Below are 144,179 nucleotides of genomic sequence, written 5' to 3'. Positions count from 1 at the left end.
TGAAGCTTGAAGAAACAAGAGATTCACTGAAACTTTACAATAAAGTTTATTAACATTAAAAAAAAATGAATATGCCTTCCAATAATGAGCACAAAATGTTTTTGTGAAGGTCTTAATGCTTCCATTGATCAAGAGAGCATCAGGGCCCATAACTAGCAAAAGAAAATTCAGAGCAGCGCTCTTAGCTCATACAGTCTTATATGCTTAATGCAAACTAAGTGACTGGTCCCTTTTCACTATATTTAGCATTTTTTGATTTTGTAAACAACTTAAAAAAAACAAGTAAACATGTGGGTCAGACCCTCTGACACATTCAAGTGCTAAACTGTGAGCTCGTACCTGGGGTCTAACACTGTGATCAGTTTCCTGAAGCCGTCCCTCTCCACTGTGCTCAGGAGCATCATATCTTTAGCTAAGCAATAAGTATTAGTGCTCGTTATATTTTTGCCCCGCTTCGATTGTTTTTAATATGGGGCAATGGCTGCAAAACACGACTGGATGGACTGTTGTTTTGCTAACAGAACAGAATCGCTCACGTTAGCGATGCTAACGGGAGACGTAGTGGTCTTGCCTGTCTCTTTGTTTGGTGTCGTGCAAACTTGAGCCCGCAGAGTCAAACTCTCTGTGTAATCACTGGGATGGTGCCGTCTCAGGTGATTGAAAAGGTTTGTGGTGTTTCCCGTCCTGGCTGGTACCGACCCCCGGCATATTTTGCAGACCGGCTTCGTCTGCTCCTCGTCATTTTTGCCGTATCCAAACCACGTCCACACATCTGACGTCACGTTACCCTTTTTTTCGACAATGGTTTCGGGTGATGTAGTGATGTCGCTTTCACATTCGGCATTATTTTCGCTGTCCCCGACTTCAGTTTCACTCCTTTTTTCTCCTTTTTCCAACTTCGTTCTCTCTTTTTCTCTCTCTCGCAACTGCAGCTACTCTCACGATGGGAAGTGGGCGTGTCGTGTCCTACCTGCAGACGGCAGCCGGCAGACTCAGACACTGTTGTTGCGCTTACTTTTGCCACGTGAGATCGAATACATGTCACAAGGAGATAATCGAAATCGATCAAAATTTTATCGCGATCCCGAATCGAGATCGAAAAATCGCCCAGCCCTACCTGAGATGGTACGTTCATAAGTCACAGTGAGGTTACAGTGACCCTGACCTTTGACCTTTTAATACCAAATTGTAGTCAGTTCATCTGTGAGTCTAAGGGAAACCCTCAAGGTGTTCTTGAGATATCATGATCACCACAAACAGACGGTCAAACTAAGAACATAATGTCTCAGGCCGCAGGACGTCGGTGAGGCATGAAGAATAAAAGAGTTTGGAATTTGACGATTGAAAAATGCTCTTTGATTATAACATTGGAAAACCAGTCAGTAGTTAATTCGATTCCCATTGACAATTAAAAAAATAGCAATGTGTGATATTCAGCATGTAAAGCATGTCCGCCAGCCGTGAAGTGGCTGGCGGACATACTGGGCCTAAAATGCTCCAGGCAGCCTGTTTCATTCACCACTGGGTCTTTTTGTTATCAAAAATGACGTGCAGATACACGTGTGTGTCGACAATATATTTTCTGATCCCCCGAAACAATCCAACGTGCCCAGAGAATCCACCAGAACCCACGCCACGGGCTGACAATTGAACAAAGACCCCAGGAAATGAATTCAGTCGTACCACAAAAGGTACCTACAGGGGGAGAAAGCAACAAAACAATCAAATAGGGGGAGGTGGGATTAATCTGTGGGCAGCCATTAGAGAGCAGCAGAGTCACTGTACAGCAGGACGCGCTCAATTAAACTGTCATTAAGAGAAGCCCAGAAAAGCCTATAAAGCCATCATCCACTGCATCTGTGTTTGTTTGGCATCGAATGAAAGGTTCCAGCTATGTCAGCATGTTTTCTAAATGGCAGGTGCTGAGAGAGAGAGAGAGAGTGGCCCGGACAGACATTTCTGATTGAGACATGAAGCCTCATAATTCATCAGAAAATGAGAAATATAAACCGTCTCTGTGATCGCTGCCAATATCACAAGGTTTCATTTCAAACTAATGGGAGCTCAGAGAACCGCAGAAATTCTCACTGGGCGAGAGGTGCAATTACGAATTGAACACAGAAACGCAGACTCGTGAAGATGCTCACTAAATGACACCCATCAAACACAACCCCGACATGTGATGGGGATGATGGTGCATGGTATCATAAGAACCAGAGTGCTTCTGGTCATGTGGGGGTTGAATGGCAGTTATGATTACTCATAAAGTCAAATTTGCATACCCAAGACTCCACCGATGTCAATTAGGGAGCGGCGAGGGACACAAAATCCATCAGAGGAAGAAGACAAAAGGGGATGAGGAAGTGGACCAGTCTCCCTGGAGTGTGGCATGGAAACGGGATAAACAGCGGCATTATGCGCCAAGAGCTCATTACCACTCGTAACCTCTTGCATAAGGTTGTGCAAACTCTGGGAACATTATCATCAGAGGAAACGAGTGAGGAATCTGATTACAGACTATTCCACTCAGCTAGTGCACGACGACGCCCTCTCCACAATTATAAGCAGCCTCATCTAAACACTGGACTGATTGTAATTCTACACTTTGGGCTCACTAATAATCTGCACTAATTCACACCGAGTATAACATATCATTACACTCAGATGAGAAAACGCCGATAAAGGAGGGGGTGGGAAAAAGGGAGGAAAGGCAAGTGCGTGGAAATTGCTCACTGGAAAGAGACTGAGCCTCTTGATGTTTTGTATGAATCCTCCCGTAGGCTTGGAGCCCGCACAGAGAGCCAGCCAGGAAATCCCTGATGAGAGGATTCTCCGGGAGGGAAAGGCAGAGCGAAGCATGAGGCAACTCTCAGCCAGACAGGCATAAAATCATGTAATGTCTCAAAGCAGGTAGATGACAAGTGCCCTGTTTAGCCACAACATCCTGTCCACACTACCTAAGAGTTATAGAGCACTTAATATGGACAAGTTTGAAAACGCTGCTGGCCCTGTTTTAGTTTGAAAACTCAGGGGCTGTACTGTGGACCGGCAAAAACTGAGACATTTGGAAATGAACCATGGTTGTTTTCTTGTGTGAAATCTGCTTCCTGTTCATACCACCATGGACATGTACATGAATGGTCACTTGATGTGCGTCTGTGAGGTTATTACTGATACTGACCTCAAACGCTCTTGTCGACAGAAATCGCTTTGTTTTAAAACTCTGTTGTAAAATTCAAACGTAGTAGTTTGTGTGTAGCCTTGTATGACATAGGAGTCAATGCCAAGTAAGTGGGAGTAAGATCATATGAGTTGATCATTTATACGTTTGTCTGTACTGGTCTGTAGTTTGACATTTGATCCGTGTTAATTAATTATTAATTTTGTGCTTTGAAAAAAAATCAACATTTTATGACTTAAAAGCATATCTCCCAACATCTCAAAATTAACCTGATAGCAAACTGAGAATTATTTTTGTTTGACTGAAAATATAAAAAATATAAAAATGCACGACTTCACAACCTGATAAACATAATTGCAAGGTTTTGTAAAAAGTTCCAAATGGTTTTCCGAGATCTGCTCCGGAAACAAAACAACAACAGTCCAATGATAGACACAATGATCACTATATGGGCTGGGATTGCTACCACGCTGAGTGAAACACAAAGACTTGTGCACTGAAATATACAGTAATGCAGAGAAAGGGAATGTGAATTTAAAACAGAGCTTAACGTGACTGAGGAGGAGTTCAATAAGAAAACAGAACACCCTTTTCTAGGCAGCAGTAATGAATAGAGGATGCTTATTACACTCCAGCTGCACTATGGATCTCTTAAGCGAGACGAAGGAGTCAGCAGAGGAGGGTTTATCTCACACACACAAAATATATATGTATAAATGACTAACCCGGGGTGAATGATGAAGAGATCTGCTCGTAAAGTGATATATCCATTTCTACTTTAAAGCATAAGACTACCCGACTACACACACACGCACGCACACGCACACACACACACACACACGCACACACACGCTCAGATAACTGACACCAGCTAGTACATCAAAATAGCAAATCCTCTCACTTGAGAAGCTACAAACTGTTTAGTTTGATAAGATCTGAACAAATGATTGATGGATTGATTATAAAAATTACTGACAATACTATCGAAACCATTCTGGAATGGGTGATACTCACACACAAGCACACACACACACACACACACACTTGTGTGTGATGCTGGAGGTGGTGAGTGAGTCAAGGCTGCCAATTCCTCATTTGAATGCGAATACAAAGCCCATTAGCAGAGGGTAACTGTATGAATAAACTTTTGCATAAACAACACTCAGATGTCCCTGTAGCACAATACTTGGCAAGACTACACGTGATTACAAAAGTACCAGTAATCATAAGAGTGCTGGGAGTAGTCAAGCTTGTAGGACCGGATTTTTTAAGAGAGTCAAAGTACAGTTCAAGGAGTAGGAAATTACAATAATCCCTACTTTCATTCATTATTTTCTACTCTTGAGAAATGAAGATCATTTCAAGCACTCAAATAATAATGAAGGGCTTCTAAGTATGTTATTAAAATGTGATGTAGGTCACTGGGGTTTGCTGATGTACTGCAATACATCCCGTCACCTATCTAAGTCAGACGCATGCACGGTGAAAGAAGACAATCAGCGGTACAGCATGTTTCTCACATTCCAATGGAGAAAGAGCTTTGTCTGGGACGTACAAGGCAGAGAAAACATGATAATTAATTGAAAGTCCCTGTCTAATAGGGTTTACAAAGAGGTTTAGGCGTTCAGACGGAAGCCTGATGGTTCTTATTTAGTGGCAAACGCGGACAGTGAACCCGGGATTGTGAAATAACAACAAAATCACCCTCTTTCCTCTTAAACCAATTATATACAACAGCCTTTTAGCTTTATCTGCAGCTGGAAAGTGGAGATAATGCTCCTGTAATTAACCTGAAATTAATACGACAGCAGCTGCTCTGCGAGAGAGGAAAGCCCCAGGTCTCTCCCTCACTCTCAGGACCAGATTTCTCCTCCCTCTTGCTGGAAACGAGCAGGAAATGCCACTTGAGATATTACCGTATCACAATAGATGTGTGGGTGGGGGGGGTGTAGAAACAGAACACTGCGAAAGTATAATGGCGTACGGCAGAGGAAGGGAGCAGGTTCAGAGAAAAAGAAATAAGATGAAGGAACAAGCAGTTCACAGCTCTGGATGCCAACAGCAGTAATACCTTTTGGCACAACTTCCCACCATGCGCTCAGGTCCAACACAGGCCTCGGGGTGCAGTCTAACGCAGGCGGATAACTCTGTGTCCATTGGCACTGCGGAGCCAAGTTATTCCTTTAATTGAAAATCATCTTCCAAATACAACAGGGAGAGAGGGCAGAACGCATCTTATTACACAGCACCGAGCAAAGCTGTTCACAGAGATCTCCTCACACGGGGGTCTCTGGTGTGGTTTCTTTTTTGTGGTGGTGGTGGTGGTGGTGGTGGTGGTGCATTAGCATCTCTACTGGCTCTGCAGAGAAAACCTGTCTGCACTTTGCACATTTGGCTCATGAGCTCGTGGAATGCATGAGGGCCTCGTGACACACTTTTCATCTATGACTCATCGATCCAGCAGGCGGATAATTCAAAAGTAATCTTGAAAATAATATTCAAGACTCGGGTGAGGACGGGATTGACCTTTTACTCCCATTTCAGCCCCAGTGATATAAGTGCTTGCATCTATTATTCAACAGGTCACAGGGTTGTGTTTTTCTTCTGTCAATACACCAATACACAGCATGTGGAAAAGTAGCTAATTATTCCCGACCCCGTGTTACATCACCTGTGATACGAATGCTAATGACGGTATAATGAGCTTCAAATATTTGAAGAAACTCTGCAATTGACTCAGCAAGTTTACTCCTTGATGGCATTTGTTAAACATGTGACTCCACTGATGATGATGAAGCACTTGACCTCCATCCGGTGCAGCACCTCATAGTGTACGTGGAGCAAAACAAAACGTACGCAACAATACAAACCCAGGGGACATGGTCTTCGTGCTGACATTACCTATGCCATGTGTTTGTCTGTTAGTTAACAGGATTAGGCAGAAACAACAGGATGAATTTCTACAAAATACTTTAAAATTATGTGGTATACATCAAGAGAGAACATTTCAACATTTAAAGAAGGTTATGTTTACAGTAGGGATAACCACAGAACTTGGTGGAAGGATATATTAAAAAGGTCAAGGAGGAGCCAATAGGGATTTCTTTGATTTCTCAGAGAATTCATAGGAGGGGAATGATATCTATAAGTGTGTGCAATTTGGTGCTGATCCAAATAAAAACCCAGATCTAATGAATGTAAATGTGGTTTCATGAAGGGACTGTTGGGCCTTGGCGGACATATTGATTCTAGTTTCTAATCATGAAGCAGACGTCCGCTGTCAGTGATGAGACCAATATGGCGTCATTGCTCTGAAAAGTTCCACAGAAGAGATCATGTGGATCAGTAATAAAACAGGTAGAGAAGGTTGGCTTGCAGTCACAAACCGTCAACATGAAACTGTCAAACAGTTTAAAAAAAAGGTCAGGGGCATTTTTCAGCGTTCATAAGACAACTGATAAATGAGCAGATAGAGCAGAGAGTGCAACAGAAACACTTGTATCGAGAGAGTTTCTTGTGAGTAAAGTAAACCTGCTCTACTCCACATCATGCACACCTCTGAACTTCTCTGTTAAACTGCTGGAACAGATGAAGACAGTTCACTTCCACTGAACTTGGTTTAATCATCCAGAGAAAAAAAAAAGATTGAATCTTTCGTTTGGCCTTAACACCCTCAACTGTGGAAATGAACAACCACTGTGCACTTTCCCAGAGATTGCAAAAATAAAGAATACTTTGAAAAGACTGTACCAGCCACTGACAACATCTTTACTTGGCCTCTTGAATTGCCTATTAAATAAGTGGACCTTGGGCATATTGTATTCCCAAAAGCAAAGCAGCATGAGCCTAACCATGAAATGTCAGAGATAAATTTGCAAGGGAGGTCTTCTTAGAATCACAAAAGGACCGGGAATCCATAAAGTATCAGCGTAATCATTTGATCTACTGTAAATCTGCAAAAGCTTTAAAGAAGAAAGACATGCGATTAGAATATTAATTATATTAACACCTGAACTAACGCCATCAATTGTTTAATTTAATAACTCAATTGTGTTGCAGAGGTGAGGCAACAGCTCTCTGAAACCATTTACATGTTGCAGCAAAACCAAAGCATTGAATAGTATATTTTTAGGACCTGGTGTTTCTGTTGCCGTGTTTCCGATCCTTATTGTTTTGTTTACTTACAGCATCTCAACAGGATTCATTACTGCTCAGAGTTAGAGCTTGTGGTTTCACGAATGACTGTCAAGCGTTTGATGTAATAACAGGAACGGTATTTTTAACTTACGCTTCTGACTTGTGCAAAAAGCATGACTGCGCAGTTCTGCTGATCAAATTTGTACATGTGCAACCATCAATTGTTATATATTTGGGCCCGAATCACGGTCCAGAATAAAATGCAGAATACAAACAATTCAAGATTTCGAATATATTTTCCACATAATTAATTCAATAATCATTTAAATAGTTTAATGGTTCCAGGCCTCCACGGTTTCATTTTGAGTCAACTTAAACTGTGGGTGTAACAATTCTGAAACCAGCACTGACACACGCTTTCATAATCACGGTGATAGCCCAACCCATTTGTGCAAAATGGCAGCATTTGTAACCAGGATGTATTGGCTTCATATCTGGATAGTGGGAGGAATTGGACACTGGTTGTCAATCTTAATTTACAGTCCATCTTTTCAAACCACATGTGTCACTGTGGCCCAGTCATGATGGAGGGATAACACCTGCGGTCAAAGTTAGATAAAAGTAGGATAACAACCCTGAGATTACAGACATTTGTAGAAAAAAGATTTGGGTATAAAATATAATGGCCAGATGAAAATTCACTTCATGTCTCCACAATCTCTGTCTTCATTTTTAAGAACAGGAGACCTGGGAGTCAGCTACACTGGTGAGACAACTTCATCTAAATCACTAAAGGTCGCTCACAGAGATGAGCTGCCACTCACTGAAATTCAAAACTGCCTCCAGGGTCCACCAGCATCGGAGCTGCAAGGCTCTGACTTTATCAAGTATTTAGGCCCGCACACACACGCTCACACATACACACAACAAACGGTCATTTCATCAAATGCCAGGCTCCTGAAAATGAGTCTCTAGCTGCACGTGGCAATACCAAGCCCATCTGCAATGACTGACACCTCCATTACAAGAGACCCATGAGACATTTACACATGAAAAACCCAACGTTAATATGGACTGCAGCTGATATTAATGCTGACATTTTTGTAACCTGAAGAGCCTCGGAGATGTTGAGCTCTAATGTTTTCTGCCATGTGTGAATCAAAGCATTTCAGATTTAAAGACTAAAAAACCAACACAGTTTAATAACTGGAGAACATGACTCTGGGGAAGTTTGCTCAGGCAAAAGTAAATATGTTGAGTGGAGAAAGTGCTCCAGCTCATGAGACTTAATAACAGCTTGCATGTTGATGCCATTGGCACTGTGAAGCTATGCATACACCTCAAGTTTAACCTGCCAACAGCTTATAGCTAGATTCTGTCCTCTGAGGTACTTGAGAGGCGAGTCGGGTTCTTTTGGCCCATGCTTGACCCGCGCTGTTAGACAGGTCATCCAGTGTGAGCTCACCCACGAGCAGCCTGGCACTGCCTCGGCTCAGCTGCAAGCTCATCACTACAGAGCACGAATAAAGCCTCGGCCAAAGCAGCCAGATAGAGGGTTGTTAAGAAAGCTCAATACAGAGTCAGTTGGCAGCCATGTCTGCACTGTCAATTCTTTCATTAAACTTTGTGTCCACAAAGCAATTATGCCGTTTATCCCGTCTTTAGATTGTGTCTCCAATGATCTAAGGAAAGCAATGTCTTAACAGAACAAGTCACATTTAAAATCATATCGATACCTTGCAACAAATAAAGGGCTGATAGTTATCAATAAGGAGGAGGAAATCATGTTTGGATTAGCACTGCATTGCATAGTGTTTGAAAAGACAAGTGGATAACCTGTACAACTTATGCAATCATCAACATTGAAGAATAAAATATTATAGATTTAGAAATACTGTGTGTAAGTAACTGTAATTGGAAATCATCAGTCATTACTTCACATTATGTGACTATTGATGAAGCCATTATCCGATATTTAAACTGATCACAGGTAGAGGTGAACCGGTAAGAAAATTGCATTTCACCATGCGATTGACCAAATTCATCATCATCGTAAATGTGCGGAAAATGTTTCAAAAGGTACCGACACACACACTGAAATCATTTCATTATTATTATTATATTCATAACATTATTTTTATTCATGCACTCACTCTAATTTCTGTGTTGCATTAGTATGCAATGTCCCTGTGCACAACTTGCATAAATACAAATGAGTTAGAGGACAGTGACAGTGATTGCAATGAGCTCAACAATAAATTATTGTACAGGAGTCTAGTGTTGCTGGAACACTTTAATGACCGATTTGACAACAGTCACATTTCAAATGAATAAAATGTGTCGGTCCGGCGGCTAAACTACACAATGTGTTGTGTTTAATGAATGAATTGAGTCTGCAGATACAGGTGTAGTGTTCTTACACTGAAAGGTTCAGTTTACATCACTGATAAGCTCTTAAACAAACTGTGATATCCCCCCCCCCCCCCCCCCCGATCCTGAAATCCAGTGATCCATTGAGCTAAAGTTAAGTTGTCTGCCATCAAAGCTGTAATACATAGAGTGGAGCAACCTGGGTGCCCATACAATTCGTTAATAGGAAATACAAAAAACTGCAGGTTTAAAGACAAGTGCAATACTCATAAAGTGCAATGGATTCACCATCTAAATTATGTAATAATATGTCTACATCAGTGACCTTTGATTCACATTGAGAAGCTACACACCATTAGCCATCTGTCAAACTAGCATAAGCGGCACAGCAGGACGCCTTTCAGACAATGCACAAGCTGCTCTGTCCACAATCAATACTGAGCGAGCTGAAGACCGTCTGCCTGGGCAGAGGAGCAATGGGGGCGACCCACATCAGTCACACACACACACACACACACACAAATGCAGCCTCATCATACATCGTCAACCACGGTGTGTGTGTATGTGTGTTTGTCCTTTCTACTTCATGTCCCACTTTCCTTGACAAACTGCCAAGAAGGGACATCACAGTTCATTGTATTTCCTGTGGAGGTCCCAACCCACTCGTGCCTACATGAGTCACCTTTCACTCTAAGAATGTGATGTCAAACTGTGTCACTGTCTCCTGTCACTACAGAGACACCAACTGTATTTAGAGGAACTGAGCGGCGATGACTCTTGTCATTTCTTCACTGAGGCAAGTGAGATGTGTTTTTTTGTTGTCCTGCCAGTGATGTGGCACAAATTTACTCAACTTAAGTTAAGGCTTGGTCTTTGATAGAGATGTTCCGATATCATTTTTCACTTCCCGATACTAAATCCGCAACCTGGACTTTGCATATCGGCCAATATTGTGTGTCTATCCAATACCAGTGCATTTAAACAATCACTTGTACAACATACTTAAACAGCTGTTTGCATGCTAAGAACCCTGAATGGAAGCAATGCGCTTCAGAGGCAACACCATAAGGACAAACAGCAGAGGCCGTAAATGAGAACAAAACAAGATGGAACAAGTGGTAATTTGACAGGATAATGACTAATTTCTGATTGATAGTTTTTTTTGCTTCCTCCTTGTTATTTGAACCAGTTCCATGTTGTGTGTTGAAATCACGGTTACAGATACTTGTTGAACTGCACTACAAATTGCAGTCAAGAGGAAAAAAATCGTACATTTCACCTGTAAGTACTGTGTATACACACAAGGTGAACCTGTTAACAACCGCTTCAGACCACCTCCCACAAAACATTTAGACGACGGCAACCTTTAAAACAAGACGTAGACGTGTTCCAACTTCCGTGGCGAGCCAAGAAGGAGCAGAGTGGAACCACTTAGCTATGGACTGATTAAATAGACCAGCTGTCATTTGTCTTAGCCACCATCGCACAGCAAGCCACTGGGAGCTGTACTATTAGAATTGCCTCACCAAGCAACGCAGCCCATAGTTGATATATAATTCCCTTTCTGAATGAATAATAGCAAAGTCGTACTGACCTCTAAAAAGACAGAGGAGGAGGATGACAGGCAAACTTTTGTTTCAGATGATTTGACGGTCTCTAATGAGTAAGACAATGAAAAGTAAATGATGTTTGTTTTAGCTACCAAATTATCAAGGGTTAGGGTTCAAGTGCAAATATTTGAATTGGTCACCCAAGAAAAAGGAGGATCTGCAAGAAAACATTTGCAAAATATATATAAACATTATATTTGATTTATATTACACAGACCAAAAATGTTGTTACTCAACAGCATCTTCTTCCAAGAATCTGGTGACTTGTTCAAAAACTTTCCTTTTCATCGTTTTTCAAAAACAAACCTGAGACGAGGCGTTTTCCAAATGAAGCACAATGAAAACTTAAAAATGTAATCCATGAGTGGTTAAAAAGGAACGACTCAAATTTCACTTGACCGTATTTCACACCAGACAGTTTTAACAGTTTAGGAGAAGGGTAAAATACGAGGTGGGGAATTTAAAACACATGGTTAGAATTTATGTGGTAACCGAGACTGTGTTTTAATTGCAACCATATTTGTTAGCGTTCGGCGCTGGTGAGTAGGAGATGGTTTTCTCGGGTGCAGGGCGGGGGCTTCACAAATTACTTGTGGCCTCAGTGAAGAGACGGAGCGACTGTGATTGTATTTTCTGCTCCCAATGTGTCACTCACCGCTAACATGCTCCAAATGAGAGCAGTCTGGGGTTGTCTGTCCCGATGTCCTGCCACACACAGGTTTAGAAATAGGATCTCATGGCCACAGAGTGACAAACGTTTAAAGCCCAGGCATACAGGGTGGGCGTTCAACTGTCTCCTTAGATATGCTGCCAATCTGAGATCTGACCAACAGGAAGTAATTTCCTAGATAGCCCAACCTGCAACTGTGAGCTGGAGTTTAAAAAAGTAAATACTATCCAAATGAATTGCGCAAAATCAGGGTATTTCCTATTTTGTGAGCTAGTATTATGTGAGATTTCTTTAGGCAAGATTGCACAGGGTGTCATCAAGGGATGGAAAACATTTCTCATGAAGCCACAGGCTCTGAAAGGAAATTTTTTGCGCTGCACAGCAATGTGTGGATCCAGTAAATAATCCTGTTGCTTCGTGTTTCCTGGTTTGCTTTCTAGAACCGCAACTCTCTGAAGACTCTCTCAAGGAGCAACAGTATCTCAATGGAACTGAATTAATGAGACAACACTTGAAATGAGCATCCAAAAGTATCTCTGGTGACTTCCTCACAGGACCGGGAGACAGCTAAAAAAAAAAAAACATCTCCCTGAGCCCCTATTAAATCGTTTTGGAGATGCCACAAGAATAACCAGGCTTTCAAAGTCCTGATCCCTTTGATTTGTGCCAGACCGGCTTGTATTTGACAAGAAAAGAACTGTGTAATGATATTTGCTTAAGGTCATGAGTGATATGATTTTAGCATTTCTTTTATTAATTTCCTCCCTCCTACTGTTAGATGCGAGAATGGGTCAAAATAATGAAGTCATGCTCTGGGGCCCAATCATCTTGACTTCCATTTAAAATGTGTAAGACAGTTGTTTTTTGTGGATGTGATTGCCTCATGAATGTGGATGTATTCAGTCAATTTAGCACATCAGCCGAGTTAAGCCCAGGCTCATAGGAGGCATTCTGAACATACCAGGGGAACTGAAGACATTGTTTGGCGCAGGAAGTGGAGCTAATGCCTCCTGTTAACAGACATCCTCAGTAACAATGTGGAAAAAGTTTGTTGTCTCGGAGGGGATGCTGAAGATCACAAGAGTCTTAAAAGGTTGGTTCCAAAATAAACATTGTAGTATTTTTGAGTACACCTTGTATATCCTACACTGCCATACAACCCCCCAAAAAAGGCAATGGCTTTGTATCTGGTGGCTCGAGACAAGTGCTCTCTCTTTATCCAAGTTAGATCCGCCTGTGATTCAATTGTTTTTACTTAGATTTTCAGTGTGGTTTTGAATCCAGCCCTCAATGGGTTGAGGATCTTTGTTTCCATTGACCAATGTACATCAGCAAAGATTTTCAACTGTCTGACACAACTGAAAAACAATCTAAATTATTAAAAGAATCTTAAATTACAGCCCTAATCCTGATTATGCACAGTTTTATGTCACGGCATTGATTTATGACAATTAATATGTTACCCAGCTCAAATAACAACTAATAACTGAAATTTCCTGTCTGATCTTGCTGAAGCCAATCCGCTGGCGAGATCCTCGACTGTCACATAAGAGCGTCAACACCAGCGGAGAACTACACAACAGCAAAGAGATGACAAACAACACATCACAGTGTTATTATCGTGACTATAAGAAGACAGCAGCATTTATTATTAACACTGCCGTGAATAGACTACAGGAGATGGTTTTCCTATATTCACTAATACAGCCAGGGGACCATTATGAGAGTCGTAAATGATATGACAAAAAGGTTTTTGCTGGAACAGAAATGGGTCCAGAGCGAGCGCTGGCAGGGTAAGAGGTCTCACAGAGAGCTCATTAGTGTGACTTGGTCAACCCATGAAGTATTAAAAGTGCAATGGATGTGAGCTCCAGCAGCAGTGATGTGGCAGCTACCTCTCTATCTACTAACGTCTCATCCACTCTTGTATTCAGGGTTTCCCATAAGCATTTTTTTGTACAAGATTTTTTTGAAGAACCTTGACTTTCAAGCTCTCATGGATATTTGTGTGAATCGTGAGGCAATCATTAGCATCACAACACTGTGCAGCACACATGCACACACACACACTAACTAATATGAATACCAGCAAACCATATCTGCTGAAGAGACACAAAGGAGCCACCAGCTCATATTGCCTGGACCGGGCTGAGCTGAAAACAACAGAGCTCATTTGGAAGCTGTAGCCTGAGGTGATCTGATCGAAGCTTTGGTAAAAAACCTGCTGAATTCATCCATCAGTCACCAACAGCCCCCTGCACAAGCCCCCCCCCCGTCTCTCTAATGGACGGAGATAAAAGGGGAGTACGCATGTGGCGGTGCACATTACACGCATCAAAAACAACAACGTGTTGTTGTGAAAGAGCAACCACATTATTCTAGAAAAAACATGGGTTGTGCAACATCACCAGCTGAACAGAACCAAGCTGTTGACAGGCAGAGACAGGCACCTGTGGGTCTCTCAACAGTGAAAGAGTGAAACAGCATAGGAGTGATCATATATGGTAGACATAAGAAACAGAAGTCATACAGAGGTCAGAGAGTCCCTTGACACGGACACGAGATCTGCACCTGCAAGCACAAGCAATGTAACAAACTGAACTAACGTACTGAGCTTATGGCAGCAATACAAACTATACAAGAAGCCCTAGATTTGATCTCCCAAGGAAGGAAGCAGATAGTGATTCGGAGGAGGAGGAGGAAGAAGACGACAGCCCCTCTGATGAAGAGGACTCTGAGGGGGAGACAGTTACGTCAGTTGGTCCTCACTTCAACATCATGCTGCAGACGGGTTAAAATGGTTATATAATGAATCCCCAAAAGTTTTTGTCATTCTCACTTCCAATCAAATAGAGTTAGAACCCTTGTGGCTGTTAAGTTTTTCATGTCGTATGTAAGATAGAACATGATTATTGAGCGTTAGTAGAAGTTTTCCTACAACAAATGGTGTAAAAACTAAAGAAACACACTCTCCCTGCCCTCTGACACATTAATTAAGGATCAATTATCCATTAATTAATGTCAGATAGGCTCTTTATACATTCTACTCAGATCTGTGGTTCAAAATTCAGGAGGGACACTTATTATGATATATTAACAGTATGATAGGGTTTAACTTAAAACAAATAAGAATGCTTATAGTGGTAATTATCAGAATTGTTAGATATATAATTCTGGGCTACATTAAGCAGCCCCTTGGTCACATTATTCCAATAACAAAGTTCTTGCAGCTACAGATGCTCTTATTGTGAAGCGTGTGAGTCTTGATGGATGTTCTCCGGACGGAGGGTGAGAGCTAAACGGGACGCGGCCCTCTCAGGTGAGGACGCCCGGTTCCAAACTGCTGCGAGGAAGTCACAACAACTAAGTCACAACAACAACAACAACAACAACAACAACAACAACAACAACCAACTTTTCCCAAACAACAGCGGGAAAAAGTGAAACCCTCACAAGGCCTCGGGACACAGGAAGCAGCGCTGCGACTAGGCGCGCCTCGGTTCCCACACACACACACACACTCTCACTCACTCACTCACTCCTCTTCCTCACAAAAGACTGACATTCCTTGATTTGTGTTTCATGCAAACGAGCCACGTTGCAGATAAACTCTCCCTCGGCTCCATGAGGAAGGTTCCCCGCCATGTTCCCCTCCACATTCAGCCGCTTTCACTCTTCTCCTCCAATAACAACAACAGCAGCAACAGCAGCAGCGGCGGCTTCTTCCCAAACTTGTTCAGCCTCGGAGCTACGAGCTAACGATGGAGCGTGGAAGTTTTTCTCTCACGTACCGACACCGTACTTCTCCTTCTTCGTGGGCACCCAGCGAGACATCCTCCGCGTCGAGGCTTCCTGCGAGTCGCCCGCGAGCAAAAGGTCCAGACGTGACCCCCTCGCCGTTGATAAAGTCCAGCCTGTCCCTCGCTCTCTCTTTTCCTCACTTTTCTCTGAGCTTGGAGGAGCAACCCCTGGCAGCCATTTTCCTCCAGTGACAGGACGCTCCGCAAGGGGGAGGAAGGGGACGCAAGTTTTTATTCAGCCTCACAACACACACACACACACGCGCGCCCGCACACACACACACACACACGCCGAGAGTAAACTACACAACTTGTAAAAAGTTGTGTAGTGATGGTGATCAACTTAGGTTTCAATTAGTATACAGCAGCAATTTACTGCTATAATCACATTTAGGTATAATAAGGTGTTAACTGAGGCGTCATATTCATGCAAGATAAACTCTTCATTCACTACTTCAAATATATATATATATTTAATTTTGAAGGTTGCAATTACTTTTAAATCAAAAAATATAATGTGCAGAATGTGTTTATTTATAAGGCAAACTCAATACCTAGCTTTTTTATCTGGTTATTTATTTATATATGTAAATACATCATAGACTGTCTTTACTTAATTATCTATATCTTATTTTTTCAGTATTATTGCATTCTTTTTTTATTAATTAGTATTGGTATAATTATCTACGTTTATAATTTTTTCATTGTAACTTTTCCTTACAATTCCTTTTTTTTTTCACCCTTGGTTGTTCACCTGCCTTCAGTGTTTCCTCATTTCAAATTAAAAAAACATTTGTTGACGTTTGCATTACTTTTGTTCCATAAAGCACTCTGTCTAACATTGTTTGTATAAAAAGTGATCTACATATGAAGTCTTACTGATTGGTTAGTTGACAGCTTGATCGAACATTATTTGAATGGGTTTTATTCTGTCATCAAAAGTATCTTATACTTGCAAAACTTACACAGAAACCCAGATTCAATGGAGATTGGGATTAATGAATAGATAATAATTATATATACTAGTGGCAGTCATTACACTAATTGGTAAACACAGTGTAAGAAAGACAGTGTAAGTAGTTTGTTTACTATACTTTGTTTGGTCTTTCACTCAGACTGAAATAAAGACAAACACCAGACAAATAGCACACAGCGCTTAATCTTATCTCAATATCACACTTGTCTGAAATTATGAAACAAAAATGAATTTCCCCATCAAGACATGGGTCTATTTCTCCTTTATATAGATATCCCCATGCACGTGGTAAAACACACACAACCATGAGAGATGGCTCTTGAGACGGTCTCGCAGGCCACAGAATTAGAGCTCATGTGCTCTGTGTCCACTTCCTTCCTGCTCAATGAAGTTAGCCAGTTACCCTGAGCTGCAGTGAAATACCAAGAATCATTTCTCAGAGCTGCAGGTGGTTATTAAAAGACATGGGGGGGGGGGCACCCCTGGCCTCCACTGTCTTTTTCAATCGGCTCATCTTTATTCGTCTTCGTTGAACCAATGCTGCTCACCCTGTTGCTGCGTCCCACATTTTGGAGAAGTCTCTCAGTCTTTTAACCCCATGCCCTTTCATGCCCTCCCCCCCTCCCCCCACTTCTTTGTGTTGAAACACTGCCAGCAGAGGGCGATGCTGCTTTCAAACTCATAATAAAGAAGCTACTTTTTTTTAACCTCACTTTAAGATGAGTTTGCTAAATTTGTTTTGATGTTATCTCCCAGAGACAGCAGACTAAAAGATGCAAATTGATTTACATCGCTTCATAAGGCGTCTGCGTCTGTCTCCTCAACTTCATAAGGTTTCCTAAAAGAGATCACAGCGATTGATATTCATAGTATCTGTCATATGTGTTTTTAAAGAGACATTTACTAAATGTTATTCCCCTGAGAGGGACTGAAGTTGCATTGAGAGGAATCTGGGGACCGTTGATCCACTGAGAAACACTGAAATTCATTAAACGTCAAAGCAGCTGCCAAATCTTTTTTTGTTGCTGTGTTACTGCCTCTAAATAAAATCTGAAGCATGAGCCTCGACAGCTTTGAGCGAATTTCCTCTCTCTTGCCTTCACTCATGCATCGTGGGACATCATGTGGGTCACAGTTACTTATCTAAGAGGACACTGGCCCACTTTTAAGGCAAGTCACATGGCTGGAATATAGAACCTCATCATCAGCCACAAGCCACGAGATCACAGGGAGGAGCAGAAACGGGGGTGTTCAACAAAGGCCATATCTGAAGTAGTAAGTGAGTCATGGAATAACATGGATAATCTGCTCATTAGTGACGCTCTATCATTTCTAAGGATGCCTGAGTGTCAGAGACTTTCATCCCCCTCTTTGCATGATGTGCGTGACTTGCATAAACCCAAAATTAGACGTTTTAATAATTAAAACGATGAATATTAACGATGCTTTTTGTTTAAATGTTACGTCAAGCGTTGCATCAACAAGTGATCGCCCACCCCTCTCTCTCCTTCTATCTCCCTCCCTGTATTGGAAGTTCAGCCCTTGCACTCAGTAACTCTTTTGTTCGCTGTAGCATCCCTCACATTGCTACATGCCTGACCGGAGACAGTACTCACCAGCACCTAGTTCCTATCAAGACAGAGAGTGTTTACTTCCTTTCACACTAAGGACTCAGGAGAGTTGGAAGCAAGTGAAAAAGGATAGTTTGGCAGTAAACTGGTAAGTGATATCTGAAACACTGTGGAGTGATATCAGCAAGAAATTCTAGTTTCCTATATGGCTGATATTCATTTTCACTCTTATCTCTATATTGTATTATTATAAATATTGATAAACTCTACTCTGATACCTCAACAGATCTGAAATGAAGATAAGCTCCAGCACTCCTGTTGCTACTAATTCCTCAGGGTGCCTTTCTGGAACGCGTCATACTAAGGAGTCCAGTTGAGCCAGGCAATTCTCATTAATACCTCCACTGTAAAGGGCTTTTATTGAGCGCTGAAACTTGAGAGCAGTGAGTGGTTATCTGAGCTCCAGAGGGATGTCTCTCCGGAGGCCAGCTGCCCACCAACGAAGAGCGCCGGGCTGGAGGAAGTCAGGAGATGAGTCCTGCTGGGAGAGCTTGATATCAGAGGGGGAGCACTTGCCCCATGTTTCTCACCCCCCATGCACACGTCAGAGGCCCCAGAGTGCCATCGAAGGACGCCAGCTGGACGGCTGGCTGGAGCACCTCCAGATGATGCAGAGCGACCCCCTCAGAGCCCCAGTTCACGATCATGTTCCAGTTTTCAATGCTCGGACCACATCCATGGCAACGCTCGACAGAGAGCCAGCAGGACGTACCTGGAGGCCTCGGGGGACTCCATCCTACAGCAGGGCTTCATCTTCATGCGGGAGTCCCAGTTGGTGTGAGAGTTCACTGGGGAGCCAGGAGTCCCTCCGAACCGGTGTTTTCCCTTCTTCCGAGCGCAGGGGAAGCTGTGAGAGAGTCCATATCATGCAGGCCCCGAGGAAGGAGCAGGCTCAGCTCAGTTGTGTTGCTCCAGTCAAAATTGGGTGGCTGCCAATCCAAAGAAGAGTGATGATGGTGGCTGATGCTTGCCAAAACCAAAATCAGCTTTTGGACCCCGCTGCTGGCCAGGTAAAACACAATGTCTAACAAACCCTGAGCATGTATTCAGGACGTTTTCCAACAGAGCATTTTCTGTTTCCACAGTTTTGGGAATTATTTAGTTTTATTAGTTGGATAAACAACCCAGTTCATTTCAGCAGTGTCAGGTTTCTATCTCGTATGGAAGAACTACTTTTGACCAGAGATACTTTTTCTCTTATACAAACCTTGATGAACAACTTGTGTGTGTGCTCTTGAGAGTTGGCCCTTCATAAAACAGGCCTTTGCAAAAACCGTGGACTGATTTAACTTGGATTAGGCTCTGACATCCTCTCAGGCTGTGCAACTGCGAGCCTTACAAGTTATTGAGCAAGTGTAAGCTCTGCAAGACTGCAATAAAAGCACTATGTGATTGAGGTGATGGTGCATATAGTCTCAGGTAAGGCAGACTAACACGCATAGTGCCACTCAGAGCCATTTGTAGACGAGTCTCAGTTACCGAGGGAGCCCTGGCATCTTTAAAAACAGCTTACTCTGCAGGAACTCCACACATTCTCCAAAAAAGGTTTACGACTCATTTGGAGCCGTGGCGGCAGAGATTCAGCTTTGTGCCCTGAGAGGATGTGAGGCAACGTAAGGAGAAAACTCAATGTGCATATTACCCATGAACTGAAAATATGACTTCCAAATCGATAAGTTCCTGTGCTGTTCTGGAGATCCGGCTGAGCGGATACACAAAGCACACCCCCTCCCTTGTGACTCAGAAAATGTGTTGAAATTTGCTTTGGATTTTCACCACGGTATAGCTTCAGCTAATGGATTTCGATTTTTGACGGTTACTCGTTCTAAGAAATTAAGAGAAAGGGTTTTATGAAAAATTATGAAATTGCACTTTCTTAGAGCTCTTTGAGAAGATCGTTGTCGGCAGGCTAAATATTGAGCTGCTGGTTAGCTCAGCTTAACGGAAGGAATGGAAACAAGGATGAACCCTAATGGCACCCTTTGGTTTTTATCAATCAGATGAATTATAAATTATGAATTGGTGAACTTTGCAGGTGATGGATTTGTTTTGTTAGGGGAACAGAGACAGGATACATCTTTTCCTGTTTTTTGGTATTTTTTCAAAACTATCCTTTAAAAGTATCCCAAATTTTCTAGCAAGGGAAAATGTAACTGTTTTAGATCAAGTATTACAGATGCAAAGGTACATCCTATAATGGGCCTTTCGATTTTCTACAGGTAAAACTGAAGCAATCCATCACTCCAACTTTTCAGAAGAATCGAACTTCACCCAAGGTGCAGGGTAAGTACTGACCCGCGATTAGTATATGTCCCTTTACAGCTGCTTGTTTAGCCCCTGAGCTTTAAACTGAAGATACCCTCATACTTACCAACAACAAATCCTTATGTAAGAGATCTACCTTAAAGCCAAACAAAACTAAATTAAAAAGTAACTAAACCTTCCCAGAAAAACACAATGGTTACATCGCGGTTGATGTTGAGTGTCTGATCAGCGCTAGAACAAATATGGCCGCGGGGTAACTGTTGGGGGCGTGTTCACCCGAGGGGGAACAGGAGCCTATTTCAGGGCTGACTTGCCCCATCGTTTACCTGCCTCTAATCCGCTCCTTGCAGCGGTGTCACCACCCGTCCACTTTCAGATGCTCCACAACGAACGTTTGGATAATCACTTTATAATCACTAAACAAAGTCAATTTCAAGTACAAATGATCCCGACTGTTGTGCCATGGTATTCTGGCAGGATTGCAGGTTGGGGAAATGGGCTCTATTAGGCCTGAGACGCTGACAGAGAGTGAATGCGAGGGGAGGGAAAGCAAGAGGGAAAGATTCAGACTGATTAGAGAAGGTGCCCCGTTAATATATGAACACAGCAGCCCCGCACACTCCCAGAGTTTGATCTGAGGCTTGATCTTTCCGCCTTGTCCTTGTTTATACATAGATTATCCTGGCAAGGCTGCGGCAGCTCGCAGAAATCAAAGCAACTCATCCATGGGCGGCGAGAAACTTTGATAGAAAATGTAAGGGCTTTCAAGAAGTCTTAGTTAGAAGCCACATGTACAGACTCCCTAGAGTCAATAGCTTAGGTAAGACTGTTTTCAACCAATCCTTATGAGCCACTACTGTAAACGTCTGTTCACCCATCGCATATCGACGAGTGATTGATATAAAAGCAACTTTGGCTTTTGCATTTGACGCACAATCTCAATTATAAATCTCTCTCTCTCTAGTCAATCGGACGGGTGATAAATATTAATACTTTCAGATACTTCACAGTGAATGATGATGCTCTGCAGGTGCATGTAAACACCACGGCTGAAATCCCTGCAATTTACAAGAGAGAAAAATATCAAACAAGAAAACTAAAAAAATTGCACAGGACTGTTTCCCTCAGTCGTCAGCGCACAAGTCCCCATCTGAAACCAAATGTTACTTTCAGAAATTCCAACAACCACATTTGACTCAGTTACACTCCAGCGATCAAATTAAGCACAACAACCCCCCCATTCTCAATCTTTTTCTCTCTCCCTCTGAAAATAGTTTTAATCAGACTCGTGGTTTAATCACAGGCACTTTGTGGCCTCTCCGCCTTCATAAAAGTTATGTTTAACAAACTTAAAATAGGCAAATGATAATTAAGGAGAGTCCTCTGCTCCAAGGGCCTTCGTGTTCTGACACGAAGGCCAATTCTCACTCTGCTCTCACTCTGCTCTCACTCTGCTCTCACATTTAGATAAAACTCATGAGGATGAGGAATTAAGTGGTTGGGTGGGGACATGAAAAGGTGTTTGCCATAGAGCCTTTGCTACTTTACTTTCCTCTGGGATATTAAGATCAGCTGTTGTTTCAAACGATTATGTTTTGCTAAGCCGGCGGCGGTGAGCCGAGAAGCCCGCAAGCTGAGATGAGACACAAAGTGATGACAGACAATGTGTCAGGACTCACATCCATTTTTGTTTTGTTTTTCAGCTGTAATCACATCTACAGAGTGGTGCAATTTTTGCCTCATCTCTTGTTGTGTCCCTTAAAAACAAAAAAAAGCACCGTGGATTATCTGCACTGCATCCCAAAAAAGAGAGGCCATCGCCATGGTAACAAGAGCAGGTGGAAATGCAGCCAGACAGGCGGCTGAGGGGGGGGGGGGCTATAGAGCATCAGTCAGGGCTGAGAGGCAGAGCAGTCAAGTCGCTCCTTCGTCTCCTGAGGAAACAGAGAAGTGGCTCTGAGGTGGTGGTGGTGCTGGGTTCACTTTAGTCTGCCAGCGTCAATTATTGACAGTGTCAACATTGTCATACAGTCAGAGGGAGGCCTGTTTGTCGTATGTGTGTGCGTGTGTTTGTGTGTCTGTGTGACAGAGAACACGTCTTGTTAGAAATGTGACAGTGGGTCATTTGTTTTGCCCTGATACACAGATGGAGAGGTAGAGGGAACTCACGCCGGCACGAGTCCTTCAGGTGCGAAGACGTCGCAGCAGACAGCTGATCAAGGCTCTCCTGTTACTAGACAGGTAACTTATTACACTTGGTAAACTACATAGATAAAGTTGAAAAGTTGAATGTTATTATTGTTACAGTGGTGGTACTTTCTTTTAACATTGAGCTTAGGATACATCAAGACATGAGACCAAAATATCTCAATATCACTATGGCTATCAGTTGGTCTGTGTTAGTTAGGGAGTGCATAGTGTGCATGCCTGTATTGTGATGTTAGATTATGTATTATAATCCTGTTATTATGCCTGTGTATTTCATTTGGTTTCATTTAGTTTTACTCCTGGACACTCAGAGTCTGCTTAAATGATGTATCTTTAGAAACATCATTTAATCATTTAATTTGTATATAGTTTAGATTTAGAAAATCTGAAGGGGAGAAGATTAAATTACGAGGATGAGCTGACCCAAAGAGGTTTAAGCGAAAGGAAATTCAATGAAATTTAAAAGACTGGCTATTAAATTAAAGACACAAATAGCAGGTCAAACAGGTTCTATAAATATTGCCCCTTTGTTTTGTGGATCATCACAGATCACAGAGCTTCTGTGCTCTTTAAAATGGGTTCCCTGCCTCATGTGCCTACGGGAATGCGAAATGAGCAAGAGGTTGTGCAGATCACAAACAAAATATATTGGCTGATACAAGATTTAACTCTAATCTGCTGCCTTGATTTTCACTGTCTAATTGCTGTAAGATTTGGTGCAAATTGAAAAAATCGAGTATTTGAGTTATTCGAAGAGTCGATTTGCGCAGATATTTGCTTGGTGGTTTACAGTAGGAATCTGTTGAATAAATAAATAGTTTTTCTCCTCTGGGTAGGTTGCGTGTTGTTATCAGCTCCTTGCAATGGTTTTCAGACCTAAAGGTGTGGTTTGGTCAGAGCTGTGATGAGACATATACACCTTCTCACATGCAAGTAGTAAATGCCTGGATCTCATACTCATGCTTCCAAATGATTGATTGCTGGCATGTTTTATGCAACTTTGATAAATTGAGGTATCAACGGGGGTCACAGTCGAAACCCCTGTCGGCAATTACAACAGGGGCGAATCTGTGTTTATCCACAAAACACCATCAGAATCCTTCACCCCCCCCGGGGACCTAGAATCGCAGCTTTTATTTTTTTGCATCTCACTTTCTATCGAGGCATAGAGTCTCATTGTTATTCTGGGAGGGATAAGTCACGCTGTGTGCAAGCTTTGCCTGCTGCTACTTCTTTTGCTACTGGGCCAGTCACTGTGTCAAGCATGGGAAGAGTCATCTGACTTTAGAACAAACAGCAAAGCCCCGAAGAAAGACAGCTGACCCGCTGCTGAAATGTAGCATTAGAGGGATGTCATTATGTCAATATCTCATGAGGTTGTGCTTTTCTGTATTTGCAACTTGTAAACAACGGCTCAAATTGTCAAGTGAAGAAGTGAAACCATTTAGCATGAGACAGAATGTGGTTGGGGTTTTTTGTGCGCAATTAAGGATCTTTATCAGTTTTAATCTTTTTTTATCCACATGCTGTAGGTGCCAGAAAAACAGAGCTGTCCCCCTAACGAAGGGAGCCGACCATTGGGCTGGAAGGCTCTGAGGCGAGGCTGGAATACTGTCAGGGCTTCAGCTTTCCCTGGACACAGTCGCTCCATCGAGCTCCCCTCAGGGACCAGCTCAGATCCCAACGGAAAGTCCCCCCCGATGAAAACAACCAGCGTACAGCCCCTCAAGTATTCTCCTCTGCATCGGACGACTTCCACCGAACCCTCCCGTCCGCAAACTCTCACGCAAGGGACGAACGGCGCAGAGACATACAAGCCCCATACTTCTTCATATAGGACAAACAGTGTTCAGCCAATAAGGGCAACAGCCCCGCTGCTCAGGTCCAACAGTAGCTCGCAGCCCGCACACATCCAGACGAGCTCTGCTGTGACCACACTCATCCCTCAGAACAAAGCTGGCTTCTCCTCCATCACCATATCCTCCAGGAAAGTGAGCAGATCCAACAGTCTGCCCAGCTCCAGTCGCTCTTCCCTGTGTGGTTCTCCGCCCCCAACCCTCCAGCCCATGGATCCCAACTCCAGGCATTTCACCGTGCAGAGGAAGGCCACCATAGTCAAAGTGACGGAGCAGAGGGTGATGTCCATCCCTGCCCCAATCATCAGAAGTGTAGATATGCCACCAGCAAGCCAGGGTTTGGACACAGTGGTCCAGAGAAGAAAGGCTACCATCATCAAAGTGACAGAGCACAGGGAGAGCTACAGTCCAGCCATGGTGGGGTCTGCAGCGAGGCTCCCCAGGTACAGACACAGCTACACAGAGGGAGGGTACCAGGACAGCAACACCTGGGATCAGGGAAACCTTTCAGGGCCTTCGTATCGCCATGTGGATTCCACAAAGAAGCCAAACCCCTCTTTAACACCAAATCCAGCCACCTCAGATCTAGAGAGAAATGGTGGATCTCTACACCGGTCCACACTGAGCCTGTTTGTGAGCAGCCCTCCTGCCATAGCATCGCCCGCTCCCTCAGAGATTTCCCCGAAAGCTGCTGGACAGAGATCGGGCCGGCCGCACAGACCACGGAGCTGCTATGGCAATGTGTTCGGACACACCGAGCCAAGCAGGGAGAATGTGACCCAGCCGCCTGCCAGGAAATTGAGCTTTGGGCTTCCACAGGAGACCGGTACCAACCCTGTGAACCACAACAGCCGTTTCATCAGCCCCGGATTGGCAGCGAGAGAAGCTGGTCAGCTAGTGGCCCACACCCTCACGCCAAAGAGAAGCGAGGAGGAAAGAGTGGCAGCACCGGAGGCTGCGGCGAGGAGAGCGTCTCCCTGTCTGACTCTCATCCAGGCCCCTGGTAGGTTCCTCTGTCGCACTCTTCTTGTCAGCACACACAGGCTCCCTTTGTCTCTAATCTCCATTTTCAAAGGACTGTATTGTCTAAATATCCACTTCCTTTGTGCCATTTGTGTGTTCTGGCTTGAAGTTATTAGACACGCTGCAGCACTCTGTGGCTGAGCCCTCAGGTTTGATATTGCTGTTCACCTTTGATGCCTTATTGATAGGCGTTGTATGATCGCATTGGGATGATTCATTGCACGATTCCTTTATCTCCGGCGCGAGTGCAATTGACACTCGCGCCGGAGATCCATGTTGATGTCAAATAACATCCTCGAGACACAGAGGCCCCATCAGCACCTACAGACGCTTTCTCACTCCTTATATTTTCCCACGCATCTCTTTGCATGCATTACCCTCTCCAGCACCGCTTCTCACTGGCAGCACAGGGGAGGCAGAGCAATCACAAGCGGCTAAACACAGTGGAAATAAAGTGGAAATACATATTAGTGTGTATATAAGTGTATATGTATGTATGTGTGTATTTTTGTAGCCTATTTATGTATGTATGAGTATATGTATGTTCCTTATGTATACATGTTCCTTATGTGTGTGTGTGTGTGTGTGTGTGTGTGTGTGTGTGTGTGTGTGTGTGTCTGTGTGAGTAGGTAGATTAGTATCAGTAGTAGTAGTAGAAAAGTAAATATCGGTAAAACAGTCATCTGCTGAATAATGAATGATAATACTGTAGTTATAATATGAGGAGAGAGAGAGAGTTTTCTGCTGAGCGAGCGTTTCTTCTTTCACGACGTCTTTCCTCAGTGTGACATTATTAATTATTCTTTAATCTCATCCATTAAGAGTATCATCAATTAATTACAGAGGCCTGAGGCAACATTATTTAAATTCAATGTTTGATAGAGTCAGCTTCCAAAATGAGGCAGGACCTTATGTAACAGTGTTAAATCAGATGGCAGCTGACAGAGGCCAATTGGGCGGCTTCTTGTGGTGGGTCTATAGAAGCAGTGCCAGATCTAGGATTTTTCTACATAAGGGGTCATGAGGGGGCCTCAATTTGAACAGAGGCAGAAATAACATGTCCACAATCCGTGGATAATTCCTGATTCAGTAAAGTGCATATTTAAGTAATTTCTTGTCTACAGTTTGCTCTTTAGCTTCGAGCCAAGCGACGCATCATTGAGATTTTGAAAACTGTTCCTTGTTCAAGCACATTGTGAACTCTGAAAAAACTTTCTTGACAAACTTTCATATTAGTTATTAGTATCATTAGGAAGTGGCTCATTTATTGAAAATGACTACTGCCGGGAAAGGGGAATTTCAGGGGCTAATCAGATATATCAGTAGGGGACAGTGCCCCCCTGATCCGGCCCTGGATCAGCCCCTGGTTATGGCAGCCAGGGTCACTGTTTTTACTTCCTCTTTAGTTACATCAAACATCTCTTGTGTTTCAGATCCCAACTCAGATCAGTCTCCACAGGAAGTGCTCGCACTCAATGCAGCGGCCGTCATAGCAAACATCAAACTCCAAAGACAACTCAGCAAGAAGAAGACACCCAATGGAAATCCTGCAAAGGACTCCATGCCATCACTCCAGGGAAATACAGGTATTATTACTTCTCTCTTCCCATCATCCATTATCAGAATTTTCTCATGTTGCAAAAACATTGATCTTTTTTAGAATCAACTCCAAATGTTGCAAGTGAAACACTTTGCTTTCAGGGCTTTAGTCTTTATTTAAATCAATACTGATACAGTGAAATTCCTCGGCTCTTGCATACTGCGCCTGCTTGGTTCATTCCAAGATGTAATATGTCACGGCAGGCCCAGAGGGCTGTTGAGCAACTGTGCGTTGCAGAGTCTGGCACGTGGAGCCAAACCAGGTGTAAATGAGACAAAAACAAATCAGTTTTCCACTTCCTTTGTATTGACAGAGACAAGTATGAAGACACATCCCGATCGAAGCCCTGTCCGGCGTCACAACACGCCTCACACTGCTGTGGTTCCGCTGAGCGTTGACCATGAGACGTCACGTAGAACTGTTTCTCTACAGGTGAGTTGTGAGACAATAAAAACAACAAAACAAAGGATTGAGGCTTTAATCTCCAAACAAGAATGTTAAGTGAAAACTAGAATGGTGCTCAGTAGAGTGCATACCTCCGCCAAGGCCCAGCAGTCTCCTTTTGAAACCACATTTAAATTCATTGGATCCAGATGAATTATTCTCTGGGAAATCAACAGAAATGTGGTTGAAAGCACCTTTGTTAAAGAAAGTGAAAGAAGTTTCCTGGATCCTCACTGAAACTTTTTAGATTTAAGTAGTTATACTGTTTTCTTTAGCAAAACCATTGTGCCATGAAAGATTCCTCTGCCATGGTGAGGCTGTATCGATTAGTATGAGTCTGGTTTTGTCAGGAAGCGCTGCAGACGTCCAGACCCGACTTCATCCGCCGATCCCAAGGCCGCCTGCAGGAGCTGGAGCGAAGGTCGCAGGAGAGGAAGAGGAGGGCGGGTTCGGTCACCAGTCGATCAGGTGTCGCTAACAGGCAGAGAAGGGCCCACAGTGTCCAGTCCACCTCTGTGAAAGGTAGTGAACCAGCAGTCACCCTCACCCACTGTACTGCCCATAGTGCCTGTGCATCTGCAGGGACTATTCACCACACACACACAGATGCAGAAAAATACATCAAACTCATCTTCTAGGTGGAGCTGTGATAAAAAATACTATAAATACTTGAACTATGATGAGAAACAAATAGCTTTAGTGCATATTCAATAAACTCCAGTGCGTCTCTATTGAATAACGATATCTCAGTGGAAATGCGCCGGGTCTCAGTGGAAATAACTTCAGTGACCTTCAAATGTCATTTAAGTCTCGATGCAGTGTTTCAGTCTGAAGAGATTCCCACTCAGAGTCCTGAGCTTAATTTAGACCTTGAAGAGTCTGAAGACCTGCGACAGAGATCTCGTAGCGCTCTCTGCCCTCTAGTGGCTGAAATGGGAAGAACTCACAAGTAGGTCAAAGAAAGCTGGGAAAGTGACAGATTCAAAACAAGGTCAGAGTCACACGATAATATATGACGACACCCTTTACTTGTATTAATATTCAAGGGAACTGATACAAAATAATACTTTATAAAAATGTAATCTGTGCCTTTAATTAAAATAATTTGGGTTATTCTTTCTGAAGATTACAATACGATCCTCTGTTTTCTTTAAGAGAGGAAACCTTCAGTGTCTTCAAACACCAGAAAACAATACCAGTCGTCCCTTTGAGCCTTCAACAAAGTCAGCGTGTGTGTGTGTGTGTGTGTGTGTGTCTGTGTGTGTGTGTCTGTGTCTGTGTTTCCAGATAACCCCGTCAAACTCAGAGATAGAGTAATTAACGGGAAAGAGCCGCAGCTCGGATCCAAGCGGTGAGTCCCATCTCCTTCTTCCTTTCACTCGTTTTCTTTCCTTCCCGGAAGACGTTTTGAAAATATGAGGATATGATATACCTTGTGGATTTCTAAAGAATATAGTGTTGTGGAATAGTGTTATTGAAAGTGAACGACTGTATCTCACCATTAAAAAAATCACTCACATGCAATCTGTAAAAGGTATTTTTAAAGGACTTGTTCTTTTTGTAGGTGTCATTGTTCTTTTTCCAGCAGCATCTCACACCCAAACTGACTGTTTCTGTTACAGCAGGTTTGCAGAGGTGAAGAGAAAAAAGGATGAAGAGAAGAACAGGGAGGTGTGTTTGACCAACAGACAGCGGGTGGAACTGTTCAAAAAGGTAATAATTTATACACACACACACACCTATAATTCAAACCCACAACATTGAGTTTTTTTATTCTTATAGAGAAAGGACATGAATGTTAAGAGACTTTGAATATACAACTGGAGCCAGATGACGCACAATACAGAGTATGTGATAGTATACCACAGTAGCGTGCAATGGGAAACTTGGCTTGCAGTCAGGTGCACAAGATAAAAGACAAGAAAATAGTACTCCTACTACCACTACTACTACTACTACTAGTACTACTACTTCTACTACTACTACTAGTACTACTACCACTACTACTACTACTACTGCTACAACTGATAATATAATAATAATAAACGAAACACCCTCTTTCACCACGTTAAAGAAACAGAAAGAAAATCCTGTGTCCTCCCACTAATCCAGATCCGCACCAAAATGTACTGGGTTCTTTCTTGACCCATTCCACATATTTTTTCTGTTATCCTGCTGAGTTCAGAAAGTGCAAGACCTCTACACCACAATCTTGCTCTGCTGAAATGACTAAAACAACATGAGCAGGTTTATTCTTCTTCTATCACAACCACTCACAACAGGAGAAGTAACTGACTCTTGTGCTCCAGTGGTCCTCACTTCATATTTAATCATCGTTCCTGCCTATCAGGCTTTTTCTCTCCTGACGTTATCTAAACACACGAGCAGGAGTGATGCCCTGAATCAGCAAATACATGAAAAATAAGCGACCAAGTGAAAACAGCTCGCCACAGTTTTTAAAAAGTCGGCTCTGTACTTCCCCTGAATGGAAAATTAATTGTGTATATGACCCACAGGCAATTGGGCGAGTAATCACACACCTTTCTCTTACAAGCCCAATTAGACCCAGCAAAGGGTGAAACATTTTGCATTAATGACCACCACTAAAGGGCTGCAGTTATAATGCAGCTTTTCCTCTCTTCACAGCAGAGCCGCGGAAAATAATGGCTTGAAATTGCCCACCAGCTCTGGTCTGGTTAATTGAAAAGGCTGTTAATGAGCTGGAAGCACGGGCCTGAACTTAGATGACTCTTGCATGTGGTGGAGGGGATGATGGTGCATTTGTTTATTCTGTTGAAATCGGCTTAAATAATAATATCCAATAGAATATTGTGTTTAATCTCTGGCTTACAGTCATTGATTAGTGTCTTTACCTGCTCTCATAATCCTTTGATTCAACAAATTTGGGTATATACAGTTTTTGTATCAGTATATATTTTAATTGTTTCTCCACCGTTTATTCAAGATTGTGATCATAGTCACACAATCATCACAGTAAATAAATAAAAAAAAATTTAATAAATAGATAGATAGATAATTTTCTTAATAGGTGTTACAATTTAAAATGAACTGTAAAGGTCCTAGACAATTTCTACATCGTACTTCAAGATTTAAAGGAGTTTGAGTTCATCCTTGTCGTTACTTTTGTATTCCACTAGAGGTCGCTGTTTACAAACTTTTGCTGTTTTCATTCACCTCTCCCCAGCAGTGTGATGATAACCTCAAAGAATAAACTAACACTTCTCTTTTCATCAAGTGAAGTGGGTGTGTGTGTGTTTTTTGTATTTTTTATTCTATGCTAAATAATTATCATCAGTGTTATTCGCCAAAGTAATTGCACTCGCTCGCAAACCCCCCCCCCCCTCCCAACACACCCTACACGCTCTCGCTCATTATGTGGAGAAACTGTGAACAGTCGGCCTCATTGTGCAGCGAGTACGAGGCATGTGTCCCCTGGGGAACAAAAGGCCCTTCAGTGGCGGAGAGCTCCGGTGCGGTGCCACCATTCAGCCGAGCCGCAGACAGACACGGCTGCTCCACCCACGCTGCTGCTGCTGCTGTGGCAGATAACACAGGGGGCGATGGGCCCCTGCCAGAGGGCCCAGCCGGCCCCGAAAGACGAGCTGGAGACCTGACGAGTGTGGGTGACGAGGACTGTGATTCACATCCGAGGCCTGAAGATCACGTGTGTGTGTGTGTGTGTGTTTGTTTGTCTGAGTTTCAAGGACTCCTGTGTCACCTCCACCCATCATTCTGCCCCTTCTTGTTTTAGTAATCGGACTATTCCTGTTTTTCTTTTTTCAGAAACTGTTGGATCAGATCCTTCAGAGGAGCAGCAGCTGAACAACGGATGAGGACGATGGCTCCACTGCAGCGTCATGTAACAGACTGAAGACGTGCACTTTGCCTTTTGACTGAGCTGAATATGAGTTTGAATATCAACGCCGGCCTGGATATCTCTCGAGCCTCATCTCAGCTTCAGCCCCTGTTTGTTTCTCTCCTTCGTTTCAATGCATTTTTGATACAGAGCTCGACATCTGTTTTTTCTTTCTGGAAAATAAGAGAAATCCTTCAAAACACCAGAAGGTCATCTAACAACAATTACTGCTGTTTTGCTGGCTATTTTTTCCCAACTTCCAAAGACTCCCCTGTCCAAAAGTATTATGCTCTCAGATGCACCATAACAAAATCCTTTTTATCTTGTTGCAACAATACTTTTAAGCTCCACAACAATAGATGTTTGGCAGAAGTTGCATATCTCCTTGCTCATTTGAATAGATAAATACCTAATCATACATTTTCAAATGGCTGTTTTTATGCAGGAGGTTTAAAGGGTCTTGTGATATTCTAAAAATACCTTCAAAACAGTGTTAAATGTTGTCAAACTGACTTTCGGGTGCAGATTTCCATTCTCACCATCCCTTAGGAATGGAATAACAAATGAACATGGTCCAGATGAGTGTATGAGATCCTGTGTCCCCACTCTGCTCTGCCTGTAATCAAACGTCTCACTGACGCTGATGAACAAACTGACTGATCCCACTTCGATCTCACATCCGCAGCAGAGTGATTCATCAGCGTTATCTCTGTTTTCACTTGATTGCAAATCGCCATTCTCTGCAGAATACTTAGTGTAATGGGATGCAGAGGAACCGCACGATAAAGCACCGATGTCCTCACGCATTGCACGCAACCACTTTCACATGATCTCATGCGATTCGAGGCAGTGATATGAGACAAAATAATTCACTATGCTCCGTTGTTCCATCCAGGACAGGCTTCACCCGTCCTCATTATGCAGCCGATAGGCAGACAGATGCCTGAAGTGGGCCCTGCTGTCAATAGTGCCAGCCATTAGCAGTAAGATGGAGGAATGTGACCCCTTCTCACTGGGGAATGCCCCCGTTAATGGACTCTGGTGATTTGAAAGGAGCTTTTGTCCGGTGATGGATCACGGACCTGCCACCGCAGATTTAGATTTGTGTGTTTTGATCCAAAGCGTATGTGTGCTGCTCGACAACATGATGGAGCTGGCTGTAAATCAAGAATGAGACCTATGAATATTTATTTTTCCGGGGGAGCGACAGGCAACACGGCAGATGCTCTTCTTCATCACTCTTTGCTGTTATTTGACTCATTAGCCTTTAAGTTGCAGCTCTATCACAGTCCAGATGTTTTATCCGTCAAAATGTATGCTTATGTCACGGAGAAGCCAGACGATTGCTGACTACTACTGTTGAAAACCTTACTTCACGTCGGTGCGTATCAATGTGTGGGTGTGTTTAGACAGTTGGAGTCTACTAATAACAGCAGCAGTGTAAAAAAAAGACAATTTATGAACTGTGGCTGCTGCTTAAAATGTTATTGATTGTTTATCGTTTTCTCTATTTAAAGATATAAAAGCTAAGTAGTTTACCCACTGCTGACAAAAATATGTTTTTACTGTAAAATGTGATATCGACATAACTGAATTGTTTATACTTCAACTATGCATTTTTCTATTTTAATCAAATTATATGTATTTTATATGTGAGTCGTGTTTGAATCTCGTTTGTTAAACTTACACAAGCACCATGCAGTAAAACACACATTTATACTTTGAAAAACAGAAGTGGGATGGAAAACTTTCTTTAAGTTGAGATTCATTATTGATCCCTCTGTCCTATAGGGCACCAGCAGAAAGTCATATTTTACTGCCTGTTACTCTATCGGACTTATCATCCCTCTCCAGACTTCACCTGCTTCTTAAAAAGGGCAAAACATCCGCCACTGAGTTCAAATTAAACATTTCAGTGTTCTTAAATTTCAAATCATATTTGAGCCTGAAAACACAGTCAGGATGAAACTGAGCTTTCTGAGCATCATTTGCTTTTTGCGACAGCGTGTGCTTGACTACGAGTTTGCGTATTGTCCTTGAAATGCTCCAGGAAATCTTCAGGAACCCGGCCTGTGTGTGCACATCTGCCTGTTCTCTGCCTGAGTCTTCCTCTGGAGTGGGTGGCCATGTGGTGCAGGGTTTGAATCCACCATGTGTCTATATGTAGCTCCATAAAATGTGCATCACATTGATGGCAGCTTGAGCCTCAGGCTGTGTGTGAGTCTCAGGAACACGTGAATGTGTGTTTTATGCAGATAACAGATCAGATAGACAGAGTCCAGTGTGTGTGTGTGTGTGTGTGTGTGTGAGTGTGCATGCTGTGTAGGCTGTATTATTCAAATTGACACTGTGGGCAGTTAAGTGTTCTCGTATCAAGCTGTTGGGTCAAGTTGGACAAGGGATAAAAGAGAGGGGCCGGAAGCTAAGTGCTTTGCCTTCAAAATAAAATGTAAACCCATTTAAAACACATGCTTTAAAATGAACTTCTGCACTGTACAAAAGTCCATATGTAATCAAACAAAATTAATCTCGACTCGAGGGCCATTTACAGGTTCTGTGCAATCAACATGAAGGTCCTCTTTGCCTGATCAACAGCCCAAAACATGTTGTGTTCAAAGTTTCAATTTGAAAGGATATGAGAAAGCAGCAAATCTCAGAAGCTGTAAACATTTAACCATTTTGCCTAAAAAACCTAAAGAAGGTCAGAACACAGCTTACAGTTTTTTTGTGAACTTCTAATTGCATATCACTGGGAAAAAATGGTCACTCAGTCAAAATCATTTTTGCTGAAATAGTGGAGAATTGGGATTTTTTTCTGAAAGTGGAAAAAGGGGAAACATGCAGAAAGCTCTGGAAAAAAGTAGGCATTGTTTTTTCGGAGGGAGTTAGATAAGTTAGCAAATTGTGATTCTCTTTTAACCTCCTGATAGGTACCATGACTTAGATTACTGTTATCTACATGCATACATACGATTTTACCTATATTAAACCGTTTCAATGCAATTCTTTGTTGTATTCCCTTTGACATAGTTGCAGAAATGCTTAAAAATGCTGATTATGGGATTTATTTTTGAAACAATTAACCGGAAGTCGTGTGTACTCCTAGCAGCTTGACTCTTGTTAGTTTAATAAGTGCCGACGCTGGAGGCGGCGCTAGGACCTCGCAGTGCATCCCTGTGAAGCACATGGTCTCCACTCAGAAGACAACACTTCAACCCTGTGATTGCACTGGAATTGAATTGATGTCAGTCCAGTGAATGATGAGGACAGTAAAAGGGTGTGTGTGTCCGTCAGCGTGTGCTTGTCTGTCAGTATGAGTCCATCACCGCTCACCCCCACACTTTGTGTTCCCCGCGCTGCAGCCCTGCGCCCTGGACGCCTCTGAATGGGGAAAGTGCGCGGACTGGAATCAGCTGTTCCTCGGGATTTCCGAAAGGCGCACGCAGCTCGATCATATTTCAGGAAGTCGCTTTGTGGTTTTGACTGGGGGGGCTTCTCGTGCACATCAGCTGTTTGTTGGATTGTGCCTGTGCGCGATGGCTGCGCTGCAGTGAGACCGTGAACCAGCCAGTCCGCGTCCACGCTTCATCCAGCCGGGCACCATGAAGCCCCGGAGCCTGAAGTTTGTTCTTTTGACAGCGCTTCAGGCTTTGACTGTGTGTCTGTCGGTGTGTGACAGCGTCCGCTCCACATCTGCTGAAGGTAAGAGATGATGATGATGAAGAAGAAGTGAAGATGTCAGATTTATTAATGGCTTCTTCTCCTGTGCGTAAAAGTAGTAAATAGATGGTTCTCTTCATTGCTTAAGAATAATAATAACAATAAATAGCACCTCTGAAAACAATACAAAAAAAAAATTACAAAGAACTTCAGTGAATTTCAAAAGACATCAGAAACATCTTAGTATGAAAATCAAAGGCAACTCATGATATTATACAAAATCTAACGAGTCAAAACATAAATAATACAAAAACCTTTTTAAAAAGTAATTGGCAAAAGAATAAGAGGAAACAATTAAAAGCCTTTTGGTAAAAGTAAGTTTCGAAAGATGATTTAAAAACAGTTTTAAGTCTTAGTTCCTCCTTTACAATTCCAGAGGGATGGACCATGGACATGTGGAAATTAAAAGCATTTATGAGCATCTTGAAATTAACCTGTCTGCATCTATTCTCTTCATTCATGCCCCCCCCGGTTGTTATGAGTACATCATGTTTTATGAATGTACAGATCTCTTAACACATGTCTGGCCAGAAGGAAACATCTCCTGTGTAAACAAGCTCTTTCTGAATTCACGCCTTCTTCCTCCGACTCCCTCCAGCAGAGCTCTGTGTGCACGAACACAACATTTCAATCTGCCAGTCCACCCAGAATGCACCTCAGAGGAGAGGAAACGCTGGGTAATTGATGATGCTGAATGCCCCCCCCTCTCTCTTTGGTAATCAGCGGGAGCACTTGAGCCATTCGTCACAGCTGCTTTGAGCCTACTCCAGTTTTTCGAGGCACTTCACACCTGCTTCACTCTCTGAAGGCAAATGTGAAATAAAAGTCTCGTTGTTTGGTTGAACTCAAAGTAGCAGTGTGTGTGAGATGTCTGAGGCTAAGTAGCTTTTCGGGGGAACCTGGTGTACGTATGGGTTGTGTCTGTTATGACCTCCCAGCGACTGATTTAAAAAGAGCGGCTGGTGAGCAAATGTGATGTCAGTGTGCGTTTGTGTTGCTGTGTGTGTGTGTGTGTGTGTGTGTGTTTGTGTTTGTCTCTCTCGGTTTTGCCTCCCTCGCGGCTCTGGCTCATGACATCTCAGTCGCCATGTGTTCCTCGCCCCAGGTGCAGATTCAACAAGGACACCACACACAACTTGTTTTGTTTTTTAGAAACAGTGGTGAGGGGGGGGGGGTTGGCATATCAGCCTAAGAGAAAAAAATTGAAATACTACGGCAGTCATGACGCTCGGTGTGGAATCATGGGAATTAATTACGGGCAAGGGCAAGTGGGTAGAACTGGGATTGAAGCACGAGGAAGTCGTTCATTTATTCATCGACAGTTCATCAGCGCCATCAGAAGTAGAGCCGTGATGCGTCTGTCCCCCCCCCGAGGGTCCAGGCTTGCCAAAGACCGCCATCGGCTGTGAGCAGTCACCTGCTTGGGGGAAGTCCGGATTAATTGAGATAAAATGGTGGAGGGTCACTGGAGTGGACCTCTGAACCTTAGATTCATGTAAAGGCTGAAATGATCGTGTTCAAAACCTCGATTTGCAACAATTTTGATGATCGATTAGAAGTTTAATCAGGAAGCAAACGCCCCGATAGTCACATTTTAAAATTAGCACGGCCTGTTCTTTGTCTCCAGACTGTTGCACGTTTGCCGTCTGATTCCGAGGCTGCTAAGAAAAGATCTCCATGCGTTGTCATGTCTGCATTCATATTTCATGACGCCGCTCCTTGCTTTCTTGTCGCCGCTCCTCTCCCTATTTGTCCCGTGCATGTTCCTGTCCTAGCCGGAGATGACTTGTGAAGGATTTCCTCCGACGGTTGACGCGTTCTGTCGGTCAGTGTTTTACCAGCCAGCTGCACCGCTTCAGCCGACATGACTGTCTGTGCCCTGAGCGCCGAGTGCAGCCTGCTCCGACTAATGAAAGTCGAGCGGAGGATATATTTTTGGACTACAGTGAAACATTCCTTCAGCAAACAGTGTCCTCCCCCAGAGAGACGTTATCACCAAGATGTGACCCATCTCAAGTCAGAGGCATTTAGTTTCTCTTCAGTGTGACTGGATGCAGATCATCCAGATGACTTGTTCAGGATATCTGAGACCCTCGGGCTGGTAAGAAGAGTCGGCCAGTGTGATGGTTGTGCATTAAGACCGATTGATCAACCAGTTGCCGTTCCGCTGTGGTGATATTTATATAGGTGGGGGGGTTGATGGACTTAATTCCGGAGTCCTGACCCCACATGTGCTGTATTCATTTCCTCGAAGCCGTTGGACTCGTTTGACCTCCCCAGCAGAAAGTCTCAGTGCACCAGTTGAAACCTGATGCTGCCTCTGGAGTTTCTCAATGGACTATCACACCCTAGACAACCCGGGTCATAGTTTAGCTCTGCATGCCCCCCCCCCCCCCCCCCGAGCCTCTTCCCTCCGCTGTGGTCAGACGGCCCAGTTGGCTCAGAAATCTGTTGTCGGTGTCAAATCTGTCTGGGTTGGTTAAAGTTCCATCCCATCAGCGTTTCACAAAAGAAACCATTGTCACTTTATGAACTCATTCTGTGCAACGATAGGAAAAAATACAATCTTTGTTCAGCACAGAGCTTCTCGCTTGTTGTTATCATTTGTAATAACTGTGCCCTTTAGACGAGCAGTTCTCTGCATGATTGAATCTTTAATCGACCTGTGCTTTGGACTGTGATGTGTCAATACGTGACTTCTACAGTTGTCATGGACTGAGACGGTTGTTCTAGCAGCAACATAAACATGCATTTGAACACATGTTTCTGGCTCCCTTATGAATGAAGAGCCCAACTTTCATTCCCTCCTTTTTGTTCTGGTTTGGTCTCCACCAAGTCACAAGAATTCAGGCTTGTCTTTTCATTTGTTCGAAGACGGTGGTGGAAAGTAACTTCAATCCGGCCCCCTACCATCGGCACTTGAGTCACTGAAGTTGATGCAGCTCATCTATCCACTTAGCTAGCTAGTTAGATTCATCACCAACTTGCAATAAATCATGGGATAGATTGTACCAAAAAGGATCCGCCCATTGGATCTGTTGTTGTTAAGGAGCGGAGGGACGTTTAAAGGAGCCGTCAAAGGACGTGTCCCCTAAATTGGGAAGCTCCACTTCACTTTAGCTTAAAACATAACACATTTACAACATCTAACATGTTGTCATATGATCCATTGTCAATATGAAAGTGGCTTTGTGCTGTTTAAGTTCATTTCTTTAATATTTACACTTAATCTCTTCTTTCTCTCAAACTGAATTGTATAAATATCTTAAAAAAGATATATACAGATGGACAATGTGTAACACCAGTTGATAATAAGGATAATAAATAGACTTTCAGTGTCTTTCTATTTGTGTTTCTCCAAGGTTTAAATTCTGGCAGCGTCTAATACACAGAAGCCTAATGCCAGTAAAGTGTAGGTGGCATGAAGCATTAGGAATTTCAATAGAATGGGAACCAATTGCATTTCCAGATCAACTGTGGGTGCTGAGGGAAAAACATTCCCCCGGTTTGACTGGATTCCATGTGTACATGCATTCATTGTCCTCCACTGGGATTTGGAACACAGGAATATGTCTTAGCTCCAGATGATCTATCTTCCAGCCTGGCACACACCATCTGCCAAGACTTCACCTCCGTGTTCTGCTACGAGGAGGGACATGCCAGCAATATGTTTCCTAATAGTCAGACGTGTGAACAGTAACAAGACAGGTCACCTCCTACCTGGGTGAGCTGCTAACAAATTGGCCCAAAGGAAGTTCTGCTGCTGCCAGTGGCTTTGTCTGACTCTGTCTGAGTTGTGTCCAACAGGAGGAGCTGTGATGTATTTTTAAAGTCAGACAGCCACACGTAGAAGAAGGTCTCAAGGAAAACATCGACGGATCCAGAAGTTTGGGCTGATCATTTTCAGGTTGTCAAACAAGCCGTGAAAAGAGCATTTCTTCATTTATTATATATTAAGAGCTCAAGCTGTCAGATCATGAAACGTTTAATTAACAAGGATGAAACAAATGAGCAAAATTCCTGCATCGTCCTGGAGGAAAAAACTAATTAGTGCTCCCATTTTACCATTTTGAGAAATAAATATATTAAATTACTAATTCAAGAGCACACATTATTAAATGAAGACGCACCTCACAGGATTTATTTGCTTGCACAGCCAGAAAACAAGCGTCACTGTTACTTAGTGAATTACTTGAAGAAATGAATTTGGTCAGAGAAAATACACTTGCATAGTTTTTGGGACATCAAGCAACCAATTAATGAAGCAACTGAGTCAGTTTCACTACTGTTGGTAATGTCAGTCTGAGCCAATGACACGGTCACCACATTACTCACTGGAGTCCAGACATTTTCCGGACAAGGGCTGCATGTAAGAATGCAAAAGTCTGAGTAAGTTGCTCCAGACGAGTTTCCCAGCTAGGCCCTTCGTCAAATGTCTGGAAAATGTCAGTGAGCCCCTGCGAGGATACAGCAGTGTAAAATCCACTGTGAAATTCTCAACCAAGTTGAAGGGATGACAAAAGATGTGTTGCTTACGCCGCAGCAGACCTCAAATGTCATGTCCTCCCTCCTGCTTGCTCCACCCAGGCTCCATCCCTTGCCTGACTTTTCCCGAAAGTTGCTGTATTTGTGAACACGTCTGACCCGGACAATCAGGACCCAATTTTCTGGACATCTTTCCAGAGTTCCCTCTCTCAAAACATCTCCTGATAACATGGAGCTGTGTGATGAGATCGCAGCCGACCCCGCTTTCCTTTCTTTCCATCTATCAGAGGCTCCAGGTTTTTGTTTTGAGTTGGGGTTTTTTTGCCTGTTTTTTTTTTTTTGTGCGTTGAATGTGCGCCAGACATGTGCTTCCCATGACCGAGAGGAGTTCCAAGCTTTCGCACACGGCTCCGCTCCCGAACCTCTCTCCGTCTCTGACCTTTTGTTGCTGAGGCGCCCGGGCTCCAGGCCAGGCAGCGAGCACAGCCTCTGCGGTTGAGGGTAGTGGGGGGGGGCTCGTAACGGTGTCACCCATCGGCGGCGTCGCAGCGCTGGTTCTCTTGGACAACGTTAACCTCCTGCTGAGCCAGGGGGAATTTTAGCTGCAAGGACCATCTATTTCCCTTAGAGTAATTTTGTCCTGACACCAGGCTTGTGTGGCCGTAAATGAGTTTAGGGTACAAGGTGGGGGTAGAGAGATAGAGACAGAAAGAGAGAGAGAACAAAAGGGCTTTTTACCAGCAGAGGGAGTTCAGTGTTAAATGGCTTCATTATGACCCTAAATATCCTCTAACATTCATCATCCAGCCATAAATCTAACTCTTAACAACCCTCATTGCTCTGACTGCTGACACACGGCTACCTTATTAGATTTAATGTAAGTCCACCCTCTCTCCAGTGGGTGCAGATTCCTGTGACCATGATGTCACCTTCAGGTTTCTCTGCTTCCCAGTGGAACCCCTCAGGGCGTTGACATAATATCCCCCCCCCCCAACTGGGTCCAATGTTTACTGTGAAGTCAAGCAAAGATTACCAGGCACTTTTCACCTTTGCTCTGTAATCCCTATTAACCCTGCATTACAGCTGATGTGACAAATTACAGGGAGCGAGGCAAATACTTGGTCGGTGAGGTGACCGAGACATTGAGGCCTGCTTCTCGAATTTGCTGCCTTTTTATATGACCCCTCCACGAAGGAGGTTATGTTTTGGTTTTGTTTGTCTGATAGTTAGCAGGATTACGCTTAAACTACCAGAAGGATGAATGATTATCATGAAACTTGATGGAAGGATGTGGTAAAGGTCATGGAAGAAGCCATTCAATTTTGTGGAATTTAGCTTCACCTTCTCTGCAGTGTTTCGGACGGATTTTACTGTTGTGCACACACACATGCAACAGATTCCAAGGGAGAGGTATACAGACTAAAGGGTGAAATTAAGTTCTTGGATGGGATAGAAGTACATTGCATGTCACTTATGTGTACGAGCACAACTGAAACTGAAACTATGAGGTCCGACTTTCTGCTTAGATGGTAAAAACTTTATAAAATCACAGCTCAAGTTGCCATGCAGACGGCAATACAATGTAGCAATGGAATACAACACCAAGTTTGAGATCACAGGTTCCCAGACTTATACGATGAGAAAGCAAATCCTTACTACTTTTATTTCATAACTAAAGGATTATTGATCAAAAATGTTAGCCATTAATGATCAGTCACAGAAGTACCGAAGATGAAGAAGAGGCGGCGATGAAGAGGGGTTGTGGAGTTCATTGCTTTTGTCATCAAGGTCATTATTGAAAGACTGTCTGCTTGATGGCTCTTCCTCTCAATGTATCATTCATCATTCTATTCCCAATCACCATTCTTTTTGAATTAGCATAATTCACCCGCGCTGATTGGGGATAAATTGAGTTCGTGAAATGCCTGTCAATCACCCTTTATTAGATGAACAATGGCCAGACGCTTTCACCAAGCTCTCTCCTGTGTGCTGACGTCAGCACCAACTTTTGGCTCAGAAACTTTTGCCGGATCATGTCCGCAGCTCAGTCAGTCCATTGCATCTGGATAAAAATATCTCTGGATACATGCGCTCGGTGCAGAAATATTCATCTTTTGGAAGAACCAGCTTCCATGTGCAAGCCAAGGGAAAGACTTGTGTTTTGTCTCAATTGAAACTGTCCAAGTTCAGCTCATCACCCTTTCCTAATTATTTCCACATGCTCTCATTTCAGTCCATTTTCTTCCCACAAGTTTGACTAGTTAGTATTAAGTGTCCATACATGTCAAACAATGCTGGATTTGTCTCAAGTGTGTCTCCTCCGCACTTGTATTTATACCATACCAGGGATTTAGCATGTTGGGTGTCTTTTTTACAAGCTGCCAAAGTCTTTTCGTTTTCAATACCACATATTTTCAAGATTGGAGAGAATTACTGTGAAAGTGACTTTGGAGTGTGTCCTTGTGTGTTTTTATTGTGCCAGCCATCGCACAGTGGCTGACTGTGATTACGATTGCTCTTTATTGACCCGTGCACACATGTGTAGCGTGTCTCGCATCCCAGCGAGGACCCGCACACATGCGGAGTCAGGGGCACGGCCTCATCAAACCTGCACATGAAAAGAACAGCGTGGCATTTGAGTTGGAGAAGCAAAAGACTGTTAGGAATACATTATTTCATGGATGTCTGTCGAGGAGTGAGTTGCGGTCGGTGTGGGAGAAAGCCGGCTCTGGGGCTTAATAAAGCTGAACAGTTGTTGATTTGTTTGGGAGGAACAGAGCGATGAGGGGAAGAGAAGGACCGGAGTTGTGCAAGGGCGGTAAGAGAGGAAGGGTTGAGATCAGCGCAGACCTGAGGAAGTTCATCTGTTCCCCGGGACCGACAGATCACAGCCCGGGGAAAATGCATCAATTTGGGAGCTTTGATAAAACCAGGAAATGAATCACTGTGAAATATCATCAGGAACTGCACACTCACTGCCCCAGAGAGCACTGATTCTTGGTTTCTCGTCAGAGAGCATGGGTAGGTGTTGAGTTCAAACCTGGCAAAGACTTTGGCATAGACATTGAAGGGGCATCTGTTCTAGTCGACCTTACTGACCCACATGTCACCAAATCAGTGCTTCCCATGAATGTGTGATACAAAATCCCACTTGCAAGAGATTGTCGAATCTTGTTTTTTGACTTAACCTAAAAAGCTAACCACCGACCTAGTCCACAGGTTCCAACCTTTACCTGTATTTCCATCCATCCATTATCTATTCCACTTATCCTTTGTGGGTCAGCCATGGGAGCGGTAACCGACCCCAGCTGACATGAGGCGAGAGACCGGGCACACCCTGGTCACCAGAGACCAGGGTGTGCCCCGTCTCTCACACTCGTGTTCACACTTACAGATTGTGGGAGGAAGCCTGTGTACCTGGAGAACATGCAAACCTTCCTGATCTGAGTTTCCAGTTCTAACCACAGCACCATTGTGCCGATAGTCAACTTCCTTCTACTTGCAACCTTGCAGATTTATCTTGCACCTTCTTTGGAGGTCCCAACCCCCACGTTAGGAACCACTGACTTAGACGTCTAAAAATTCCCATAACAAATCCACTCAATACATGCCTAGCGTGTACATGCTGCACCAAACCAATCATATACAATGTTACAGTGTCTATAACAACAGCACCATGACTGAAGACACGGAGCACATAATTGCTTTTTGTTTCGTAACAACATTGCTTTATTCCGTCATTGGTCTGTATCACATTTCAGTCGCCCACCGTCAAACAAACACACACTCAGTTACGTTCACACGTACTCAGACATACAATCCTCCCAACAAGCATTGGCTTTACAGAGGCAATATAAATGGCACAAGCTCTCCTTATGTACCCTGGAACCTAAAGGGACCGGATCGTGGCCAGAACTCTGCTTTATTAACCCCTATGTTTACAATCTGCTTTATTGAACATATAAATAAGCCTTTACGTTCTGGTCCCCACTTTTACCACTCCCTTAGTGCCCCTGGTAGCCCTTATAACAGTCTAGCTGACAAAAGCCACACACACACAAACACAGACCCACACACTGCCTCGCCACGCACGGACTTCACTGAAGGTCTCTCCCAAGCTTGTGGAAAAGAAATGGGCCTGCAGACTGTTTCCACTAATATAATGCCATTTATAAGTGGGAATTAAAGCGCATAGCACATTACATTAACAAAATGGTTATTCACTTGCTGTCTTTGAAGTCAGGGAACCAAATGCGGTGCGGCTGTGAACCTCATCTTCAAAGTTGATGCGGAGCAGAATGCCGCAGAAAAGAGGCGTTCCAACTTTGCGTGCCTTTTTATAAATCGTCTAACCTCAATGTGGACTTGACCTTACGCTGTCAAAGCCTACCCCCCCACGTGTTGTGTTTATCCATCTTTCCAATGCGTCCCCCTTACTCAGCATGCCCACCTCCCCCAGACGGTGGGTGTGATTTTTTTTCTTTTTCTGAAGACTAATGAGGACAGGGCGCTTCTCCCGCTGTTGTGTGTGCGGAGGCCGTCCCATCCTTGCCCGAGTCTGCTTCTCATCACCGGAGGCCGCGGCTGGACGAGGACCGCTGAGCCGGTCACCTCTGGCTCTCTGCTATCAGCTGGAGCGGCTGCGTGACGAACTCCAGAGTGGTGGTTTCCTCAGAGGAGAAACCAGAACAAAGCTCAGCTGGGGAGTGCTGCGCCTGACCCGGGTTATTAAGGCAGGATAATAAGCAGACTCAGCAATTTGGCGGCGTGAGTCATGTGAGAGACTGAAGGGATGTGAACCCCCGAAGGAAGAGCCTTGAATATAATAATCAGTGAAGAGTGCGTCCACCCTCCCCCCCTTGAGTGTGTTTGTGTGTGTTTGAAATGGGGAATTGAAGAAGGAGCAAAGTTTCCAATTTAAAAAAACACACCATAAATTATGTTGAAAACCACACGCATCCCTTCTCACAAGTCAATGACATCACCACTTAAACTCAATCTGTCTCCCTGCTGTTTGGAAATGCTCGATGGAGAATCAGTGGGAGAAAACAACAACAGTAGAAAAAAAACTGTAAAACATTTGATTGAGGATGTTTGCACTGAGACAAATGGTGCCAACAAACCCCCCCGCTGCTTCGGTAAGAGACTCAAGCTCTGGAATGGCTTCCCCACTGCGGAGAACTGATTACTGCTGAAACCCTGTCAGCAGCGTTCTCCTGTGGCTCACTATTGCATTCTGCCTCTCTGTGCGCTCATGATATACTTTTTACCAGAGATTTTCGCCTCCGTCTCATTTATAAGTGGTTGGTTTAACTGTAGGATGGTGCCTGTTTTGTTTTTCTTCCCCCCCACCAGTTCATCTCCTAACTCGGGGGGGGGGGCTCAGGGACTTGGGTGTTGGTTTTAGGGACGGATATGTTCTTAAATGACTGGCAACACACCAGAGCTTCAAGAACTGCTGCCATCCAGAGGGCTCAGTTTACTCCCTGTCAGAACACAGAGAGGGGAGATAAAAGCTCGCTGGGAACAATGCCCCACAGCTATGTCTAATCCCTGCACTGCATCCTGGACACTAGCCTCGTGTTTCAGAGTTATCGCAGCAACAGCAGCAGCAGCAGCCGAGCTCCTCTTTGCTCAAAACTCCCTGTTCCTGACGAACGTTTGAGATTTATGCCGCCCGAGTGGCAGAGGGGGCGGCTACAGTTTTTGCCACAGGCCAATGGTCCCGGTCGCTTGATGTCTCCGAATGCTAATTGGCGATGTAGTAATCGTGCCTTTACGGCGGAGGAGAGAGTGAGTGAGAGAGAGAGAGAGTTCTGCCTGTACGAGAAGGTGGTGAACATGTGCTCGGGGAACGGTGAGGGCGTATCACAGATGGCGTATTGTCAGCGTGAATAATCGTCAGTTTTTTTGTTTTTTAATCGAACAAAAACATTCAGAGAGTATTATTTGTGCGCTGTGACAGAAAATCCATCAAATGCACACTTGGATTTTGTGTAAGTGACACTTTATATTACAAGCTTTATATTTCAAGGCAGCCGCACTGTCAGGTTGGGTTTCTAATGAACACCAGGCTCAGGCCTTTAATGGCGAGGGAGGAATTCATTATTGTCGGGGAGAAGTCGGTTTGGAAAATGTTCCCTTTGTTCGCGTCCACAAAGATGGCCGACTTGGTTTTACAAGATGCTGGGAGAGTTTAGAGAAAATTTCTCTGATTCTCATGTGGTATTCGTCCTTTTGTTGTTGTTTCACAGGGAATTTATCAAGCACAGCTGATCGACACACGCCAACAGCAAAGCAGAAACACTATGGGACGACAGTACCTCTTCAGCTGGTTGGACAAGACTGGAAACCAATCAGCTCGCTCAAACCTCAGGTGAACAACACTCATTCAAGCTGCACCTTTTCTCTGCTCCTTGTTTTACTTTTATATATTCATGGTCCCCAGCAGTCGACCTCTTCACTTTTGGGTTAGCGCTTTCAGGTTTAAACATTTATTTTGTTGTAGCAGGGCCCTTATGTTAAAATTGTAATCTCTTGAAAACATGCACTTAAGCCTGGGCATTTTCCAGAATACTTCCAGAGAGACTGTATGTCAGCCAGTGGAAAATGTGAAAGAACAGAAGAAAAGTGTCCAGAAAACTCAGTGTTGTTTCTAACAAACAATGGACACGAAACAGGAAGAATGCAAATATCTCAGGATGAAAAAGAGGTGGCGTACATGTAGAAGATGTGGATGTAGATGCCGGCGAGATCCTTTTGGCTTTAAGGGGCAGACGCCAGTGTTGATTGGCTGTAAGTAGAGATATGTGACTACCACCACGGAACTCATACGAGTCCTGCTTCCTGTATGTTCCACTCAGGCGCCGCCCCTCTCCTGAAGGTTCCAGACATTTCTCTGTGATTGTGAACATGTTCAGCGTATTTGAAAGACAAAACTCCCAAACAAATTCAAACTTTTTCACGAGTTCTCTGCCAGGCCTGAAAAGAGCTTGTGTTTCATTATCGAACGGGCAAATCCCCACGGAGTTTATTGAACACATTTATGTTCCAAAAAGGAATGATTATTTTGATTCAAGGACCCTATGGCCATTTGTCCAACAGCAGCCTTTGGGCAAAATAAAAAATATTCTGGCCCCACTTTGGCAACAGCTCTGACAATAGAAAAAAAGAATCAGCTTGTAGCAGCCAGGGGTAATACTCAAATCTGTGAAAATCTGGGTTTACTGTTAAACCTGTTGCATAAACATTTTGAAGTGGATAAAATCTCCAAAACCAAATTAAATGCAAGATTAGACTTGTTTTACTTTGCATCTCGATTTTCGACCGATCCTCTGTGTATCTAATCAGCTGTCGGCAGTCTTCATCTTCATCTTTAAACTTCACCGTGCATCTCAGTATTTAAATAATGGATCCTGCTCATGTGTCAGCACTACGTGTCTGCTGGGTTAAAGTGTGCAGGGGAAACGTACAGGCACGCGGAGATAGCAGCCCGGTGCCTGTTTGTGTTCACATCAGCACATTTCATGCACAGACAGCTGTACACTATCTCAGAGAGGAAGGAAACACCACGTGCACACTGGAACATTAACGAAATGTTTGGGATCCTTGGCTCTGTTTGGGTGTTATAATCCCAGACTTAAAAAAAAACCAGAATCTGTGGCTGCCAAAGAGACTTAAAAACACAGCTCCAGTTTTCACGTTGCAATCCATTTGTGGTTGAATTTGTTCTGGCTTAACCGAACCGTCACGGTGCCACAAGGTTTGTTTTGGATCTCATTACCTCGAGAGAAAAAAACAACCGGAATAACTTCAATGGAGGTGAAATTAAATGATCGTTTGAATATGTTGCTGCTTTAACAACAGCCCCGACCACGCAGTGTGCTTTGTGTGTATTTTCCGAGCAATTGTCCCAAACGTCAGGCGGCGTGGGAGAGGTGAGAGCGTGCACGTGGAGAGCATGTGTGAGCAGGAGATAGCAGGAGGTTTTAGTCCCACTTGGTTTGTGCAATGATAGTGTTCTGCTTCCATATCCCCTTATGATCCACTAGACATTCTTCTCCTCATGGAGAGACGGATGACTTAAGCAAGAGCAGCTCTTTGCCACGGTTGACCCAGATTGAACTGTGTGTGTGTGGTTGGGTGTGTGGGTCTGTGTGTGTGTGTGTGTGTGTGTGCGTGTGTGTGTGTGTGTGTGTGTGTGTGTGTGTGTGTGTGGCAGCCCAGCTATATGTAGAATGTGAGACAGGAGGAATTTTTCTATTTCACATTTATGAACCTGAGTGAGAGTGCAACATGCAGTGGGAGAGAGGTTATGTGTTGACATGTTTGTGTGTGTGCGTGTGTGTGTTTGTGTGTGGGAGTGATGTACGACTCGGCTCCACTTCATCCGACTGCAGCAGAGACACGCGGCCCCTCTCAGTGCTGTAACGCAGGGGTGCGAGGACGCGTGGCTTTCAGCGGGATTAATGTCAAATGGAATAGAAACATAAGATAATCCTCTCCGCTCTTGTTCTAAGACGCAAAGTAGCTTCACAGGGATTTCCAACTGCTCTCATCAATTGAAACTGTTTTCTCTCACTGCTGGGTGGCTCAGTAAAAAGCCTCATCAGGATTTGAATAAAGATTTTTTTTATTTTAAAGAGCCGTTCGCCATTTTTCATTTTAATGCCACAAATGAATTAATTTACTGAAATTTGGACTCAACAGTTCGATAGCACCTTTCTCGATCAACCCGCCTGAGTCCAGAGGCCACTCTCCTTATCTCATCTCATCTCCTGTCTGTTCTCTCTTCAGAGTCACCCTGCATCACTGGAGCTCCTGATTGAGGCGGAAGGTGAGCAGCTGCTCCTGGCTCTGGAGAAAAACGAGTAAGTGTCGCTCCATTCATTCTCGGCCTTTCTGGAGTAGAACCGGCAGCGTTGTACCCGCTGCCCGGGTGCCGTGGTGCCAGGCTGTGTGTTACATCTAACCGGGGAAAGTGAAAGTCGTATTCTTAGCACGGCGGCAACGCGGGTATGGCAGAGCTCTGTGTGCCGTGGTCTCTGTGTGTGCTGGAACAAAGACTTGAAAGACAGAAATTCCTGAATACATCAGCCAGACATTGATGAAAAGTGACGTCTTCCTCCTTCTCCTCCCTCTATCTTTTCATTTGATCTATCGGTATGACACAGGGGAGAAGGAGGCTGCGTTTGAACGCGGCACACACTCCGCTCTCTGTAGTAAGATACCATCAAAACAGTGCCAGTCTTGGAGTGGCAGGGAGGGTGGGGGTGGGGGGGGGGGTGGGGCGTCATTTGAAAGAAATCGGGTTATCGAAATAGGTACACTTTGACAGAGACCTAGCTCTGGATCTGTTCAGAGGAATATTTGTCACATTTTCGCATTTTGTCTAAGCAAGGGCTGGGTGAACGTGGCCCCGGCCTCAGACAGCCACCGACTCGAGTGTGCTGCTGAGAAGAATGGGTCGTGATTGATGGAGCAATATGTTTTCTATCCAGTGCTGCTGCCACACATGAGCAGCCAGGAACAAGCAAAGCTGTCTGTGTGATGGAGGGAAAGAGGGAGAGGGAAGCAAAGGGGGGAGAGGAAGAGCGTGGATGGGCTTTTGTGCCGGAGTCAGACATGAATCCCACTTGTTTTTCCATACTTAATATATGTAAATTCCACCGGCAGACTGTGGGACAAAGCTTTCAACACCAGCGACCGCAGTTTTATGGCTTTACCTGCTTTGAAAATATTTTGATGGGAAATCACACTCGGTCTTTCTGTCGAAGAACATTCCTGCTCGGCACAAGTGGGGAGTTTTGCAAAGCTGACTTGCAGATTGTCACATTTTCACCCATGTATAGCAGAGAATTAGCGTTCCTCTTACAGGAAGAACATTTCATTTCAACATTAGCTCAACTCAACCGGGGGGAAAAAAACACCTCACGTTCCCGTGCCTCACCCACACGATCCTCACTCGGCGTGGCTGTCATCGTTGTCCAGCGGCATTAAACGTGAAGCCGAGCCCGGGCCCCCGGAGCCAAGAGGAACAAACAGTGACGATGGAGGGGTGTGATCTAGAGCCCTCTAATGAGGCTGAGCATGACGGAGAGACTTTACTCAAACAAACCTGTGAGCACTCCAAACACCCATCTGTCAGAATTTACTCTCAATGCTTTCAGCAAGTCTGGAAAACAAGGTGTTATGACTTTTTTTCCCCCATCGTCTGTTGATTCTGACACCAACATGTGATACATGGAAATACTATCTCATTAAATCTCAATCGGAGCTCGATGGGACGAATCCCGACGAGTGGGAGGGAGGATTTGTCTCGTCGATTGGGTTTCGCTCCGCGGATCAGAGCAACAAAGCCAGAACAGAACCTGCTGTGCTGACATGACGTGAAGGCTCATGTCTGAGGCCGCTGGCAGACCGTCTGCGCGCTGCTGATGGAATCCAGTTGTTCAAACACAGCCGGCATCTGTGGAAGAGGAGAAAAAAAGAAAAACGTGGCCCCACAATGAAATGATGCTGAGTGAAACCCGCGGATTCATTCATTTTTTCTCAGGTCTCTGTCAATAAATATGGCTGGCAGCCAAGTGCGGTTGAGGCGTGCTGCACAGCTGAACTCTGCAATTTCTAGGCTATAGGAGGACATGCTCTCATCGTGTCTGAACTCACATCACTCCCGCTGTGTAATGGGGGGGGGAGCAGAGGTTGCCAAGAGAGGCTGGAGTACATGAACATTTTATAGCAAACAGATTGAAACTAGATCTCGTCTCATGATGTGATCGCAGCAGCCGCAACGCCAATCAACATGTTGACGTTCCGGCCCAGGAGAGCTCGGTAGTCATAACTGCTCTTTTACATGAGGACTCAGATGTCAAGTGGGGCTGGACAAAATCTGTCCGCAGGCAGGCCGGCAGACTTTGATATTTTACAGACCAAACGCGACCTGGCTACATGCAGGGTCAACGCTGTTCCTCCATCTTAATTTGTCAAAGTTTTTGTAAATATTGTCAATTTCCATGACTTTGACAGAGACACATTTGCGATCAATATCTGAGAAAGATGGCGGCTGTTAAGAATTGATGTCTTCTTCTAGTGAATTGCTCTGCGTAGGGTCAGCAGCACTCAGTACATTTCGATAAAAGCCTGCAACCTGATGAAAGCTACTCCTCCTGCTACACAAAGTGTTTGCAAGCCGATTCCTTGGTGTGTCTGCTCCTTGACATTAAGGACTGTAGGAGACATCAGGGCTCAGATACTCCTACGACATCCCCGGACACCCTGTGAAAGCAGCCTGTTGTTGGGAGGGAAAGGGCAGCCGCTGCCTTGAGCAACCCGACGACCACGTCAACTCTTACTCCAGACTGTGGTTCAAAAGGTGGCTGCCTGAAAAACCAAGGTCCTCTCCTTGTGGAAAAAGCTGCCACTGTTCTGCTCTTTCTTGAGATTCCTATCTTGATTCAATATCACCGTCTGTCCTTTTGACAGCATCATTTCTTCATTTCACGTTTTAGCAATGCTTTCACTGAAGAGACCCTGCCCCCTCTGTCAAATAGTCACAGCTCGTATATTTGTCCGCTCGGCTGCTCAAAGCTGTTTGTCTGCACTCCAATATAATAACTATCTGCACTCAAATATACTGTCGCTGCACATATGTCCTGTGCTGCAGTTTGAGTGAGTGCGAGGGGCGGGACCATGAGTGTGAGGAGATGGACACGAACTGAGGTGCGGACAAGCGGTTTCGAGCTCAGAAAACCTGCACGCAACCAGGGACTCAGAGAACGAGCGAGAGAGAAAGAGAGAGAGTAGGCTAGGGTAGTGGAAATAAAATGACTAAATAAGACTTGATAGGAAAGCAGCTCCTTAGTTATCCAAGTGCTTTAGATAACAACGAAGAGTTGCTAGTATTTTTTAAGTTGATGTATTTTTAATCATGAAAGAAGACGTGTAAAAGTCATGCTTCATATTCCATAAATTTATTTTGGGTTAAAACTTAAAATGGTTTACATGCTATCATGTTCAATAGGAACTTTCCTCAAACTGTCCATTGCTGCAGCTCCTCTTTTCAGCCTCTGTCTGAAACACTTGGTTTTAGCTCCTGCCTCATTAAGGCCTCCCTCCCGATAAAGCCCAGTCTGCTCTGATTGGTCAACAACTTCCAGCGTGAAGGAAATGTCAGCATCTGCTCTCGCTTTACCTGGCTGTGTTAGGCGGGGTGCCAGACTAGCTGCTAGGCATACATTATTCAATGTGCTACTGACAAGGTGTTTTAGGACAGAATGAAAAAAATCCTACACAACAGATTAGAGGAAAGGGAATAACTGAACAGCACAATATGTCTTCTGTAAAGGGAGGGTCAGTGGTACTGAAGAAACCAGCAAGAATATACAACTTCCGACCTCCCTCCAAATCAACACCATGAAAACATCTGACTACAGCCTGACTGAGGCTATGGAAGTTCGGATTCTACCAAAGATGATGTAATACTGTCTAGAGTTGAAGAAGACTCTGACAAGGAAGACAGATACGTTGACAGGCAGGTCGTCCAATCAGTCTTTTCACCTGGAACCAATAGAATGATAGGATGAGCTCTTTACAACTCTTGGGTTTCCACTGTTTTCAGAGCTTTTCATTTATTCATTGCTATGGGGATGTAAAGAGGATTTCAAGGGATCCAACAAAAAATTCTCAAAGAGCAGGCCTTTAACTCCTGTATTCCTCTGTGGTTAGAGTCGGAGGAACCAACAGTGAAAACAGCTTCAAGTTCATGTTGATATTACAACACTTCCTCAACGAGCAGTCCGACTTCATTCCTTCAAAGCCAAACATATAAATCTTACACTGAATTCTGAGTCAGAGGATGCTGGAGAGGATAACAGATCTGATCAAAGTCACAGATGCTGTATCTTCTCTGAAGATACCATGAAAAACTACCTGACTGAATCTTGTGTGGCTCTGAAAAGATCCTGCAACCCATCCTCTGGTAACGTCAGGCTTTCATCCAGGAACGTGACTCCCCCATCCCATTCAGAGATCCAGTTCCCTACAGTGCTAATGTTATATATGCTTTTGTGAACATGACTGAACCCTTTTCAAGCATCAAAACTATTCAGCCACATGACAAAAGATGTATTTTCATTAGAGATAGCTGGAATCTTCTAAAACGTTTATAATTTACCAGTTTTAGGATCAAATTATCTCTCAACACAATGGTGAATACTAGGTATTTATATATACATTTTATAATAAGTCAAATATGAGCCTCAGTGTAGACAAAGCAAAAACACAGGGAGATGTGAAAGACGAAAATATGCCCTTAGACTTTAAACAATAACAGTACTGTTCTCAAATTCCATCAGTCATTTTATCTGAAATCCAAAATGTGAATATTGAACCTTAAACTTTGGCGCCTTGGTTGGTTCAATAAGGGACGAACCCGAGTTCCAGAACAGTCACGCATCACACTCATGTACAAACCACCAGGATTTCCCTCCTGTGCAACACTGGCTATATATATATACACACATCCATTTACCTTTTCATGTGTGTAGTCATTCATTTTTCTTACACAAGCTAAGGCATCCATTCCTTTAGTTTCATGCCTCCGTTGGGGGAGAAAAGCACTGAAGCTTGACTTCATCTCGACGGTGCTTGAGCCTTGACCACTGGGTATGGAACCGCTCCTGACCAAGCTGTTCTTACAGCTCATGCTGCTTTGTGGCTCTGAATGAAGGGCCTCCGGGCATCAAGATGAATCCCAAGCCGAGCAGGCAGCCTGCTCTCCATCCTTGTTTCCTTTTCTAATGGACTGCAGGGTCGGTGAAAGGCGGCCTGGGGCTCGTCAGTTGGGTCGAGGATTTTCTTGGTTGCGTGCACTCGGGTTGTCTCCCTGCTCATGATAATGTTTAGCCTTAAGAATACAGGGGCTAGAGGGGTTGGAACTTTTGGAATCTTTTGTGCTACAACACAAACACACATATATGCATACGCACTCTTTAACCTGGCCTTTTCCCTGGACAGAGGGCAGGAAGAGGATCTGTTTCCTGAGTGAGAGACCAAGCTGAAAACTTATTTTATCTCTCCGGTGTTTGGAAGAACAATAAAATGCAGCCTGGACATGTTCCAGACCCAATTTGTGACCCAGTTTCAGGATTTGCTTTTCAGGATTGTTATTCAACACCATATCTCAGCGTCTGGCCTGTGACCTGATGCGTCTCTCGATGAAGACGTGCTCGTGTCTCACTGAAAGCACGGACAGGAAACAGCCTCTCCTGGGGAACTGAACAAACAGAAGTCTAAAGACGCAGCATAAATAACCAACCTCTTCGCGGAAAAACAGGGTATCCCTCTGATCTCCTAAGCAGAGTTATTGTCCAATGCTGCGGAGCCACACACAGATTATTTAAGGGACGTCAAACCCAGGGACACCCATGTGTATCAAATCCTTCCTCTTGTCATTAAGCGAGGAGTGAGACAAGGAGTGTATCAAATCCCTCCCCAAGTCATTAAGTCAGAAATAAAACATGGTGGAAAGACTTTTTCTCATTTGGGCTTCAGGGCTTACTCAAGGTGAACAGATTAAATGTGTTTATCACAGATTTGAATGTCTGTAGTAATAACAGCTTCCAACTAAACTTTCTCCTTCTACAGCTTCAGATCTTTTCTTGACGCTCAGTTGAGTTCTGGTGTTGATTAATGGGATGTTTACCAGTAGAATCACTGTCAGGCGATATCTGTCGGCTAGTCTTAACTGAACTGGTTAATGGAGTTTTCAGACAGATTATTTTATGTATTAAATATTTGAATCTCTGAACTTAATATGATAAAGCAGGATTAGGCAATTTCAGTGTTATAAAAGGTGTAAGAACAGTGTCACAGTGCTTTATAACACACCATCCAAAGATGGATGAGATGACGGCTCTTCAAGTGCCAAGGCGTCTCAATCAGCCCTGGTGGTTGGCTGCAGTATAGGTTATATACCCACCTCCATGTTAACAAATTAAAGTAAACGTTAAATAATGTTTCTGCTATATAGGTACTTATCACACTGATCAAGTGTTTATTTTTCCAGTAAGTTTGGTTTTAATTAGTTATTTGATGGTTGAAAAATGTAAAAACCTCATGATTGACAGTGGCCAGTCGAAAACATGCATCGTGGGACTGTGATAGCATGGCTCCTCCCCCTGATGATCAATGCACACAAATGACGTCATCACGGTTAGATGGCAGCTTTCTCATCTGGGATAATTTGGCTTCAAAACAGTGCAGTCTACACACACACACACACACACACACACACACACACACACACACACACACACACACACACACAACGCACTCTATGATCTGAAAATTCATTCAGGACCACGGGACATTATTTCCCAGCAAAGGATGCACTGAGGTTTACTGTAGCCTTTGTACCTTCCTTGTTACCCTCCTGGCTGCAAGGCCACGATATACTGTCATTCATTAGTTTCAAAGACGAGCCTTGGAATTGGGCTCGTCTCTGTCCAGCGTCTTTTAACCGCTTCCTTCAAAAGGGGATTTTTCTTTTCCTTTTTTTGGGGGAAGGAGCTTTCCTCTTTTGAATTACCTTCTCAGAAGCTCCAATTATTTTCCAGCTTAGAGCAGTAATTAATAAGGTGGACTCGCCCCTCCATGTTCCTAATTAATGAGGAGGCATCCAGTAACACTGGAGAGCTGGAAGAATGGCTCGTCCCTTCCCTCAGGACGGAGAAGAGTCAGATGCAAATGCGCAGTAGTTAAAGGTTTGAAGTTCTTCTTCGGGTGAGTCTGTGTTAAAGTCTGAAATCCTTCCATCCTGCTCAGTAGAGTTCCCTTATTGTACATGAAGGGTTAAACGCATATCAATTGTTAAGTTGATGCTTTAAAAAAACACTGCATATCTATAGTGTGGTAGTAAGTGTTTTACATACTACCACTTGTTTTCTAATCAACAATTTTGTCTATATAATTGATATGATGCATTATAAGATGATCATTAACTAAAATGTAGAAACATGAAAACAGCAATTCCCTCTTTATTTCCCTTCTGGTAACATTCAGTTCTCCCAATGGACAGAGTAAAAGCTAATATATGATGTTTTAACATGTATTGTTTAATTAGCTGTTTCAACATTCATAATTTAATGTCACATATTTATTTTGAACACACATTTTGGGCTTTTACACTGTGATTAATAAATTATAATCTGCCTCATGCTTTCCTATCGGTCGGCCATTCTTCCAGAAAACAAGGATGTGGCTCTGGTACAGTTCACTGTAGAGGATGTGGATGTGTTTGTCTGAGCCAATCACAATAAAATACGTCCATGCATTAAGTTGGAATCAGATGACAGACGTCATAGAGCTAGACTCCCTAGAAACGTCTGATGCAGTTCTTTTCAACAAAAACATCACCTACTTCTTCTCCCTCATTCAAACACCATGAATATGCAAATGTATAATGTCTCCTGCTCTTCAGTGTCGGTGTACATGAACACTGGAGGCTTCAAGTTTCCACCACACACTTATTTAAGTTTATGCCCGATTGGCTCCAAACTACCTCGGATGTACACCAATCAGCTCAGGTTTAAGGTGAGCGCAGTGAAACTTTCAGCAGATAAATGCTAAAACAGTCTCCACGTGTCACACTGCACATACATTATTCTGCAGTGAGGCTCCAAGTATAGGAACGAGAAGCAAAACATATTTGGGAGCAGAGAGGAAATTAAACGTACAAATCTGAAGAAGACAAATGAATCGTGGTTTCGGACTCGGTTGCTTTCTTTAAAAAAAAAAAAAACTTCTTGTGCCTGATATGGCTCGTCCCCTCTCGACTCTGAGCCGTTTTCCAGATGGACCACTGGGTCTCGTCGGGACTCCAGCTGGTAGATTTATTTCTCATCCTTCCTCCATTTACCACAAAGTACACAGCTAAATGAAACCTACTGTAAGCAGCTGTTTCTCTCTGAGGGACGTCGACCTTATCCAAAGAGCCCAGGGGTCCTGTAGAGAGATAGAGATGATTATTGAGGTTTGGTTTAGCACCATACTGATTACTAGTTATGCAAATCTGTCTGTTTGTTTGTCTGTGGAAGAGATATTTCCCAAAGAGGTCAACTTTCCAGCTTCACACTTGGCATGTTTATTGTAAATTGTCCGAAAAAGACATTTATAGGTGCTTATCTCCATAGTGGCAACAACATTCATAGAATCACTGTGTTCCTAGCAAGTGCAAGTTGACAAAGTAAAATTGTTTAGTTGCTGCTGTGCTTTACACCAAGCGGAATTACAGAGCTTGCTTAACAGACCTCTGATATCGCCCAAATGCATTGTATGAAAAAACTACTGCAGTTCAGTTATTCAATCAAACTTATTTATAAACCACAGTAGTGAAGCAAATTCTATTTAATTTTATGAAAAACATTGACTATGAAATCTTTATTTCAGATAAACCAGGTGAGTTGAATGCAAAGCTTTGTAACTTCACTCTGTTTATAAAATGCTCTGCACAAAAACAATAAATAGGGACGTTATATTGCAGAACTGAGGAGGAATCACAAATAGATGAATCATTCTGAAGCAGCTCTGGAGCATTAACACAGGACATGCAAACAGACGCAGGTTTAGAACGGCTACTGAACTGCTGTCATTTAGAATGAAAACTATGCAGTTAAATTACCAAAGTTAAATTATTCTCTTGATGCCGGGGGTATGGTGCCTTGCTCACTGGCACACGGATGATAGGTGACTAAGGAATAGGCTCTTGCCTCCACAGCTGGCATGCAAACCTCCCTCTTCAAACTGGAGGCTGCGTCCGACCTGTCAGAGACGATGTGAGAGTCACCGGGTGCTGCTGTGCACGTCGGCGCTCGGGATTTTAGAAACACAAGGACTATTTTTGTGTCTGGGAAGACATGACAGCAAACAGAGAGACGACTACACAGCCCTCGCCCCGTTGTTTTCCATCGGTTGGATGAGTCTTGCATTTTTATGAACCTGGTGTGTGAGACTTTCTTGTGTTTTAAAGTTACAGCCCCAAGGCTGAACAACAACCACTTTCATTTTACACAAGTTCCTTTGTGTGTTGGGAACAGGGGTCATTCCGAGGGCAGACTGCCTTGTGGGTTTCATTTTAATAACTTTAGTAGAGCATAATGTGATATGCAAGAACACAACTGGAATAAAGAAAACCATATATTAATTTGACCTTTTATTTTCATCTCTTTATCCCTCTAGTGAATGTGCTACAATCTTTTCCATAAGTAAGTAGGAGTGTGCGCTCGATGTTTGTCTCCTCCTTACTCCAACACTTTATCAGACTTGAGCTCTTTTCAGAAATGAACTCTGGAAAATGTCCTGAGCAGCTGACTGGGACATTTTCGATTTCACCCACAATCTGTAAAATTTAAGGAAAATGATGGAGTTCAGTGTTTGTCTGAAAGCAGCTTCACATGTTGTATTTACATTGGATCTAAACAGCACACAAAGTTAATGGCATTACATTTAGCTTGGAATCACGATCCCTGAGTTTACTTACAACACTACTGAGAATATAAATCCATGAAAGTTGGATGTGAGCCGTCATTATAGTTGCTGTTCACTCATGAAATGCCTCAAGCAATAACACATTAGCAATGTTAGTGAGCCCCTGTTGCCATCTTTTGGTTAGTGGCAGAAACATTAATCTCTATAAATTGTTATGAATATTCCCTTGTACACTTACATGATTAGTTTTCCTTATAAATAATAAAACTTTCATCCTGCAAACAGCATTTTCTCATGTGCTTCCTCCTGTTCACCCGGTTTTTTTAATTAAAAAGAAAATTTGATTGTGCATTGGATTCTTCACTGTGAATTTACGGTGCAATGATTTGAATATGATTAGAAAATACAAATGATGACCTCGCAACAAGATTTTCTGGAACTGGAGTTCGTCTCAGAATCTGTCAGCTTTCATCTTTCCCTGGAATTATGTCTTTCTCTGTTTTCCTCTCGCTGCGAGTCTCTCCCTTTCTCCGGTTTAAGCAAACACTGTCCATTAATCACTGTGAAATCTCATTTTCTCAAGGCTCGGCGGTGCCAGAGTGAATAAACAAATGCAGCCAAAAGTTTCTGACCTCTGCGACTGCTGACCATAAAGATAATCGGTCCGGCTTTGCAGCGTCGGCTCCCATCTTCCCTCCTGACAGATGGACAAATAGATCCGCCGGATTTACGGTGTGAATTAATGTCCGAGCGGACTGCGTGTGACCGTTCTCACAGTAACCTGACGGTGACCAGCACTCCCTGCGTGTGGGAGGTCACTGACTGAGCGAGGAAGCCACGTGTGGTCATCAGCCAGACGGTCAGAGTTGGGCTGAGAGGAGCCCGTCTCATTTTGCTGATTTAGGATTTTTTTTTCCCTCTATCCACTTCTTTTGTCTTCCACATGTTCACGCAGAGCAGCGTCCTTGTAAAAGATAAATGCTGGATGGAAAGTAGGAGAAAAAAACCTGTATCCGCTGCAGTGGCACAACACAACACAAAGCAGCAGCAGCAGTTTCCCCTTCTTGCCCTAAAACATAGCCTCTCTGCTGATGAACGTCTTTAAACATGGTGAAAACTTCTTTATGTTTTTTGTGGTCGTGGTTTTTGTTTCATTTGAAACTTCCCAAGACTCAAAGGGAAACCCGTGTAGGGCTTCGGGTTCAGATGCCTCTTTCATCGCTAAATTTAGCCTTGTGATAAAAAAGTGGTGAAGAGAAAGTCAGGGACGTGGAGCGTGCACCGAGTCGTCCCCGGGTCTCCGTGTCACGCAGAAAGCAGATGCTTCTTGTTTCCTGTACCACTCGTCATTAAGGTGATGACTCTGAGGCCCCTCGCCGCTGAGAGACGGACACACAGGGAGTAGACGGAGACGGAGGGAGGATGTGTGATGACTGGATCGGACTGTTTTTGCTTTGTCAGATGAGGTGTGAGGGCAGTCGGCCTTCTCTTCTGTCTACCTACCTGCCCTCCCCCCCCCCCCCCCCCCCCACACACACACACACACCTGCCTCAATTATTTCCTCGCCGTCAGCACCTCCCCACTGAGATGTGGGACACGACAGGGTCTCCATTGGTTGGCCCTCGTACTCCTCTTCACTCACACTCACCTAATCCCTCCAGCTCCGGGGACCGGGCTCGAGCTGCCAACAACAATAGGAGCTGCCAGGGTTTGATAAAGAGGCTGTGGACTGCTTCGGGGGTGCAGGGACCCCGTGGACTCGAGGCTCGGGCCCATGACACAGTTTCCTTCAGACCATCAGCAGAGTTTGATTTCCGAGAACACGGGGTCACGGTCAGGTTGTGAACCCACTCAGGGTTAAGCAGGAAACTGCAGTTGTTGACACACGAGCTAGAAAAAGCTCTTGGTTTGTCCTTCTTGAAAACAACAAGGCCGTCACCAAACAGACATAACATTAAAACGGGTATCTGGTTTTAATGCAGTGGCTGATTGATGTTTATTTGTGTAGGCAGGAGTAGATCCAGTTGTCTGATGCATAGGAACACGCTGTTGAGGAAACGGCCGGTGCAACTTTTCTGGAGGTTTTTAGTTAGAATAAGTTAAAGGGAGAGTTCATCATCGTGGGAAGTGAATTGATTCTCTTCTGCGAGAGAAGTTACACGAGAAGATCGATAACACACATATGTTAGTTCGATATGAAGCCGGAGACAGTATTCTGGAGACTGTGAGGTTTCAAGGCAAACCCCGGAGACACCAGGAAGTCGCTACATTCGACGAAAGATGAAGAATACACCACGAAACGATTAAAACAAATTAGGTATCCAATATAATTAATCGAATTAAATATAAAACGTTTTAATTGTTGTTGTGACTGACCAGAGCTAGGCTAGCTGTTTCTCCCCCGTTTCTGGTCTTTCTGCCAAGACAAGCTAATCAGGGGGCTAATCTATGGCTTCATTACCGACTCATTTACGATGCCTTCACATACGAAAAGAGACGCGTCTGTTCCAAGTGTTGTTAGCGTTCTTTTACGTTGGCATGGTTGTTAAGCAATAAATCCACTAGAGGGCAGTGCAGAGTTTAGAGTTTCTGTCATCTGCAAACGTCAGTGGTCTCTGAGGAATCGCATATTGTGGACGCTGAAATGTCTTCCCTCGTGTCTTATGGTAGTTTTGCTAAATGTTGGCTGAACTTCTACCTGTGATTTCTGTTGTGTCTGTTCCGTATCCCTGAGCTTTAAGAAGACGTGCACAAATAAGGACAAAATGAATACAGAGTATGGACAGAATGGCTCCGTCTGTTTCTGACGATCGAGCACATTACATGAAATATCAAACTTCTTTCCTTAACATTATTACAAACGACTGAAGGTGGAATAATTAGCTGTTTCCTTGTTCTTCTAAACCTGAAATGAGCCTTTGAATAAGTAGGTAAATAAATGATTCAGAAGTTTCCCAGAGGAGCAGTGTAGACTTCTGAAACCAGGCCTTCATGTCGGAAAATAAAAAAACAGGAAAGATAAAATATAAATATGTTTTGGTGGTGAATGACTCATGACTCCAGAATTTCTATAAACCTGCTTGTTACCCTGGTCTGGCAATTGATTTTGTTCAAAATGCCAATGGAAGTAAACAAACGGACTCGTTCTGTTGAGTGGATGCAAATCAAACACGCTCGCTTTTTATATTTATGCTCGGCGGGGCATCGATGCATTAAAAATGATCGAGCCCCGGCTCGGCGCTCCATCTGCACACGCTGATGTCTGATGGGCTGCTTACAAACTGTCTCCCGGGCGAAAGCCAATAACGTTCCACTTCTTGGGCGCGTCAGCTGATCAAGAAGAAGCCCCGAGTCCTTAAAGGGATCAGTGGCACATGGATGATAGATGAGCCGTTGGTACGCTATTGGTAAAGCAATCACCAACTCTAGAAATGGAAGGGAGATCACGTTGAGCAGCTGATTTAAGGAAGCGTGACATAGCAGAGTCTTTTGTCAGCTTGGCAGCAGAGATCTAATGTTGTCTGCCGGAGGTTCGTGAACTCTGCGAGGGCTTGGGAATAGATTGTTTTATAAATTGGACATCGGACATCTTGTCCTGTAGTGCGGACCACACCTGCTGCAAGCGCATGAGGATTCCGACCTCGCACGTTACACTTAGGATTCATCTGTCCGTAAATAATTCAGCTGTTTCTGTTCTGCCTCCTCCAGGTCTGATCTATCAGCCTCCTCCTGTCAATCATCCCCTGAAAGAACACAGGGTCAGGGTGCAAAACCGAACCCCCCCCTAATACATCAAAATCAGACTTTTACTAGAAAGAGGGAGGACATCTCGCTCCCTGACACCACCGGAGGGGTGAGACACATGAAGGGAGGCAGAGTAAATCTGTATTCAGTCCTTAATTGTTTGATTTCCCCAAGGGCAAGCAAGGCGGGGGGGGTAGGGCACACAAGTACAGACAGGTTTAATTAATTGAAATACTGCTTGTGGGTGTGTGTGGGTGTGTGGGGGGGGTTTGGGTTTACCTCGTGAAAAGAATGATCGCTCCCGATTGTTTGAAGTCCCCCAGTCGCTCATTAGTCCAAGCACAAGGCTGCAGTGGATATAGATGCGTGAGCATTGTGCCTTGAGCGAGTTCTCTGCGATGCATTTGAATTAATGGGAGCTGCTGCATCAGTATGACCTGTCCACCATGTCCTCAACACACACAGTGATCTAAACGATAAAGACGCAGGAAACTGTCAGAAGGTGTGATGCAATTTAAGTGTTTGGAGGCTGCATGTAAATCCTATTGGAATGCATTCACACGGGGAAATATCGACTGAATTATTTTAACCAAAATTCCTAAAAAAGACATTAGGATATGCATTTGCAAATGTCTTTATCTCAATACAATGGAAGCAAATCATATTTTGCTTGTGATGTCCACAGAGTTGTAAATAATCCACTTTAACGCATAACAAAATTTAAGAGCAGTGTCTCTATTGCTCTGTGACGCCCAGGGCTGCCTGTCAACAGATATTATGATTTTACTGCTACAATTTTTATGGTGGAAAACATCCATCCTTCCGTCCACAGCCATCCATTGTCCTTCAACACCCTGGGTTGGCAGTGTATCAACACGCGAGCAAATGTTGTGTTGTTCATGGTCACAGGAGAACATGCAAACTTCACACAGAGAGACCCCGGCCAAGCTGGGATTCGAACCGGGAACCTTCTTGCGGGTGTTGTTCCATTGGAGCGACCAAAATCTCTTTCTCAGTTTGCAATAAACATCAGTAAAGCACGAAGAGTTCTGTAATGACTTTTTGATTTTCCTCTGCATAATGTTCTCAGCGTTTACTAAGTAGTTGAGGGTGTTGTGGTTTGCAGATAAAAGTGTGTGTGTGTGTGCGTGTGCGTGTGTGTGTGTGTGCTAGCATCGCAAACACAATCTGCGTTGTGGACACAGCACCTGCAGTGATGCCTGCATGTGTAAGACTTGCTAACAACAATGCACATAAATCATGCTGTGCCATACCAGCACATGCATTCGGTCCTGCACACAAGCAGGGACGTAAACCCACTCTCTCACACACACACACACACACACACACACACACACACACACACACACACACCCCAGCGGAGCTCGTCCTGAGGGAGATGAAGAGGCAGAGCCGAGGCACAGTTCCTGCCACAAAGGAGCAGAAGCCCCGGGGGAAGATAGGAGAAGAAAGCAGGATGAAGCATCGCCCCTCCAGTGATCCGCAGCCACAAAGGCGATTTGAGAGACTGACTTTGGCACCAGAGTATAATTAGTTTCAGATAAAGATGTCAGTGGCCCATGACACTTTAAAGAAGATGAAAAAGAAAAGCAAAAAAACACCCACCTGGAACCAACCAGCCCGAATTTATATTTATATTAGCTTTCTACACATTTCAATTTGATATAATCACTTTTTTAATTGCATGCAGGAGAAATATTTAAGCCTCATATTCTACTTGACCCTTAGCGGAGCATTGAGAGTTCGAACTGTGGGGATCTTTGGTCTGTCACATGTGATTACTTCTCCCTCACCCTTGGGGATCGGTGATATCACGGGCAATGAAAAGGAAAATGACTATTAATGTCTTTTATATGAGAAATAAGAGAGGCCCTGCCCAGCCGTAGCCCCCGAGCGAGCGCAAGTTTATGACTTGCAGGTTGATCCTTGTCATGGACACCATATTTACCCCCCCACCCCCATTTGGCGTGTGCACACATGCCTTGGGGCGACAGACGCTGCTCTGGTGTAAGCAAAACACACGAGAACCAGATGTGAAATGATGTCACATGTCGACAAGTGACAACAGGATAAAAAGGGCAGAGCGAGGGATCGGACAGTTGTGTGTGAAACAGCTGAGTTCATGTGAGTCGGTCGTTGCAGTTGTGCTTCCGTGACTCTTCCCTGTGTGAGGAGATCAAGTCATACATATCCATCCATTATCTATACTGCTTATGCTTTGAGTATCGTGTGGGGGGGGAGCTGCAGCCGATCCCAGGTGACATTGAGCCGGAGGCGGACAGAACCTGACAAGATAGTGAGCAGAGCGCAGGACCAGCATACAGAGACAAACAACCATTCACACTCACATTCAGATCTATGGTGAATTAATCCTGCATCCACAGAACCATGTTTTCATCTGAAAAGGTTTAAACATTACTCTGGAGAGGTTTTCAAATGCTGCTGGCCCCCGTTTTAGCTTGAAAACTCCAGGGCAGCGTTTAAGTCTTGACAAGCAGCTAGATGTTCAAAATGAAGAATTAGACACTCACAACCTCTTGTTCCTATCCAATGTGCAGAGTGCAACATGGATAATCAATTAAAAGTGCTGCTGATCCTGCTGCTTTACTTACAGCTGTTGTACACATACATTCTATATTTTACAATAATAAAACTACTTACATGCGTCGGAGACTAGCATTTATTGGTTCAATATGCCAATATGCAATGCATATGTCAAGCGAGACGCACCGGTGTCGTGATATCAGTTTTCAGGCATGTGGTGGTTAAAGATTCAAACTTAAATGGAGCCAAAGCGCTGGTGTTCTCATAGATTGTTTCAGTTTGAAAAGGCCATTTGCAAACAAACCTTAGTTTAGGGCGATTACCTTAGTTTTCAATGATCCTAACCACAATCTGCATGTCTTTGGACGAAGGGAGAATGCCGGCAAAATCCCTGACAAACCCGGGGGGGGGGGGGTCATGTTCCCTCCTCACAGAAAGACCCAAACTAGGATTCTAACCCCGGATCTTCTTGCCACCCCATGTGCCATCCTAAATAAACATGGTTTTCATTTTAGGGGATTTTATTCCATGCAGTTACAGCGGGCGCTCCCATTACACAGTGAGGCAGCAGCATGTGGGACAGCTGATAGAAAACAAGTCCTCATACCTAAATTATGCATGTGACCGCTCCAAAAAACAAGTCAGAAGCGTTTCCTGTTCTCTCCCCCTGCCACGGTCAACATCTCATTAAAGGCTGATGCAACCGAGGCTGCTTGAGATCGCAGTGGTATGACAGGTCCTCAACCTGTGAGGGTCAGTTTGCTTGATGGTCTTTCTGAGCAGTTGAATAAACAAGCAGTGGTGTCTGTTTTTCTTCCTGGTGACGACACACCTCCCCTTAGTGGGTCCCCGGCAGAATGAATCCTGGTGATCTGTTTCCTCTCTGGGCTTTGTCTATTTCTTGGTCCACTGATCGCACTGTCATCGTTCCAGATTTACAAACCTTTTTATCTGCATAGTTTCAGTTATGATCATGACTCAAATATAAGGATGGCTGGCTTCTTACTGTGTATATGATCCAATATATCTATTTCAAAACACAGTCATTACACTTGAAGAAATTAAAACATAAATCATTTTCTTGGCATCTTTCTCTTTATTCGGCACGAGATATGTTGGGAACTTTTTCTGTGTGCAGAAACCAGCTCCCCATGACATGTAGGCCTCCTCTTTACTCTCTATGCATTCAATTCAAACCTGGGACAAGGCAAACACAAATGGAATGTTACTCAGTCTGCAATTTTCTGTCCGAACCTGAGTCTGATGATTTCCCCAATTACACACATACAGCTTCAAAAATAAAGGAGATAGACAACTGACGTGACCGAACCCGACCCCAACCTGAATATCATTTCAAATGTTTTTATCTGAAACCAGTCTGACCGGATTGTGTGTCCGCCCGACAATGCTATAGGTGTTTCTCTAGCAACAGATAAGTGGCAATACTCTGTTGCCACAAGACATGAATGAAGCCTTGTTATTGATTCTTTGATTTTACATCAGTTGCCTCAGTATTACAGACTTCAGTGTTTCACTTAGTTTAAAACGAGAAAGCTGTACCGATAACCTACCGAACTGTGACCCCCAACCTGAGGAATGCACCATACCATAATTTGTCTGTGTACTGTCACACACCCACAGTAGAGTCCACGTCTTTGTCTTCATACTCTATCCGAGAACATTGTTGGGACTTTGCCCTAATTCCAATTATCGGGTTGGTATTCATCATCTCGTCTCAGTAATTGGGATCCTGTGGAGTCGTCCATCACGCAGACGCTGCACGGAGATGACACTTTATTGATTTCACGGGGCACGCCCCCCCGGCTCGACCACATCAATCTGCAGGTGACAGTCGCCCCCAATTATCATGTGCCACCACTGCTAATGACTGTTTGACCATCGCGCCGACCGACTCACCAGCCGCGGGGATGTCACGCGAGTGTGAAGGAACGTAACGAGTCTGTTATGAAGAGATGAGACATCTCACATCGCAGCAACCAGTCCGACCCCACCTGCTTTTCCACTTTGCTTTCTTGGCTCCTCCCCTTTTCCGTTGGTCACCTCTGCTGCTCCCTGGACTGACCTCAGAGTCAGGGAGCTCCATGCTAGAGAGCGCTGCTTTACATTCAATCTCCCCAAACATGAAGTCAAAACCATCTGCCCTCACTTTCGCTGCTCTCTTTTCCACTTCCTCCCTCCCATCTTGAGCTGAAATCATTGGCCGGCACGCCGTTTCATGACATGCCTCATGAAGACTGGGAGTCGCACTGAGCTCGGGGTAAGCAGGGGGAATTCTGCTCCCCTGCTCCACTTGGCACTGACCTGCGACGCTGCCTGATGTCAGACAGATCACAGCCAGGACGACTGGCCCTCTTCCCTCGCTCCTGGAAGAAAAGGAAAGTTTCTAACACTCAGACTTTTCTTCTGGCTCGATGGCACTTTCGTGGCTTTTCATGCACATGATCCCCATTTCCCCCCCATTTTTGTTCCTTCTTTTAAGTGAAGCTGGGCTCACGCCACTTGCCACATTAAAGCAGAGGGACATTATGACTCCCACATTGCCCCGCGAGTCCCTCCATCGAAACATACCGTGAGGCGCTAATTGGCGCGCCTAGATTAGGTTTTACAAGAAACCTGTTTCTTTGATGATGATTTCATCTGCTCTAAATGTTTATAAATCTGCGTCTGTTCCAAGTAACTTTCCACGCCGGAGCAGTGGGGTTGGAGAAAAGAGGAGAAAACTACCTCAGCTCTCCAGAGGCCTAGTGCCTTGCTTCACATTTATCATAGTTAACTGCAGGATTTGTCCTGAAGTGGTTGATTAGGTTGTCTGAGTTTAATGAGACACATCGGAGCATGTGACTGGGAAATCACTGCACATTGATTCAGCTTGTATCCAGGCAATGGTATCGGAGGCCATAGCAGATCAATTAATAGTCAATACATGGACTACACAAAGAAAGGAGGCATGTTCTTGCAGCTTTTATACAATAGATAAAGATATGGATATATTTTGACCTCTGACTCTACTCTTGTGTAATTTTCACTCCATTGTTTTTGTCTGTGTATGTGTGTTATTAGCGATGAAGAAAATCAGGCATGTTTAGGGTACTAATATTTCTGTGTGTGTGCAATTGAGTGCAGATCCAAAATATAAATCTGTATCCAGGGAATTTAAATGTGGTTTCATAAGGGAGGTGTTTGTCCTTGTAGTTGTTTCTTTATTCAAAGCAGGGAACATTCTCCCTCCCAATTTACCTCCCAATAAAGCGTCTCCTCCTCTTCTTGGCCTGTAGTCACAAAATCAATTCAGTTGTTTTGTTGCTTCTCCAAGACTTGATCAAAAGTGTCCCGTGCGTGACTTTCAGCTGGGCTCTCAGAGTGTTTCTATTTTACATCATCACATTACAAGTTTTTAAGAGACAAAACCACATGTTCTGTCCTCGTAGTCGTGATCAATAAAGCACAAATCCACATTAGCATTTAAAAGCTGAAACATTCTTTCCCCGTCACTGATGTTTGACATTCAGTCAGGATCTTTCTTTTCTAGGTCATATGCAGCTTCAGCCCAGAAACGAGACCTCCCTGTTACTGTCGATCGATAAGCGTCCGACTCCAATTCATCAAACCTGCTGCAATTAATATAGCTCACACACGTCTCCCTACATAGTCTCTGCAAACAAGCACAACAAACACTAACAGTCACCTTAAAGAATGAACTAAAAATAAACAAGTTATACCAACTGATCATTTTAATTTGAAAATACCTTTTTTTTTTTTTTTTTTTAAAGATTATTTTTTGCAGTTTTTATGCTTTATTGATAGTTTTAGAGACAGAGTTGAAATGGGGCAGAGAGGGGAGTGACATGCAGAGAACGACCGCGGGCTGGAATCGAACCCGGGTCCGCTGCTGGCCGAGGCCCATGGGGGGGACGCCCTACCAACCGAGCTAAGGGCGCCCCCTGAAAATACCTTTTAAGTTGCTGAACAATCGTCTTTAGATAGGAAAAAAGATGAATCTTCCAAATTCAAAGTGGTCATACTGAGGCAGGAGTGTGTTGGAATTAATTGTCAGGACATGTGCAGTATTTCGGGATGTTAATCTTTTCCATTTAGACATGAGACGTGTTATTTACCTGATATAAAGAACCGAGCAGGACAGGCTGACGACGTCGATGCAACAGAAAGAAAACATGATAAGTTAATGCAGGAGGAACAGAAGTGACATTAAGCAGCCGGGTGTTCGGGATTAGCTTGAAGTGGCCCCATTGTCTTTTCTGTCTGCGTTGTCAAATCTAGTGACAAGCAAACACGACTCTTTCCCTCCACCTCGTATATTTTCTTTCAAAAAGGTTTTTTTTCCCACCCAGCATGGAGACAACATGACAAAATGTAAACATGACAAAATGTAATTATACGGGTATTGCTCCTGTCTAACTGACGCCGGGAAATTAACGAATATCTTTCTGTCACATTCGTGCAGCAGCAGCAGCAGCACAAACCTCGGTGATATTTACCTCCTGTTGTGTCACACTTGCAGTTATTGCGGCTGGTTGGTTGTCAGCCTCGGGGGGGGCAGGTGCTGTGGCATTAACACGCGGCGTCTTCTTGTTTACTCGCGGTGAGTCTCTCCCCCCCCCTTGATGCCAACCCCCTGTCAATCAGACGAAGCCCTGCTGGAGGCCTATGCATGTTAAATGGAGGGGGCATGACCCCTGTCCACATCCTTCTCCCATCCCTCATTAACTCCCCTCTGATTGACAACTCAGTGTTGCTTACATCGTTCATGGTGCTCAAGTAAAAGTGTTCCTGCATGTGTTGTGCAGGTTGCAGGTTTTATGTGCTGGTTTATCCGGCTCCAATTCCTTAAAAGGAAGACTTGGTCCACCACGTTCTAAATCTGTTTCATTGCAATCTGAACACCGGTTTATTTGCCTAATGCTTTTCCTCATTAAAGCACAAGTGTTTACCACAGCTGCCAATAAACCATTAACCTCGCAGCACATGAGTGGGAGAGTTACCAGCTGAAGATGCGAGAGCCAAGACCATCACGGCTTAGGATGAGGCACATACAGACGACTGCTGACCAAAGGATCGAAAACCTCCTGGCTGCTCATTTCGAGGATCCATTACAGCTTGATCTGTTATGTTTTGATCAGAAATTTTATTTGGGCCTTTTTACTGCTTCATAGTTACGAGAACATTTGAGAATACCTGCAAATAATTAGTTTGCTTCCTCCACTATTGCAAACAAAGCAAGAAACCAGGCAAACAAAACAAAAAGGCCAGTTGATCTCATTGCACCTTGTTGAGTTGGACAAAGGTTTGGTTTCTCTGGTTTAACTCGACTAGTGCAGTGGTGCCTGATCTTAACCTGCCTGTTTGGAATGGGCTGCTTCCTGGTTCTGTGGTGATGCTGGTTGCAGCTTTCTTTTCTTAAACTGTTAATGTGTGTCTCACTGTAAATGCAAAATTGTTTCATATCGAATGTGTCCAAAAACGCACCAAACTGGTGATGAGACGAACGGTTCCCGAGAAATGTGAGTCACAGACGGACAGAGATTTCTGGAATTATTAGAAGATAAGAGAGTCTCTGTTGCCCAGTTTATAGATGAACCAGTGTTGGGTTTTAAACAGAATCTCTTGTGTGATGTAATGTGAAAAAGATGTGAGACTTGATTGTCAAGCGTAATAGATCTGTGCTTGAATGTGGTTGACGCAGGGATCTGCTGCATTCAAGGATGCACTGACATTTGAGAGTGTCAAATTTAATGAGTACTAGAAACCAAGGGCCACCTCAATATTTTCAAAATGACGACATTAGCTCAAACTTTTGTGGAAATCCACTAAAGTTTGATCCGATACCTCGCCGTGAACTCGGTTTAGAGCTTGCAACAATGTGTGTCCTATCTAAACGTCCTTAAACAAGACAATAACCACCTCCCCACGTCGGTTCATCGAGATTTACAGGAAAACATATGGATCCCACATGGCTGTCTGCAACATGTGCTTCTATACCCACTCCCTCCCAGAGTGCTGCAGACAGGCAGCGAGGCAGATACACACACACTCACCACAATGGATTGTCTGTTGTGTGCAGATGTTGAGGGTGTGTGTGTGTGTGCGTGTGCGTGTGTGTGTTTGTGTGTGTGAGTGTGTGTGTGTGTGTGTGAATGTGTGTGTGTGTGTGTGTGTTTGAGTGTGAGTGTGTGTGTCTGCCGCAGCGCACAGACCTAATTAAGACTGAAGAAACACATCATTTTATTTGGCTCTTTCCCCTCTTTGGCCCGGCTTTGATCCGATGATTATTACCAGCTCTCTGGCTCTGCAGAGGAGTGCAGGGTGGGGTGGTGGTGGGGGGGGGCATTGTGTCTCATGCTGACAGCTCCCAAACAAAATACCCCCCCCCCTCCCCAGGTTGTTTCAGCTGACACTCCCAGCTGGGTTGTCAGCGATGAGGTCAGTAAGAGAATCCAGCTGCCTGCGGAGGATTGGTGCTCTGCTGTGGATCAGCCTCTCCTGGTGTCCTGCAGTGTGAGGCTGTACGTGCGCTCACAGTATGTGCAACACATGCACACGTAAAAAGGCTCAGACTCTCTCATCCTCACCTGCACAGTCATGAACACATATGACATATTCACGTATTTGCCATTGATTGATTGGTCCACCAGAGAAAGGACCTCAGTCTGTGTAGGTGTCAAGGAGGGCAGCAAAGAAATAGTTTTGCCCTTAACAGTTGTCCCCCAAATGTCTTGGCTATATACACAAGTACCTGCATCACACCTGCTTGTAGGCAGCTGCCCTCAAGTTCCCTGATCGAACCTGAGAGAGAATAAGGCGAGCCCAATCCAAACCTGACAGGCATTCGGTTCTTTATGTCCTAACCTGACCCAAGCTCAATGTTTTCCCCGATTACTGTTGTACAGCATGAAGAAATCAAGTAGACAGCCAAACCCAAACTCGGCCCGACTCATCAGGGGTCCCGATGGACTCATGTCTGGCCTCTACATTCAAGAAGACATATGTTTACGAATTGGTGTCAGTGCTCACAAACAGCATGTTGGATTAAGCTGCGGGAAACTGGAGCCACTTTACTCAAACTGCTGCGGCACCGAATACATACGAGTTGTTATATAATGGCAAGCCAGGCTATATTAAAACTCTACATCATCTGTAATACTTTCAAATGAGGTTAAAGTTTTATGCTCAACCGATGCAGACTCCATTTACTGCAGCAATGTATCATGAGTTAACTCTGCAATATCCAATAGCATTTGTTACGACCCGTCTCTAGAGCCGTGACAATGATGATAGGATAGTAATAAGTTTAACAACATTTAAGAACAACAGAATAGAGATACACTAGGATGTGATCATCCATAATGTCCCTGGTGAGGGGATAGGATAAGAGCTTTATCAGATAACTTCAAGAATGTTCATGCACGGCTACTTACAATAATTGATATGTGATCAAAGCAGCTGGAACATGTGTTAACTTAGTCAATCTGATAAAAGGAAACAGATTCCTATTGCTGTGTGAAGTGACTCACTTGTACTCATTTACAACACATTGGGTGGAACCTGACTTCACTTTTAAATAATTGCATTTGTGTTGTTTTGCTAAAAGCTGCAGAGTCCAGTCTGGTCGAGAGAGACCCACTAAATCCAACAATCCTTCTGCAGGTACCAGGTGACTAATGAGAGAGTGGTGTGGTACACATTTGTACAAATTTGTACAACTGAGAGAGAACACCCCCCCCCCCCCCCCCAGCAGAGATGATTTATTGTGCTTTCTAGATATAAACTGTAAACGGATCACTTGCTAACCTCAGACGGTCACTTTACAGCGTTATCGATTCCCCTCTGTACCTCAAAGTGATTCCTTAACCATATTCCTGTCAGCATCATCTCCCCCCCCCCCGAGCAGCGTTTATGTCAGATCATGCCACACCGCTCATCGCTCGTTCTCGTCTGCGACACACGCGAGCTAATTAAGGTTCGACCGCATCGCGCGGAATGAGTTATGGATTGATATCCAACGCGTCTCCGCGGTGCATGCATGTGGCGTGAAAGTGGTGTAATAGAACATGTCACCGCAGCCTTTTTATCCATTTTCTTTCCTAATGCCCACAGCTGCTCGGTTCAATTCATGCTCTCCTCCGGGGTCGGGTTGAGTTTTTAAATCACTCTGTTTATCTTCCACGCAGGTTCCAGCAGCGGTGGAATATCCTAAGAAACCGTGATTGGTTTTTTTTCTCCTGGATAAAGCCCCTGAGGGTCTCTTCTGAGTGTTTGTTGTCTTTGTGTATCCTTTCCAGGGGCCTGTTCGCAAGTAACTACACAGAAACCCATTACCTGGAAGATGGCAGTGCGGTCACAGGCGCACACAACTTCACGGTATGCTTCAACAACTTTATTATTTTTATGCTTTTCCTCTTTTTTTTTTTAATCAAGGCTGACATGATAGATTTCTGATCTTGCAACTGTAATGTTTTCCTCTGACCCCCCCCCTCCACACACACTTTTGTGGAAACTCCTCTTCCTCCTCTGTGCTTCTATGAGGGTCAGCGAAGAGGTAAAGGATAATGTATGTTTCCGTTAGACCAACTTTTAAACCTCCTGGAATTGGGCAGCCCGGCGTATTAAGCAGCGGGTGCAGGTGAGTGAGCGCATTCTCGGTCTCTGAATATTTGATGAAATAAAAGGCGGACAGAGGTCAGAGAATAGACTCAGGTTTAGGGAACAGCGCGAGTGTTTTATAATGGATAAGCTTAAAAACTGGTTCAGTGTGCAGGTCTGCAAGAAAATATTGAATTAGTGAACATCTAAGTGCACTTCACAAGTCACACTGACTGTGAAATATTCAGCACCTGCCTACCAGTGCACTTTATAAGCATTATTATCCTGGGATAGAGCTTTCTATCTCAAATATTCTAATAGTAATCTAATAATAACTTTATTTGTACAGCACTTATCAAAACAAGGCTACAAAGCTCTTCACACAATAATACAGTAAAAATACATCTTTTAAGTTCATCAAATTACTTTATATTCACTAAAGTCGACTTCAACTCAAAGCAGATGTAGACAACTTACACAGCAACACACAAAGTTTTTCAACACATCTCCAATAGGGTGCTATGTCATCTTCTATCTTAGTTTTTGTGGTTTGTAAGTTAATTTTCTCAATAAACTACACTTGCTTGATTGTGTTTTTTTCCAACCACAAAGTTTTGGGTTTGGACTTTTTCTCATGACATGCATCACTATTTTATGACATTTAGTATTAGGGCCTTTTCAGGAAAAAAAACTTCTGAGATTTCAAGATTAATGTTGTCATATTAGGAGAATAACTGTTGTAATTTAAATGAGAAAAAGTCATATTTAAGAAGAAGACGGATGAAGAGAAGCCGTGATCCTTCTGGAACCAATCTCAACTTTTCTACAGAAATTACAAAATGTTTTTAAATACTACTCTGTAACCAACGACAACATTACAGTCAAACATTACCGAACATTTCCTCCTTCACTAAAGAGGCAGAGTCCATGTGAGTCTTTCCTTAAAGAACACCCAGTTTTTTTACACAGTGTTTTTCTGACACTAATGATAATGTAGAACTGATGAACCAAAAGAGGAAGTAATTCATTAATCGTTATCTTCTGATTCCCCCGAATTTATTCTCATACTATTTCCACTTTATTCTTGTAATCTCAGATGTTGTTTCCTTTAAGTGTTTCCTCTAAGAACCTACTCTGTTGTACTTTTGTGGTTCTAATGACTGCAAACAGTTATTTAATCTTTAAAAAGCTTTCTGACTTCAAATACAAAATGCTTTTGAAAGCTTCCTCAATAGAATTTCTGCAGAAACAGAAAGACTATCAGGACAATGCTTATGCAGTAAACTATAATTAATGACTTTGCTGAGGCTGGATCATGTGGAACCGTCTCCACGCCTGGCAGCCTCCACCTGCTCGCCTGATTTCAGGGATGCTATTATCCGCCGTTTGCAGAGCAATTAAACATCTCAATTTTTGTTCACATAACCAGAAAGCATTTGAAAATTGACAGCCTGTGAGGTCTGTGTACAAAGCCGTGCATCCTATTTATAGCAGAAATCAACAAAAGAGGAGATTAATGTTATTCAATAATGGCCAGCCCACGCAGTAGAAAGCAACATCTGGAGCTGGGTCCATCACTGGCTGCCTGGGCTCGGCCCCGCTCATCAGAACCGCTGCCAGTCCAGAACATGAAGACAATGGAGAAGCTGCAGCCGGGTCGGCTCAAGGTGCAGGCTGATACACGGAGAGTCCACGACTTAGATAGAGAATGCACATGGAATGAATTGATGCTCAGATGAGTGGATCAATATGGGGCTGCAGCTGTCGGGCGTTTTCCATACGGAGAGTATTCGCTTCTAAAGAAATGTTTGAGGATGAGGAAGGATTCCGAGAGAATTCCTTCATGTTGCTGGTTTTGTTTGCGTGTCATCCGAGTGTGTTGAAAAGGAAAGATTCAACATCATCTCCATCCAACTGGTCCAGGGCCTGTTGTAAACCTGCCCTCTTGAATCTTGAATCTTGTTGGAAATGGATGGTTCTTCTCGTGTTGATGCTCTGGAGATTCTTCAGAATTATTCTGTGTCATTAGTGAGACCTCCTCAAACAGTCCTACAATACACTGTCCCTTTTTATTGTTTGTGTGCTGAACGTTGTGTGCAGAGCAAGAGTCTATGTTACAGGGTTAGAAACGTAGCGTTCATCCTACCTGGTTTATCTACAATGAAGATTTTATAGCCAATGTTTTATTACTGTTCACGTGTGAGGTTCATATACAAGTTTAACTGATTTACTTTACTTCTGTTATTTTTTCATACATCACTCGTCAGAAGTGTGTTAAGCAAACAACACAACCTTCAGACCCAAGTTCTGTTAGTCAGCTTTGTATAAAGCATTTCAACACACAGAGATCAGCATGAGTTGGTGAAATAAAATAATGAAATCATGAAAATGATCTAGCGTTGCCAGATATAATTGCTGATGGGGCAGTTTTGCCAGTCGTCAGCCACTGTTAGGACTTATAAGGACACATCTTTGTTCTTGGACTAACTTTTAAGCCCCGCCCCCACTGACCACAAGGCCCTGATTGCTTGTTTATTAAAGTTTTCATAATATTGAATGAATCTAGCATCAAACACTGCACTTAACTGGGTCATTAACAACACACGTGCCAAGCGAGAAGCCAATAGGATGAACGTTCAGGAGAAATGCCCTCCATATATAAACAGAATTAGTAGGTAGATGACCTCCTAACGATTTTGTGTTGGCCACCACGGTGATTGAACCTCAAATAAATCCCGCACCGGAGGGATGGGTGAGATTAACAGTTTGACGGGTGTGTACAGAAAGATCACTTCCAGTAACCTGTATCCAGCAGCTCAGGGAAACTAACGGACCTCTTCCAGCCTCCCCTCATTCCTCTCTCATGACGGCAGCCGGCTCTTTACGGGAGGGTCTTCTTCTTTTTTCTTTCTGGAAACAACCCGATCTTAAGAGAATGATCTGCAGTTAATTGATTTGTCCTGCTCGCAGGGAGGAGACTGACATAGTGATCCGTTCAGTGTCCAGTTGTGTGTCAAAAGGCAAGGTACTGCTGGGAGTGAGTTCAGCATGAGTCAGCCCTCCCTCGGTTCCCTCTGTCTGTTTTACATCGTCACCCTTTCCACACTAAGTCTATAACACAATAAATGACCGCCATGTGCTGTAACCAAAGCCATCTACGGGGAATATGAGTCACCTGCATGGATATTAAAGAGTTAACTGGAAATAATGAATGCCCCGACAGCGCTCGGACCCGGGTATCCGCCCACATTAACCTCACGATTAGTTATTAATCTTCCTTATCATCATCTGAAGGTGTGTGAGCACTTTCCCCTTCTGGGATCTTTCTGCAAAACCCTTAGAAACAAAAAGGTCTATTTCTATCCCCTTATGCCAATGCATCACCGTCATGATCTCATCAAAGAAACATGAGGTGGTAGCATTAACTCAGCGTAGTAAAACCCGCCCCTACTTCCACTCCCCCCCGCTACACTAAAATTCCATATTTCATGTAATGGGTTGTCCTGTCTTAGCACATTTTTACATCGCTATAATGGATTGTTCTCTTTCCAAACACCTCTAGGTGGAGATATGGAAAGTGGCTAAATGGGTGACGGCTTTCAAAGGGTTCGTGTCCACTTCTTCAATGTCCACCGGAATGAGATATCGTGTTTTTTTGGCCTTGGGAAGCCAAAAGCACATCTCGTACAAAGAATGCATACTCTTAATATGATCTATTTAGCCTTATGCATGTTTTCCCCTCATGTGACAGCAGTGCAGTGAGTACATTTGTGTACATACAGGTCAGGAGGTTCAGTTAGTGAACACCAAAAAGAAAACAAACACGTGATTTCAAGGACTTTGAAGGAGAAGCAACGACATCTCAGAAAATATGTTACATTGAACCTTGAAGGTGGGGGATGGGCTACAACCACAGTAGAGCCAAGAACCAAAATCTGACTTTCTGTATTAAAACCTATCATGATACTTATTCAGTGTTGACCTGGGGAAAATATTTTTAAGACATGTCCAATACATTCCTCTTGTCTTCTTCTTTTAGCACATTAGTCTGATTAAAAAGTACCTGCCCTTTTCTTTGAGAAAATGTATTTGACACATACTTTGACATTTCGTCCTCATCCCCACCATAACATGGATGAGGCAGGGTTTATAACCAGGTGGCCATTGAGATGCTTTGGCTTCACTTTTGAGGATCCGTCATGTCGTCCATCTTTACATACTCTTAGGACTCGTAGCCCTGGCTGCAGATTTTGAGCTCAGAATTTGGCCTGAAAGACATTTATCCACAGCTCTGCCCTGTGTGAAGGTGTCTCGGCACATTTTGGCCCCTTAAAACCAATCGAGCCTGATTTGATTGATGCAGCATATAATCGCTGCTGATCATGTGCATCCTTTCATAGTTGCAATTTACCATCTTCTGATCTAGTGGCTTCTTCCATCATAGTAAAACAACATGGCTACCTCTGGTTTGATGAACGTCACAGTGAATTCAGTCGCTTCCCCTCATCGAGATCTGATCCTCTATATGTAGCAATATTAGTTAAAGCAGCTTTAAATATTACGCAGCTGTTATCGAGGATCAAAAGTATGAGAACAAACCTGAAACTTTTAGACTGAAAGACACTATTTAGCATTTCTGCATTTCAGATCATCCTTGTTTTTTTGCGGAATTGCTGTGGAACCGTCCCGTGATACGCAGGGATTCCCTTCAATACCAGAAATGCACTCGGGTTCTGAACATGCAAAATCAGCATCCTCTGGAAGTTCACCACATTCATGGAACCTTGAAATTTACTCCCTGCGCTCTATATTTAGAGGCATTCAGAGAACGGTGGAAACCGCCCATTTCCTTGTTTTCCAGAGCTGGGGGGGGCGCTGGTCGGACCTCACCTGAGCGTGGTCGTCTCGGCTGTAGCAGAAAGTCTGTTTTCACTCTAAACCAGACACTTCCTCGCTGCCGCCCGGCTGCCAGGCGTGGCTCAATAAACATGGGCCTAATTCACCTCTCTTCCCTCCCTGCTGCGGCCTGACAGGTGGTCCACGAGTGCGGGTACCTGGGAATGCAGCAGAAAGCCAACGATTTGTGCTGGGCAACGAGAAACTCGCACAGATTTCAGTCCCCATTAGCCCTCGGTGATGAGTGGGAATGGCTTCCTGCTAAACCCTGTAAAAGGCCCATTTCCCCCTCCAAAGTTAATTTGATCATATTTCACAGGGTATCAGGTGGAACTGCTGTTATTGAATTGTGTATGAAACTGAACACGTTCTTTTCCCCACATTACCTCGATTCTTCTTGTTCCTCAGGCAAACTGCTACTACCACGGTGAGGTGCGGGGTCGCGTGAACTCAGACGTCAGCCTCAGTACCTGTGCCGGGATTAAGTAAGTTTATCAGATGCTTTTATTTTCACGTCTGTTGTGGCAGTAACTCTGGTCTGTTACCTTGGAGTTAAACTACAGAAGGAGACAGAAAGCCCAAAGTCTCACTCACTCTCTCTGCTGTGGTGACTACGGTGGATTAATGCGAGTGATAAAAGACGTGTTTAGGGCCAAATTCAGGTTTTAAGCTTATTTCAAATTGTACAATATTAATACAAGTTAAAGTCAAGAACGTTCACCATTACAATAACATTATTTCTAACTAGATATTCAAAGTATGAGGATGTCTGAGACCTACATGTATCTGCCAGCGTCTTCATTATTTTTATTGGTCGAAGATCAGGGGCGGATCCATGACTGGGGGGGTACTGGCCCCAACTTAAATCTGATTGGCCCCTGAAGTGCCCCTGTCCTCTCACAAGTCAAGTCCTAGTCATTCGTCTTTGTTTCAGATCGTAGGAGACACGAGACGATCACAAAAGGTTTCAACAAAACCTGAATGTCCAAATGACCTCCAAATAAAGTTGCTTAGATATTCTATATTTTGTATTAGTTATTTAATCCCGTGTAAAATGATTAAATAGAGTTGGAGGGAAGATATAGTAAACTGGAAGCAGCCTTAAGTCTCGAGGTTGGTGCCAGTTTTGAGGAATAACGTGCCAACAGGACTCGGTAAATAAAGTTTTTTTTCCCTCCATTTTAATAAACCGAGATGAATCTTCTCCATCCAGTTGTAAAGCAGTGATCGTGACATATTGTGGAAGGCTTGAGACAAGCGAGAGCCTTAAGTGCTGAAAACGCTGTGTTTGCAGATGTCAAACAGGAGTAATGATAGCAGTAATATCTCTAGACACCATCAGGAGTGTTTTCACAAAGAAGCCAAACGTCTGCACAGTGATTCACCTGATTGTGACCCCCCCCCTCCCCCCCTGCTCTTGACCTTGGTCTCAATATTTATTTGTTTCAGTTTTGTTGCGACCTGTCCTGCACGTCACTGGGCCTCCTCGAAGAGAAAAACAGATTTGGGGTTTGGGTTGGCTGTGCTCGTGCTTTTAGGGGGAGTGTTGGGAGTTGAGTGTGTGAGTTCATGAGGATGGGAGTATTGTGCAAGGTTTGTTAGAGTCTCACCGAGTTTTCAGACATGAAATTGTCCAGAAGATTGGGTCTGGATATTTTAAAGTATTCCTTTTACATTATGAAGAGTGCAGCTGGAGAATGTGCGGGTCAGATGCGTTCTCAATACCAGGAAAATGTACGGAATCTCACAGGTTTTCCAGACGGTATCTTTTCTATTCTCTTTGTTTGTTAGTTTTTTCAGTTTTGCATCAACTCGCTAGCTGAGAACTTCCAGATATTTTCCTTCTGTATTCTAACATGAACTCACTCTGACATTTCCCAGAAAAATGTCCAGATCCAGCCCCTCCCGCAAATCCTGAAAATGTCTAAAAGTTTATTTTGGACTTAGCGATGTTCCCTAAACCAGAAAGGCTTCTGTTGAATCACGAGAAAAGTTAACAGAGAGGAAATAACAGCCACACCCCTGGACAAACAAAGAGATTTGCTCCTTCAGGCAGAATGATCATCAAACGCTAATTAAAGAGATCGCCACTGTTATTCCGCTGCATGATGCTGAGTGAAGAGTGCACTCATCACTAATGATGTATCGTCTTTACTGGTTAAATTCATTAATCAAAATCACTTTACAAGATGAATGTTCCAGCGTCTTTATTTGCTGCACATGTGAAATGTTTCAGTGCAAAATAAAGATCTTTCCATTCACTTCTTCCTCTTCCTCTTCCTCTCTTTCTCTCTACAGGGGTTTCATATCCCTCGAGGGCAAGTCCTATGTACTGGAACCCTCTGCTGATCACAATGATGGGACTCACTGGATCTACTCGGCTGAACACCTCAGTTTGGCTCCCGGCTCCTGCGGCCATGATCTCAACACCAGTCATCCCACAGAACATGCAGACAGCGGTCCATTCAGGACGTTCAGCACAAGGGTAAGGATTCTTAAACTCTGTCCGGTTCTATTTACCTCCGGGTACGAGTCACCTGCACTGACAATGAGAAAATAAAGTGTCCATATTTGTAAAGTAAAATTAGAATTCGGTTCATGCTCCATAATCCCTATAGGCTTCAATAGCATCCACTGTCCTTTTATTTTATTTATTTAATCATTTATTAGTTGGCAAGGTTTTTATTGCACTCCCAGGTTGAACAGAGATAAAATGTTTTACTATATATTCTTATATGAGATGGATGGATGGATGGATGGTGATAATGTGGTTCTCCCTGTAATGTCGGGGGGGTGGGGGATGTTTATTCACAGTTACAGCTGGTCTATATAAAGAAGCATGTGAAATCGATTTTGTTTTTTATTATCTCTGCCCTCAGGACGCTGTGACGTCGTTGTTTGGAAGCATTAATACCTCCGACCTAATGAAGGCTTCCACATGCCTTCTCTGTTCTCCCAGCTTAACAGTGTCTGAAGAACATTTTGGTTTTAATCAGCAGTAAAACAAAAAAAAAGCCCAGTGAGATTCACAAGACTTCCCAGCACTTTTTATTTGTTTGCTAGGGCTGCGCTGTGAAAAGGGATTCGCTGACAGAAAATCATGAATCAAGCAGCCGGAGTGAAAAACGCTCCGACCGCTTAGTTGTCAGTTAAGCAAATGTGGTCCCTCGGCTGATATTTCTCTTTGTAATCTATATTTGGAGTCCCATTGCACGGGGCTGTGAAGGATCGCTCACCTCAACCCTCTTAACAAGATCATTTGCAATGTAGATATTGGTAAGTGGCCGGCTATATCTTTTACAAGCTGCTCCACGTTGAATTATTCACTCATTCCTTCCGTCAGATCTTGCGGCGTCCATTAGGCGAGCTGAGCTGAGAGCCTATGGAGAACTCGGGGGTTTGATAAACGCCTGTGAAAAGTAGATTGGATGTTAAGTGGCTACGTTTTTTATCCTCGAGACCAAAATGTCGGCCGTGTAGATCACGCCCGGAGCAGCACCCGTCCGTCCAGAATTAAAACGGATCGCTTCGGAGAAACCCCCACGTCATCCCACGCCCTTGCACTCAGCCCCTTGTACCAACCCAGCACCCGTCACTGGGATAAATAACGAGGGTCCCAGTGAGTCTCTGTCCTCAGAGGAATTGGGCTTTAAAGATGATGAGTGCTGGTAAGTGGAAAACAGAGTGGGATGGCAGGTAGTGGACTCACACTGGTGATTTATCAGGTCAATACATGACGCAGAGAGAGAGGCGGTGTGAAGGGGGGGAGCACGTGTATCATAACCGTGATGTATCGTACGGCGAAGAGTTGGGGGACTTTCCATTTTTCTTGAAACTGATTTTTTTGGGGGTATTTTTTGCAATAGTTTAATCATTTCATTAAGGCTATATTGAGATTGAGTGGGTTTTTTAGGAAGCAGGCCAGACATGTGGCCCGAGCTGGCTGAAGCATCCTGCCCTCTCACATTATTCCTCTTTATTTATTCATGCAGTAACAGGGATTTATCAGATGTTTTATTGTACTGTTTGATTCCTGTTGGTGATTACAGCCCTGGCTTCAGTGCACCCTATTGTCTCTGACGTTAAGAGGGCTGCAGTGATTCAGTGGACGGGAACAAATCCTGACAACAGCACAATGCAGCAGTGGGATAAGATAACAAAAGAAGACGAGGCGATTACATTGATCATTTATTTGTGAAGAAGTATTTTGTTTAAGACGCCCCTGTCCCTCCTAACGCAACACACGTAAGACACGTCCACTAAATGAAGACAGATGTGGTTTATAAGGGAGGTGGTCGAGCGTTTGGATCCCTGAGGTGACTGGAAGAGTGAAAACAGATAAGATAGCGAGGGCGTGGTTTCAAAAGTTGTCACTTGCAACCAGATGTGCTTGAAGTCCAGCGAGAAAGTTAAATACAAAAGTGAGAACGCAGAGTCAGGTTCGCTGGACTCGGTGGCGTGCATGCAAAGCTCACCTCCGCCTGCACCGAGGTGTGCGGCCGCTCCGATAAGCCGCGATGTGTCCTGCTTGAGGGCCCGGTGATAACGAGGCGTGTTGGCAGACTGCCCCCCCGGATGATGAGCGTCACTCGGGGGGGGGGGGGAGGTTACAGAGATATGATGGCAGGCTGACAGCCACTGCACATCAACAACACCAGTTCCCAGAAAAAAGTCCCTTGAAGAATCTTGTTTTTGGAAGACGGAAATGTGTCCGTGCAAGATGTCAAACCTGAACGCGTCATGCAATCACAGTCTGGGGCGGACTCAGATAAACTATGTGGATTGAAAGAACTCAGAGAAGCTGGATGTGAACCTAAACTAAAAAGTATTTGTGCACAACACTGAAAAGAGCGACTAAAAGACTTTAACTTAATTGGACACTCGGAAATCAACAAATTGTATTTCTTGAAATTGTAAGTGTCCTAGTTAGTAAGTTATATTAAAAGAATAAATCTAATTTGTTCTCGTTTGACATTTATTTTAAGGTGAGGGGCTGTTTGTATACACATATTATACTATATATACTATGTAAACAATTCATATATTGAATATTATATGAAGTGAACCGAGTGCATAATCCAATATTTTCATTATTTTCTATTAGCTCTGAGTCTATTCATCAAAAGGGAACCTCTTCACTCAGTGGACTAACAGCGTGCTCATGTGTGCGTCTCCTCTCCAGCGGCCTCCAGGACACTTGTAATCACCATAGGGTGCATTTAGAGCACACTTGGCCGTCCTGGCTTATCTATGGAGGAGGCAGATAAGAGCAGAGAGGATCCAGGCTGCCAGGACAGCGAGGATTAAGAGACTCAGATTGAACGAGGGCCATGGTGTGAAGGCAGAACACTTAGCCAGCAGGATAGTATAGGATCTGGGAGTGTGTGAGCGGAAAGTGTGTTAATGTGTGTGTGTGTGTGTGTGTGTGTGTGTTAGTGTGTGCAGGTAGCCTCGAGTTTTTTTCCAGGTAGAGCGAGAGCAGCACCTGCTCCATTGCCAGGAGGGCATGTTTGTCTTTGTCTGGACCAGAATCAATATAATCTCCATATTCTCTTACTAACTTAGTTTTCCATTATATGTTTTCAACTGTTTGCGATTTGTGAATAGTTTTTGCTCATTACTTTTATTTATTTACTTGTTAAGTCATTAAAATGTTATCCTATCTAGCAGCATAGCTGTAGGGATGTTGATGAACCACACTGAATTGTCTCAACAGATGCCAAATGGCTGTTGCCATGAAACTAAAGTACAGAGGCTGAAAGTTATCTTATTTGGAGGAAAACTATCGAACCCGAGTCGTGCCCAGGAAAAGATATACGAGCCAATACTATCATAAAACACATAACCAATGTTTAAATGAACTAAGGAATTGTTTTACCTTAATGAAACAGTTTTGTCATTATTGATACAGAGGACAAAATATATAATATCATACTTTTGGCACAGCTCAGTCTTTCTATGAGTATTATGTGTGTTATTGTTGTTTGTTGGACATTTGATACTCATCAAACCCGTTTACCTCGTAGACTCTGTCTTCTTTTAAATCTGCTCTGAGGTCCCTAATTAAATGACAATTGATTTGCAATAATTCATTGCACCTGATTCTTCCCATCCATCTAACAGAGGCTGCACTGTGAAAGTCAATGTTGCCAAATTAAAAATAAGAAAGAACTTTTACAGCCTCCAGTTTCCCGTGTTTGCTTCTGTTCGGACATAAACTCTCTCTCGTCCTCACGCTATCTGAAGCTGCAGCCGGGGTCACGTGCTCTATGAATTTCGAGAGAAAAGCAGAGGGTATGTTATAGGCCGCGTTCCAACAGCGCTGGCACCATTGTCCAAAGATGTGATTTATTGGTTAATAAGCTGGTTCCTGTAGAGTGTTATCAGAGGTTTGTGAGGTGTTAGCGCCTCTTATTGGGTCCGACTCACAGAGTGGCGTGTTGTTTTGTGCTGATTCTCACTCCTGCCTCCTTTTGTGTGGAGTGCAGCTCAGGTAAAAAAGCCACATTGAGTGGCCGACCGCTAAATTTAGGCTGCTCGTTCCAGAGAGCCACAGTTAAGTGCGTCCTCCTAATGTCCTTCCTCCTTTCTCTCTACTCCCTTCTCCTCCTCCTGCTATTCTTTTCATATCTCTTCATACCCCCGCTTCCTCTCCCATTTACTGCTCTTTCTCCCCCCCCCCACCTCCCTCTCTCACGCCGCTCCTCCTCCACACCCACCTCTTCCCTGTCGGCTCCCTTGATCGCAGCACAAACGCCATGCCCAGACGACCACCAAGTACGTGGAGCTGATCATCGTGGCCGACAACAGAGAGGTAAGCAGAGGTCACACGCAGGTCCCGACTTCCTCACCCTCTGTCGATGAATCAGGGGCTAAGAGGTCACATGGTTAACGAACCTCCACACCCCCTTGAGAGGCAGTTACAGCCCCGTACCTCTACTCTGCCGCTGCCACCGATGTGCTGCTGCTTACTCATCCATTTCACCGTCCAGCACCAGCTACATCCCTCCGCATATATCACTGGACCACTTGACTCACAAATGAGACTCTATTCTATTTTGTGCCTTAAGGCGGGATAAGAGGAGAAAGTGGTCCTCAATGACACAATGTCACGTAGGGGTCAATGTCACCCGCTGTATGGCCTCAGAGACTGAATAAATGCTGGATATGAGACAAGGTGGCTGAGGTTATCTCTTTAGTCCAAGTCCAAGCTCCGCCGAGCAGCTCTTTGATGGTAGCGGCAGAAGCACCAGCGGAATTAATGTGATCGCCGAGGTTTGCACGGCTCCAGCCCCTGTGAAGAACTTTCTGGAGGTGGAACTATGCTAATATACTCCCAAATAATGTCTCTGGTGTTGATTAATATTGGAGAGCATGGATTATCCCTTTCTCCCTTTGCCTCACTCTGCACGGTTGTTCAGTTTCAGAAGCAAGGCAAGGACGCGGACAGGGTCAAGCAGCGGCTGGCTGAGATCGCCAATTACGTGGATAAGGTAACAATCAAATCAACCGGGATGGGAGTGGTGGGGGGGAGTGGTGGTGGAATGTGATTTATTAGAGGTCACACCCGGCCCCGTGAGAATTAACCAACCTGTGAGCCGAGGCTGATTGGATTATGAATGCATGATCAATTCCATAACGCGAATGAGAGATGTTGTGAAGTGGCCGCCGCGATAGAAACCCCGGCGCGGGCGCTGGTTAAATAAAACAGAAGCTAAACTTGATTTATTCACCCGGAAAAAGCTGCTCGTTGATTAATGCTAAAAGATTTATTCAGAGCCCCTCATAACCTTTAAACGGCTATTTAAGAGCCTTTATGTTTTAATAGGTAATGCAAAGTAAAGAGTGGGAAGGAGAAACAGCCTGAGACCACATGCCTCTGATTTCAAACTGTTCTCCCTCCTCCCCTCCCCCCCTTCCGACCCTCAGTTCTACAGGGCTTTGAACATCCGAGTGGCTCTGGTGGGCTTGGAGGTGTGGAGTGACGTGGACAAGTGTCCCGTCAGCCAGGACCCGTTCACCACCCTGCACGAGTTTCTAGACTGGAGGAAGGTCAAGCTGCTGCCTCAGAAGCCACATGACAACGCCCAGCTAATCAGGTACCTCGATTCATTTAGCTTCCACTTGTAATACTGCAGGATTCCACTATCAGAGAGTATTGAGAGCGGTTTATTATAAAGAATTGGCATAGTTGTTTCCTGTTCCCTTGGGCCACCATCAAAGTGACCAGCAGTTGGGTACATTCCAACAAATTCATCATTACATATATGAAAAACCCATAAAAACCTACAAATATCAACAAACAGAATCTTTGTAGCTTATTAAAGTTTATTGAAGTAACATTTATACACATATTTGAGATGCTTAAAATTGTGTTATATGCCTATCTTTTATATATACTTATATAGTATTGATGTACTGCAGTGGAGCCTGGGAACCTTTAACCTTCACAGTTGAATCCTGCAGACACACTGGACACTGAACGATGATCTGACAGCCTCTGTTCATCTGTTTTCAGTGGGGTGTATTTCCAGGGCACCACCATCGGTATGGCCCCCATCATGAGCATGTGCACAGCGGACCAATCAGGAGGAATCGTCATGGTACGTTCACGTGCTGCGGAAAGTTCTGCACAAGCTCAGCTACTGTGGTGGAAACTGATCCTCCAGTGTCTTACACTGTCGCTGTCTGACAAATGCTCTTCTACCCTTTGCTGAGTGATTAGTAAGTTGACCCGTGAGTTCATCCGGGTGTCACGTTGATCCCATTGATCACAACTGCATTTGCATAGTGTGTGATCCCCGGCCCTTTGGTCTCCCTGCTGCCTCAGATCCAATCTATGTCACTGAAGACTCAACGTTATCCGTGAATACAAATATACACACACCACCACAATAAACTCTGAACTGGACTTTGGATGATTTCTTCAGCAATACACAAAATAATTGTGATTCTTGCGTCTCGAAAAGAAAAACCTGACTTTATCCTCCTGCCCTCCACTCTTTTCCTTCCTCTCCTCCTCCCTCCTGTCTGACATAACACTCTCACATTTCCCCCCCCCCCCCCGAGTCTCTTGTGTGAGGGGTGAGCTGAGGATTCCAGAGTTGATATTAACCAATATTAACTTCAGGGCACACGCAGTTCTTTTTCCAGGAAGTCAAGATGGAGAGTGCACATGGTAGACCCCCCCGCCTTGTGTGGATAAATCACAGCGTATATATATATTGAATACACGCAGAGTGGAAACTTTTGCTTCTTAATGAGCTGCGACAAATGAGAGGATTTAAGTGTAAAGCATATCGCAGCCGGAATGGATAAAAAAATGCAGGGGCATGTTGTAAATGATCCGTCACAGCAGTGTGCAGTACGTGCACCAGTCGTCTTGTATTAGCGCACGTCATCCGATTATTTCATACTGTGGAGTTTGTCTTGGGGCCTGCCTGGCTGGTGCGGAGGTTTACAGCCAGTCCCCACCTGGTTCTTCACTCTGGTCCTCCCAGATGGTGAAGTGGAGACCAGACTATTATCATAAAGATCTGCGTACACACACATACATCAGGTCACAGACATAAGGAAATCAATCTCAAACCACAGACTCTCCGGAAGAATCGGGACCCTGCTGTGTCCCCTTTGCCTACAGAGAGTCCACTTTGACTTGTTGGAGGTTTTCATCACTGTTTGATTGGTTGTTTGGATTATGCAAAAAGAAATAAAGGGATTACCACGAAATTTGGTGGAAGGATGCGGTATGGGTCAGGAAATAACCCGTTAAATGTTGGTGCAGATACAGGAAGTTCTTTTCTGTTTCTTTAACAGTGCGAGCTGGCTGCTCTTCCACGATTTTGTACTATTAATTTATGGATCTTGATGAAAAACAATATTGGGAATATGGCTGATATTTATGAGTGTGTGAAATTTGGTGCAGATCCAATTAAAAATCTGGATCTAATGAATGGTTTCATGAGAGGGTTGTTGGGCCCTGGCGGAGCTGTTAACTCCCCTAAGTGCCATTCTAGTTGTTATGTTTTTAGGCAGTTAAATCTTAAACATACAACAGAGCAGATAATCTGAGCATTAAATTGTAATTTAACGAGGAAACGTGGAGCATCTTGTTAACTTATACTTGAATATAGGTTTCACAAATAATAAAATACTTCATCTTTTGGCTCATCAGCACTACATTATCGTAAGTATCAGGACTTTTAATAGATTGGGCTGTGTCTAATCTGAAGTCGGAATAACATGGGCTTTGAGGAAATTACCTTTCTTAGGAGGAGGATATATTTGATAGTCGTCAACTGCAAGGTTATCATCGTTTAAATCTGCATGATACAAAGAGGATTCGTAGGTTCGGTAATTCCCGCTGCTTATTGCTTATTCATTTTTGGGGTTAGGGTTAGCCTAATATTGTAAATATGCAATACTCTAAACATGCTTTTTCAGTCTATCTGAAATATGTATTTACCAGCCCTCAATGTCACATTAATTTCCTGTAGCATGCATCTCCCCCTTGAGCTCCTGAGCTTCATCAGTCACTAAAGGTGTCTTGAATTTCTTTACGAAACAGAATCAGAGTTGTTTTTTTTTGCATGAATCCACGCTGCGCAGACGGATCGCAGCACGCGCTGACAGCTGATGACCATTACTTTGAAAAGCCCCCAGCAGAGCACTTCATCAGTCTGTGCTCGACTTGCACAGCTCTCCTGAATAATGCACAGTGACAAAGACTCCAGGGACGAGGAGCTCTGACGCACAGCTCTGCATCCGGGAGGAGCCGATCGCTGCCCTTCCATTATTTATCCCACCTCTTCGTGTGTTTCAGGTTTTACACACCTGTCAATCTAATTCTAAATCTAAATCTCAGCCAACAGCGGTTATCACTCTGTGTGTCACTCCCGCTTCATCCTCCACTGTTTTTAAATTCCCTCTATCCTCACCTGATTGGGCGTGATTATATTTGTCTACAAGTCCTTTGGGGATTTTGTTCCTCTCTCTGCCACCTTTCTGCTAGTTTTCCGAGTTGAATAGGGCGAAGCAGCACATCTGGCTCTGTCAAAGTTTGTGGAGCAAGCTGGAGGTGTCGGCTGTTTCATTTCTCATTTCAGTGCCACACCGTCGAGCAGCAGCAACGCTCTGATAAGCACAGATCCAGCAGCATTGTTTGTAATCTTGGCAATAAGCAATTACACTCGCTTGTTCTGAGTAATGTTTCTCCAGTGGCGCCTGCGGGGAGAAGCAGTTTGGCTGGCCTGAAATGTTTTTATTATTTGTTATTTACCTCCGAGTATGAAATCACAAATGTGTGTTTTTAATTAGTCATTGTTTGCAGCAACGGGAACTGTAAACGGAACAAATTCTATGATTGGACAAATTCGTCAAGTGAAGAGGTTTTGTGTTTAATATTCATGATTGATTTTTGTTTCTTTTTTTCTTTCAGGACCATTCGGACAACCCCCTGGGTGCCGCAGTGACTCTGGCCCATGAGCTCGGACACAACTTTGGAATGAACCACGACACGCCAGAGCGGGGGTGCGGCTGCAGGGTGACAGCGGACCGCGGGGGCTGCATCATGACTCCCTCCACCGGGTGAGTCACAGCATCTGGACAATTAAGAGTCAATAGACATTCAGGACTCCCGACTCCAAAATGTTTTTCAGCCAGTTCATCAGCCTCAAGACAGTCCATCACAACAGTGTGGCCCCTTTGGGGTAAATAACGTCCAAACACACCCTGAATGCTTCATCTTGATGTCAAAGCATCATTAACTTTATATTAATTACAGGAAGATTCCCTCCAAAACCCAAGATTGTGATCATCTGTAAACATTCTTCCACATGCCGTCCATTTGTAATTCAGTCTCTGTCAAGCAGTAATCAAATGTTGCCGTGAACGTGTGGAGCTGTTGGGTTTATGGCAGATTCAACAGCTGAGCTAACGGCCCGCGGCGATATGACTCATTCTGAATCCGACGGCCAACGGTTCAGTGGCAGAGCGTGGCCGAATCAGCCGGGTTTCACTCAGAGCCTTGCGTTGCAGTTGATCTCCAGTGCAGGAATCGTGTGCTGCACATGTGAGATGCCTCTAACTACTCGGTGTAGTCATTGAGTAATTGCTCGCAGTGGACTGCAGCGCCTGACATGTTGGAGAAGCAGGATGTTCTGGGTGGAAACACCAGGTATCAGTTTCAGCCAAGGTCCTCGTGGTCTGTGAGATCCTCAGACTGGTGTTTATGCTGGAAACACCCCCCCCCCCCCCCCCTCCCTGTATTTGGTTTGGACCAGATTCACGAAAAACAGGGTAACACCATACTTGATTATAGACTAAAACACTAGAGTTAAGACATAGATTTGTATTCTAACGCTGATTGAGGGTCTCCCCCGGTCAAGGACTTTGTCTAAAGATGGCAACACAGTGAAGATTAAAAAAAAGAATGTTTTTTGAAGAAGAAGAAATAACAAAAGGTTCCTTTCTGTCTTTCTCCTACTCTGTGTCCTTCTACGCTGCTTTTCCTCCACATTCAAAGCCATTTAGAGTGATTCTATTCTTTGACATACACGTACATGCAACTTTAATGCCGGATAATCTGTCTGCTCTGCAAAATAAATAGTTAATTGTATCTAAAACCGTCCTTTATAGAGTTTTTTTATGTAGTGGACGATGTGTCACCTCTCGTTTCAAATATCTGAATCAGAGGTTCTACGTAGCAGTGACTAAAATCTCTGAATGCGACGAGCCAAACATAGACGAGTGAGAAATAAATAAAAAGACAAAGTGAATATTTCATTTTTGTTCTCTTCTGAACACACACCGATTTTTTTTCAGTGCAGCTCACAAAAGGAAAAAACAGGATCTAGTCTCGGTTTCAAAATAATCCCCTCTACACCTACTTATTGCTCCATATTGCTGCTCTGCTATTTAATCCAGGATTAAGGAAGCAATTCATTCATATGGGGATGTTTAGGAACTGTATATTCCCTCACACTGCTTCCACATTTAATTCCAGGTCAGCACCGTATACTGTGCCTGAGGCGGTGCTGCATTTCCCATAGGTCCAGCCCACACAGTAACATGCTTTAAAGGCCACACACAGGCTCTGCTGCAATCCCCAGAATGCCGTTCATCACCCGACAGCCACAGTTGTTTGTTTCTAGCATTGCTTGCTGTGTGTTTTCCCAGTAAGGTGACTAGTTCCTTTTGGAAGCACAATGTGATTATGCAGATTGGCTCTTCACGAGTGTGAAGAATGAGTCGGCGCAAAAAGCCCCACTGATTACCATGCATTCAGTAATTGGAAAAACTGGCAGAGGCTCCCTGTGCTCAGTCAGTGTGGAGCACCGCTTTTGTTTTTATTGATCTTTCACTTTCATCAAATAGAGTGCAGGAGTTTCTTCATTGTCGCTGCTGCGTACCAGCCCATCAAGCTCTGTTTGACTAGCTGTGGCTCCAGCGACGAGGCGGAGGGGATGATGAGATCCAGTTCATCATTAATGCACTGGGGCTGTGGGGTTAGTGGCTAGATGGCAGGGGGGCAGTTAAACTTTGCCAGTGCCAGCTGCACATCTGCACAGAGCACTGCTTGTTTCCTGGTCACGGTGAATTGTTGCGTCTCCCTCATCATCCGTCGCTCGATCCCCCCATTAGCTCCAAATGAGAACAGGCTGCTGCTTCTCATCCTTTAAGATTACATCTCCTTAAAACCCACACACACACAGAGGAACACACAGGAACACACAGCAAGGACTGAGCTGACGGGGGCACAAACATATACATTAGAAATCTTGTATACCGCAGAGCTTTGTGTTTGATCAAAAAGTTAATTTACAAAGTTTTAAGCCCTCATATAATAGAGCTGATCTCCAGATGTATCCAGACACTTTCCTCAATTTGCTAAAAAGGAAAACTTTTGATTTGTTTTATTCTATTGTGCTTATTTGTTAAATTAGCTATTGCTTACAAATGCCATCATAGCGAATATGTATATCATGTGTTTTCTTGCAAAAGTATAAATAATACAGTCACTTTCCATCAGTCTCACAAGCAGATCCATTGACGGACAGATTCCAGGTCCTGTGTGATGACTGCAGCGCTTTATCCCAGAGACTGGTGTATTCCCCTTGTCATAAAATAATCAGGAATCACAGGAAGTGAGTGAGAGTCCTAGGCATGCCATGAAAATGTGACCCATGCCCTGCTGAAGAACAGGAACACTGTCGTATGCCTTGTTTAATTGGACCCGTAGGGATTTCAATGGTAAAAGGCTTTTCAGAATCTACAACATAGGATAGACTGTCAGGCACCGAAAGCCATAACAGATCACATCGCCTCATGTCTCTGCCCAGAGCTCGCTTTCAATGAGCACAGATGAAACCAGTAAATTCATATGAAATGTGTTGTGAAGTATGAAATATTTGTCATAGTCACAGTTGTCAAGTTTTGAATTAGCTTTCGTCTGCAGCCGCGCCAGAACATCCACGTCTTCCAAAACGTGATAAAACTGTGATAACAGAATGAGGATTGGGTCACGTTTCGTGTTTTCTCCCGAAATGTTCCCACCGTTTCAAGGAATGGTGGAAAAAGCTTTGGCAGGGGCGTCACTGGAAAGGCCAGCAGACCTGATTCATGGCCTGATCGGCGTTTAACGGTTGAAAGGATGTGACATAAACTGGCTTTGTAGGAAACACTGGATGGGTTTCCTCTGTGTTCTGTGTGATCCGAGCCACGAGGACCAGGGAGGAGAGAGAGAGCTCTGCCCAGCTTAGCCCAGCGTCTAATTGCTGGTGAAATAATGTTTGGAATTACGGTTTGCAGCAACGTCATTATTTAAACGTGACCTTCGTGAGTCGGTAATGCAACGTTTTAACGCTTTAAGCGCTTGTTTTAGAACTGGAGCTAGACGGTGCTGACAGCTTCCTATATGTTTAGTAGAGCAAACTTTGGATCCAACACAAATCTTTTGCTTCATAAAGTTTAGTTTTTTTTACTTTGCATGCTCGTGTGAGGGCCATCAAGCCATGGAGGATGTTCTCTGGATCTTTGGCCAAAGCATTCGTGTTCTAAATAAGTCCGGACATTTTCCTGAAACTTTCATGCCAGTCCTTTAGTAAACTGCTTGGAAAATGTCTAAATGATCTTTATATGTGAAAGACAAACTCTAGAAAAATGGCAGGACCCAATTATTTGTTGATTTTGTCTCTAAAGGATAGTAGAGACAGACGGGAATATACGTTATCTAGTCTGTGAACTGTCTGCGATCACATTCAATCCTTTTGTAAATGTTTATACTAACGATTGCTTTAATGTGGCTTACCTGTCACAGTCCATCTGCCCTCCTGTCAAAGCAGTGGGGCTGTGAGACGTTTGAAAGACTCCAGCTCTTTGGTATTATCGCTACCAGGGAGGGGGGGGGAGATCATAGAGGCCTGTAATAGATCTGGGAATGGTTTCTTATCACCAGACCTCCCACTGATCCATTCAAGCCTTGTTTGGCCATCACTGGGGCTTAGTCCCAGTGATTGCTCTGTACACTCTATCAACCATCAGCCGCAGCACCTCTGCGGCTCAGGAGCCAAACATCACACACGGGCTGTGGGTTAGAGACGAAGAAGAGAAGACGAGGCAGAGACGAATTGATCCCGTAATGGCACTGGAGCACGACCAGTTGGAAAACAATGCCGCAGTGTTAGACGGGAACAAAGAGGAGCGACCGAGCTGAGGTGAACACGGCTCATCCTCTGTGAAACCCCAGAAAACGAGGAGAAGGTCACCGGGTCATAACGGGTCTTTTGCTTTGGAGGAGGGGGCCCAGACTCCCTCGGGATGAGTGGTTGTCTCGAGTATTGAGCGCACCGCGAGCCCCAGATGTGCACACCCTGACTGGCCCTGGCACAGCTTCACCAGCCCTGGGGACTGCAGCTGCGAAATGCCATTGACTGTAATTCATCGGAGCCTCTGCCTTTTTCCACAGTCATTATTCCTCCTCCCACCCCCAGACTGTTTGCAGGGGTAGACCAATTATTTCTGTATGGCCTCTCATAAAGAACAGCTGGATCCCCAACTGCTCATGTATCTCAGAGTTACCAGAAATGAAGCAAAAGAAAACAAGGATGTGAGTGTTTGTCATGCACCGCATGGGCCGGTAACTGAAGAGCAGCGCTGAGTTCATGGAAATTGAATGAATGCAGAAAATGAGCATGTGCAACATGAGCAAGCAATTTTGGCTCGGGCTTCGGGGGGCACAGAGAAAATCAACAACAGCAGTGGCCGAGGAAGTGGCCTGCCTGTTGAGCGGCCGCCTCCGACAGCTGTTTGTCGTGGAGGGATCACCCGAGGTGCTCGGACAGGAGGACGAGAACAAGAGGAGGCCATTATTGCAGTTTTTCCCTTTTTTGCCCTTTCCCTATGACATTTCATTTCACAATAAATCCACGGTGCTCTTTCTCTTTACTCCAGATCTTTTTCCAGGTACCCCCGCCCTCACCTAACACCACCTCTGGATAGTATTGACGTGAGCGAGCAGCGGGGCTGTGTGTTTTGGGATGGTGGTGGATGGGGGGGGGGGGGGGGGGGGGGTCAGCAGCAGGAGTTGATGTAAACTGCCTGCGCACATGATGGAAATCAAAAACGCAAGCTGAGCATGAGGTCATGTCAAAACATTCACAGACTGTCCTGACATATTCAGAGCCGTATTAGATGTGAAACCTAATCAGGGAAAAAACACAGTTTGCTGCCTGCTTCTTGGAAAAAAGGAAAGACTCCAAAGAGAGAGAGAGAGAGCGGTGAATTCACAGCTCGTGTGTCGGTACAGTCCGTGGCAACAAACTTTGCCACGTTTAAACTCAGGTTCCGCTCACGTAAACACCTCACTGAGATGCATTTATCAAGGTCCTGTGACCCCCCCCCCCCCCCCCCTGCCAAAGCAGCTTAGGCTGAAAATGAACTGCCCCTTAAGCACGAGCTCCTCTTGAGGTCTTCGCCTTGAATGATTTGTGGGACCCTGACACGTTTGCTGGAGGCAAAGGCTGAAAAACTAACCAGTCAATTTCCAGCGCTGTCATTCTTTTGGGAGCCACGTTATGCAGCGAGTACGTGGAACATGTTTGATTTACTCTGTTGACAGTTTGCTTATCTGGACTTCCCTTTCTCCTGACAACCATCTGTTGGGAGGGTTGCGGGTGCATGCTCGGTTTATTTATTATCCCGACTGCGGCAGCGTTCGCAGATCTCACCGCAGCGACAGGGAAAGCCTCGCTGACCCACGATCAGTGAAAGAGAGTGAGCCGCCCACGTGGCCCAGAATGGCAAGTGGGCACATCGGAGGCAGAAGTGTAAAAACACAATCGATGGTTTACCAGACATGTATTGCAAAGGAAACATTAGGGCATGTTAGTAGGCCTGGATCTCCCACTTGTTGTCTCGCACTCATCGCTGCTCACAGAGATGAGCAGTGATGTAAGTGTGAATATCATATTACAGATTCACCCATTCTGGCCCGTGTTGGGTTTTCTGGTGTGGGTGGAGGTATTAAAAACCTCATATGGTGCTTTTTATATGAACAGACACATAGGGAACAAGATACAATCTGCACACACACATACACTCACACACATGCACGCACGCAGCACACGCACACACTCATCTGAGGAACTATATTATCACAGAAAAGCTCAATAAAGCCACATGAGGTCTGTAACAAAGCTTTTGGCAGACACAACCCTGGGATGTGTGCTTTCCCCATCCAGCAGACCACCCTCTCCGTCTGCTTCCAAAAACAATATTAAAAACACACAATCCTCCGTTTCGGCCAAATTTATGGGTGTTGCAAGTCTTGCAAAGGAAGCACTTTTTGTTATGAGTTTTTTACGATTCCTTGTCTCATAAAATACGTCTTATCAGATCCCCGTCTCTCTCTCTCTCTCTCTCTCTCTCTCTCTCTCTCTCTCTCTCCGTGGAGGGAGAAGTCGTGGCTGGGGCTGTGGCATGCTGATGGAGTTTTGGAGAGATTGTCGATCTCGAGGGCTTAATTGATTTTGTGATTAGCAGCAATTAGCTCTGATTCCATCAGACTGAAGCTGGCCCCTGTGGGTAACACGCAGCCATCCCCACCCCCCCAGCCCTCACTGTTTTTGTCACTCACAAACTGTTTCTGTCTCTCACAGGTATCCGTTCCCGACGGTGTTCAGCAGCTGCAGCAAGAAGGACCTGACGGCCAGCTTTGAAAAAGGCGTCGGGATGTGCCTGTTCAACATGCCGGAGGTCAAGGTGCTCTACGGAGGGCAGAAATGTGGCAACGGCTACGTGGAGGAGGGGGAGGAGTGCGACTGTGGGGAGCTGGAGGTGAGAGCGGGATATAGTTAAGGGTAAACAAACGGTGCTTTTTATCTCCAGACCCCCTGCAGTTCTTCAGCATTCTGCTTTTACTGCCAAAATTAAAGTCTCTTCTACAGCTACTCCCCATGAATCATTTTTAATTATAAGTGAAGAATGAAACAAGCACTGCTGGACCCGTTTTAGTTTGAAAACTGAGTGGTTATGTTTCAGGGCACGGCCACTATACACCATGAGCCTTTGCCCCCTGCTCACTTCCAATCAGCACGATATAGGAGATTTAGGAGCTTGGCTTCACGTGAAAACCGAGCCCTCAGTCTGGACAGCCAGAAACTGACATGTTTAGAAACTATGACGTAGACACTCATGACTCCATGCTCGGTCTGTAGCAGGCTCATAATCACATGACCCCTTGGGGAACAATAACTGGCATTAGCCTCGGCTACCAGCCTAGAACACAGCGTGGATAATGAATTACAGGCATAGCTGATCCTGTTGTCTCTGCTAACAGCTCTTGTGCAGTTAAACTCTATATTTTACCACGTTACTGCAAACATGCGTAGGACAAACTCTGCGACAATTCCTGGGTCTCGCAGGACATGCATATGACTTCCTGTTTACATCAGCACAGACATGCGTGTTTGTAAGAGGGGGATTCAAACTTATACCAAAATCCTTTTTTTGTAGCCTGTCTTGGCACAAACTAACATTTACAAAGCTGACAACACTGAGCTCTCTTCTTACAAACACTGTGTTCAGAAAAGGACCTTAAAGATAAGAGCGTACATTTATGCATTCTCCACACTGAGGAGGTGTTTGTGAGGGAGGGACGTTGTCTGATCACCGTACAATTCACCGAGTGGAAAACATCGCTGACAGCTTCACCCTGTCATCTGCTGAATTATTTAAGCCAATGTGCATCGGTGTGCACGTACGTAATGTTGGCACGAGTTGGCAGCAGCTCCCACCGCAGGATGATAAAACGGTTAGTCCTGATGCAGCTGACAATCAGCGGAGGCAGGCGGACTTCAGTAGAAGTACGAGGCGTCCATTATGATTCGAAAGGATAGTTTGAATTACATAATGGCCCACGTGAGCGAGCGCTTTGTTGTTTTTTATCGCCATTTGTTTACACCCTACTGCCCAGTGAGTCTTTCTGGGAGCTGTTCAGGCTGAAAGTGGCCTTGGCCCGAGCCAGCAGCCATAACAACGCTCTCTGCCGAGCCGAGCCAGATCAGAGTGCTCAGACAGCACCTCTCTCCACCATTAAAAATCCTCATTAAAAAAAAAAAAACTGCCTGGGTTCCATTCCTCACAATCACAGGCTACTTCTTTTCAGTGCGACTCCTCCAGCCCCCCTTTGGCCCCAGGGAGCCTGGGAAAGGCCCTTAATGGTTTTCAGGCTGAAAGAAGTTCTGGAAGGCCCATCATGTCGGCCGTGTCCCCTGCCAGCTCCATCCATCTACTTCCTCCCAAGTCTTACTTCACTCAGCTGCACAGTGTGTTAAGATCTTAATGGCGGAGGGGGGGGGGGGAGCCGGGGCCTCGGGGTCCAGTCAGGCCGCCTCTGTGTGAGATCATACGTGTACTTGCAGACACACACATTTAATACCCTGAGCCTTGATTGAGTGCTCGCTTCCATCCACATCACAAGGTGGAGTGCTGCTGATTGGTTCAGGGCTCTACTCACGATAATGGCTAACATGAACCAGATGGGAGGATGGAGGAGAAACGTTACAGGGACGGTTCAGATCCAGTTTGTCTCCCTCTACATCACAAGCAGGACAGGACTCTCTTAACATCTGGATAATCCTGTTGTCGCCATGCAGAATAATCTCATCAACCACCTCTCACATTTTATATCTAACTTCAAGGTGTTTGATTTCTCTCAGAGATATTCAATCTGTGTTTTGGCTCAAGTTTAAAAGAAACGGCTGCAAAAGGCTGATTGTGACGCTAGTATTCCAGAGAACTATTAACTATTAATGCAACACACATATTACATACACAAGCAAGTACAATTTAGATTTAGATTTAAAGCTTAGGTTGGTAATCCTAGGAAAGCTAGCAAGAGTAGGCTACACTTAAAAAAATTGCAAACAATAAATCTCACCCCCTTGTATCGGCCCTCTCGTCAAAGCTACGCCCTAAAAAAAAGTATTCACTGTGATAAGCAATACAACCTGCAAATGTAGATCTTCTCTGTAATGTTAAAAAGTGGTTCTATCAATTCTGCGGATTGACTTTTATATTACTTGATAAAAAAGAAACTCTTACTTTCCTCACTGCCAACTCTCGGCACAATATCTCCGTTACACAATATTCTGCTTATTTATAAAAGGGATTTGATGCCCTTCTCTTTCCTCTTATAATCGTTTTTTTATTTCCTTCCCCCGTCCAGCTCTCAGCTACAGGGGGTTTGAATGAGCTTGTAAGTCCTGTCAGATGGAAACGTTGTTGTTTTTAGAGAACTAGAAACTGCTGTTTGCTTTCCCCTGCCAGTTTTTTTTTACGTTGCTGCAGAACACACTCCTGCTAAGTTTGCATTCCTTCTGATAACCCGGACTGAGCATTTGCTCCGAGGTGAAATACGATCACTTTATGTTGAGTTGAATTTTCTTTAAACTCTCTTTCCCCCTCTACATTCTTTGCATCTGAAGGAATGTGTGAATCCCTGCTGCAACGCCACTACGTGCACTCTGAAGGAAGAAGCAGTTTGTGCACATGGACAGTGCTGCCAGGACTGTCAGGTAGGAACTGACTCATCAGCCATGACAACTGACCAACTGACATCTTCCCTGATCATCCTGGATCTTGAATCTGCACCAGCAATTTCATTTGGCAGATATCTCTCCTTTTTTGATCTCACAAGCTTCCTTCGTGTCTGTGTATTTCTGAGTGTAGCTGAAGCTAGCCGGCACCCCCTGCCGTGAGTCCAGTAACTCCTGTGACCTGCCGGAGTTCTGCACCGGCGCCGGCCCTCACTGCCCCTCCAACGTCTACCTGCACGACGGCCACGCCTGCCACAACGTGGACAGCTACTGCTACAACGGCATCTGCCAGACCCATGAGCAGCAGTGCATCACACTGTGGGGGCCAGGTACATGAGGAAGGCCGGGTCGCTGGCTCACGTCGGTAGATCAGTAACGGCAGCCATGTTTAAAATGGGTTTCATTGTGTGTTGTAGGGGCCAAGCCAGCCCCGGGCATCTGCTTTGAAAAGGTCAACTCAGCAGGGGACCCCTACGGCAACTGTGGGAAGGACTCCAAAGGCTCCTTCGCCAAATGTGATGCACGGTACGTCCTCGAGTCACCATGAAAACCGCAGACTGTATGTAATGCTCCAGAGAAGTGAATCCACACCAAAGCGTCTCCATCGCCCCCTGGTGGCTGGAGGCAGTATATGTCCATTTGGTTTATGACCAGATTAAAGGGTTAGGGTTAAAGATTTTCAGTTTTACACTAGGTTTGGTTTTAATTAGCTATTTGATGCTGGAAGGCCATGATGGACAGCAGGACCTCCCCTTGACTCCATCCCCCCTCGTCGCTACTGCACAGATTCTGTTTCAAAACGACGTCTCAAGATGGCGGCGTTTGTCTCCAGGATATTTTGGCTTCATTCCTGCTTAGTGGGAGGAAGGGAGGAGACGTGTCGTCCACCTTTATATTCCGTCTGTGATAGAAACCAATGACTGCAAATGATTGAATGTCAATTTTGAAATGCTGTGATGGCTAAACTGAAATGTACGTTATGACTAAAACAATCAGCTCATTTATCGATTAGATATTTACTTAAATTCAAAAAGCTAAATTGGTTCAGGCTTCTGAAAAGTGAGAATTTGTTTCACAATTCTTTCCTGCATAAACTACAAGCTGGCACTACAATGCCAGCTTGTAGTGGTCCTTTTAGTGGTAGTGGTCCTTTTTGACAGACTTAACTATTCATCCCCCCCTGCCAAAAAAAGGCCTTGACACATGAAATAATGAAGATGATCATTAGCTGCAGAGCTGATTGCAGGTTTCAGAATCACTTGGTGTAGTGGAGCAAGTTGGAGAACCTCTCAGGTTGTGCTCTGAAAACAGCAGACCAGCTGCCTCCTCTGCTTTTCACTTAATTGGACAGAAAAGAGTGAGAGCAAAAATAATTTCATATACATGCATTTCGGGAAACGGCACAAATGTTATATAATTACCACATTGTTTTTCTCCCTGTTTACAGAGACGCTAAATGCGGCAAAATCCAGTGTCAAGGAGGAGCTAACCGCCCAGTAATTGGCACCAATGCTGTTTCCATAGAGACGAACATACCCTTGCAGGGGGGGGGGGAGGATACTGTGCCGGGGTACGCACGTGTACCTGGGGGATGACATGCCCGACCCCGGCCTGGTGCTGACGGGCACAAAGTGTGGAGGGGGACTGGTGAGAGCTGACAGCCACTGTACACACACACATCACACCAGTATGCAACTGATGCATTAGCGGGGGTGGAACCAGTACGTTTACTCAAGTCCTGTAATAAGCTCAGAGCGTCAATACATCTACTGGTCTGTGTTTCAGAGTCAAATGTTCTTGCTACTTAGCTTATTTATTTTTCATGTTGTGGATTAAGATTTCACATGGAAAACATATAATCAGTATGTAAGATTTAATGCATTGATATATTCCAGATGAATTAAACTCGGCCCCTGATTGGCTGAGGGAAATTGTCCTGTTTAAATCGTCCTTAGATGAAAACCATAACAGCCAGATCATTATTTTTCTACCGTAACTCTGAGTTCTCTGTCTTCAGCTTTATTACATTGTAACGCGCATGATGACATCATTCTGTGACATCATGTGCAGTGCAAAACATGTTGATAACGTGTGATGGTGCCAATTAGTGGCAGGAGAGGAGCAGGGGCAGAGAAAAATGGAGATATCTGCAAATACTATTAATATCGCCAGTAGCTAAAATACCAATCCAAGCACTGACGGACCGTTTCTATTGCAGAGTTAATATTAATTTTGATATAGAATCAGCCACAACATTAAAAGCTTCATGTACATAATGTCATATTAATCAAAGTACCCTGTGATTAGCAACTGACATGGTCTTTCATATCCGTCTTTCCATTTAATGTCATCTTTTAGGTAACTTTAAAAGCAGGAGTGTATTTGTACTGTAGTATTTTCTTTGCATTATAGTATTGCTGCTTTACTTATGATAGTGGTGGTTGTAGCTCAATCGTAGCACAAAATGAAGGTTCTGCCCAAATGCTGGGAAATACAGAGTGGAAAAAGTGATGCGGAGAGAGAGAGGTTCTTCAGGGTGTGTCCTCTTGTCCTCTCAGACTCAGACACTCCACCGATCTGCCGTTACTCACTCCATTTGGCATCGCCCAGTGCTCGTCTGTTTAGCCACTGGTCACTTCAATGACACCATTTCGCCATTTAGCCTAATTTACTTCTCTTAACAAGGATCCAGCCTCATCCGTCAAGTGCGCTGTCGTTCCGCTGCATCCTCTGCTGCCAAGCTCATCTTCACACACACACACACACACACACACGCACACACACACACACACACACACACACACACACACACAGCATCCCTTTGGGTGTCTTTAAGGAGCGAACTTTTAAAACATCAGCTTTATTATATTCTTGAGAAACCCCACTGTCTTCCAAGCTGCGCTGTTTTAGACCTGAAGTGGTCTGCGAGGGGAGAATGAAAAGAGCCGGTGAATTGGATCAGCTTGCATTTCCTCCTGAAACATTAAAGGCCTGAGAATATCCCTGACTCGCTGTTTGAGCTCAAACCTGTCAATGTTTAATGTCTTCGTCTGTCTCAGATGTGTCTGAACCGTCGGTGCCAGAACGTCAGCGTCTTCGGCGTGCACGAGTGCTCCGCCAAGTGCAGCGGTCGAGGGGTGAGTGCTCCGCCTCGCCTTCTGTTTCAGTGATGGGTGTCTATTTCAAACCCACACCCCCACACACACAGTTTGGTTGTTTTACCTAATACTTCCACTCCTCCACTTTCACACAGAAGCTCATTTTGGCCGTGATAAGTTTGGGATTCCTGGGTATATAAGTTGGGCAGGGAGCCTATACAGTGTCGGGTAATCAATCATCCCGGACGTTGAAAGGTTCAATCAATTAGCTATAATGGTTTTATTTATGTTGAGCCTTAAGTACCATTCATCATACTCTCAGGCAGTCGTCCTTGTCCCGAAAAACTGGGTTGAAATATGAAGGCCACGCTTTGTTTGGCTAGACGCTGGCTGCAGTGACACCCAGTTTGACTTTGAGCTGCTGGAGCGTCTGCGGGTGGTCCTGTTTGAGATTAAATGTGTGGCTTTTGCAGCATTACCCTTAAATCCACTGGCAGCTCCCGGCGGCTTTCCACTGCGACTTCTTAAACTCGTTTTCTTTTCCTCCATCAAGGATATTAAAGGCTCATATTTGTTTGTTTAGCTCCAATTAAGACGCATCCACGAGGCTCAGATGACTGTTTTACTCTGGGAAATAAAACCATGTCCCTCCCTCGCGGAGTCCGGGCACCCCCACATGCACGGATTAGATCAAGATGTCGCCCTGGAAAGAGGCCCTCACCTGCTCCGTATTACCCTGCAGGGGAATCCTCTCAGACTCAGACCAGTGCTGCGATCTGCATCATGAGTATTTATTGACGGTGGTGCATAGAGCTGAAACAACACAAATTAATTCACAATGATATTCAAAGTCAATGAATTGTTTCTGGAGCCAAAATCACACGTCGAACATTCACTGATTCCAGCTTCTCCATTTGGGCTCCTGGAAGCTGTCACTTTTAAATATTATTTTATAGTTCTTAATAATTTGTTGACGCCCTAGTGAAGTCACTGAAGTCTGCCTCCAGTTTCTTAAACAGAACCGTCCGTTCATCCATTGTCTTTCACTTATCTGAGCTCCCTCCTGTGAGCTCTACCCCGGGGTCTCCTCCCGGTTGGATGTGAAATTGTTTTTCCTAAGTTGTGTATTTCCATTTCACCTCTTCATCAGCTTCATCAGGAGGAACAGTCAGACTCACTGTGTCACTTCTCGCGTGTGTTTTCATGACCAAGCGGAGTTTTAGAGACCAGACTTCTCAAACAGATTGCCTCTATGCACGTGGACTGGACTCTGTATTATTCTTTCAGTGTGTGCATGTGTGTGTTTTTTTCTGCTTTTTTATTTGTATGGTGTAACTCTGTTTTTAAACTTCTTCGGCCCCTTAAAGCACTGAAGTGTCGTCTGAACTCGTGTAAACACTGGAGCTTGACTAGTGCAGAAGCTTCACGTTATAGGAGTGCAGTGTGGTGTATTGAAACAAATTGTATTATATTATATATATTACATGTCCTTTTCATATACTCCAGGTGTGCAACAACAACAAGAACTGTCACTGCGAGGCTCACTGGGCGCCGCCCTTCTGTGACAAGGCGGGTTTGGGGGGGAGCGTGGACAGTGGCCCCATCAGATTAGCAGGTAAAGTACATGGAATGGCTGAGTTATGGTAGTTTGGGTCAAGCAGGTCATTTGTGCAGAACGTTATAGCTTTTTTCCTCGATGATATATCCCTGAAGCCAGACTCAAAGTAAACCCTAGAAATCCAGAGGCATTTTTTTGAAGTTTTAAGGAGGAAAGAACTTGAAAGGATCCTCAGAGTTTGCAGATCAGAGAGCAAAACGTTAATGACTGAAAGACAAGTCGGACACAAATCAGTCCAAGATGACATCAGGTTCACTGCAAGAGCACCAAGCTCTCAGCCACAGCATCAGCTAATATCTGAGGACAAGTTAGCCTCTAACTGGAGACTAGAAATGCAATTTTAAAAGCACAAGTATATGATCTAGTTGAAGAATGAAGTAGCTTTTTTAAAGGCGTTTACTTGGATATCTAGCGGCAGTTTGTGTAAAATACAAAATCTGCATCTCCAATTGTCTTTCAGCTGTTTGGCTTTCAGCACGTATCGAATGTTTTCTTCACACAAATCACAAACAGTGGTACTTTTGGAAGACATTTTAGGTCCAGGTGATTTTATGGTTAATCTCTGTGTGTATTTGTACACAGACAGCAGGAGTCTGACAGTTGGCATCCTGGTGGCTCTCCTCACTGTCCTGGGCGCTGGTCTGATCGTCTGCATCAAGAGGAAAACTCTGCTCGGCCTCCTGCTCACCAGCAAGAAGAACCCCCTCGAGAAGCTCAGGTGAGTTTTATTTCACGTCATTTTCCAACCTCAAAGTTTTAGATTTTAACGTTGTAGTGAAAGTGCTAAAAAAAATTCTAAAATCTGTGACGGATGCTGCTGAGCGGGAGCTTTTTTACAGCTGGTCACACTGTGAAGTCAATTACTGTGAATAATTTGTTTTGATTTTATAATTTGAAATAAATTAGCTTTGTAACTGATGTATTACTAATGTGATAAAGTTTGTAATTAGCAATATGTGATTTCTACTTTCTATTCCAGATCTGTGAGTGCAGCAGTCGGCGGCTCATCCGCTCCGAACCAGCCTCCGTCGGCGAGCACCACACCGGCCTTGGGACCGCCCCCGCCGCTGACCCACAGCGCCGCCATCTTTAAGGTCACTACCGATCACACGTGTTTGCTCGAGAGGGACTTTTGTACAGTGTGTGTGAGAATCAAACTCACTGGGGGGGGGGGGGGGAGCACCAGCGGATGTGTTCTCTCTGGAATGTCGCAGCTGTTTCTACGGCACAAATCCTTCTCGGCAGGATTGACATGTTGCTTTCACACGAGCGGCAGCTCATTCAAATCCAATTAAATCATCCACCTCGGTGTGGACGTGTGGAGGAGGTGGTGATAGCTGGGCCGTGCTGAGCCGTGCTGAGCCGTGCTGAGCCGTGTGTTCCGCGACACTTGAATACATTTCTTGTCATTAAACGCTGCCTGTTAAAGCAGGAATTGGTAAAAAATCGGCGCCTTTTCCCCCACATGATTACTTGAGACATAAAATCATCCTGTCACTGATAATTGCACGACAGAGCAGAGGAACGCTGCTGTAATGGCTCGTGTGCCCGCATCACTGTGCGCCTTAACTACTCCATTACTGCCCTGACACACTTTGTAATGGGAAGTGACCTGTGATCGATTGGGTTCGGTTTGTGCCGGAATGGGAGGAGCCGCGTCTGAATTGACATTGGTGCTGCGGGGGGGCACACGAGCGAAGGCCGGCTGTGGTGCGGGGACCATGGGATTGGTGTTTCCAGTGAGTGCCATGTGGTTTCCATTTGGGGTCAGTGGTAAGAAGAGAAAGGATGTGAGGCTGTTTGATGTAAGCACAGTGCAGGTGAGGTCATTTTCCAGTTGTCGGGAGCTGTGTTGAACCAGTGCATGTGTGTTTTGTTTTGTTTCTCTGAGCCGTGCACATCTGGCTGCGTCTAAATACCAGGGTGATTCTTATTCTGGCTCAGTGTTATGTCTGATCTGTTTCAGTGGGAGTTTGTATGCCTTCTTCAGCTCATGGCACAGTCCTGGTGTTTTACTTTGATGGGTTACTTAGGCAGGCCTTGGGGAATAGTGAGCATTAAGGGAGCGTTTGATTTATGCCTCCTTGACAGCATCAGGAAGAGCGGCGGAGGAAGAGGAGGAGGTTAACATGACTGTTTCTGATAGGAAGCAGACGGATCCTCCTCTGACTGACTCCTCTGGTTCTTTCTTTCATCTCTCTGCAGCCTCCTCACCGGGGACCGGAGGCGGCGCTCCCACCAGCACCTTACCCCTCCCACAACCTGCGCCGGCTGCCCCAGTGCCCTCCCGTTCACCTCAGCCACCCCGTCCCCCTGGCTCTCACCGTGTCGCTGACCCCCGGGCCTGGGCAGCTGAGACCTCTGGTGCCGGCGCCTCACCGAGCCCCCCCGCCGCACGCCCACGTCGCACCCAGGGGGGCGTCGTTCCGCACGGCGCAGCGCCACAACTCCTGCAGGATGGTCATGGTGAGTGTGTGCCCCCACCCCCCCCCCCCCCCCCCCAATCGCTTAGTTGGAAACATTTTATTTTATGATGCCGCTCGCTGCAGCTCCTCTGCTGGCTTCTGGGAGCTTTTACCCACCGATGGAGCTTATAACTCCAAACCAGGGAGAGATGATGTCGCTCGCTCCACACGGTTATTGGGATGTCAACTGCTTTCATGGCTCCTTTGTGTCCTATAAAAGTATATGCATGTTGACAGTTGTGCACAGGGCCGTAAAATAACGAGGTTAACCCGGGAGCCAGCGTCATCCGAGCGAGACTTCAATTCTACGATACAAACCACCACATGAATAATGAAAAGGGGAGGCTGGCTTGCGGAGTGTGGGGGGGGGGGGGGGGATGAAATGGCAACAGTGTGTCCAAATATCGCAGGGTGATAAAGTCGCAGCCACTGGTATTCCGTGGAGTTTAGTTATGGCGTCGCGGGCTGTCAAAGTTGAGACGAGGAGAAAGCACCGAGGTTCCTGGTGTTGAATCTCTCTCACTCAGTGATTCTCAAAGTCTCTCACTTCCCTTTGATCGAGTTTGACTTTTACTCCGGAGGGGCCGGGGCGAGGGGGAAGGAGAGAGTGATGAAAAGGCAGAAAGACAAAGTGATGAAGGGACAGGGGGCGGCTTGAGATAATGAGAGAAAGAGGTTTATCGAAGAGGATCAATATGTATATTTTATATCGCGATTCTTTCTTCCAGATTCTTGTGTTGCTTAAATTCAATACCTTTTGGTTTTATTAATCTTGTTCTGACGAAATATCTGAACCTGGTTTTGGGGGGGGGTGTGTGAAGATAAGTATATATATATCCAGGGGTGACTGGGAGGTAGAGAGGGTCATCTACTAACCAGAAGGTCTACGGTTCGATCCCCAGCTCCTCCAGTATCAATACATCAGTATTCTCAATCTAAAGTGTCTCTGGCAAGATACTGATCCCCAGATTCCCAGATTTTGAAAAAACACATCAATGTTTATAAATACATCAACCCAATCCATTTGCAGTTATTGACTTGGCTCTGACATTTGAATTGCTTTATTGACCGATAAAACATTGATGGATTGCTCTTTTATGGAAATAATTATTAGTTGCAGAATGTGCAAACAAGCAGATGAGTGGAAACAGAGAGTGACCGAAAGTGGATGAAAGAAAACGAGTTCCAGACCCAAACGCACCCGGAGCTGATTTCAATTAATGTCAGGGAGTCGCGATCTGCCCATTGAGAACAGCTCTGAAAGTGAAGCCGCGGGGGAACTGAGGTCAGAGCGATGTCGCACCAGGATCAGGTTAATTAGAGGTGTGTTAAACAGATAATGACATTTTGTCCAGATTAATGGAGGAGGTCGCAGAGGAGACTCTGGCTTTAGAACACACCACTGCTCTGGAGCTCATAAACGTCATGGCAGCATACGGTGGATTATGTCAGCTCTCCATAAACAGCATTAAATAGTTACACTCTAATTTCCTCATACTGTTGTTGTCATGTTGCCGCATTTGTGTTGAATTTATAAGCGTGATATAAAAGAATCATGAATAATAACAACACACTCTAATATAGTTAGAGTTTAGTGTTACCATGGACACAAATGTGATGTGAAGAGGCCAGATTTGGCTAAAAGGAAATTTGTGAGCTGCAGTTCACAGGCAGCTTGGAAATAAATTACACACCAACAAATGAAATTACAACAACAATGATGATGACAACAACAGCCACCACAACGATGACAACCACCACCAGCACCACAACGATGACGACAAAAACCACCAGCACCACAACGATGACATCAACCACCACCACCACCACAACGATGGTTACAACAACCACCACCACCACCACAACGATGACGACAACAACCACCACCACCACCACAACGATGACGACAACAACCACCACCACCACAGCGATGACGACAACAACCACCACCACCACAGCGATGACGACAACAACCACCACCACCACCACAAAGATAAAGACAACAACAACCACCAGTACCACCACAACGATGACGACAATCACCACCACCACAACGATGACGACAATCACCACCACAAAGATAAAGACAACAACAACCACCAGTACCACCACAACAATGACGACAATCACCACCACCACAACGATGACGACAATCACCACCACCACAACTATGACGACAACAACTACCACCACCACAGCAATGACAACAACCACCACAACCACAATGGCAACAACAACCACCACCACAACAACATCAACAACCACCACAACGATGACAACCATTGGATCAGATAAAATAACACCACACAAAATCAAGAAGTATGTTATGTGCTTCGCTATAGAATACACAGCACAGTATCCGTTATCATTTTAAATAAAGCAGTGTAAGACTTCCCTCAGGTGCATGGTTGTGTTGCACCTGTACAGCAGGTGAGGAGCAGCTCCTGCTCCTGCTCCAGCTCCTGCTCCTCCTGGCAGAACTGTGACTCCTGACAAGAAGTTGATGTTTCCCTCTCAGCTGCTCCCATTTAATGTCAGAGTGTGAAACTGAAAGTGATTCCTGTTGGCAGCAGACTTCACCAGCAGTATCTTTAGCAGCTGTTTGGCAGCTCCGAGACATTGACAAAGCATTTTCCAACACCACACACACACTCACACACACACACACACACACACACACACACACACACACACACACACACACACACACACACACTCAGTGGAAGCTCTCTGCTGGGGGCATGGAAGAATTTCCAATTGGATTGCTTCACCTGAAGGAGCCAGCAGGGTTTCTTTCCGACAGACGTGGGTGAGATACAGGTTCGGTTTATTGTGAGTTGAACCTGCAGCAACATTTTGTGCCATAATCGCCCCACAGTGTAAGACACGCTCTATTCTTCCGCCTGCATTTCACTTCACTGCCGTCTGGTACTGTTTGGGTATATCTGAGATGGGAGCTGACCCCAGCCCCGCTGCATGATGGTCTTCAAAACCTCAGCTGGTGATGATGCTTGACCTTATGGTACAGAGGGGAGACATCTGAGATTGGACTGTGATGATTCCTCCGACAAAGCAGGAGAGGAGGAAGTGAATGGAGACCAGATGGGGGGCCGAGGAAGTGGGCCTTCATCATGACCTCAGTCTTCTACAGAAGATTAAAACCACATGAGCTGCTCCTCTTGTTATAGATTGCATGGGCAGCGCTGCGCTAGGGCTTCTGGGAGGAGGACACCACCAGCAGCAGCAGGCCTGATCTGTTCTTGGTCTGACTGTGACTGCCACCTTGTGGAGATAATTATAATTATAATTATAATAATATTAACAATAATAAAACTTGATTTCTATTGCACTAATCTAAACAAGGTTACAACAAGCTTAAGGAAATTCATTGGATTAAAACCACACAGAGCCAAACAAGACAAAACATGTTAATAAGAAACAACAGTTGAAAATCAGGTAATCAAAAATATGTTTTAAGCAATGATTTAATAATAGGGTTAAGTCTGATCTCCTCTAACTCCAGAGCCTTGGGGCCCAGATGACAAAGGCCTGGTCCCCCTGAGTTACCAGCCTTGACTTTCAGGAACAACTGGCAAGTGTTGGTTGGACGATTGTAGATTACAGTTTGGAGCACAGTAATATAACTGGAGCCTGACCGTGCTGAGCTTTAAAAAGAGTCTTAATATCAATCCTGAATTGAACTGGCAGTCAGTGAAGGGAGGCAGGAGATGGAGAGATATGGAACCTACTCCTGGTGTTAAAATATGAGAAGCAGTGTTCTGCTCCACCTGAAGCTGAGAAACTGAGGACTGACTGGTACTGGTGTAAATAGTGCATTGCAGTAGACCAGGCATGAGAAGACAAAGGCCGGACTAATCTTTTCAAGGTCAGGAAAAGACCGAGCTGACTGAATGGAATTTATATCTTAGGTTAAAGTATTGTCTAAGCTTTATTAAGGTCAATAATAAGGTTATTCTTTGTTATTCTTTTTTTGTGTCCTTTTTCAGGAGTTGGAGAAGCCCAGTCCGCCTCAGAAGCCACTTCCTGCGGATCCAAGGAACTCTCGTCTGGTTAGGAGTCACTCAGTGGTGCAGGGCCGTACTGTAGTCCAAGGGCCTCCTGCTGTTTGTGGCCCCGCACCGAAACCTGGGCTACCCAGACCTGTGCGCCCTGTCCCACACCCCAACAGGTGAGTCCCAACCATGACACGATCTATTTATTCTTAATGACGCTGCAGGTGCCAACTGTGTTTACTGAGCTCCTCATCATCCATCTGAAGGTCAACTCATTAGAGGGAAATTTAGGTCTTTAATCTTAATTTATTTTACATGCAGTTGTTGATTCATTTGCTTTACATAACATGTTCTGTACTGTATTTATTACCAAGGCTTTTACTTTAACAAATTGGCAAATTTTACAGTGCTTTTATTTTTGTGGTATTTTTGCCTTGAAATGATTGAATGAAGGAATCGAGTGAGTGAGTGAGTGAGAGATGTATGGATTGATTGTTTTAGCGAGTAAGCTAATAAGTTTGGAAGGAAGGAAGGAAGGAAGGAAGGAAGGAAACAAACAAACAAACAAACAAACAAACAAAATAAAGAGGTAGGAAAGTAGGGATGTAATAAGTAAGGAAAGAAGTAAGACAAAAGTACAGGTGGAAATAAAGAAGTAAGTAAGGAAAGAAGTAAGAAAAAAGTAAGGGAGAAAGTAAATAATTAAGTCAAAAAGTAAGGAAGTAAGGAAGGAAGGAATTAGCTGTCACTGTTATTCTGACTGTCACTTCTCTCCCTCTCTCAGGCCCGGTCCCAAACAGCCTCCGACACTGCCAAAGCCTTGCATTGTTGCCAACGTCAAATACAGCAGCTGAGACTTTGACCGAAAAGGGGACGTTGTTGTGATGAAGACACTAAATAGAAATTGCACTATGTGGAAGCTCTGAAAACCTTTAAAAAAAAAAAAAGGAAAAGAAAAGAAGATGGTGGCTTCCCTGAGTTTTTGAATCAGGAGATCTGCCGTGTTGCTTTGGTGCTCTGTCTCTGAATGGTGCTACGAGTCTGAGCTCAGGTACATGTAAAGTATTTATATTCTGTATTTATTGCCACGCAGTGCACTGTGCCAGACACTTTTACTACAACGTACATGTCAATTTGTCGCTTGCATAAATTTCACTTTTTTTGTCTCCATATCAACTCATCTTTATGAAGAAGAGGGATTGTTTTTCATTTAAAGCCAATGTGAAATTGTGCGTAAACGTTTTTTGTTTGTTGTGAAATGTGTTTTAATGAAGGGAACCTTGTTATATGATCGTTGTATTCTGCACACAGCGGGAAGAGCGTGAGTTGAGTTGAGAGAAAGCTTCAGAGACACTTCTAGTTCATTTCCAGCTCAGTGGATTTTTTCCTGGAGCTTAAACGGTCAGTGTTGCAGCCTTGAGCCGGAATGAGAGAGGCTCGCCGCGGCCACTGTGAAGAAACCCTCCGTCGTGGTGTTACCGCTGCAGCTCTACAACCTGACTCAACAGCTGACAACACTGTGTGGGAATTGGAAGAAGAAGAAGAAGAGGTGTCAAGTTGGGATTGTGAAATGTCACCTGTCTGCCCTTTCCTTAGCATGGACCCTGTGAAGCTCACTCCGGGGGCTGCTGAGGGATGAGCTGAACCTGGATCTAAACAAATTTGCCGAGTTCAAGCGAGCTCTCTCTCTCCCCAGGGAGAGAGAGGAAGCTTTCTTTGAGGTATTGCTTCCACTAAAGGTCATGTGTGTTGGAATATTCCCCTCCATGCACCGGGGATCAAACCGTAGAGCCGCTGAGGACTGTCTTAAAGCTGCGGCCATGCAGGCATCACATGTAAGAAGCGGGTGTGCGGCCATGTCCGGATTTTCTATCTTTTATTGTTTGGTGATGGGGTGAGGATGGATTCACTCGACCAGGACGAACTGCTCCATCCTGCACCAGCCAACCAAATCATCCTCCCTTTCACTTATTCTTTATTTTTTTACACCAACTTACATCCTAGATACAATATCCTGCGTATATCAGACATGGAAGCAGAACCTTGTTTTTACAGATTTCTTGTTTTAGCAGCGTGTTAACATTGAGCAACATTTCCTTTCAGCACAGCTTCTCTGCAAACATATAAACTGAAAACCGACGTCGGACCGAACTTTTCTTACTTTTGATACTTGGATTTTTTCAACGACGCACCACTTTTACATCCATGGCTTTGTTTACTTTGCTTTCTCAGTGCCATATGTGTCCATGTGATAATGAGGCCGGGTTCTGGTGCCGTCACCTGACTGTGCGTCACGTCCTCGAGTGATGTGTGTTCCTTGTGCAGTGTTTTACAGGTGAACACATTTTTTTCAATGCTTTTTTAAATGACGACTGTTTGATACATCATATGTAAAGAAAACAAGTGTCTGTGTCTGATCATGGTATTTTCAACACTCGAGCAGCATTAGTAAAAAAAAACTGTTTTTTCAAACATAGGAGAACATGTGTGGTTTGGATTTTTGTGACATGAAGAGATCAGCTCATCGGTCCTCCAGCAGCAGCAGCAGTTCGGCTTTATAGGAACACAAAGAGCACTTTAACAGTTTTAAAGTACGTATCTACAAAACGTTACCGTTCTGTCAAGAGCCCCCGGCTTTTATTTTACACTCGAGCTGAAACACAAAGCCGGAGATTGAATACTGAAGTGTAATTGGTTTTTACAGTTTATCTTATTTCAATAGTCAGAGCTTCTGTCTAAGAGTAATTTGCTAAGGTCTTTGTACGGGCTTTTTAAAGAGAGGGCTTTAATTCATGCAGGTGTGATTTTGTATTAAAAAATATTACTTGTAAGGATGTGCTGATAAGAACGTGCTGGCCCTGACTCCTGCCTATAGGGTGTATAATTCCAGTCAGAGTTTATTTTGGGATTCAAAGGCCAAAATTATGTGTTTAGTGCTGAATATTTTAACTACACTTGCAATTAAAGTCATTTAGGCCACATTTAATGGTTCCTCACAGACACGTAGGATGTAGTTTCACAGACCACAGAGCTGACACATGAAGATTAGGTGAAGATAAAGGTGTGTGGAAGTGGAGTGAAGAGGATCAAAGAGCGTCCCCTGGTGGTGAATCTGCAGCCTGCTTAAGGTCAATTTGTTGATGGGTAAGTGCATTTAGTTCAACTTAATCAAGTAGATGCTTCCCATTAAAAAAAGTAGAGAATTCAACAACAACAAATATGGAAAAATGCGGAAAAAAGTTCACATCTTTCTTTTCCATTATTTAGTGTTTTGTTTTATTATGAAATGTTTATCATGATATAATCTCTTAACTCTAAAAAGGTGTGTCATCCCTTAAATTACTGTCTCATAATTATCACTTAATGTCCTATAATTATATATATTTATATATCTACTTAAGTGCTGGAAATGAATCTGGGCATTGGATTATCATTTCTACAGCTGAAAACAATATACTTCACTTATTCAATAAACACTGTCAACATATTTTTTTTTTCTTTCAACATAACATGTAAGATAATTTTAGGATCAGATGCGAGCCTGCTCGCTGCTCAACACGTGATCGTTTGGATAATATTCAGGAGATTATGACGAGATCATGCACACCGCTCAGTATTGACCGTGGAGCCCGATAAGCAGCGTGGAGCACGTGTGGAGCCACGCTGCATGGAGGAGAAATTACGCACCGGTGCGCACCGCGCGTCAGCCAGCCAGGCTCGAGGAGGACAAATCCAAACTTTGACAGCTTGTAGTTTCGGCAGATTGGAGCCATCCTGGTTAAAAGTTTTTTAAATAGCACCTTTCTGATTAAATCTTAATGGACTTGTAAACTGTTTGGAAAGGAGGAGGGGGAAAGAATCACCCGTGCGCTCTCATGTCGGAGGAAAACAATCCAGCGGAGACAGCAGAAGTCTGCGCTGAGGATGTGGACTGTCCCGGGGAAGAGACGTTCGGCTTTGGAGACGACCTGGAGCTGAATCAGTTCGATGGGTTGCCGTTTTCCTCGCGGTACTACAAGCTGCTGAAGGAGAGGAAGACTCTGCCTGTGTGGAAGCTCAGGTGTGAGTTCGAGGAAGCGCTGGTGAGCAACCAGCTGGTGATTGTGAGTGGGACAGCCAAGACTGGGAGGAGTACACAGGTAAAACCATATGATGTTCATTCTCTGGAAGGAGAAAATCTACCAGAAAGATTTTGTTTGTTAAAAAAAGTCATATTTGATGAAGTTACATTTGTCATTATGTGGGGGCTTAGGGCATCATCTATAAATAATAGTGCAAGCACATTTCTCTATCTATATTTAATCTACTTTTAGATTTAAATTTGGACCCAAATACCAAAACATAAGCCACCTTTTATGACTTTATGTCTCATGTTCAGTTCAGCCCTCCAACTGCACATTTGAAAAGCTCCCCATGACTTATTTGAAGTATAGTAGATCCTCTACAAAGTATTTTTTTTCTATCCAGTATTTCCACCTTCATCTGCCTCTCTGCACAACTTCTGTCTTACACATAGTTTTGATTCTTGGGGATGTTCTTTTAAACCAAAGCACCATATGATGTGAGTCAGTGTGAACAAGCTGCCCAGCTCAGCAGATGCTGTTGTGTTACTGTGATGCTATACCAGCTCCTGCCTGCCTGCCTGTCAGCCAGCACAAAGGCTCCAGCAGGGGTGTTAGGGGACCTCCTGCTGCTAAGCCCTGATCCGCTGGAGCCGCCACATGCTGCCAAAGCAATATTGCATTATGAGCGATAATACCAGAGGATATATCCTGTCAGTGTTTGTTTTGCTGTGTGCTTAAACAAAAGCCGTCAGTGCCATCCTGAAAGGATCCCTGCCAGGGAGAACCGGGATGATGTAAATAAATAGAAAAATGTTCTGTTTAATGGAGAAGAAATAATCCAAAGCACTGTAAAGACATCCAGTGGCTGTTCTCTCTCAGATCCCTCAGTGGTGCGCAGAGCTCTGCCTGTCTGCCCAGTACCAGCATGGCATGGTCGTGTGCACGCAGACCAGCAGGCAGCAGTCCGTGGACCTGGCCCTGCGCGTGGCTGATGAAATGGACGTGAACATCGGCCACGAAGTTGGTTACACCATCCCTCTGGAGACCTGCTGCTCCTCCGACACGGTCCTGAGGTGTGTGGCAAGCTCCCGGTCTGTTTCACAGCCGGCAGCAGCATCGCAGGCTGACACTTTAACATCATCCACAAAAAAATCACTGTCACTCTTAGTTTGCTCCAGCCCTCTGCTCCTCAGCAGATGGGTGGTACACACACACACATACTCTCTCACACACACACACACACACACATACACACACATACACTCACACACACACTCACACACACAAATACACACACACACATACTAAGAGATGTTGTCCAGTGAAGATTCAGCTTCCCTCTAAATTAAATACATAATTTTTAAGTAATTTATGCTCATCACCATATATTGAAAAAGCGAATGGTGAATGGTTTGTATTTATAGTGTTTTTCTAGTCTTGATAACCATTTAAAGCTCTTTACAGTGCAGTTAGCCGTTCACCCATTCACACACATTCACACACAGTGCATCTATGTGCAGACTGTCATGTTTCTCCTGTAGAACTGGGGCCACTCTTGGAAAAGGTTGGATTTGTTGTCCAGCGGTTACATAGACCAACTCTGCATGCAAATTCCGTGAATATGAATAAATCAAATTCTGTATTTTACATGACACAAAATAATGTGAAAACAATATGAGCGAAGTTGCTTGTGATGAACTTAGAAATAGTTTGCGAATGCTGAATATGCAATGAAGTAACTGTTTACTCACCATATAAGCTTAGAAATGTTCCCAACTTGTTTCTTCAGGCCCCAAATGGCCAAAACTTTGCTATTAGTTGTGTCAAGAAGACAGATTTATACATATATTATTGCTATAATCCTTAGTTGTCACTTGTGCTGCTGTCAAGTTATTGCGTCATCATAACACCCCTCTGATGGCTTTAATCACCCAGATACTGCACTGATGACATGCTGCTGAGAGAGATGATGTCAGACCCTTTCCTGGAGCACTATGGAGCCATTATTATCGACCAGGCCCACGAGAGGACCGTTAGCACAGACATACTGCTGGGTCTCCTCAAGGACATCCTGCTGCAGAGGCCAGAGCTCCGGGTGGTGGTCCTCGCCGTCCAGCCCATGACTGACAAGCTGCTGAAACGGTACGGCAGCATCCCTCTCATCAACCTGGAGGCCTCGTGTCCTGTCGAGGTGGTCCACAGCAGCAGCCACAACAAGGACTACTTCTACTCGGCGCTGAGGCTGGTGCTGGAGATCCATCGAGCCAAAGAGGACGGAGACGTTGTCGTGTTTTTTGCCTCAGACGAGGTATGAGATTGTTTTAGCAATTTTTCACCAGTGGTTCCATTGGGCTCAGAGCTAAGACTGGTTTAACAAACATCTACTTTTAGGAGGCCCGCTGTGCCCAAAGCATCCTCCAGAGAGAAGGCACCAGGCTGGGGGCGGACTTGGGCGAGATGGTGCCCGTGGTCCTGTGCCCAGGCCAGGGAGGGCTACTGCCTTTCCTGAACAAGCAACCAGACTCAAAGACGTCCAGGAGAGTCCTCCTCTCCACCCAGCAGGGAGTGGACATGTGTTGGGCGATAGAGTCCCTCAACTTTGTCATCGACACAGGAGTCCAGAAAAAAATGGTAAAGCATTTTGTAAGGAATGGCGAAAATCCACCTAAATTAGTATTCTGTTGATATTAATTAGTATTTGGGTTTCACCTCCTACTGTAGGTCTACAATCCAAGAATAAGAGCAAACTTCGAGGTTCTTGAACCCATCAGTCAATGTCAGGCCGACCTACGCAAGCAGCTGTCTGGGCCAAGAGGTATGTGTGATGGACATGGAGCTAGAGAATAGTTGGATAAGGTTGAAAATTGATGATTTGAAAGTCAAACTATGACATAATATATCAAATATCTTCCATCACCTTACTGTCTCACTGAATTGGGTTCAATTTATTTCCCAGGTAAATGTTTCTGCCTGTATCCAGAGGAGAGTCAGCTTCCTGCAGAGAACACACCACAGATCCTGGAGTCTAACATCACGCCAACGGCCCTTTTCCTAAAAAGGATGGAGATAGCCGGCCTGGGACAGTGTGACTTCATCGACCGACCAGGTGAAGTATCCTCCCCGGGGGGGGGGGGGGGGAGCTTTGGACGAGTGACCACTGGACTGGATTCATGACTACATTTTATTTTGGGTTACAGTTTCCCACAGATGCTATTCCCTCTCTCCCCTCCTAAAAAAAAAAACAGAAGTGTGTGAGGGAGTTTTTTGTTGGGGATTTTTTTGGGGGGGGGCTGAAGGAAGACAGATGAATTTGCTCTGTGTAGCTGTTTGGGCCCAGTCAGCCATGATTTAGCTGAGCTGACAGGGCCCTGCGACCAACCATTGTCTGAGCGCTGACCTCCCCTCACATGAACAGGACAGGCTCAAAAGAGGCCAGCTCATTAACGATTACACAACACGTCTCATTAGGGCAGCGCCAAGCAAGTACAATGAAGGGAAGGTACACGCCAAATGTATTGTAACATCTCTGCATTCTTTTAGAATTCTGGCACAAAAATGACTTTTCCCCGATGTGCATGATTCATATTCTCCTGAGTGAGAGAATGTGGGGAATAGAAAACTTGAAGCCTAAAGTCCTGAAAGGATTCCTATGGTGCAAGTTTGTAAAAATGTCTACTCATCACTTTCTCGCCCATATATTTCCTCTATCGCAGCATGTTTTCTATGCTTCCACTAGGTGGCACTAAAGTCAGGAATTTACTAATTCTCCACATCGTGACTTATGGGTGATGAACACTTTGCTATATACAGCTATGATGTGATATAAATTATAGAGATGAGAGAAGTAGAATACATCGATCGCTTATCCTTTCAACTTAACCGGGTTTGTTGCTGAGGGCCCTAGGAATCTTAGACCTCACTTAGGTTTTGTTGAAAATAGAGATTATTTTGTGAGTTTATAAAAATAAACCATATTTTGAATGGACACTTCACTTAACAAACGACACATAATAATTCCTCTATTCATTTTCTCAGATCCCGAGGGTCTCATGCAGGCGCTAGAGGAGCTCGACTACCTCGCAGCTCTGGACGATGACGGCAACTTGTCCGAGATCGGCATCATAATGTCTGAAATCCCTCTGGAGCCTCAGATGGCCAAAGCTCTGCTCGCGTCCTGCGAGTTCGACTGTGTGAGTGAGATGCTGACCATCGCAGCGATGCTGTCTGGTACGTGTGCCACTCGCCTAGAATGAGACTTGAAACAAGTTCACCATATGGATGCTGTTGTAGATTCTCTCAGACTCTGAACCAGTCTGTGGTCAGAGTGGCTTGTCTCACTGACTCAGACCTCCATGTGTCCTCGTCCTTCAGCTCCGAGCTGCTTCCTGAAGCCACCTGCCGGTCTGAGTCATGAAGCTGTCCAGTGTCACAGGAAGTTCCAGCACCCTGAAGGAGACCACTTCACCCTCATTAACATCTACAACGTGTTCAGACAGAGCCAGAGAGAACAATGTGAGACGATGTTAAAGAAGAGAACCAATACACTTTTAATCATGCTATAGAGCTACAGACACTGGCCCTGATTCATCCTCACTGATCTTATATCAGTTATTTAATGTAAGAAAAACGTAATCCTTGTAACATTGAATGTACCAAAAGAAGTTTGTTTAAAAAAGACAATGCACTGAGGTCCCTTAAATGTGCTTTTACACATCACTCCACCAGGAATAAAAATAAATCATACAGGAGAAGGGAACCTGGTATCTAGCTAATATGAAGAGAATTAAATCTTCAAAAAAGAAATCCTATTACCGGTGGATTAATCTTCAGCAAGATGTCATCATTAATTTCCTCCTGTCACTGGTTTGTTGCTACTACAGATTTAAAAGAGCTTAATTTCATTTAATTCTCGAGGACCTGATCCAAGCTGAGCGTTGTCTCTTCTGAGACCCTGTTTTCTAAAACGCCGTCATAATGTATTTTCTCCACCAGACATCAATTCTGAAAAGTGGTGCCAGGACTATTTCCTGGATCACTCTGCCCTGAAGAAAGCTGAGGCCATTAGATCGGAGTTGACCGACACTTTGAACCGGATCGAGCTTCCCATCTCGGACCCCTCGTTTGGAACCAGGACGAACATGCTCAACCTCAAAAGGGCTCTGCTGGCTGGGTTCTTCATGCAGGTATACGGAGACTAAGTGTCAGCATTGATGAATCTACCTTCTAAAATGAATCCACGTTTTCAGCGTCTTCATATATTGTTTTGGCAGATCGCTAGAGATGTAGACGGAGCAGGAAACTACTTCATTCTGACGCACAAGCACATGGCCCAGGTTCACCCGCACTCTGGTTATGGCGCTCAGTCGCAGAAGCTCGGGCTCCCGGAGTGGGTGGTTTTCCACGAGTACACTCTGTCAGAGAACAACTACATGAGAACAGTGTCTGAAATGTCCCCACAAGTGTAAGTCAATCCCCTTTTCAAGACCAAAACAACATGTGCACGACCCGATTACATCTGAGTTCTCGTGGGACAAATATTTTGATGCTTTTATAATAATAGTAAAATTGAGGCATTTGGTTATAATCTTTTTAATCCTCTTTTAAACCCCCTACAGAAGTTCTTTTTTTAGGATTTGTTGTTTTCCACATAAAAAATTAAGCGTTGACCATATTCTGTCTTGTTTTTCCATCTCTTCTAGGTTCATTCAAATGGCGCCGCTCTACTTCTTCTACAATCTGCCACCTAGCGAGAGCAAAGAAATACTGCAAGGCCTGTTGGACCCGGACGGAAACAGAAAACGGAAAGATGAGAAACAGAAAGCTGCTTCACTGAGCAGCGAGGCCGGCAGCGGCTGTGCGGTGATGCCACAGAGCTACGACAGATGTGTGATTCAATGAGCTGAGAACTTTGTATCTCAACGTCTAATGCATTAATGCTTGTAAAATATTTATAGCCAATGAAAACAACTCTTGTAATAATAACTTGCTTCAAAGTTGTTTTGATGGTGCGGGTACAATATGCTCACTTCTTCTGACGGTGGTGTTTTCTAGTGAGTTGACGTAAGAAGTAGTGAACAAACCACAGACCACTTTTATCCGTTGTGTAGTCTTGTATTCTCTTCAGTCTTGTATCTGAGGAAGTTTCTTTGTTCCAAGGTTTTGTTTTCACTTCAGCTTGTTTGTTTTTTCTGTCTCATACTTAGCAAGACTACACAAAAATCGACCAGAAGCATCACCACAAAACTTGCTGGAAGGATGCGGCACAGTTCAGGGACGAATTCGTAAAAAATGTTGATGCAGATCAGGGAGCAAATCAAGGAAGGTTTTTTTTTTTTTTACTTTGACATTTAGAGGGTTTTCATAACATTTTTAATTAATTTCTCAGAATTTCATGAAACTGATATTTATGAGTGTGCGCGATTTGGTGCTGATCAAAATAAAAATCTGCATTAGTGAATTTAAATGCGGTTTTGTAAAGGGACTGTTGGGCCTTGGTGGGAGTATGTGCTGTCTGAGTTCTTCTAGAGTCATTATGTACCGTCCTCTCCCCCTGTCGCTCTGGAAACATCAGTATCTCAGAAGCGGTGTAGGTTTTTAGAATTTAAAGAGCAGATGGTTGATGCTCGCGGTTTTTCAAAGAGAACATGTGACGTAACCAAAGGAGGCAGATTCAAAAAGAGAACCTGGCCCATTGTCACCTCCTTACCCTCGGTCATTATGCGAAGAAAACATTATGAACCTTATGGGTGAGTTGACATGCAGATCTATAATATTAATCAGTCAAGAGATCTTGTGAGGTACATGATTAATATAAATTGATCGACAAACACAAATGATAGTATATATGATTTAATAGCAAATTGAACCAGATCAAATTGGTTACAAATAAGCTTTCTACCAGGTTTTCATCAAAGACAAATCTGAAACTTGTCAAATTAGTAAACCATTCCTCCTCCATCCACTGAGACTAGAGTCCAAAATTACCAATTTCATAAACACATGGTTCGTCATCTGTAAGAAACATGACTGTGCAGTTCTACTTCTATTCACAATGTAACAGTTGTATATTTCTGCACTAAAAGCTGAGCATATATCTTTCAGCCTCGTTTCTTAAATGAACCTGAAATTTGTAGAAAAAAACTCTTTACAATAGCGACACTGCTGTAGCTGATGGTACCAAACGTCTCTAAAGAGAGAAGTGAACCATGACCCTGAAAGTCCTCAGTGTGTACTTAGGTGGCTTAGGTTTAATGTGGGGTTCACACAGTTAAGTATTCCTTGAGTTTGTCCATGATGATGGGGAATCGGTCTGCAGGGATCAGCATCACCGTCCTGAAGGGCTTCATGGGGACGTCTTCAAACGACCATCTGCCGCTCAAACAGGAGTCTGTCTCGTCCTGGACCGAGTAGTGGAACTTCATGGTGGCTTGCTATGAGGAGGAAACAGACAACGCTTAGAACTACAAGAACATTTAGCCGTGATTTACATCACATTAAAAACTTAAGCAACAAAGAAACTGCATCTGAAGTACAAAATTATTATCCAATTTTAGTATCAGCGTAGTCTGTGTTTATTATCCTGCATTCTTTGCTTGTATTTACCTCATAGAAGAATTCCTCCTCTGCGTTGACAAATAAGTACTCCTCTTTGGGTGCTCCTCCTCTGGCTGGGATGCTCTTGGTTGCCTCCTTGCAGGTCTTGCTGATCATCAGACAATAGTGACACTTCCCACTGGGCTTGTTCGTCCTCTGAGCTTCAGCTATCTCTTCCCTGGGGGACAGAATTACATTTGGTTTTACTTTCATGCACACTACACCTTCAAAAAACCATAAAGTGTACTCCCCTATCTTCAATCATTACTTAGGCTTTATATAGAGTCTATCATTATATATAGATTTCTCCTTTTAAGAACATACGCAGGAGGACAGACGAGGACAGAGCAGGAACTCACTGGAGCTGTTTGTGCAGAGGCAGGGCGATCTGTGGGGGGACGTTGATGAAGCGCTCGCTCAGCAGGAGCCCCACGGGCTTGCTGCTGTCGCTGAGGATCTGCTCCAGCTGCTCTGTCATGCTGGGGGTGGCGCTCTTCTCACACTGATCCACGAGCAGATCTTTCACCTCCTCCACACACTGCACATCCTGCCAGCAGAATAAGACACACGTACAGCTGAAATTAAAATGAATGGCCAACGGTTTATAATAAAAGCCTGTTTGAAAAGCCTTTGTTTACCTTCCTCTCCGTCAGGTTGATCATTGTGATGAACCCAAACACCTCGTCTGGGTCGTCGTCATCACTGTCCTCTGGTACCTCCGCTTGCTGGAACAAAGAGGAGGAGGATGTGAATTCATGTTAGAGCTGCAACCCCTCGAATTGTTAAATGAGATGAGACAGCTGAGCCACTCACCTTGATGACACTTCCAAGATGATTCTGCTGAATGATGAGGTCTGTGATCTCTGAGGTGTTTACATGGGCCTTCAGGAAGAGCTGTGTCCAAACAGAAGAGAAGGGAGGTCACACTTCGCCTCAAACATAACATAAAGATCAAGCTACCATACAACCAAGCACTTTGTTAGGAACACCCTGTTCATCTGCAAGTCAGTCAAACTGCAGATAAACACCTTGTTGATGAGGAGTCATAGGAAAAAGGTGAGACTTGTTGGAGCTGACAAGATTCAGCAACTTAGACAATCACACTTTACATCTGTGACATTTACTATTTGCTATCGAAAATCCAATAGCAAAAATATTGATAAATGGAATAATCCGTCCCTGTGCAGAAATGCTGTGATGCAATCAGCCAAATTCGAATATGTAGATAAATCAAGTGTTCCATATCCACATCACGTTTGTAAACTTTTTCTGTTTATTTATATTTTAACTTGTTTGATGGATTTATCTGTTTTTAATTTACATTTTGAAATGAATCCAAATTCTTGAATGTATGAGCTCGTGGAGACCAAGACAAAAACACCCGAGGCTCCTCTGGGGAGCAGAGAGAAACCATGTGCAGTGTTATGGTGGTGTTCCTAATAAAGTGCTCAGGGGGCGAACACACTGTCCCACACCGACCTGTTGCAGCAGCTTCTTGACGCCATTGAAGTCATTGGCTGCGATCGTGTGAGCCTCGAAGTCCACAGTGATTTCCTGGAGAACAGGAAGAAAACACGACAGTTAAAAACAAAGAATAACATTTAACATGTCACTAATCACGGCTACTTTCGTTGCTGCGACAATAACAGAGAAGCTAATTCGTTTACTTCCAGGGTCTAGTTTATCCTAAGCAGGTGAATTGACGTGTACTGTGAATACTTGTAAGTATATATTCATTCATATAATAACGTTACATCTTAAAATATCTATTTAAAATACTTCATAGTGGAAGTAACAGCTGGGTTAGCCTGCTAGCTAGTTAGCAGAGGCCAGTGAACGCGTGTTCTGGGTTAATTCACCTCGTTGATTTCTTCGTCCGACGCTTCGCTGTCCTCCTTCCCGGAATCGCCCTCCTCATCCCGGCTCTCGTCGGAGCTGCTGTCGCCCTCCTTGGGATTCTCACCCAGACCCACCGCTCGCTTCTTTGCCATCGACGCCATGCTGCTTGCGAAAAGATCTACACACCACGCGTGTCAACCGAGAGTGGGCGGTGCACGGAGTGTTAAAGTGCATCCTGAAGGGAGAGAGAGATCCGGTGAAAGTGACACAGTGAAGACGCCATTACGGCTCCGAATGTACACGACTAGCAGACTAGCGCGGAGCCACAATGGCTTCCGGGTTGACGTTGGTTAAACGGAAGGAACCATTTATGAATAAGGGGTGGCTGCCTTTTATACTTTATTAAAACTACTATGGTACTGTCATAAATAGATAATCATATCACTTATTAGCATTTATTATGTTTTGAACTTTACTTATGTTTTTATTTATGTAATATAACGCGCTTTTGCGAGGTTAGTGAAATAGTGACTGTTTAATCTTCCCTTTCTTCACCACGGCTGGAGTCGTCACTCGCTCAGCTGTAGGAACAACTCCAGGTACCTACATTGTGTGTATCATTTAGTGTTTATAACCACATGCTGCAGATATACAACATCGTATAGCACTAGAAAGATTAAATATGCTTTCCGGGTATAGATGTTAGCTTCTGTTCAGGGAACAGCTGATCGGGGGCTAACGTGTTCGCATGTCTTGCTAATGTAAACAACAACAGGGCAGGAGGACATGTTTCAGCTGCACACACGAGTTTAAACTTTTTATTCACCTCCTGATTACTGTGCAATAATCGTGAGTGGACATATTTGTTATCAGCACGAGGCACATGGCAGTTTGAGGGTGTAGCTGAGCTCGTTGTGTCCTTCACACCCACTGTCCTCAGGGTCTGTGCAGGTCCCACAGCTGTCTCCACACTGCTCCCTGCTTTCTGCTCGTTTATTTGGTCCATACGTTTTTTAAGGTTATTACCAAGATGCACGTGCTGCTCCTGAAAGAACCGAGAGATGGAGAGACTGAGCCTGATCCTTACATCAAGGTAGAGACCGTTTTTCTCCACAGGAACTTGCATCTAATGATATGGAGCATTTGACAGGTTTTAATATGTTTTTTTTTTTTTTTGTTTGCATTTGGCTGCATATCCTCTCATCCGTTTCTCCAGGAGCTGGCGTCCCACGGGCACAAAGCCACCTTGATCCCTGTGCTGTCTTTTAAGTTTGTCTCCTTAAACATGTTGTCGGACATGGTAAATTACACCCTGACAGTATACACCACAATAAATTCAATATATTTGTCACTTGTGTTCTTATATGTCACGTTTGTTCTTTTATTATGTAGCTTTTCCAACCAGAAAAGCACGGAGGACTTGTATTCACCAGTCCCAGAGCGGTAGAGGCCGTGAAGATGTGCTTAGAAGCAGAAGAAAGAAGGGAGGGTGAGACTGAACAGAAACACCTCAGAATGATCACAATCCCCTGGAAGCACGTGTCCAGATAGAATATATGTCTGGATTTCTAACTGATCCATGAAACAATTTAATTCAAGTTTAATTAAATGGTCAATTTTATTGACCCTAATTCTTAATTCAGAGTGGAACAGCTCTGTGAAAGACAAATGGAACACCAAGTCCATCTATGTGGTCGGGAAGGCCACTGCGGCTTTAGGTGAGTCTGAAAACACTTTTCTCCCAGAATATGTTTTTATCTAAAAGTCAGACTTTGTGCATAGTGCTTGTTATAAACCTCCTCTGTGTCAACGCTCGCTGCAGCAGAGTGTGTCCGGCACCTGGTGCTCACAGGGACGTGTGAAGTGATGTTACTGCCCTCAGTCGTTTAGAAAATAGGTTGTACCAAAGTGACAGTTTGCTGTGACACAGGTGCAGCACGATCCTGATGTATATTTAACCTTCTTTGTTCATGATCAACGTCAGCTGTTTTTTTGTTATTATTGTTATATGTGCATGATTTCCCCATTGCATATGTTATTCATCCCTTTTGTGTTTAATCCACAGTGCGAAATCTAGGTTTGAATCCTTTGGGGGAGGACACGGGGACGGCAGAGGTCCTATCACGTCTCATCATTGAACGTAGGATATCATTTTATCCTCGTGTCATCAGGGTTCACTTAATTTAAGAATTTTTGATTGTTCTGGTTACTAATCCGACCTTTAAATTAATTCTCATCGTAGGAGAGGACACAAATATTCCACCACTTTTTTTCCCCTGTGGCTCAATCAAAAGGGAAGTCTTGCCTACGGCTCTGAGGGAAAGTGGTAAGCACCCCCCCCCCCCCCCCCCCCCCCCCCACCACCTCTTTGGGGCTCACCATTAAAACTCAAGGTGGTGAAAGTCCCACTGGGGTTACACTAATTATAAAACAGTAATTTGCGCTACCTTTATAACTGTGGGGATCGATGTCTTTGTTTCCAGGAGTGCCCCTGGAGACGCTGACTGTCTATCAAACAGCCGAACATCCAGATCTGGAGAAAAACCTGAAGAACTACTTTACAGAGGAGGTAAAAACACTGAATACACATTAGAGAATACACATTTATGTTGAAAGTGCTCACTTTGTCTGTGCGTTGACAGGGCACCCCGGCCAGCGTGGCTTTCTTCAGCCCATCAGGGGTGAAGTTTTGCCTGGAAGTGCTGCGGAGGTTGTCGGGTGAACACGTCACGGAAATAAAGGTAAAGCCTCCTCATTCAGTCGCACATAAACAAATTGAAGGAATCTACAGCCATTAGCAGTTCGTCCATTCCTCTGACTGTCCCTTATATATCTGTGTTTCCAGTTTGCAGCCATAGGACCGACCACACAAGACGCGATGACGGCAGAAGGCCTGTGTGTCAGCTGCACTGCAGAGAAGCCAACAGCGGAGCACCTGGCTGCAGCCATGGCCAAAGCTCTACAACCACAGCCACTTTAAAATCATCCACTTAAATTCTCTATTTTTTTATATTCTGTGTTATTTATTTGTGTTGCCATTTGCCTTTTTAACTTTACGCTCTTATCTTGCAATTTATGAATGTTTATTTAAGATGCTTCGCCATAGAGAGAAAAGATGTGTCATGTGCCAGAGAGGCCACAGTAATGTGAATATGATTGTGTATTTATTTATGTTAAACACAAGTGAGTGATTATTTTTTAAAATAAACTTGGGTCTGTTTGGTGTTGGGAAGGTTTGTTCATGGTGGTTATTCACTGTAAAACACTCAAGTGTGTGTCTGTGTGTGTGTGGCACAGGTCGTGTCTGTCCTAAAACACTCACTTTCATGTCCACATGAAAGCAAAGCGCTTCACGTCTTTCTAACAGTCCATTTAGAAGCAGTGGAGCGTGTATCACACGTCCACACAATCCAGTCAAAAGACAGGTTTACTTTTCACCCCGAGGTGAGACAAGCGGGACATCTCCAGAGAGTGGCACCTTCACGTGGGTGCGGCTACAGTCAGGATTTGCCTTTAAAGCACTCGCTGCTCACTTGCCTTGACTTTTGTTAAATCTCAGGAGTGAACCAACGCCACGATGCTGACTTCTACCCAGCTGATCTTTTTGCTTTTTTGGACGAGCATTAGCTCCGCTGATGCAGAGAAACTTTTCCACAGTCGGGATCATTCTGACGTGCAAACCCTCAGTTCTCACCAAGCCGAGGTCATAACAGACACGTACACAGCAGAGGTAGTTTCTTTCTCTTTTAAACCTTCACATCTGCTTGACTACACGTCTCAAGATACATTACAGGACCCAAATGTGCTCTAACTCCTCTCTTGTAGGTATTTCTCTCCAGGTATGGATTCATGAAGCCAGTGAACTGGGAGGAAATCCAGTTTGAAGAGTCAGACGTGAATTTTAATGACGACCACCTGGATGAACTCCAAGCCACGATACAGGAGGGGTCCTCGGGGCCTCAGTCCAGGGATGATCCTCAGGAGGGCGATGAAGATGACCACAAGAGACCAACTGAGAGCAAAGCCTTTATTTTTGCACTGAAGGAGTTCCAGAAGCTGTCGGGCCTGCCTGTCACAGGCCTGTTCGATGACACCACAAAGCTGGCCATGAACAAACCCAGATGTGGGGTCCCTGACATGGCGGTTGACCTGAACGCCCCGGAAGCAGCTGAGGACGGCAGCACCTCAGATATGGAAATGAGTCCTGGTGATGCTTTTAATGACACAGATAGTAGCAGCACAGAAACTAGTGGCGCCAGTGATGCTTCTTTTGGTTCAGCAAACTCCTCTGAAGACGACTTATTCAATAATAATGACACAGAAAGTGTCCCCTCGGGTATTTCCAGTGACACCAGCATGAATTACACACAGGGATCAAACTTATTCACTGACACCTCTCTCACGAACAGCTCAGATCATGTCATCATAGACTCTCAAGTGGGAAACATCAGTGTGAACACAGGTCAGAGTGAAGCAGTGCGACGCAGGAAACGCCACCTCGCCGCCCTCGTGTCCAAACACAGACGCAGGAGAGATCTGAGCGAGACCGGCTACATGGCCTTTTCCAAGAAGGTGCTGAGGTGGAGGCTCATTGGAGAAGGCTACAGCAGCCAGCTGTCCGTGGAGGAGCAGAGGCACATCTTCAGACTGGCCTTCAGGATGTGGAGCGAGGTGTCACCGCTGGAGTTCGTGGAGGACACGCGCTCCCCACTGGAGGATGTCGACATCAGGCTGGGCTTTGGAACAGGTAGTTCTCAGACAATACGTATGAAACCCAACACAACATATTTTCATATTAGTGATGTTGTTTGATATTTTAATAGTAAAATAAATAACGATATAGTATATATAGTAAAAACAGCTTGTATTAGGAGCGGAATTCAATTGTTTCCACTATACAGCATGCGGACATTATTATATCCAAATGAACGGAAAAGACAATGTACCTTTCTAAACTAATTTCTGTCCTACACAGGAAGGCAGAAATATATATTCATTCTCAACTCAATATGACCTATTTTCATATTAGTGATATATCATTTTAATAGTAAAACTCACTTGTTCACTCAAATATTTGCAGAAACTACACATTTCACTTTTTACATGTGATTATATGCCGATATAGTATATAAATTAAAAACGGTTTTCATGTTAAGAATCACTGTATTGCAGTTGTTCAGTTTTCCATTGAGCTGCAATATGTTTGTTTTCTACAAGAAAACTTTTAAATGACTTTCATCAGAGGAGCTGAATTAAATTAGTAAATTAACAGTATGTGGACATAATTATATCGAAATAGAAAAGACAATGCAACTTTCTAAAAAGCTCTGGCAGAAAATTATATATTCATATATCAAACACAATATGACCTATTTTCATATTAGTGATATATCATTTTAATAGTAAAACTCACTTGTTCAATCAAATATTTGCAGAAACTACACATTTCACTTTTTACATGTGATTATATGCCGATATAGTATATAAATTAAAACCAGTTTTCATGTTAAGAATCACTGTATTGCAGTTCTTCAGTTTTCCATTGAGCTGCAATATGTTTGCTTTCTACAAGAAAACTTTTAAATGACTTTCATCAGAGGAGCTGAATTAAATTAGTAAATTAACAGTATGTGGAGATAATTATATCAAAATAGAAAAGACAATGCAACTTTCTAAAAAGCTCTGGCAGAAATTTATATATTCATATATCAAACTCAATATGACCTATTTTCATGGAGATGATAAATTCCTTTTTTTTTTTATTTGAATGCTTGAAAGGCAACCACATGATTAGAGTTGAATAGTAAAACTTCTGCACTCAATATTTTAAGAGGGTTAGGGTTAGTCTGACATTTCTACATTATTTTAAATCTGAGAAATGTAGAAAATGCACATTTCCACTTAACTGCATGTGGACATTATTTTTATTCCAACAAACACAGGAGACAGTGCATCTTTATTTAAATCCCCTGTCCCACACAGGAAGGCATCTCGGCTGCAATCAGAGGTTTGATGGCACAGGTCAAGAATTTGCCCACGCCTGGTTCCTGGGTGATATACACTTTGATGACGATGAGCACTTCACTGGTCCCAACGCCGGCAGTGGGATCAGCCTTCTCAAAGTAAGTGTACCTCAACCAAAAGCAGAGGAATCACCACTAATGTGAAGTACAGGTGCAGCTTTGCTTTAATATTCCAACCTGTGGCAGGTGGCAGTTCATGAGATCGGCCACGTCTTAGGTCTCCCCCACATTTACAGAACTGGATCTATAATGCAGCCCAGCTATCTGCCACACGAGGCCGGCTTCGAGATGGACTGGACGGACAGGAAGGCCATACAGCACCTCTATGGTACGTGGCTGCAGCACCATCTAGTGTCTACACTCACACACACACGTTCAGAGATCAATAAGGTTCAGTTCCATTTACTCAAACTGACACCCAGACCCACTTCTCCCTCCCCAGGCGCCTGTAGAGGTCGGTTCAACACAGTGTTCGATTGGATCAGGAAGGAGAAGACGCCCTACGGGGAGGTGGCCATACGCTTTAACACCTACTTCATGAGAGATGGCTGGTACTGGCTGTATGAGAACAGAACCAACCGGACCCGCTATGGAGACCCAGTGGCTCTGCAGGCCGGCTGGCGAGGCATTCCCGTGGACGGCATAGATGCTTGTGTGCATGTGTGGTCCAGGAGAAGAGATGATGTTTACTTCTTTAAAGGTACAGTTATCACACTTATCAGGAGGGTGGCCCTTTTCTTTAAAGAGAATACTGAGGGAGGGTTGTTCTTGTTTTGAGCAGGTACTCGGTTCTGGAGGTACGACAGTGAGAACGACAAGGTGTTCAGACAGGACCCGGAAGGTCATCGCTATCCAAGGTTAATCTCTGAAGGTTTCCCCGGGGTGTCTGGTCCCATTGACTCAGCCTTTTACGACAGGAGAGACTCCCACATCTACTTCTTCAAAAACACACTGGTAGGAACCCAAACCCTATCTCCTCTGTGACAAATGGCAAAGTACAATGGGAGCAGGTGATTGTTAGATTAGCTGGCTCAGAATCAGAAACAGTAGATTTGGGGATGGTGTGAGAGAGAAGCCCAGTGCGCTGACCGCTGGAGTTCATTCACGACTCAAGTAGGCGACTACCAGTCAAACACACTCAGGCAGTACAAAATGCATTTTAAATATTTGTAATTTGTTTAATTGCAATTTTGTCAAAGAATTTCATATTACACCAGATACGTAGGCTGGAGTATTAGGGCCATATTGAAGAAAAATTATTCTGAGAATTACGTCATATATAAAGTCATATTATTACAACTTTGTTCCAGTAAATGTAAACTTTTTTCTCATTAAATTACGCCTTTGTGATTTATTGTCAGAAAAATGTCAACTTTTGATATTAAAATGAATACTATGACTTTATTCAGTAATATTACAACGTCGTCAATCATTTTCTGAAGTCACACAATTAAACTTGAGGTCTATTATTACCGCATGGGGCTACTGTTTGGTTTCTGGATACAGTAATGAATGATTTAATACTGTAATGAAGCTGCCATGTAACATCTGTTCCGTGCCCTGTATGTAACAGAAATGAGGAGTCAGCAGGCTACATATGTGATGCACAGAGGGCATTATACATGTTCCCTGGTAGGGAGTCTCCATGGGGGGTGGGGAGCAAGCGCATGTTTTTGCCCTGGGGCTCCTTAGAGATTTTGATCTGTCTCTGGTTTAAGTCCATCCCAAACACTTGTTCTTTATATGACTTGTACTCTAACAAAACTGGTTTGTAGAACAGACATTTACAATAATTTAAAGCCCAAGCTCATTTATTGTTCCTCCGCCGGCGAACAAACTTGTCACGCTTCCCCTGTGATTTGTTTTCATGTAATTAAATCACTGAATAAGATGGTGAACAATTATCTGTTCAAACAGGTGTACGCGTTCGGCGTGGAAGCCAACAGCTTGGCACGAGGCTTCCCCAGGAACATCAGAGAAGTTTTCCCCGCAGTGGTGAGCGGAGACCATCCAGATGGCAACATCGACGCTGCCTACTTCTCCTATACCCACAATGCCGTGTTCCTGCTGAAGGGCTCGCAGTTCTGGCAGGTGGTGGGCAGCCGCCATCGCTGGCGCCAGCCCTCTCTGCCCCGGAACGGCCTGCTGCCACACAAGGAGGTGGATCGCCACTGGTTCGACATCTGCAACGTTCATCCCACTGCACTCAAACTAACCCGCTGAGGGTGGAGATGCACTAAGGCCTGATGGTGTACCTGATCATCTATGTTTCCATGTTGTCATTTGTGTAGACATCTTTTATTTACTACTTCCTTTCGACATATTTATTGTATAAAAGACAAAAACAAGTATTTTGTTGGCTGATTAAGGGTTTGTTATTAATATTTTAAGAGCTGCTCTGTCCCTCTGTTACTGCTGCCAAATGCATCCTAGCATGAATTTGTGTTTTTATTGACTATAGTAGGTTATATGTATAGGGTTGGGTAAAGAAAACTAATCCCTATCCTCTGGAACACTGAGAGATGCACTGACGGGGGACGGCCACATCAAAAACTCACAACTGGGTTTATTGCTTTTATTTGTGTTATTGCCTGGTCTTGCCTTTGTTATTTATGAGTAAATTAAAAGTTTTACTATTAATAATTGATATATCACTAATATGAAAATAGGTCATATTGAGTTTGGGTATATGAATATATATTTCTGCCTTCCTGTGTAGGACAGAAATTAGTTTAGAAAGGTACATTGTCTTTTCCGTTCATTTGGATATAATAATGTCCGCATGCTGTATAGTAAAAAAAACAAGTTGGATGTCAAATGTGTTATAAATGAACCTGAGTCACAATAGAATAGAATTATAATAGTTTAGACATGATCCACTCTAGGTTCACATCCATTTTGTCAAGGCCACAAGGTCAGACGTTCTGCATGATGACCTGAAGAGACTTATTCTCTTACAAAAATATCTGGCATCTTACACAAGTAATAAAAAGAACAAAACTACCAGTTAACTCAGCTTGAGTCAACAAAGCTCAGTTCATCGTAAAGCAATAAAAATGGCTTCACATCGCATGCACTTATATAGACCCAGATCGTACCATTCTTGCTAGTCACACCTCTCCTGGAAACATGCTGGTGAAAGTCATCTATTAGAACCAACTTTAAAAAAGCAAAGTCATTTGTTACCGTGTAAACTCACATTTAGCAGATTGACTGAAAGCCTATGTACAAATTATGGCAAATAATAATGATTAAACTTAGCACTGCTCCCCTCAAACATGGTTGCTCCCAGTGACACCCCTGCTGATGTCACCAAAGGTATAAATACAGGAAGTGTTAGAGCCATTTCCTGGTTTGTTCCAGCAATTCGTGGTGGGAAAGGTGAGTACCAGAGAAATAGTAAGTTCTCATGTCAAACTCATTGGATCTATATCTTTTGGAGAAACGTGCATAACAGTGTCTCATGTATAACAATGGAAATGTAGTCAGAAGACAGAGTGGTTTCTGGGTAAACGTACGAATTGAAAACATATGGTCTTTTGACATAATGGTTTAGAAAAATAAATGCCACATATTGATGTATAATGCAGATATTCAGTCATCCAGATTCTTTGGCGTGTTTCTTATTTGTGCAAAATGTCACTTATTTCCAGATCCACTTGTTGAAAACAACAGTCAGCACCTAATCAATAAAACCGTGAGGTGTTGAAAAACAGTTATCTGGTCCTCGATGTTTCTGGATCCCTTCTTGTTATGAAAGGTTGTGTTAAGGATTTACACACGATCAATCAAGGAAGAGCTAGAAATTTAGATTGAAGCAAAATGATTTGAAATAAGGGGGCCTCGTCTCATTGCTTAATGCCGTTTCATTTTATACTAATCATGTGAGCAGCGCGCAGAGAAACCCACATCGATTCTGTAATCAATACGTTACTTGAACACTCTTATTAACGCGGCTCATCTGCGGAGATCGGGGTCCTGGGGGGCCTCGGATAACTAGCGCTGCGCTCCAGGCGCTCCACAGGCCATATTAATAAATTGAAGAAGAAATCAATTACAAGCAAAGGAAAGAAAATGTGAGTGGAGCTGCGGAGATGGATGTCATGAGCTGATGGGTTTTCTCGCGCGTTTCACAAAATGAGCCTCTCTCTCTCTCTGTGGAGGAATCATCAGCATACAAATAGACATCCACGTTCATATTTTTTCACTGCTGAAGACGGGTGATTGTTTCTCTCGAGGAAGTATCTTTCAGATTCCTCCTCTTTTTCACGGTATTTCGAGGGTTTGATTGAATAAGGGCTTTGTCTCTGGCTTCACAGTTCAGGAAATACCTTATTAGAATTTAGAGATGTACTGTTATATTGACAGGGATCCCATCACTCCAAGACAACTATGAAACATTTAGTTATTACTGCCTCCAAGGAGGTTTTGGTTTCATCTGCGTTTGTTTGTTAGTTAGCAGCATTACACAAACACTCCTGGTTTAATTAATATGAATCTTGATGGAAGGATGTGGAATTGGTCAGGGAAGAATCCATTGAATTTTGGTTTGGTTTTCACTTGTGAGATCGGCTGTTTTTTTATGTTTTCACCAGGGAATTTGAATTCTGTGTCTTCTACCTGTGTGGCGCCACTTCTTAATGCTGACATATTTGTATATTTTTCAGTTTAGCATCTGTAGTGTGTTAGAAACATCATCAACCCAAGGACTCATTGTGGAACTCCGTACTCTCACATTGATTCGGACATTGCCCAGAGTTTTTAGTAGGAAACCATTTGCATTCTCACAAGCAGTCCCTCTGGAGAATGTCAGGAGATTATCCGAAGTCAGTTCAGGTCTTAAAGGAGCTTTGTTGCTGGATTGATTGAATGTAAGTGGACTGCTGGGCAGAGGTATGCATTAGAATCCACTAAATCATATGCTTGTTGCTGTGGCGTGGTTGACACTGATAGACTAATCCTGTGCAGAAGATAATGCAGTGCAGTGGAGGGTCTTGATCTGTTTGTTTCTCTCATTATGAAGCCCCATACATCTCCTGCAAACCCCCGGAGTTCTGCTGCACACGGAGGCAAGGGAGTCCCCGGCTGTTCCGCAACCGCACAGCTCAATGATCTGTGCTTCTGCTGCCTTAGCTCCCTTCCCCTCCACACCGCGGGCCTCTTTGGATGCGACGAGGATAAATGAGATCAGTCATGCTGATGGAGCCTGAGCTGCAGCGAACCCCAGAGAGATGCAGGAAAAGCTGCGTCGCGGCAAAGGAATCCACGTGGGAGGCTCCTTCGCAAACAAGGGAGTGGGACAAAGCTCCTGCAGCACAAATACAACAAAAACTCTGACATGATGTGTGTGGATAACGTGTCTTATAGTAAATCTCTTTTGCGTGTGTCGTGGGATTAGTTCAACAAACTGGTCAGGGCCGGCCATGGCAATGTTGGCGCCCTAGCAGGATTTCAAATTGGCACCCCCCAACATACACTCGCAAACTGTCAGAGCAGTTGTGTTGCAGGCCATACCTGCAACACAACTGCTCTCGGTCTCATATACAGATGGCAAGAGAAAGCAGAGACGCAGACTCAGCAACTACATCCGAGATCCGATGCACCTTATTATTATCTGAGGGATTTTTTACACACTGTCTGATAAACATTCCGACAGTAAAGGCAAGGGGTAGTGATGGACAAGGTTTTCTTTAACAAGTTAAGTCTTTCATTAAAACTATGAAATGAACTGAACTATGAACTAGTTCAGAATTTAAATGGTGAACTATGAACGTGAACTATTCATGTTTACTTGTATGAACTGAACTTTGAACTTGTTCATGAGAGGTGTGAACTTGCACAACACTGTTGGCAGCATATTTTCCCAATGAGCTGGTGTTTAACAGTCTATTGATTAAAGTGGGATATGCCGATCATTTAAAGAGTAGCATTTCAATCCAGTAGCTAATTACACCCTCTTAAACTCTTCTTAGTTCTTCAAAATTACACGTTCAAAGTGTTTGTCATGAAAGGATTCCCTGTCATGGCCTTGAAATGGCTTAACTGTAACTTGCATCTATATGTTGCAGCATCCCTGTAAAATCCTTCATAGATCAAACTCTGCTTCTTCTTTTTCTCTGGTTGTTCCAGCACCAATCAATAACGACGTCTAAAGCAGGATTCCTTCAACCACACAGATCAACATAAGATAGATTATTTACCTTTGATAACTAAGAAGTAAATAAAAGCGTATGCTGTGGATAGTATTTAAACATTATTCTCATCAAATCAAAATGAAAAATGAGTAAAAGACTATATTACAGCTCTACGTTCTCCATATAAACACATGTCAGCACTGTGTCTCCATCTGTTCTCACTGTGAGGTCTTGTGCACCTGCAGTAAATCTAAATGCTGATCCAGGAACAAATGGTTTAAATCACCTCTCGTGCTTCTGAAGAAAGGGCCAGTAGGGGGCAATCTCAACACACAATATGTTCTTGTGGACTCTGACTCACAATTATCAGTCTCTATTGCACATTTTTTATCAAGGTTTTTTTGTTGGTTTTAAGTTTACTTTCCTATATTCTCCATAAATAGATTTTATTACAACCACAAAACAACAAATATGCATGTTAATGTGTGTTCAACTTTTCAAATTTAGGTTTACAAACTATGAATCCAATTCAATGGTATTGGTATTGGGTGTCAGGTGCATTTTGAGACCATGTGTGTACCTGTTGAGGGAGCCTACTAGGGAAAGGCTGGTGTGTGTGTGTGTGTGTTTCTTCTTTGAAATGACAGGTTATGGAAATACCTGGGTACACACACACACACACTCTTACATATTACATCCCGCTATTGAAAGGGAATTTGCAGCTGCTGCCAAAGATTCCACAGCCAGAGCGCGGATCAGCATTTATTTGGCAGTAATAAGCGCGGAATTCCAACTTCCCTGAAAAGCGGATTTTGAGTTGAAAGTTGTTCTACTCATTAACTCTGAGTGGCAACGTTAACGAGGCTTGTTGTTGGCTTGTTTACAGTGCATCACGTAAAAAGCAGTCTCTCCCCTCACTCAGAGGTACACACACACTGACACACACACACGTGTAAATGCACACACGCATGCAGATGTTCCCCCACATGTGTGCCTGCCCCCCCCCCCCCCCACACACCCACCCTTCCAGATGAAGAAGTTTGGATTAAAAGAGAAAACCACTGACTGATGCCTTCACAACCGCCTCTCAATGTCACGTTCAAATCAATATTTCAAAAGCTTTATCATCAAATAGTTTCCAGCACAGGAGCCACTCGCTAAGGATCTTTTAATGTAGAGAGAGGTAAATAGGATTTGGAATTGGCCAACCCCGAGCTTTCATGCACTCATTATCCCGTGAAGAAGAAGAGGCTCTCTTTGTGTGACGGAAAACTGTGTAAGTCTGCAGTAAGAGCATTTTTTTCCTTTTTGAGAACAGAACAAGAATCTTTGACTTTATATCCCTCCTCGGTTACACATGTAAGCAGGCGTCTCGATGCCAAATGGAAATGGTACAGTAATTACATGTCTCCTCTGGAGAATAGTCCATTTATCAAACAGACTAATTTGAATGAGGAATCCAAGTCATGCAAGTGTAATTAAGCATTGTGTAGCCTCATGCATAATGCAGCATTTAGGTATTGACTAAATACCTGGTAAACAAATAGGGTGGGTGTGGAAGGGGATATGTTTGTCATACCAGGAGCAATCCGCCCAGTAAACACAGTCGGCCCGTGTGTGTGGAAAAGGAATCCCATCTCCCACCCGCCACGAGCTGAACCTTGACCTTTGGCCGAGGAGGGGTTTCAGAGACAAAACAAAAAGAGGGCGGGGGTCTTTCTGGTCATGTCAGTGTGAGTGGCAGCTGCAGGTCACGGGTGGGGGGGGTCGAGGCTGTCCCACGCATGGCCACACAGAAGTGACCGCCCGGCTGCCACCGCAGTTTCGAGCCTGGGAAAGTGACAGGAGGTGTACGGGCCACGGCAGGCTACGTCAAAGGGGGGGGGGTATCACAAGAACAGAGAAGTATCTTCAAGTGTCGAACCTGTTTTGTTTATTTGACCTCCATTTTAAAAATTCGGCTCACCCAAATTACAGAAAAAAGAATAAACATGTTCTAAACAACTGACTCGAGCTGCTCTCAGATCTCAGCCAAATGAAACCACAACTATCTGCCAGGCTTAACAACACTTAGAGTCTTGAGGAAAATTAGTTTTTTGTATTCTGATTTCAGCGAAGCGGCCATTTATTTATTCTGAGAGAAGACATGGACTCCTGTTGTCACCGTGAGCCTTTTGATAAAAATCATCCAGCAGCTGGAGAAGAGCTTTTTTTATTCATTTGTGTCTTTGTGTTTTGCACTGATCACAAATCCGCACACGCACTCACTCCCACAAAATATGGCACAGTGCTGTAACCACCTGTCAACCGAACTGTCTTTTATTCTGAAACACACCTGCTCATCGCACCACATTCAGAGGCACAAGAACGAGGAATTTGTCAAGTGGCTGAGCACCAGGGGTTTGTCTCTACCTCCTCGTCCCCCCCCCCCCCCCCCCCATCATCGGCTGACCCTCTCCTCTCCCTCCACCTCCTCCTCCGTCCCTCTCCTGCCGCTGTCCCCACGTCCCACCCTGATTATATCCCTACCTCGCCACTCCTCCTCCTCCAACCTCCTTCCCTCTTCCCCCTTTTTTCACCAGAGGAACAGATGGGGTTGAACCCGAGGGGGTGGAGAGTGTGTGTGGTGGGGGTCTTATACTTAGCGGGGGGGAAGGGAGTCACACTTTGTGTCACATGCCAGAGTGTGTGTGTGTGCGCGTGTGAGTCCAGCTTTTACTTCCAACCTTATTGTGGATCTTTCTTTGCACATGTCCAAAAATACCTCAATCAAATTCAAATTGCTCTTACATTTTGAGAAATTTCCCAGAATTGATTATTGATTGATTATTGAAAATTTGATCTTGGTTGCCTAAGCCACAAAAACCCATTCAGTCTCATACACAATACTGCAGCCAGGCTCTGGAAATAATGTGAGTGATTGCACAACTTCCATTTGAACCTCTTTTCTTTGGCTCCCAAAATATATTTCACATTGTATTTTTTCCATGCACCCAATGTTCGCTCACTCCATTATACATTTGTGAGCTTTTGTGGCCACATGCACTCAACCTTAGCTCCTGCAGCAATGCTTCACCAGCAGCTCCCCAGTCTACATCTAAAATATTATCCTGGTTTATTCAAGACAACTGCGGAGACACTGTCAAAACTAAGAAAAGGGAAAAAGAAAGACTTTTGAGTATGAAAGAGCTTAGTTTTGGTTTTATTTAAAAAAAAAATGGCTGTGTTTATGATGTGGGTGAATGAGACTGTTCTCTACAGAAACACGAAAGGATTCATTGTTTCAGGAAATGGCTAGAAACGTCATTTCAAAATTCAAGAAACGATGACCTCTACTGGCGGCAGTAGTTATGACTTTTGTCCAATTGTAACGAAAGAGGAAGTCTGACAACGGTAACGGTTTGTGGAAGTTTGCCACTAAAGTTTTGTTTTCCTTTTCCCCTCTGACATGCAACATATGTTTCTTTTAACCATGACCACTATGATCCCCTTTGAAGTGGTTGTTATTGTAACCGACACAGCAGTGATCCCGTAACCTGAGTTGAGTTGTAACTTAAACTCAAACTAACATGTTTCCTTAACCCTGACTGAGTCTCAATGTAATCAAACCTCCACATTATAAAACAGATTTATATTTCCAGCAGCGGTTTGTTGTGTCGGGCCTCAGATCAGGAAATGCTAATGTTTTACAACCTGTCGGATCATGTGACCGCTCCTCGGACTCGAGGTTGGGAATGGTCCCAGATCAGCGGCACAGTTCGAGGGCTCTCTCTGATTCGCCTGCACGAGCTCACCACCCTTTACGAGCCCCCCCCCCCCCCCCCCCCAGCCCACACAGAGAATAGGCCACCCTTTCACACTCGCTCTGGACACAGTGAATGACGGCCGACCTCAACCGGAGAATTCTCCTCCGAGGCAGCATTCAAAAATTCTGACAGGTTTGCTCCGCGGTAAAAATATCACGTAACACCTTCTCATGACAAATCCGTGCTTCACATCCATTTCTTTATTCGTCCCTAAGTGAGCAGTCGCACCTTGAACTAAAACTGTATTTTTCCATCCTCTCTATGCGTAGTGCAGACACACATGTAGTTTTACTAAACACACTGTACACATTACAGTTTCCTGTGCTCATGAAAGATGCATTTCCATTCAACGCAAACAGCGGGGTGGTTGTTTTCGCGGCACCGCAGCTGAAAGCTATTTGAAAATAGATCTCCGACTTGTTCTTCTCCAAACAGCTGCCATTATTCATGAATGTCAGCCGAGGAATGCATTTCATATGTCAGTGTCAGGGAGATTATATTACGTTACAAACTCTGGCTGCTGCTGGTAACATTTTTTAATATACCAAACAGTGTATCAGCTAAATAAATATTGCATGCGCTTCACCTTGAAGGATGTGGTGTGTATTCCAACCTATGCTCCGGGAAGTGTCAGCCATGAGAGAATTATTTCTGCGGAGGTGAAGATCTCTCTTCCTCCTTAATGTTCATGCATTTCGATTTTGGAATACTCAATAGGCAGGATTCTTGCTGGGAGCCGGAGCCCAGCGCTTTGGTTCCCCGCTCATGTAGGTCACACCTTATTATGGCAAATTTAAAAGTTCTTGCCACGACTCTCTGTTTGGAAAATGAGAAGGAGGTCCCCTGGGTGCGTGTGTGTCACGGATTTAAACGGTACCGTTTCACCTCCTTTCTGGAGCGTTTTGTTTGATCTAAATGAGAATTCGGGGGAAAGTGGAGCAGCCGGAGAAGGAGCGCTGAAAAATCGAGAGTGACGTTGCCACCTCGCAGCCCTGAAATTGTGCGGAGCAGTCGTGCCAGCCTCTTTGTTCGGAGATTAATGTTGCGTCAGTCACATTCTTTGTACGAGGGACACTAGCCAAACTGCATGGTGAAATCTAGCTACATCAAAAAAACATCCATTCTGATGCGGAGGAAAAAACAGGAGAGCCGCATTCGGAGAGAATCATAAATTTATCTGACATGCATGGGCTCCCGCTGTTCTGAGCTCTTGATATTCTGCCAGTCAAGGCTTGCCATTCGTGGCATCATCAACCTCTGTGCTTTAACTTTGTGTGTAGGTGGAACATTGCTGGGCTGTTTTGCGCGGCTGTACACAAGCACCACCGAATTAGGAGGCCTCTCTCTTTTTTTTCTTTCTGCAGGCTTTGCTCAGGGGCATGACACATTTCTGAGGGGCTTTGGATCCCCTGGCCTGATAATTCCTTCAATTATTCAATGGTTGGCTGACACATGAAGTGGGGCCATGAATAAAGCAAATCTGTGGGCATACGAGCTCCGTCAATACAAACACAGTATAAGTCCTTGTTTCCTTCGCTTGGCCGTGAAGATGCACAGCGCCGCTCTGGGGCTTGCTACCTGCACAGGAGGGGGGGGGGGGGAGAGGGAGGCCACACTGAGTCTTGTAGGAGCAAGCTTATTGCTGCTTGTAAGGTCAGCTCTGGGGCCTTTCTTTCACTTCCTGCTTGGGCCTTTGTGACATTATTTCAGTGTTTGCTCACGATGATTCTGTTGTACCCCCCCCCCCCCCCCCCCAGATCTTCGCAACCTGAGACACCCTCGTCCCTCTCTGACTTAGTGCAGTCAAGTGTAGGACAAAAGCCTATGAGGTGGGGGGGGGGGGGGGGGCGCCGTGCTCCGCCCTAATGAAGTTGTAGGTCTTGTTTCTCGCTGCGCTCTGTTGGAGAAACAAAGCTAATCACAGAGAGAGCCGGCCCCAGACTGCTACTAACAGAGGGACCAGGTGCTTGTTCTTTTTTCCTTCTCCTTCCTCCTCTTCTTTTCCCTTTTATTTTTTTTTTTGTTGGCCCGGCACCTGCCTTTTAACCATCTGCACCTGCTGTCTGTAATAAGACGAGGGTGCAGCACTCGCAGCTCTCCCCGGATTCACCGATTTGTGAACGGTGCCTCAGAGACACGCGGCGCGCACACAACTCTTATCTCCTCCCGAGTCTCCATCAATCCTTCAGAGAGGTTGGAGAAGAACTTATCGCTGACCCTCTTTGTCGGCCTAGCGAGACCCCGGACGAGGAGGTGTGTCACAGCAGAGGGGCATTCTGTTCTGCGTCTGCCATGCACACTGAGATTAAACCGCCGCCGCGTGCAGCCTAAACTGTCAGACAGCTTCAGGGTCGGGGTTGCATTATATTTGCGAGGACCCCGGCTCCTTCAGCTCCTGCCGTCGCCCATTGTTGCATGATTTTAATCTCCTCGGCAACAGACCCCTGATGTATTCGGTTCACGGGAAGGTCAAGGACGAAGCCAAAAGCCCCGCCCTCTCTCTAAGCTTATGAGGAAGGGGGGGCGAAGCTGTCGATAACTTGGAGCTACCACACCCACTCCTCCGGGCAAAGTGAAGGATGATATTTTTATTTCACTGTGGGGATCATTGAGTGTTAATAAAGATGGACTAAGTGTAGCCCTGGTGGCTGGCTGCAGTATAGGCCACAAATCCTGCCTCCACCTTGTTAGTAGATCAAACATGGACAAAACCCCAAAATCCAAAATACACGTCAAATCAAATTCTCTCAAAGGTTTTAATGAGTTATTTGATTTGATAAAAAACACGGCGAATCTTCTCGATTGACACCTGAGACTGGCTTGTGATTGGTCGAGCTTGTGCATCGATGGGACGGTGGCTTCAGGGTTCTATGGACTGAGTCTAGCATCTGGTCTTTATTTTACCATCTGTGGCAGGGATCTGGTGGCATCAGTATAAGCGTCCTTGATTTAACAATCTCTGCATTGAACCATTAATACAAAACTCAAAACCCAAAAGTCCTCTTGGCTGAATTTTGTTTTGGGCAAAACGTTGACCTTTAAAATCCAAACTCTTCAAATATGAATAAAAAATCCAGATCCACTGGGAATTAACGATATAGTGTCTTCTGCCGAATACAACTGAAGATGAAACAACCGGCTCTACACTCTCTCACTCCGCCGCCGTGGCTTTGATGTGGAAGACAGAGAATCGGTGCACCTGTGGGCAGCATGAGAGGGGATGGCGGGGGGGGGGGGGGGGGGGGGGGGTTGTCGTGAGCGACTTACTTGAGCGTCCACCTTATCCTGCGACTGTCGCTGCCAGACTCTGCTCTCCCAGATAAACAAACGCTGGACAATTTTCTCTTTGTTAAACCTGCGTCGCCCGCTGCATAATAATGAAGGCCGGTGCTGCCAGCGCTTGTGTCCAGCCAGTAATAATCCTCCTGTCTGCGAGGACAATGAGGAAAGAATGTAATGTATTCAAGACCCACGGACCCTTCCACTGCTCCGCTGTACATTCTTCCCTTCCTGGACGAGTCTTGGCTTCGGCGTTAATGCCGCTCTTAAAAACAAAGTAGTCCAGTCACTCCACACAATTATCCTTGAATGTATTCATAGCGAGATCTGGGACACAGCCCGGGGCACCATTCTTACCATTCTTTTTACATTTTGGCCCTGACTTATCGTTCAACTGGCTCTGATATCACAACACTGAGCCTTTCACCCTGTTTGCTCGAGCTCAAAGGGAGACTGTTCAAATTCAAATCGCAGCAGCGCGAGAAAAAAAAAAAAGACAAAACGCCAAATCTGTGCAGTCGTATGACACAGATCAGTCGGGGCTCCGTTAACGCCGCGCACAAACAGGACCCCCTTCCCGTAGAAACAATAATGCAACATTAGCTTATGCTGTTAAAAAAGAAAATCCTCATCTCTGCTATTCTCTGTGGACTCTGCCTAATTATGCATGGAAGATGTCTGAAGGCTGTGTGTGTGTGTGTGGGGGGGGGGGAAGGCTGGCTAGTTGTGGACTCGATGTGGCTCGAGTGCATCGCTGAAGGCAGCCAGAGACTTTGGTACCTGGCGTCTGGATCTCCCCCGGTCGAGATTGAAGTTACCCTCAGAAGATCGTGCATCATTACGGCTGGAAAGATTGGTCCGATCACAGGGTCACTGTGGTAATGAGGAGAGGACGACGAGGTAAACTGCCTCAGTGAGACACGGATTCACACCCGGTGCGTATTTACCTCACAGGGCTGGTGCTAGGGCCACGTCTCATATTCCGCAG

General features: G+C 44.3%; 6 protein-coding genes and 2 long non-coding RNA genes across 10 annotated transcripts in view; 5 read left to right on the top strand and 3 right to left on the bottom strand.

The window, feature by feature from the left end:
- dock1 (dedicator of cytokinesis 1) overlaps positions 1 to 15,962 on the bottom strand; it is a 170,895-nt gene extending 154,933 nt beyond the window's left edge. For both annotated transcript variants that reach the window (XM_053413680.1, XM_053413681.1), the window contains exon 1: positions 15,760 to 15,962. In XM_053413680.1, the coding sequence (XP_053269655.1) occupies positions 15,760 to 15,802 (43 nt within the window). In that variant the 5' untranslated portion in view covers positions 15,803 to 15,962. The remainder of the gene's footprint in view (positions 1 to 15,759) is intronic.
- A 13,076-nt stretch (positions 15,963 to 29,038) lies between these two features.
- LOC128427021 (uncharacterized) lies at positions 29,039 to 33,208 on the top strand. Its single transcript, XR_008333301.1, has 3 exons — positions 29,039 to 29,122; positions 29,394 to 29,484; positions 31,576 to 33,208. It is a non-coding gene; the product is annotated as an uncharacterized LOC128427021 (long non-coding RNA).
- A 1,627-nt stretch (positions 33,209 to 34,835) lies between these two features.
- LOC128426766 (disintegrin and metalloproteinase domain-containing protein 12-like) lies at positions 34,836 to 112,929 on the top strand. Its single transcript, XM_053413802.1, is given in 24 exon segments — positions 34,836 to 35,350; positions 46,108 to 46,229; positions 48,650 to 48,723; positions 72,968 to 73,046; positions 78,573 to 78,649; positions 80,463 to 80,649; positions 84,913 to 84,978; positions 85,586 to 85,657; positions 86,094 to 86,263; positions 86,683 to 86,767; positions 89,602 to 89,750; positions 96,320 to 96,497; positions 99,149 to 99,238; positions 99,393 to 99,588; positions 99,676 to 99,784; positions 100,707 to 100,803; positions 100,805 to 100,906; positions 102,319 to 102,396; positions 103,864 to 103,972; positions 104,558 to 104,693; positions 104,955 to 105,069; positions 106,181 to 106,441; positions 110,448 to 110,629; positions 111,238 to 112,929. Coding segments are annotated over 24 exon segments (2,904 nt in total). The 5' UTR covers positions 34,836 to 35,250; the 3' UTR covers positions 111,308 to 112,929.
- LOC128426767 (uncharacterized) lies at positions 58,052 to 59,105 on the bottom strand. The gene is made up of 2 exons (XR_008333285.1): positions 58,972 to 59,105; positions 58,052 to 58,250 (listed from the first exon to the last, which is right to left on the bottom strand). It is a non-coding gene; the product is annotated as an uncharacterized LOC128426767 (long non-coding RNA).
- Positions 112,930 to 114,328: 1,399 nt separating the features above from the next.
- On the top strand, positions 114,329 to 120,415 carry dhx32a (DEAH (Asp-Glu-Ala-His) box polypeptide 32a). Its single transcript, XM_053413981.1, has 11 exons — positions 114,329 to 114,592; positions 115,397 to 115,590; positions 116,453 to 116,825; positions 116,909 to 117,148; positions 117,239 to 117,332; positions 117,474 to 117,623; positions 118,553 to 118,744; positions 118,889 to 119,029; positions 119,510 to 119,700; positions 119,788 to 119,978; positions 120,217 to 120,415. Exons 1-11 carry the CDS (start codon positions 114,329 to 114,331, stop codon positions 120,413 to 120,415), a joined length of 2,229 nt encoding a protein of 742 aa, XP_053269956.1.
- A 935-nt stretch (positions 120,416 to 121,350) lies between these two features.
- On the bottom strand, positions 121,351 to 124,169 carry bccip (BRCA2 and CDKN1A interacting protein). The gene is made up of 7 exons (XM_053413982.1): positions 123,970 to 124,169; positions 123,590 to 123,664; positions 122,924 to 123,004; positions 122,749 to 122,835; positions 122,470 to 122,657; positions 122,120 to 122,288; positions 121,351 to 121,947 (listed from the first exon to the last, which is right to left on the bottom strand). Exons 1-7 carry the CDS (start codon positions 124,108 to 124,110, stop codon positions 121,777 to 121,779), a joined length of 912 nt encoding a protein of 303 aa, XP_053269957.1. The 5' UTR covers positions 124,111 to 124,169; the 3' UTR covers positions 121,351 to 121,776.
- Positions 124,170 to 124,299: 130 nt separating this feature from the next.
- On the top strand, positions 124,300 to 127,181 carry uros (uroporphyrinogen III synthase). 2 transcript variants are annotated; one of them, XM_053413984.1, is made up of 10 exons: positions 124,300 to 124,559; positions 124,968 to 125,042; positions 125,166 to 125,249; positions 125,342 to 125,438; positions 125,593 to 125,667; positions 126,015 to 126,089; positions 126,192 to 126,275; positions 126,433 to 126,518; positions 126,592 to 126,690; positions 126,795 to 127,181. In XM_053413984.1, the coding sequence occupies exons 2-10, from the start codon at positions 124,980 to 124,982 to the stop codon at positions 126,927 to 126,929; spliced, it is 798 nt and encodes a 265-aa protein (XP_053269959.1). In that variant the 5' UTR covers positions 124,300 to 124,559; positions 124,968 to 124,979; the 3' UTR covers positions 126,930 to 127,181. The 2 variants fall into 2 exon arrangements, with proteins under 2 accessions (XP_053269959.1, XP_053269958.1); XM_053413983.1 differs by having other exon boundaries at positions 124,302 to 124,548.
- Positions 127,182 to 127,329: 148 nt separating this feature from the next.
- mmp21 (matrix metallopeptidase 21) lies at positions 127,330 to 132,581 on the top strand. The gene is made up of 7 exons (XM_053413980.1): positions 127,330 to 127,679; positions 127,775 to 128,696; positions 129,932 to 130,071; positions 130,159 to 130,300; positions 130,415 to 130,672; positions 130,754 to 130,926; positions 131,890 to 132,581. Exons 1-7 carry the CDS (start codon positions 127,527 to 127,529, stop codon positions 132,193 to 132,195), a joined length of 2,094 nt encoding a protein of 697 aa, XP_053269955.1. The 5' UTR covers positions 127,330 to 127,526; the 3' UTR covers positions 132,196 to 132,581.
- Positions 132,582 to 144,179: the final 11,598 nt, after the last annotated feature.

The sequence above is a fragment of the Pleuronectes platessa genome, chromosome 21 (genome assembly GCF_947347685.1).
Source record: "Pleuronectes platessa chromosome 21, fPlePla1.1, whole genome shotgun sequence".
Taxonomy (NCBI): Eukaryota; Metazoa; Chordata; class Actinopteri; order Pleuronectiformes; family Pleuronectidae; genus Pleuronectes; species Pleuronectes platessa.
This window is presented reverse-complemented; position numbering and strand designations above follow the sequence as displayed.

Bases quoted from the DNA above. Each gene is read 5' to 3' on its own strand.
- dhx32a (XM_053413981.1), top strand. From the start codon at position 114,329: ATGTCGGAGGAAAACAATCCAGCGGAGACAGCAGAAGTCTGCGCTGAG. The intron at 117,149-117,238 runs GTAAAGCATTTT...CTCCTACTGTAG, and splicing joins CAGGAGTCCAGAAAAAAATG to GTCTACAATCCAAGAATAAG. The intron at 119,701-119,787 runs GTATACGGAGAC...TTGTTTTGGCAG, and splicing joins TGGCTGGGTTCTTCATGCAG to ATCGCTAGAGATGTAGACGG.
- bccip (XM_053413982.1), bottom strand. From the start codon at position 124,110: ATGGCGTCGATGGCAAAGAAGCGAGCGGTGGGTCTGGGTGAGAATCCC. The intron at 122,658-122,748 runs GTAAACAAAGGC...TTCTGCTGGCAG, and splicing joins TCAACCTGACGGAGAGGAAG to GATGTGCAGTGTGTGGAGGA. The intron at 121,948-122,119 runs GTAAATACAAGC...TCCTCCTCATAG, and splicing joins AGGAGGAATTCTTCTATGAG to CAAGCCACCATGAAGTTCCA.
- uros (XM_053413984.1), top strand. From the start codon at position 124,980: ATGCACGTGCTGCTCCTGAAAGAACCGAGAGATGGAGAGACTGAGCCT. The intron at 125,250-125,341 runs GTAAATTACACC...TTTATTATGTAG, and splicing joins TAAACATGTTGTCGGACATG to CTTTTCCAACCAGAAAAGCA. The intron at 126,276-126,432 runs GTAAGCACCCCC...CTTTGTTTCCAG, and splicing joins TACGGCTCTGAGGGAAAGTG to GAGTGCCCCTGGAGACGCTG.
- mmp21 (XM_053413980.1), top strand. From the start codon at position 127,527: ATGCTGACTTCTACCCAGCTGATCTTTTTGCTTTTTTGGACGAGCATT. The intron at 127,680-127,774 runs GTAGTTTCTTTC...CCTCTCTTGTAG, and splicing joins CAGACACGTACACAGCAGAG to GTATTTCTCTCCAGGTATGG. The intron at 128,697-129,931 runs GTAGTTCTCAGA...TGTCCCACACAG, and splicing joins CAGGCTGGGCTTTGGAACAG to GAAGGCATCTCGGCTGCAAT.